At 46.0% G+C, this 122,965-nt stretch overlaps 2 protein-coding genes across 2 annotated transcripts; both read right to left on the reverse strand.

Moving 5' to 3' along the window:
- Window positions 1–13,359: 13,359 nt before the first annotated feature.
- On the reverse strand, window positions 13,360–110,334 carry CAPN5 (calpain 5). The gene is given in 13 exon segments (XM_040426431.1): window positions 13,360–15,619; window positions 17,064–17,200; window positions 18,793–18,914; window positions 22,503–22,699; window positions 33,380–33,511; window positions 34,571–34,766; window positions 34,880–34,957; window positions 35,574–35,767; window positions 37,755–37,947; window positions 38,183–38,391; window positions 62,083–62,214; window positions 85,087–85,266; window positions 110,236–110,334. Coding segments are annotated over 12 exon segments (1,938 nt in total). The 5' UTR covers window positions 85,252–85,266; window positions 110,236–110,334; the 3' UTR covers window positions 13,360–15,436.
- Window positions 56,458–57,592, reverse strand: LOC120996498 (olfactory marker protein). Its single transcript, XM_040426430.1, has one exon. The coding sequence runs from the start codon at window positions 57,205–57,207 to the stop codon at window positions 56,731–56,733; it is 477 nt and encodes a 158-aa protein (XP_040282364.1). The 5' UTR covers window positions 57,208–57,592; the 3' UTR covers window positions 56,458–56,730.
- Window positions 110,335–122,965: the final 12,631 nt, after the last annotated feature.

Consider the following 122,965-nt stretch of genomic DNA (forward strand, 5'->3'; position numbering starts at 1 on the left):
GTCTGATCTTGCGGTCATACTCCCTAATTTGTTGCTAACCTAAGAAATGCACATCAGTAAGGAGGGAGCATGACTGCAGGATCATGACACATACCGCATGAGTCAGCACAGGAGCTGTGCACACAAACTATAGAGATTTTTTAATTACGATTAATTACAACGTTTTTGCTTCAGTTATATTTATTTTCTAATCTAAGTCATGTGGTGCCATCTGGTGGTTGAAAACCGAAATGCAATGTTTAATTTTAAATATATGCTTAACATAAAATGAGCGGAGCACAGTAGAGCCATGAATATGAGGACTGTGCGGCTTCTTCTAGGCATTATATGGCCTATTATCCTGAGCACTGTATGGCAGAATTTTTATTATTTATGCTTTTCCACGCCCCCTCCTTTTAATGACGGGGATGTGACAAGTGTGATCTAGTGACATCCATGCACTATAGTGCGGTACAGACAGAGGGCACACTCTGCTCCTGCAGTCATATTACTCCATCCAAGGCCCCTTAGGGTACATGCACACGTTCAGGATTCATGTGCGGAGCATCCGCACTGAAATCCGCAGGCAAATCTGTGCGGTCAATCCGCATCAATTGGTGCGGATTTGCGTGCGGATTTTACTAAGTGAATGAAGAAAATCCGGTCAAGAAAAATAAAATAAATTGACATGCTGCGGATTTCAAAATCCGCGCGGAAAAAATCTGCATCGTGTGCGCTGAGAATTTCAAATTCTCATAGAATAAAATGTACATGACCTACAGTGCGGATTTTCCGCACGCAAATCCGCGTGGAAAATCCGCACGCAATCCTGATCGTGTGCATTTAGCCTCAATGAATCCTTCATGTTCCCAGGAGCTGAATCTTCACCCCACATGGACAGATCGCCGCCCCGAGCACAGATGACGGGTGTCGACAAACTGACCCTCACAAGGTAATAAATGAGTAATGTACACATGAAGTCAAGATAAAAATAGCTAAAGAAATTCAAAATTAGCAGGACCCAGATTATCAGATGTTCCAGATTACTGGATGGTCAGAGAAGGTCCTTGTACTCGTTTTTCAGGAGATTTGTGACTGGTTTTCTCTTTGATTCCAGATTAGGGATTAGGATAAGCGCCGGACTATCAGATTTGTACTGCATCCTTGGGCTCATGCACACGATCGTGTCCATTCTGTTTTTTTTGCAGACCGTATGCGGAACCATTCACTTCAATGAATCCGTGTGCATTCCGTTTCCGTATGTCCGTATTTCCATTCCGCAAAATAATGGAACCTGTCCTATTATTGTCCGCATTACGGACAAAGATAGTACAGTTCTATAAAGGGCCAGCTGTTCCGTTCCGCAAAATATGGAATGCACACGGATGTCATCTGTAATTTTTGCAGATCCTTTTCTGCGGACCGCAAAATACATACGGTCGTGTGCATGAGCCCTTACAGATAATTTTAAAACACAGCTTCTTTATTCCAAAACGCTGCCACCACTGTCCACAGGTAGTGTGTGGTTTTGCGGCTAGGCCCTATTCACTTCAATGGAGCTGGGCCGCAATACCGGACACAACCTATGGACAGGGTGTGGCGCTGTTTCTGGAAATGAGCAGCCATGATTCTCTAATCCTGGAAAACTGTGTTTTATTATCATATAGAATATTTTATATAGTTTTTGTCCCATAAAAAAATATTCTAGTTTTCAAACCAGCACCTGGATCTGAATACTTTTGTAATTGCATGTAATTAAAAATTTAGCATAGCCACTGAGATATTCAATAAAATGTATCTGTGTAGCGCCACCTGCTGTTTGTTTTTTTTCTTATTTCTTTCTCCTGCTCACTGAGATGGCTGCACATGCTCAGTTTCATCCTTTAACTGCCTCCTGAGCTGTGATAAGGAGAGAGCTGCGGCAGAATGGACACGCCCCCTGACATTGTTATGCATGCTTGCCAACTTCTTGATTGCAGTGCACTACCAAAAAATTTTCAGCAACTGCCCCAGCCCCTTACATGCCCCATCCCCTCTATGCATACTTGAGCACTGGGGCTCGAATTACACAGAATCTAGGCGCCACCTACAATTAAAGTGCATGGAGAGGGGGCTTCCTGGATAAAAAGCAGCCCTCCATGCCAAACGTGGATGATTTGCCAACTCTGCCAGGAGACCTGGAGGTCTCGTCCGTTTTCCGGTAAATTTGGCAGGTATGTTTTTATGCAAAGAAAAAATGTGGGGGATTGAGTCAGCACAACCTGTATGTAGGTGCAGATCACTATGGCGAAATACATATACAAACGGAAAATACAAATGTGATAGCACTCTGCATCCAGCATTCTGCCCTGCCTCCATGTTGGATGAGACATTGGTGTACATTTTGACCAAAGCGTAATAAGCCACTCACCACGTCAAGGTCGCCTCTATTGAGTGGTCCCTAACACTAGTTCCTACCTGTTTATGGGCCATGACAGCCACACAAAGTCCAGGGAATGCAGGTCAGCGTACACGCCAAACACACTCTGCTTTTAACCCCGTCCGGTGCCATTACAGCTTTCATCGGATCCAGGGATGCAAGTACCAACATGCACGCTGAGCCCACCATATACTTCTCCTGGAGCCAAATGGCTACTGGTAGGTTTCCTGCATTCCCTGGACTTTGTGTGGCTGTCATGGCCCATAAACAGGTAGGAACTAGTGTTAGGGACCACTCAATAGAGGCGACCTTGACGTGGTGAATGGCTTATTACGCTTTGGCATCCAGCATGGAGGCAGGGCAGAATGCTGGATGCAGAGTGCTATCACATTTGTATTTTCCGTTTGTATATGTATTTCGCCATAGTGATGTGCACCTACATACAGGTTGTGCTGACTCAATCCCCCACATTTTTTCTTTGTAGTATATATTGGAGGCGTGGCGATCTCCTTGGAGTCGTGGCAATCTCCTTGGAGTCATGCACACCTGACCAGTCAATCTGTCCTGGAGGCTGGTTTTAAAGTCAGTATAAAACTGAGTCTGCTTATATAGAACCTACCAGTAGCCATTTGGCTCCAGGAGAAGTATATAGTGGGCTCAGCGTGCATGTTGGTACTTGCATCCCTGGATCCGATGAAAGCTGTAATGGCACCGGACGGGGTTAAAAGCAGAGTGTGCTTGGTGTGCATGCTGACCTGCATTCCCTGGATTTTGTGTGGCTGTCATGGCCCATAAACAGGTAGGAACTAGTGTTAGGGACCACTCAATAGAGGCGACCTTGACGTGGTGAGTGGCTTATTACACTTTGGCCAAAATGTACACCAATGCCTCATCCAGCATGGAGGCAGGGCAGAATGCTGGATGCAGAGTGCTATCACATTTGTATTTTCCGTTTGTATATGGTTTTATGCAAGGCTCCACTTTACATACATGTAGTACAGATATAAGATCCATTAGTTACTATACCGCATATGTACAGCGCCTTGAAAATGCATTTATACCCCTAGAACTTTTCCACATTTTTTACGTTACACCCACAAACTTAAATGTAGTTTATTGGGATTTTATGTAATAGATCAACAGTATATGTGAAGTGAAAAGAAAATGATATATGGTTTTCAAAATTTTGAATAAATAAAAATCTGGAAAGTGCGGCGTGCACCTTGAAATAAAATCCAGTGTGACCAATTGACTTCAGAAGTCACATAATTAGTAAATAGAGTCCACCTGTGGGTAATGTGTTCTCAGTATAACTACAGCTGTTCTGTGAAGGCCTCAGAGGTTTGTGTTTGTTAGTGATCAAGCAATATCAAGAAAACCAAGGAACACACCAGACAGGTCAGGGATAAAGTTGTAATAAAGTATAAAGCAAGATTAGGTTATAAAAAAATATCCCAAGCTCAGAACATCTCACTGAGCACTGTTCAATCTATCATCCGGAAATGGAAGGAGTATGGCACAACTGCAAACATACCAAGACATGGCCGTCCACCTAACTGACGGCCCAGGCAAGTAGAGCACTAATTTGAGAAGCAGACAAGAAGCCCATGGTCACTCTGGAGGAGCTGCAGAGATCCACAGCTCAGGAGGGAAAATCTGTCCACAGGACAACTACACTGCTCAAAAAAATAAAGGGAACACTTAGGCCCCTTTCACACGAGCAAGTATTCCGCGCGGATGCGATGCGGGAGGTGAACGCATTGCACCCGCACTGAATACCGACCCATTCATTTCTATGGGGCTGTTCACATGAGCGGTGATTTTCACGCATCACTTGTGCGTTGCGTGAAAATCGCAGCATGCTCCTCTTTGTGCGTTTTTCACGCAACGCAGGCCCCATAGAAGTGAATGGGGTTGCGTGAAAATCGCAAGCATCCGCAAGCAAGTGCGGATGCGGTGCGATTTTCACGCACGGTTGCTAGGAGGGAAAATAATAGCATTCTGAATACAGAATGCATAGTAAAACAGCGCTGGAGGGGTTAAAAAAAATAAAAAAAATTTTAACTCACCTTAATCCACTTAATCGCGGAGCCCGGCATCTGCTTCTGTCTCCTTTGTTGAATAAGACCTGTGGTGAGCATTAAGTACAGTTACAGGACCTTTGATGACGTCACTCCGGTCATCACATGGTACGTCACATGATCTTTTACCATGGTGATGGATCATGTGATGACCGGAGTGACGTCATCAAAAGGTCCTGGAATGAATGCTAAGCACAGAAGGAGACAGAAGAGATGCCGGCAGTGCCAGCAAGTGGATTAACCCCTTAAGGACCGGGCTCATTTTCACCTTAAGGATCAGGCTCATTTTCACCTTAAGGACCAGGCCATTTTTTGCAAATCTGACCAGTGTCACTTTAAGTGCTCATAACTTTAAAACGCTTTGACTTACCCAGGCCGTTCTGAGATTGTTTTTTCGTCACATATTGTACTTCATGACACTGCTAAAATTGGGTCAAAAAAGTTAATTTTTTTGCATAAAAAAATACAATTTTTACCGTAAATTTTGAAAAATTAGCAAATTTCAAATTTTCAGTTTCTCTACCTCTGTAATACATAGTAATACCCCCAAAAATTGTGATGACTTTACATTCCCCATATGTCTACTTCATGCTTGAATTGTTTTGGGAATGATATTTTATTTTTTGGGGATGTTATAAGGCTTAGAAGTTTAGAAGCAAATCTTGAAATTTTTCAGAAATTTACAAAAACTCAATTTTTAGCGACCAGTTCAGGTCTGAAGTCACTTTGCGAGGCTTACATAATAGAAACCACCCAAAAATGACCCCATCTAAGAAACTACACCCCTCAAGGTATTCAAAACTGATTTTGCATACATTGTTAACCCTTTAGGTGTTGCACAAGAGTTATTGGCAAATGGGGAGGAAATTTGAGAATTTCATATTTTTGTCAAATTTTTCATTTTAACCCATTTTTTCCACTAACAAACCAAGGGTTAACAGCCAAACAAGACTGTATCTTTATTGCCCTGACTCTGCCGTTTACAGAAACACCCAATATGTGGCCGTAAACTACTGTACGGGCACACAGCGGGGCGTAGAGTGAAAGGTGCACCATATGGTTTTTGGAAGGCTGATTTTTATGGACTGGTTTTTTGACACCATGTCCCATTTGAAGCCCCCTGATGCACCCCAAGAGGAGAAACTCCCTAAAAGTGACCCCATCTAAGAAACTACACCCCTCAAGGTATTCAAAACTGATTTTACATACGTCGTTAACCCTTTAGGTGTTGCACAAGAGTTATTGGCAAATGGGGATGAAATTTGAGAATTTCATTTTTTTGCCTAATTTTCAATTTTAACCCATTTTTTCCACTAACAAAGCAAGGGTTAACAGCCAAACAAGATTGTATCTTTATTGCCCTGACTCTGCCGTTTACAGAAACACCCCATATGTGGCCGTAAACTACTGTACGGCCACACAGCGGGGCGTAGAGTGAAAGGTGCACCATATGGTTTTTGGAAGGCTGATTTTTATGGACTGGTTTTTTGACACCATGTCCCATTTGAAGCCCCCCTGATGCACCCCAAGAGGAGAAACTCCCTAAAAGTGACCCCATCTAAGAAACTACACCCCTCAAGGTATTCAAAACTGATTTTACATACGTCGTTAACCCTTTAGGTGTTGCACAAGAGTTATTGGCAAATGGGGATGAAATTTGAGAATTTCATTTTTTTGCCTAATTTTCAATTTTAACCCATTTTTTCCACTAACAAAGCAAGGGTTAACAGCCAAACAAGATTGTATCTTTATTGCCCTGACTCTGCCGTTTACAGAAACACCCCATATGTGGCCGTAAACTACTGTACGGGCACACAGTAGGGCGTAGAGTGAAAGGTGCGCGGTTTGGTTTTTGGAAGCCAGATTTTGCTGGACTGGTTTTTTGACACCATGTCCCATTTGAAGCCCCCCTGATGCACCCCTAGAGTAGAAACTCCATAAAAGTGACCCCATCTAAGAAACTACACCCCTCAAGCTATTCAAAACTGATTTTACAAACTTTGTTAACCCTTTAGGTGTTGCACAAGATTTAATGGAAAATAGAGACACAATTTCAAAATTTCACATTTTTGGCAGATTTTCCATTTTAATATTTTTTTTCCAGTTACAAAGCAAGGGTTAACAGCCAAACAAAACTCAATATTTATGGCCCTAATTCTGTAGTTTACAGAAACACCCCATATGTGGTCGTAAACCGCTGTACGGGCACACGGCAGGGCGCAGAAGGAAAGGAATTCCATACGGTTTTTGGAAGGCAGGTTTTGCTGGACTGTTTTTTTTGACACCATGTCCCATTTGAAGCCCCCCTGATGCACCCCTAGAGTAGAAACTCCAAAAAAGTGACCCCATTTTAGAAACTACGGGATAGGGTGGCAGTTTTGTTGGTACTAGTTTAGGGTACATATGATTTTTGGTTGCTCTATATTACACTTTTTGTGCAGCAAGGTAACAAGAAATAGCTTTTTTGGCACGTTTTTTTTTTTTGTTATTTACAACATTCATCTGACAGGTTAGATTATGTGGTATTTTTATAGAGCAGGTTGTCGCGGACGCGGCGATACCTAATATGTATACATTTTTTTTTATTTATGTAAGTTTTATACAATAACTTCATTTTTAAAACCAAAAAAATGTTTTAGTGTCTCCATATTCTAAGAGCCATAGTTTTTTCAGTTTTTGGGCGATTATCTTGAGTAGGGTCTCATTTTTTGCGGGATGAGATGACGGTTTGATTGGCACTATTTTGGGGTGCATATGATTTTTTGATCGCTTGCTATTACACTTTTTGTGACGTAAGATGGCAAAAAATGGCTTTTTTTACACTGTTTTTATTTTTATTTTTTTACGGTGGTCATCTGAGGGGTTAGGTCATGTGATATTTTTATAGAGCCGGTCGATACAGACGCGGCGATACCTAATATGTATACTTTTTTTTTATTTATGTAAGTTTTACAGAATGAGTTCATTTTTGAAAAAAAAAAAATCATGTTTTAGTGTCTCCATAGTCTAAGAGCCATAGTTTTTTCAGCTTTTGGGCGATTATCTTGAGTAGGGTCTCATTTTTTGCGGGATGAGATGACGGTTTGATTGGTACTATTTTGGCGTACATGCGACTTTTTTGATCACTTTTATTACTTTTTTTGGGAAGTAAGGTGGGCAAAATTTCAATTTTCTCATAGTTTTTATTTTTTTATTTTTATGGCGTTCACCGTGCGGGGAAAGTAACATGACCATTTTATAGATCAGGTCGTTACGGACGCGGCGATACCTAATATGTGTAGTTTATTTTATTTTTTTAATTTTTATTCAGTGATAAATGTTTTTTTTTTTATCTTAACTTTTTTCACTTTTTTTTTACATTTTTGTGACCCAGACCCACTTGGTTCTTGAAGATCCAGTGGGTCTGGTGTCTGTATAATACAGTACAGAACAATATATATTGTTCTGTACTGTATTTTACTTACACTGAACAGATCTGTGCTTTTAGCATAGATCTGTTCAGCACCATGGACAGCAGGACGCCTGAGCAGGCGTCCTGTTGCCATGGGAACCCTCCCCGTCTGCTCAGAACTTCGCAGACGGGGAAGGGTAAGCACGGGGCTGAGGGGGGCTCTCTCCCTCTCCATCGGGGGGCTGCAAAGCCACAGCAGCCCCCCGATGGAGAGGGAGGGAGCTCCCTGACCGATGACAGTTAACTTTTTCCATACAGCGGTCCGTACGGACCGCGGTATGGAAAGGGTTAAACGGCTGACATCTTCACAGATGTCAGCCGTTTATACCAGGGTGCCAGCAATGTGCTGGCACCCTGGTATACCCACTAGAAGCCAACGATCGTTCATGGGGAGGCGGGCGGGGGATCGCGATCCCGCCTGCCGCACCGCCCGCCTCCCGCAACGCCCCCACCGCCTGCGACACCCCTCCGGCATAAAATCGTGCAGGGGTGCAGGGGGGGGTGAAAAATAATGATTTTAGCCACTCTAAAGTTTCTGATCCCCGCGGTCAGGGACCGCGGCGATCAGAAACTGCAAAAAGCGCAGCAAACCGCAGGTCTGAATTGACCTGCGGTTTGCTGCGATCGCCGATACGGGGGGGGTCAAATGACCCCCCCCTGCATTGTTACGGGATGCCGGCTGAATGATTTCAGCCGAAATCCCGTTCCAATTAACCCCTGGGGCGCCGGAATACAGATTTTAAGTCAGGACGTACCGGTACGTCCTCGGTCCTTAAGGACTCGGGAAATAGGGCGTACCGGTACGTCCTAGGTCCTTAAGGACTCGGGAAATAGGGCGTACCGGTACGTCCTAGGTCCTTAAGGGGTTAAGGTGAGTTAATTTTTAACAAAAAATTTTTTAACCCCTCCAGTGCTAGTTTACTATGCATTCTGTATTCAGAATGCTATTATTTTCCCTTATAACCAAATAATTAAATCTACAGAACACCGATCCCAAGCCCGAACTTCTGTGAAGAAGTTCGGGTTTGGGTACCAAACACGCGCGATTTTTCTCCCGCGAGTGCAAAACGCATTACAATGTTTTGCACTCGTGCGGAAAAATCGCGGGTGTTCCCGCAACGCACCCGCACATTTTCCCGCAACGCCCGTGTGAAAGAGGCCTTAAACAACACAATGTAACTCCAAGTCAATCACACTTCTGTGAAATCAAACTGTTCACTTAGGAAGCAACACTGAGTGACAATCAATTTCACATGCTGTTGTGCAAATGGGATAGACAACAGATGGAAATTATAGGCAATTAGCAAGACACCCCCAATAAAGGAGTGGTTCGGCAGGTGGTGACCACAGACCACTTCTCAGTTCCTATGCTTCCTGGCTGATGTTTTGGTTACTTTTGAATGCTGGCGGTGCTTTCACTCTAGTGGTAGCATGAGACGGAGTCTACAACCCACACAAGTGGCTCAGGTAGTGCAGCTTATCCAGGATGGCACATCAATGCGAGCTGTGGCAAGAAGGTTTGCTGTGTCTGTCAGCGTAGTGTCCAGAGCATGGAGGCGCTACCAGGAGACAGGCCAGTACATCAGGAGACGTGGAGGCGGCCGTAGGAGGGCAACAACCCAGCAGCAGGACCGCTACCTCCGCCTTTGTGCAAGGAGGATCAGGAGGAGCACTGCCAGAGCCCTGCAAAATGACCTCCAGCAGGCCACAAATGTGCATGTGTCTGCTCAAACGGTCAGAAACAGACTCCATGAGGGTGATAAGAGGGCCCGACGTCCACAGGTGGGGGTTGTGCTTACAGCCAAACACCGTGCAGGACGTTTGGCATTTGCCAGAGAACACCAAGATTGGCAAATTCGCCACTGGCGCCCTGTGCTCTTCACAGATGAAAGCAGGTTCACACTGAGCACATGTGACAGAGTCTTGAGACGCCGTGGAGAACGTTCTGCTGCCTGCAACATCCTCCAGCATGACTGGTTTGGCATTGGGTCAGTAATGGTGTGGGGTGGCATTTCTTTGGAGGGCCGCACAGCCCTCCATGTGCTCGCCAGAGGTAGCCTGACTGCCATTAGGTACCGAGATGAGATCCTCAGACCCCTTGTGAGACCATATGCTGGTGCGGTTGGCCCTGGGTTCCTCCTAATGCAAGACAATGCTAGACCTCAAGTGGCTGGAGTGTGTCAGCAGTTCCTGCAAGACGAAGGCATTGATGCTATGGACTGGCCCGCCCGTTCCCCAGACCTGAATCCAATTGAGCACATCTGGGACATCATGTCTCGCTCTATCCACCAACGTCACGTTGCACCACAGACTGTCCAGGAGTTGGCAGATGCTTTAGTCCAGGTCTGGGAGGAGATCCCTCAGGAGACCGTCCGCCACCTCATCAGGAGCATGCACAGGCGTTGTAGGGAGGTCATACAGGCATGTGGAGGTCACACACACTACTGAGTCTCATTTTGACTTGTTTTAAGGACATTACATCAAAGTTGGATCAGCCTGTAGTGTGTTTTTCCACTTTAATTTTGAGTGTGACTCCAAATCCAGACCTCCATGTGTTCAAAAATTTGATTTCCATTTTTTTATTTTTGTGTGATTTTGTTGTCAGCACATCCAACTATGTAAAGAACAAAGTATTTCAGAAGAATATTTAATTAATTCAGATCTAGGATGTGTTATTTTTGTGTTCCCTTTATTTTTTTGAGCAGTGTTTTAGTCTTGTACTCCACAAATCTGGTCTTTATGGAAGAGTGGCAAGAAGAAAGACATTTTAGAAAGCAAGCCATAAGAGGTCCCGTTTGCCACAAGCCATGTAGGGAACACAGCAAACATCAGGAAGAAGGTGCTCTGGTCAGATGAGACCAAAGTTTAACTTTTTGGCCTAAATGCAAAACGTTATGTGTGGCGGAAAACTAGCACTGCACATCCCCCTGAACACACCATCCCCATTGTAACATCATGCTGCGGGGATGCTTTTCTTCAGCAGGGACAGGGAAGCTGATCAGATTGGAAGATGGATGGAGCTAAATACAGGGCAATCCTGGAGGAAAACCTGGTAGAGGCTGCAAAAGACTTGAGGCTGGGGCGGAGGTTCACCTTCCAGCAGGACAATGACCCTCAACATCCATTCAGAGCTACAATGGAATGGTTTAGATCAAAGCCTATTCATGTGTTAGACTGGCCCAGTCCCAGTCCAGACCTAAATCTGTGGCAAGACCAGAAAATTGATTTTCACAGACGCTCTCCATCCAAACTGACTGAGCGTGAGAAGAATGGCCTAAAATGTCCTCCTCTAGATGTGCAAAGCTGGTAGAGACCTACCCCAAAAGAAGTGTAGCTGTAATTACAGCGAAAGGAGGTCCTACAAATTATTGACTCAGGGGGGATGAATACAAATGCAAACCACACCTTCCAGATTCTTATTAAAAATTTTGAAAACCATGTATCATTTTCTTTCCACTTTACACATACTTGCTACTTTGTGTTCGTCTATCTATCATATAAAATCCCAATAAAGTACAGTCGTGGCCAAAAGTTTTGAGAATGACACAAATATTAGTTTTCACAAAGTTTTCCGCTAAACTGCTTTTAGATCTTTGCTTCAGTTGTTTCTGTGATGTAGTGAAATATAATTACACGCACTTCATACGTTTCAAAGGCTTTTATCGACAATTACATGACATTTATGCAAAGAGTCAGTATTTGCAGTGTTGGCCCTTCTTTTTCAGGACCTCTGCAATCCGACTGCGCATGCTCTCAATCAACTTCTGGGCCAATTCCTGACTGATAGCAACCCATTCTTTCATAATCACTTCTTGGAGTTTGTCAGAATTAGTGGGTTTTTGTTTGTCCACCCGCCTCTTGAGGATTGACCACAAGTTCTCAATGGGATTAAGATCTGGGGAGTTTCCAGGCCATGGACCCAAAATGTCAGCGTTTTGGTCCCCGAGCCACTTAGTTATCACTTTTGCCTTATGGCGCGGTGCTCCATCGTGCTGGAAAATGCATTGTTCTTCACCAAACGGTTGTTGGATTGTTGGAAGAAGTTGCTGTTGGAGGGTGTTTTGGTGCCATTCTTTATTCATGGCTGTGTTTTTGGGCAAAATTGTGAGTGAGCCCACTCCCTTGGATGAGAAGCCACCCCACACATGAATGGTCTCAGGATGCTTTACTGTTGGCATGACACAGGACTGATGGTAGCGCTCACCTTTTCTTCTCCGGACAAGCCTTTTTTCCAGATGCCCCAAACAATCGGAAAGAGGCTTCATCGGAGAATATGACTTTGCCCCAGTCCTCAGCAGTCCATTCACCATACTTTATGCAGAAGATCAATCTGTCCCTGATGTTTTTTTTGGAGAGAAGTGGCTTCTTTGCTGCCCTTCTTGACACCAGGCCATCTTCCAAAAGTCTTCGCCTCACTGTGCGTGCAGATGCGCTCACACCTGCCTGCTGCCATTCCTGAGGAAGCTCTGCGCGGGTGGCACTCCAATCCCGCAGCTGAATCCTCTTTAGGAGACGATCCTGGCGCTTTCTGGACTTTCTTGGACGCCCTGAAGCCTTCTTAACAAGAATTGAACCTCTTTCCTTGAAGTTCTTGATGATCCTATAAATTGTTGATTGAGGTGCAATCTTAGTAGCCACAATATCCTTGCCTGTGAAGCCATTTTTATGCAACGCAATGATGGCTGCACGCGTTTCTTTGCAGGTCACCATGGTTAACAATGGAAGAACAATGATTTCAAGCATCACCCTCCTTTTAACATGTCAAGTCTGCCATTTTAACCCAATCAGCCTGACATAATGATCTCCAGCCTTGTGCTCGCCAACATTCTCACCTGAGTTAACAAGACGATTACTGAAATGATCTCAGCAGGTCCTTTAATGACAGCAATGAAATGCAGTGGAAAGTTTTTTTTGGGATTAAGTTAATTTTCATGGCAAAGAAGGACTATGCAATTCATCTGATCACTCTTCATAACATTCTGGAGTATATGCAAATTGCTATTATAAAAACTTAAGCAGCAACTTTTCCAATTTCCAATATTTATGTAATTCTCTGAACTTTTGGCCACGACTGTACATTTAAGTTTGTGGGTGTAACGTGAAAAATGTGGAAAAGTTCAAGGGGTATGAATACTTTTTCAAGGCACTGTATATAATAAATCAGATTTTTTGAATTCGAGCAGCCATATTAATAGCAGAAAGTCTGGATATCAGTTTTCACCTTTAGGTTTTATTACTCAGGGCAGCATTGAACTTCCCCAGTGCTGTGAACGGCAAACTAGCGCTCCAAGAGGGGAGGAGGTGTCATTGCAGTACTGGTCAGATCTGCTCCACGTGGAATAGGATGGACTGCGGTTTTAGGACCCTGTTATGGAGGCCGCGCCCAGCTTTCCCAGACATGACAATCTCTTTTTAAGCATCGATACAAGGCGACTCGCTAAACGGTGGGAGAGACGTGTTTAATATAAAGATTTCCCATGTACACATTAGAAGGATTATAAAGTGCTGTAAACATACAAAAAACATAAAAAAATCCAACAGGAATAAAAAAAATAGAAAGTCATGGTAAATTGCTGAAGATATGCAAACCCTAAAATCACCAAAAAAAGAGATAAAAATGTGAAATGAATGCAAAGTGTAAATCACATCTCACAGATGATCAGAATCTTAAGACACGAGGTGACATTTCAGAAATCTCATCTGAATGAGAATCCATAGCTTTGCCCATAGCAACCACAGGTCAAATACAGTCCTGGTAACAGCGAAGATGACGACCAATCAGATTCCAGCGTGTAGGTACGCCTCTGATTTGTTGATATGGGTAACATAACGCTTATTTTTTTTTCGAGAGCCTAGGGAAGATTTATCAAAACTGGTGCAAAGCCAAACTGGCTTAGTTGCCCCTAGCAACCAATCAGATTCCACCTTGCATTTTTCAGGGGTCCTTTGGAAAATGAAAGCTGGAATCTAGTTCTACTTTACACCAGTTTTGATAAATCCCCCCCCTCCCCAACAAGATTTCAAAAATATTAACCAATAATTAAAAAACAGTAAACAAGAAAGTAATTTGACATGTAGGACACTGTGTACGGAATGACCCCACAGACGTGGCCTGTTATGGCTTCATTGTCCTCAAGAGGCACACGGAGTAAACCATTTACTGCCCAGTTGCCATGGAAACGCCTTTGCCGGTAACTGAGGCCTACACATACCAGACAGACCTGCCTCAGAGTAACAGAGGATATGTTGCCCATGGCAACCAATCAGAGCTCAGCTTTCATTTTTTACCTGATATACAAGCTGAGCTCTGGTTGGCTGAGAGCGGTAACATGGCTACCATTTGAACGCACGGTTGTCACCTCGGGCCAATGACAGCCAGATTCAGATGATTATTGACTTATACAAGGTCTGGTGTACGCGCGGAGACACGCGCCTCTCATATATACTGATAGGGGTTCATTATATAACGGACATTCACGGACGCTCCTCCCCCCACATTCCAGTCTGAAAAAAAAAAAAAGAAGAGACGCCTGGAAGGGATCGGCCATGTTTGAAGGGCGTTTCCGGATTCCAGCGGTCATAATCTTAATAAGCTCCCTCCTTTGTGAATTAATTCCTCGCCATTTTCAAGATCTCTGCTTGTAGTCAGTGAATAATAAATTATTTCTTAAAATAACCTGAATAGACCCAATACTTTGCACAGCTGAGGGTTTGTTACCATTGCATCCGGTTGAGACAATCCTCTGTGAGTTAAACGCATCAGCAGCACCAATCTCTCTCCTGATTTTTGTAACAATGTATCAGTACAGGTAAAAAAAAGAATACAGACTGGCAGAGGAATGTCTAGGCTGGGCCGCAACTGTAGCAAACCCTCAGCTGAGAGCTGCATTAGTTATGCACTAGTTTTCAGCCTCCGAATGTAGAAAAGAACATTCCTATTCACTGACAGCAATCAGAGATATTGAGAAAACTATACTTATGTGGAACCAGAAACCCCCCTTGCGGACACATGGCTGCAGCAAATGAATCGGAACTTCAGCTCTTTCCTATACTGGTATCTATAAGCCGGACGATCCTTTCCTTCAGTCACATGACCAGAGGAGGCCACACCCCCCGCGGGGCGTCTTTACGGAACCATGGCACATCTGTCCACCATTTTGGCTATATGAGAATATCAATGTCTATAAACAGCCTGGAAGGGCGCCGCTTATCATACTAGAATATATGTATATAAGGATGTATGAAACGTAGGACACAGTGAAATGACACTGGAATTCTATTCCTAATGCCGCCACTCCTGGACGGTCCCTGTCGTCATCTTATTTTTGGCTATAAAACTCACACTGTGTCACATGCTGCATGCAGCGCGCGGCACAATCTGCCACCGCGCTGGAATAGATGCGGATAGTATACGTCTTGTCTATGAAATACAGGCCACAATGGCTGGCGGGCCGTCGAGACGCCCGCCTGTTTGGTCGCTGTTCCGGTAGATATGGCGGTAGACCCTTAGATGCCGGTCAGGCTGTTGCTGGAGAACAGAACCAGCTGGAGGGAGCCGGACACCTGCGGGTTGCTCTTGTTCCCCTTGTCCTGGAGCGGCACGCTGTGCTGGGTCTGCTGATTGTTGGCTTCACCCGTCAGGACCACCTGACCCATGAATTCATCTTTAATCACATTGTGGTTCCAAACCTGAGAAAATTTAAAAAAAAAACACATTTTTAAAAAAAAAAAAATTCATGTTTTATACTCTTGTCACAGCCGAAGATTACAAATTTGTGCTGGTTTGCAGTTCGCTCTCAGGCTGAATGATTTTGCATCTGCTTGTTCAGTGTCTGTAGAGCATGGTCTGCACTGACTGGTTTGACCACTACATCCCCCACAATGCACCACTGCAAAATGGCCTAAAAAAAAAAACTCCACACCCCCCTAATGCAATACATCAGAATCCTCAGCTGTTAAGGAAGGGTCCCAATAATGTTTGATAAATTCTAGGGGGAATAATCAGTCAATTCCACATACTCTACAGCTTCTAGAACCGGGATCAGCAACCTCCGGTACTCCAGATGTTGGGAAACTACAACTCCCAGCATGGTCCATTTACTTCTATGGGAGTTCTGAGAACAGACAAGCAATTGAACATGCTGGGAGTCGTGGTCTCACCACAGGTGGAGTGCCGGAGGTTGCTGATCCCTGCTGTAGTAATTTTACAGTGTGTACACAACACTACTCACAATGCAGTGCAGCGGAGCATGGCACGTACAGACAGTGGGCGGCAGGGGTCTACAATCGGTGTCTATTGGAGTTCTCCAGGACCAGAATGGCTGCTCTCTTCCAAATACAGCACCACCCCAGTCCACAGGTTGTGTGTGGTATTACAGCTCAGCCCTGTTTACTTCAATGCAAGCTGCAATACCAGACGCAGCCTGTGAACAGGGGTGGTGCTATTTTTGGAATACAGCGGCCATGTTTTTCTAGTCCTGGAGAATCCCTTTTACCTCATACTCCTCCCTTTTGCTTTATACTGCAGCTCTGCTTGGCCGCTGTGTATAGCACCAGGTCAGTAGAAAGTCACTGCATAGAGAGTGACGGATCCCTGCTTGCTGTCAGTGAATGAGAACACTCTTGTTTCCATTCAGAGGCAGTAAACCTGTACATAGCTCGTCCTGCTCTCAGCTGAGAAGTGGATACAGTTGTATCCAATTCAGACAATGCTCTGTGAGATGAACGGACTCCAGACTGATACATTGTAGCAAACCAGCAGAGAGATTTGTGCAGCTGCCGATGTTTTGAGATCACACAGCATTTGATACAACTGTATCCACTTCTCAGTTGAGGGCAGGACTTGCTGTGTACTGGTTTACTGCCTCTGAATGAGTGTTTTTAATTCACTGACAGCAAGCAGAGATCTTGAAAACGGTGAGGATCTATAACATGAGGCCTATTAGAAAGCTGTAGAACTTTTCCTTAACGCAGAGACACTTACACAAATAATTGTCGACATGATGTAATCACACAATTCTAACACTAGGGGGCCCCTGTGCGCCATGTAACCATACATCTGCAACACGAAAATTCAAATGTGTCCACTTTGATGAAGAGAATAGAACCCGATTCTGCTCGTACTGACACGCACCTGGATGATGATTGGCTGGCCCGGCTTCTTTCGGTAGAACAAGCCCTTGACGTCGAATTGAGGGGTGAGCGTGTCATTTATCACCGGTGACTGGACTTTACTCCCTTCACAGGTAATGATGACATACGGGTCAGCGCCTGAGAAGAGACAAAAATCACATCTTATATGTCGTGAGGTGGTGAACGGAAACAGCAGCACAGAGTATTACAGGAGAGGAGTATGCTGGCCTCGTGGGGAGCCGTGACCGGTCCACTCGTGTGATAATAGTAAGGCAGGGAATCTACTGGACAAGCGGGAGTTCACAGACTCAAAGCTGAATGGTGGGAGAAGCAGGGCCCACAGCGGCACAGAGTATTTCAGGAGAGGTCATCTTGTGTGGAAAGGGGGGGGGGGGGGCAGTGACTCATCCACTTAAGTTTGTCAGTTAAAGGGGTATTCCAGTTGTAGGGATAACTATTAGATCTGTGCGGGTCATTCTGCTGGGATCCCCACTGATCACGAGAATGGGGGCTCTGTACCCCCTGAACGGAGCGGACGGTCGGGCACGCATGTGGACACTCCATTCATTTCTATTGGAATTCCGGACACGTCGGAGCGCTGTACTCAGCTATGTCCGGAATTCCCGTAGAAATGAATGTCGGCTCTGTTCATTTCAGGGGGGGCTGCAGAGGATACAGGGCCCCTGTTCTCGGTTAGGGTCCCAGCGGTAGGACCCCCACTGATTGAATAGTTACCCCCTATCATGTGGATATGGGATAACGTCTAACAACGGGAAAACCCCTTTAAGAAAGAACTGCTAGGAATTACAGCAGCACAGAGTATTTCAGAAGGCAGCTGAAGTGATAAGGTTAAGCGAGAACAGGAAAGCACAGAGTGTTTCAGGAGAGGTGAGAGCTCATCTTAGGAGACGTGATCCTTGTGTCAGTAAGAACTGCATGTCACAGAGACTAGTAGGAACTCCGGAGTTAGAGAGAGTGGAGGAAACAGCAGCACAGAGTATTTCAGGAGGCGGCTGAAGTGATGATGTTAGTGAGGTGAGTGTTGACCGAACGCTCTCTCTACTGATTCCCACATAGACATAAACGCTCAGCGCCTGTGCTGTAGATTACGCTGTAGGCAGTGCAGATGATTACTGCGCATGCGCCGATGACATCATTCTCCACTTGGGAAAAGGAGATGCTTGCCTTCGTTCAGTTGGAGGATGATGTCATCTGTGCGGCTGGGAATGCAGAGGCTGATATACTGCGCACGTGCGAAAAAACTTAATCTACAGCAAAGGCCCGACATTACATGCAGCTTGCCTGGCGCTGTCAATGAAGGGGAGTGGCAACAAGCGCTCTGGTGCTCCGAGGGGCTTGAGCCCATCCCCTGGTGCACTGAACACTTAATTTGCATATTAATAAAAGGAGAATTTAACCCGGGAATGATCTACATAAGTGAGGTATCGTTTTATCGTTCTTTAATTTACACGTCCTTTATTGTACAGTCCAAACAATAAAGTACATTTCTAGATTCCTACAACCCAGCATGCACTGGTGCCAGCATGTAGGTCGGCAGTGAGACACACGCCTGACCAATGCCCGCTATATACTGCAGGGCGGACGAAAGACCTCTGCACCATCAACAAATAGATTTAGTAAATTGTGGAGGGGAAGTAGTGATGGACGGCTTTACACACGTCTGCTGCCCCCCCCCCCCCCCTCACCCCAAATAATCCTGGACCAGTTACCTCCTTGAGAGTCCTGCTCCTTAAGTCCTGCAGCGCTGACCACATGTACCTGAGAGACCACCTGAGGAAACCCACACATCCCGGACCAGCAGGTCTTCCGAGGCTCATCCACAGTCAGCTCACTGTGCGAAGGAATAATTGTAAGGTTACTGTGTGTTCATGTACATAGGAGCAGTATTAAAGTAGTTATATTCTTGTACATAGGAGCAGTATTATAGTAGTTATATTCTTGTATATAGGAGCAGTATTATAGTAGTTATATTCTTATACATAGGAGGCAGTATTATAGTAGTTATATTCTTGTATATAGGAGCAGTATTATAGTAGTTATATTCTTGTACATAGGAGGCAGTATTATAGTAGTTATATTCTTGTATATAGGAGGCAGTATTATAGTAGTTATATTCCTGTACATAGGAGCAGTATTATAGTAGTTATATTCTTGTACATAGGAGGCAGTATTATAGTAGTTATATTCTTGTATATAGGAGCAGTATTATAGTAGTTATATTCTTATACATAGGAGCAGTATTATAGTAGTTATATTCTTGTACAAAGGAGCAGTATTATAGTAGTTATATTCTTGTACATAGGAGGCAGTATTATAGTAGTTATATTCTTGTACATAGGAGGCAGTATTATAGTAGTTATATACTTGTACATAGGAAACAATATTATAGTAGTTATATTCCTGTACATAGGAGCAGTATTATAGTAGTTATATTCTTGTACATAGGAGGCAGTATTATAGCAGTTATATTCTTGTACATAGGAGGCAGTATTATAGTAGTTATATTCTTGTACATAGGAGGCAGTATTATAGTAGTTATATTCTTGTACATAGGAGGCAGTATTATAGTAGTTATATTCTTGTACATAGGAGCAGTATTATAGTAGTTATATTCTTGTACATAGGAGCAGTATTATAGTAGTTATATTCTTGTACATAGGAGCAGTATTATAGTAGTTATATTCTTGTACATAGGAGCAGTATTATTGTAGTTATATTCTTGTACATAGGAGCAGTATTATAGTAGTTATAGTCTTGTACATAGGAGCAGTATTATAGTAGTTATATTCTTGTACATAGGAGCAGTATTATAGTAGTTATATTCTTGACATAGGAGCAGTATTATAGTAGTTATATTCTTGTACATAGGAGCAGTATTATAGTAGTTATAGTCTTGTACATAGGAGCAGTATTATAGTAGTTATATTCTTGTACATAGGAGCAGTATTATAGTAGTTATATTCTTGTACATAGGAGCAGTATTATAGTAGTTATATAATAGTACATAGGAGGCAGTATTATAGTAGTTATATTCTTGTACATAGGAGCAGTATTATAGTAGTTATATTCTTGTACATAGGAGCAGTATTATAGTAGTTATATTCTTGTACATAGGAGCAGTATTATAGTAGTTATATTCTTGTACATAGGAGCAGTACTATAGCAGTTATATTCTTGTACATAGCAGCAGTATTATAGTAGTTATATTCATAGCATTTATAAAAGCTTCTTATACTTTACAGGGTTAATTTCTGAAGACATTTTATATTTATTCATGAAGCTTTTACTTCCCGTTAGCCACACAATGCTCTCATGGTCTGCTCCCCCTATGTATCAGAACTGACCCTTTTCCTACAGAACCCATCACTGCAGTAACATCATCAGGGCCGGCACGATGGGGAGAACAATGCAACCTCTGATAACATGAATGATGGGGTCTGCATTGTGTCAGCAGGAACCGTGCACCAAACTGAAATGATGGCTCATTTTAAAGGGGAAAGAAAACAATGTATGTAATTAATTTGCCATTGTGCCTTCAGAAGATGGACTCATTATCTGCTCTCACTGTGGAGTGGGTGAAGAGTCCCAGCAAAAGGCCTTGATACGGGGGGGCGGCACAATGCTAACCAAATTTACTCTGTACTTTATAAATGAGCATATTAACTATCACACAATTCTGAATGCAACTTTGAATATGAATAGAGGTATAGCAAGGCCTTTGTTAAGTTACTTCAAGTGTACGTCTTTCCCTGAATGTCATTTCATTTTTTTAGTCTAAATTTGTCCAACATTTTGTGCCAATTAATTTCTAAGTATATCTTTATAATGGCTGCAGCTCTGTTTTTCAATACACAGCTTCAAATCCTCTGCATAGACATAGAACCCAGTATTAGAATTCTGGCTGCCAGCTGTCACCACTAGGGGGAGCTTATTGAATCATGTTTATACAATGAACTTACAGTAGGTAGTGGGCTCCCCCTAGTGGTGGCTTCAGGCAGACAGAATTTCAGGTGGTTTGGAGCTCTGTATCAGAAAAAAGGGACCAGAATGCTATATCATGCTTAATAAATAAGATTTTAAGGAATTATTTATTTCAGATTTTTTGACATTTTATTTAACCTGGTAAAAATAAATGATGAAATACGCAGCTGCAGTTGTGCTGCCATCTAGTGGTCTAACATTCCCTTACAAAAACAAATTATAGATAATTATATAGAAATTATATATTGGGTTGGGTGGTAATGTCAGAGGGAGGAGGCAGAATCACGTGAGAAGTGCTGGCAATGTCTCAGAGTAAGGTGGCAAGGTGGAAATGATGTCACAGAGTGAAACGGAGGAGTTACCAGGTAGCTGATGATGTCACAGAGTGAGCAGGACTACAGAAGGGCAAGGCAAGTGATGTCACAGAGAGAGAGGGTGGAGTTATCAGTTGGCTGGTGATGTCACAGAGTGAGAGCAGGACAACATAAGGGCAGGGCAAATCATCTCAGAGAGTGAGGGGGAGAAATGATGTCACAGAGTTAGGGGGAGAGGTTTTCTCGAGAGGGCTAGTGATGTCACAGAATAAGGGGGCGGCTATTTTTGGGCAGGGCAAGTGATGTCACTGAGTGAGAGAGGTTTTCCAGATAGTGCTGGTGATGTCACAGAGTGAGAGAGGTTTTCCAGATAGTGCTGGTGATGTCACAGAGTGAGAGGTTTTCCAGATAGTGCTGGTGATGTCACAGAGTGAGAGAGGTTTTCCAGATAGTGCTGGTGATGTCACAGAGTGAGAGAGGTTTTCCAGATAGGGCTGGTGATGTCACAGAGTGAGAGAGGTTTTCCAGATAGTGCTGGTGATGTCACAGAGTGAGAGAGGTTTTCCAGATAGTGCTAGTGATGTCACAGAGTGAGAGAGGTTTTCCAGATAGTGCTGGTGATGTCACAGAGTGAGAGAGGTTTTCCAGATAGTGCTGGTGATGTCACAGAGCGAGAGAGGTTTTCCAGATAGTGCTGGTGATGTCACAGTGTAACAGCGGGGCGGGCACATTTTTATGGTAATTACTGGATATGCAAAAGAGCACGGGTCTCTTACCTGGAAACTAGAAAGAAGTGGTGTTGTCAAAGGGAAGGGTGATCTGGACAAATCACAGTGAGGATGCAGGGTTTTATCTAGGAAAACTAGGAAATCCTGAGTCATCAAGGGATGGAGTTACAGGGCGGCAGGGTCATATGGGGAGGCCTGGATATGACAGAGTGAGGCGATAGGGCTATCTGAGGAGGACTGGTGATGTCATGGGAAGGGCGGAGTTATACAGGGAGAACTGGTAATGACTAGTAGGGCCATGATATCAGAACTGTGTGACCAAATCTTTGCTGAGCGATGGAGCAGAAGGGACTGTCACATGGACTGTCCTCGCATTGACCGTCATAAGGTACTTACCAGCAATTTGAAGGCACATCACTGAACACTCTGAGAAGGAAATCTCCGGTTAAACCAGATTCAAAGGTACTTGGAATGATGACATATCGGCCCTCCTTCAACGCCGTCTTGAGAAAAACGCTGCGAGAGTTGATGTAGATGGAGCTCGTCACTTTGGGCTGCAACGTGTGCATCCGATATTTGCGGTTCAGCTCCACCTGTGGCAAACACATGGAGGCAATTACCATAGAGCGAAATCACAGTACGATATTCCAGCGATACCAGATTTATCAGATTGATAGAAGAAACGAAACCTTTGGAAAAATGTAATTTCTTTGGCATCACTATATTTTGACCCCAGAACGTTTTATTGTATGTTTAGCTATGAGAGGGCTCAATTTTTGCTGGTTGATCTGTATTTTTCATTGATACCATTTTGGGGGTGTGAATGACTTTATGATTACTTTTATTTTTTTATTTTTTTTGGTAGGTGAAGCGAGAAAAAACTGTGAATCGGCTATTTTTCTTCCTCCCCATATGGGATGAGCACAATTATTTTTTTTAATAGTAATGAGCGTTTTGGGACGCGGCGGGTAAAAAGGGGGCCAATTAGAATTTATTTTAATTCTTTTTAAAACTTTAACTTTTATTTTCACTTTTTTAAGTCCTAATAAGAGCACTTAAAAAACATACAAAAAACATTAATAGATGATTATCCCATAGACTGCATTTATTTAAAGGGGCTTTCCTGAGACATTAAGGCCTCATGCACACGACAGTATTTTTTCACGGTCCGCAAATCGGGGTTCCGTTTTTTTCCGTGATTCGTGACCGTTTTTTCGTCGTGGGTCTTCCTTGATTTTTGGAGGATTCCACGGACATGAAAAAAACAGTCGTTTTGGTGTCCGCCTGGCCGTGCGGAGCCAAACGGATCCGTCTGAATTACATGCAAGGCAATGGGGACGGATCCGTTTGACGTTGACACAATATGGTGCAAATTTCAAAACGGATCCGTCCCCCATTGACTTTCAATGTAAAGTCAGGAGTTAATATACCATAGGATCTGGAGTTTTCTCCAATCCGATGGTATATTTTAACTTGAAGCGTCCCCATCACCATGGGAACGCCTCTATGTTAGAATATACCATCGGATTTGAGTTAGATTGTAAAACTCAGATCCGACAGTATATTCTAACACAGAGGCGTTCCCATGGTGATGGGACGCTTCAAGTTAGAATATACTGAGAACTGTGTACATGACTGCCCCCTGCTGCCTGGCAGCACCCGATCTCTTACAGGGGGCTGTGATCCGCACAATTAACCCCTCAGGTGCTGCACCTGAAGGGGTTAATTGTGCATATCATAGCCCCCTATAAGAGATCAGACCCCCTATAAGAGATCAGACCCCCCTCCCTCCCCAGTTTTAATTTCATTGGTGGCCAGTGCGGCCACGCCCCCCCTCTATTGTATTATTTTCATTGGTGGCACAGTGTGCGGCCCCCCCGCCCCTCCCCCTCTATTGTATTAATATCATTGGTGGCCAGTGTGCGGCCTCCCCTCTCCCCCACCCCCCCCTTCCCGATCATTGGTGGCAGCGGAGAGTTAGAAGCATCATACTTACCTGCGATGTCTGTGACCGGCCGGGAGCTCCTCCTACTGGTAAGTGACAGGTCTGTGCGGCGCATTGCTTAATGATCTGTCACTTACCAGTAGGAGGAGCTCCCGGCCGGTCACAGACAGCGCAGCAGGTAAGTATAATGCTTCTAACTCTCCGCTGCCACCAATGATGGGGGGGGGGAAGGGCGGGGGAGAGGGGAGGCCGCACACTGGCCACCAATGATATTAATACAATAGAGGGGGGGGGGGGGGGCGGCACACTGTGCCACCAATAAAAATAATACAATAGAGGGGGAGAGGCCGCACACTGTGCCACCAATGAAAATAATACAATAGAGGGGGGGCGGGGCCGCACTGGCCACCAATGAAATTAAAACTGGGGAGGGAGGGGGGTCTGCCCCCTGCTGCCTGGCAGCCCCTGATCTCTTATAGGGGGCTATGATATGCACAATTAACCCCTTCAGGTGCAGCACCTGAGGGGTTAATTGTGCGGATCACAGCCCCCTGTAAGAGATCGGGTGCTGCCAGGCAGCAGGGGGCAGTCATGTACACAGTTCTCAGTATATTCTAACTAGAAGCGTCCCCATCACTATGGGAACGCCTCTGTGTTAGAATATACTGTCGGATTTGAGTTTTCACGAAGTGAAAACTCAGCTCTGAAAAAGCTATTTTTTTGACGGACAGGAAACACGGATCACGGATGCAAAACGGTGCATTTTCCGATTTTTCCACGGACCCATTGAAAGTCAATGGGTCCGCAAAAAAAAAACGGAAAACGGCACAACAGCCACGGATGCACACAACGGTCGTGTGCATGAGGCCTAAAGCTGATGATCTGTCCTCTGGACCGGTCATCAGTATCTGATCGGTGGGGGTCCGACACCCAGGACCCCTGCCGATCAGCTGTTTGAGAAGGCAGCGGCACTCGCACTGCCACAGCCTTCTCACAGCTTTTCCTAGGCCACTGACGACACGTTCATCAGTGAATGGGGTTGAGCTGCGATACCAAGAACAGCCACTATACAATGTGTGGCGCTGTGCCCAGCGGCGCTCACAGGCAGTGTTCCTTTTAAGCTGCGCGGCTTCCATGAGGCCCCCGCTTAGAGCCTCTGCAGGCACACTCACCACCGCAGCTCTGGACTTCATGTATTGGTTTGTGCCTCTTCCGAATTCTAGGGAAGCACATCCGGACAATGCACCCAATTTTCACTGCGTGCATTGCCGTGGTGGGGGGCGCTAGAACTCGGAGAAGGTGCATGCCACAGTGCCCAGAAAGCGCTTAACGTCCTGACGTTATCCAGTGTCAGGATGTGCCTGTGCGCCGCCTCCTTCCTGATAATAATCCTGAGGATAGTTAAACAGTTAGAAAATCCTGGAAAAGCCTTTTAAGAATGCAGCCTATAGGAGATTCAATATATTCCTGCCACCTGCAGGCCTCCACAGGAATATACTTTTGGTAAACATCCAGCAGGCTTCAGGCTACCAACAGCAATGAACAGCTTCTCTGATCTCAGAGAACGGGGAAGCCGCTTGGGCCATAGGAGTGCAGCGCTCATGGGAAATGCCACTTCAGCTGCCACAGTCACAATCGGCCACGACACCTGAGAGGTTAAATCTTATATTACCCCCAGGTGTCTGCTGTTGAAAATAGCAGAAACCCGGCGCCTGCGGCACTTGCGAGCGGTTGCCATTTTTAACCACTTAAGGACCACAGGTTTATACCCCCCTAGTGACCAGGCCCTTTTTTACAAATCGGCACTCCACAACTTTAGCGGTTTATTGCTCGGTCATGCAACTTACCACCCAAATGAATTTTACCTCCTTTTCTTCTCACTAATAGAGCTTTCATTTGGTGGTATTTCATTGCTGCTGACATTTTACTTTTTTTTTGTTATTAATCGAAATTTAACCGATTTTTTTTGCAAAAAAATGACATTTTTTCACTTTCAGTTGTAACATTTTGCAAAAAAAAACGACATCCATATATAAATTTTTCTCTAAATTTAATTGTTCTACATGTCTTTGATATAAAAAAAATGTTTTGGGGTAAAAAAAAAAAAATGCTTTGGTAAAAGTTATAGCGTTTACAAACTAGGGTACAAAAATGTGAATTTCCTCCGCTTTTGAAGCATCTCTGACTTTCTGAGCACGCTGTCATGTTTCCTGACAATGTTCTACAATGGCCAGACAGTACAAACACCCCACAAATGACCCCCATTTCGGAAAGTAGACACCCTAAGGTATTCGCTGATGGGCATAGTGAGTTCATAGAACTTTTTTATTTTTTGTCACAAGTTAGCGGAAAATGATGATTTATTTTTTTTTTTTCTACAAAGTCTCATATACCACTAACTTGTGACAAAAAATAAAAACTTCCATGAACTCACTATGCCCATCACGAAATACCTTGGGGTGTCTTCTTTCCAAAATGGGGTCACTTGTGGGCTAGTTATACTGCCCTGGCATTTTAGAGGCCCAAATGCGTGCAAAGTAGTTTGAAATCAAAATGTGTAAAAAATGGCCGGTGAAATCCGAAAGGTGCTCTTTGGAATGTGGGTGTAACGGCTGTTTGTGAGCAACAATAGTAATACACAGTACAGAGCTACTGACTGGACCCAGAACTAGGGGAGGATAAAGGGTGACCCCTGTCCAACCCTCAACGCTCTCCCTATTCTGCTAAAGCACATGCCCGATCCCAATGGCGGAACGAGGCATGCGCCCACGTGCCTAAGACTAATGACCACTGTAACCCCTACAATAGTGGAAGGGGCACGGCCACCAGTGCCTACTCAGTATATGGAGGGAACCGTGGCCACCTCAGATCCAGTCAGAAATAAACAGGAACACAACAAATGTCTGCAGACTTAGCTGGAGGTGTTGCAGCCGCAGAGAAGACGGATCCAAGGACAGGCTGGCAATATCCGGAGAGCTAAGCTGCAGCAGAACACAGGTCCAGTGAACTGATAGCCACAAGTGAAGAAACTAAAGCAAGAGCTACAACTGAAGTGAGACCTATAATCCACATCCTATCATAGGAGGAGGGGTGATATAAAGAGAGGGAAATCAAACACATGAAGAACAGCTGTGGTAAAAGAAACCAAAAGTAAACAGAGTAGTGAGAACTCCTCCCAGCTCTAGTAGTGACATCATCACAGGGGTGGAGAAACAGAGCTGTGAGAACGTCCCAAAGCTCTGGTAGTGACAGTACCGACCCCCCCCTCTTACGGGTGGACTCCGGACACCCAGACCCACCTTCTCAGGATGAGCCCTATGAAATGCCCTGATGAGGCGAGTGGCCTTTAAATGTCCGACACCCGGAACCCACATCCTCTCCTCAGGACCATAACCCTTCCAATGAACGAGGTACTGAGAGAGAACCGCGGACAATGCGAGAGTCCACAATTCTGGAAACCTCAAACTCCAGATTGCCATCAACCAAAATCGGAGGAGGAGGCAAAGAGGAGGGTACCGTGGGCTGGACATAGGTTTTAAGAGAGATCTGTGAAATACATTATGTATCTTCCAAACCCGTGGAAGATCAAGACGGAAGGCAACAGGATTGAATGACTGACAAGATTTTATAAGGCCCAATAAACTTGGGACCCAATTTCCAGAGGAACCTTCAACTTATGTTTCTAGTAGACAACCACACCAGATCACCCACATTCAGGTCCGGACCAGGCACACGTCTCTTATCAGCCACACGCCTATACCTCTCACTCATCTTTTTAAGATTACTCTGAATCTTTTGCCAAATGGTAGACAAAGACGAGGAAAATCTCTCCTCCTCAGTAAACCAGAAAGAGCCCCTCCCGAGAATGTCCCAAACTGCGGATGGAACCCATATGCACCAAAGAAAGGTGACTTATCAGAAGATTCCTGACGACGGTTGTTCAGTAGCAAACTCAGCAAGAGGGAGAAATGAACACCAATCCTCCTGGTTCTCTGCCACAAACAGCGCAAATATGTCTCCAGATTCTGATTGAGGCGCTCAGTCTGACCATTCGACTGCGGATGAAAAGCAGAAGAGAAGGACAGCCGAACCCCCAGGCGAGAACAGAAAGCCTTCCAGAACCTGGACACAAACTGCGTGCCTCTATCGGAAACAATATCAGAGGGAATGCCGTGCAATTTAACAATATGGTCGACAAAAGCTTGCGCCAACGTTTAGCATTGGGTAAACCAGGGAAAGGTACGAAATGAGCCATCTTGCTAAAACGGTCCAACACCACCAGGATCACCGACTTCCCCGAGGAACGAGGAAGATCCTGATAAAGTCCATGGACAGGTGTGTCCAAGGACGGGAAGGAATGGGTAACGGGAGAAGGGAACCTGGAGGCCGTGAACGAGGGACCTTAGCGCGAGCGCAACGTCTCACAAGCAGCCACAAAACCCTCCACCGACTTACGAAGAGCCGGCCACCAAAATCTCCGAGCAAGATGAGATCCACCGTAGCTCTACTCCCGGGTGACCAGCAAGAACCGTATCATGATGCTCCTTAAAGAGTTTGTGACGTAGCTCAGGAGGCACGAACAACTTCCCAGAAGGACAACGGGCAGGTGTCTCAGTCTGGGCAGCCTGGACCTCGGCCTCCAAATCGGAATATAGAGCAGAAACAACTACTCCCCTCCGCCAAAATGGGACCCGGGTCCTCAAGTTTCCTCCTCCCGGAAAACAGTGAGAGAGAGCATCACCTTCACATTTTGATCCCAGTCGGAATGTAACAACAAAATTGAATCTGGAGAAGAACAGAGACCATCTGCCTGTCTCGGATTCATACGCCTGGCCGACTCCAAGTATGCCAGATCTTATGGTCGTAAAAACGGTGATAGGGTGCCTGGCCCCCTCCAACCAATGGCGCCATTCCTCGAAAGCCAACTTGATGGCCAACAACTCCCTATCTCCCACATCATAGTTTCTCTCTGCTGGGGAGAGTTTTTTAGAGAAAAAGGCACAGGGTCGCCACTTGGCAGGGGGAAGGGCCCTGGGACAAAACCGCACCCACACCCACCTCGGAAGCATCCACTCAACAATAAAAGGTAAGGAAACATCGGGATGCACCAAGACGGGAGCAGACGCAAAATTCTCTTTAATCTTAGAAAAGGCTGTAAGCGCCTCCTCCGACCAAGAGGAAAAATCCGCCCCCTTTTTGTCATGACAGTGAGGGGTTTGACAACAGAGGAATAATTCAAAATGAACTTTCTGTAATAGTTCCAAAACCCAGAAAGCACATCAATGCCTTCAGATCTCAGGAAGCTCCCACTCAAGTACAGCACGGACCTTCTCCGGATCCATGCGAAAACCAGAAGCAGAGAGAGAAAAACCCAGAAATTGAATCTCCGATACCATAAAAAGACATTTCTCCAGCTTGGCGTACAATTTATTTTCCCGCAGAATCTGCAGAACCTGAAAAAAGAAGATCCTGATGGGTCTTGAACATCAGGGGAAAAAAATCAAAATATCATCAAGATACACCAATACAAATTTCCTTCTTCCCATTAAAATGGTAGAAAATGACTATTAACAAAATGCTGAAAGACGGCCGGAGCATTCATCAGGCCGAAATGGCATAACGAGATTCTCGAAATGCCCGTCAGGGGTATTAAAGGCCGTTTTCCATTCATACCCCCTCTCTGACCCTGACCAGTTGTACGCGCCTCTCAAATCCAATTTGGAAAACAACCTTGGCCCCAACAATTTGATTGAAGAGGTCCGGGATCAAGGAAGGGGATAGGGATCGCGAATCGTGATACGTTCAGTTCCCTAAAATCTAGGCAAGGTCTCAGAGAGCCATCTTTCTTAAAACCCGCGGCCACAGGTGACTTTGAGGGACGAATATGCCCCTTTTTTTCGAGACTCTCGGAGATATAGGTTCACATTGCGATTCTTTCCGGTTGTGAGAGATTGTAGAGGCGAGCTTTTGGCAGCTTGGCGCCGGGAATGAGGTTAATGGGACAGTCAAACTCCCGGTGAGGAGGTAGCTCCTGAACACCGCTCTCGGAAAACACGTCCGAGAAATCAGAGAGAAATGATGGCACCGTTTTAGTAGACACCTCTGCAAAAGTCGCTGTGAGACAATTCTCTCTACAAAAATCACTCCACTCATTTATTTGCCTTCCTTGCCAATCAATAGTGGGGTTATGTCTAGTGAGCCAGGGTAACCCCAAAACTAGAGGAGACGGCAATCCGTTAAGGACAAAACAAGATATATCCTCCACATGAGTGTCACCTACAGCTAGCCGGATATTGTGAACAATGCCCTTCAGAGATCTCTGTGAGAGTGGAGCAGAGTCAATAGCAAAAACAGGTATATCTTTATCTAATGTGCAAACCTGAAAACCATGCATGGCTACAAATTGAGTGTCAATAAGATTGACGGCCGCTCCACTATCGACAAAAATCTCACAAGAAATGACTTTGCTCTCTAGCGCCACCCTGGCAGACAGGAGAAAACGGGAACTGCAGGTCAGAGGAAAAGCATCAAATCCTACATCAACTTTGCCCAAAGTAGCAGATGAAGCAGAACTTGATGATTCACCTTTTGAGATTTTTCTCTTATTATCGCTCTTAGTACGGTTCAAGAATCTCCTAGACGGACAAACAAAATGACCTATGCCCCCACAACAAAAACACACCATACTCTGAGGACTAAATCCTCCTCTATCAGGGGCAAGTCGACCCAGCTGCATGGGCTCCTCCTCAGAGGGGAGCGAGACAGGATGAGGCCCCTGCACACCGAATGAGTCCGCACCACTGCCCCTAGACTGACAATGGCTGGACAGAGAGGTCTCGTTTCTTTCTCTTAGACGCCTGTCAAGGCGTACCGCCAGTGACATGGCAGACTCTAAGGACGTTGGTCTCTCATGGAAAGCAAACGCATCTTTTAATCTCTCCGAGAGACCATGACAGAACTGACTCCGGAGTGCAGCATCATTCCAACCCGAATCAGCTGCCCATCTCCGAAATTCAGAACAATAAGCTCCGCAGACCGTTTGTTCTGGCATAAAACACGTAGTTAGATTCGGGGCCAGAGCAACATGATCCGGGGTCATCATAAATCTGCCCCAGGGCCACAAAAAATCCCTCCACGGATCGAAGGGAGGGATCCCCTGATGGCAGCGACAAAAGAGCCCAAGTCTGAGCATTACCCCTGAGCAGGGAAATGACAAATCCTCACCCTCGCTCTGGATTACCAGAAGAGTGAGGACACAAGCAAAAATGGAGTTTGCATGCTCTCTGAACCGAACAAAATTCTCACTGCCCCGGAGAACGTCTCCGGAAGTGAACCTTTGGCTCGCAACAGACTCCATGATCCGGAGCAGGGCCCAATGCATGAAGCTGAGTCATAGATGACGGAGATCCGCTACTTCCAAAGAAAGACCCTGCATTGCGGTCAAACAGGGTCAGAAAGCGGATCCATGTCAAAAAAGCACGGTTTTGGTGGATTATAATGTCACGGCTGTTTGTGAGCAAACAATAGTAATACACAGTACAGAGCTACTGACTGGACCCAGAACTAGGGAGGATAAAGGGTGACCCCTGTCCAACCCTCAACGCTCTCCTATTCTCGCTAAAAGCACATGCCGCCCGGATCCCAATGGCGGAACGAGGCATGCCCACGTGCCTAAGACTAATGACCCACTGTAACCCCTACAATTAGTGGAAGGGGCACAGGGGGTGGAGAAACAAGCTGTGAGAACGTCCCAAAGCTCTGGTAGTGACAGTGGGCCCGTTTGCCCACCTAGGCTGCAAAAAAGTGTCACAATGTGGTATTGCCGTAATCAGGAGAAGTTGGGCAATGTTTTTTTGGGGTGTCATTTTACATATACCCATGCTGGGTGAGAGAAATATCTTGGCAAAAGACAACTTTTCCCATTTTTTTTATTCAAAGTTGGCATTTGACCAAGATATTTATCTCACCCAGCATGGGTATATGTAAATGACACCCCAAAACACATTGCCCAACTTCTCCTGAGTACGGCAATTACCACATGTGTGACACTTTTTTGCAGCCTAGAGTGGGCAAAGGGGCCCACATTCCAAAGAGCACCTTTCGGATTTCACCGGCCATTTTTACACATTTTGATTTCAAAGCTACTTATCAAACATTAGGGCCCCTAGAATGCCAGGCAGTATAACTACCCCACAAGTGACCCCATTTTGGGGTATTTATACTGCCCTGTCTACTTTCCGAAATGGGGTCACATGTGGGTATCTTATACTGCCCAGGCATTTTAGGGGCCCCAAAGCGTGAGAAGAAGTCTGGTATATAAATGTCTAAAAAATTTTACGCATTTGGATTCCGTGAGGGGGTATGGTGAGTTCATGTGAGATTTTATTTTTTGACACAAGTTAGCGGAAAGGGAGACTTTGTGAGAAAAAAATAAAAAATAAATTTCCGCTACTTGGCAAAAAGAATGTCTAAATGGAGCCTTACAATATCAATGACAGGGGGGGTGATCAATGACAGGGGGGTGATCAGGGAGTCTATATGGGGTGATCACCCCCCTGTCATTGATCACCCCCCTATAAGGCTCCATTCAGACGTCCGTATGTTTTTTACGGATCCACGGATAGATGGATCGGATCCGCAAAACACATACGGACATCTGAATGGAGCCTTACAGGGGGGTGATCAATGACAGGGGGGTGATCAATGACAGGGGGGGGGATCAATGACAGGGGGGGGTGATCAGGGAGTCTATATGGGGTGATCACCCCCCTGTCATTGATCACCCCCTGTAAGTGCTCCATTCAGACGTCCGTATGTTTTTTTACGGATCCACGGATCGGATCCGCCAAAACACATACGGACATCTGAAATGGAGCCTTACAGGGGGGGTGATCAATGACAGGGGGGTGATCAATGACAGGGGGTGATCAGGGAGTCTATATGGGGTGATCACCCCCCCTGTCATTGATCACCCCCCTGTAAGGCTCCATTCAGACGTCCGTATGATTTTTACGGATCCACGGATCGGATCCGCAAAACACATACGGACATCTGAATGGAGCCTTACAAGAGGGTGATCAATGACAGGGGGGTGATCAGGGAATCTATATGGGGTGATCACCCCCCTGTCATTGATCACCCCCCTGTAAGGCTCCATTCAGAACGTCCGCTCACGCGAGATGACGCCAATCGGCGTTAGTGTAGCCTGGGAGCGCCGTTAGCAATGGCGCCTTCGGCGTTAGCCGTAGCGGGAAGTGGTTAAATACGGCAGAGGTCCAAAAAGGGTTAAAACATGCCAAGCGTCCAATATCCCATGATTATTATTAACCCTGTCTCACCGCGTGACTTCGAATCCTATGGCCAGATTCTCCGCTTTGCCCTCCTTCTGGTGTCCCGTTTGGTTTTTTTGCTGAAGGCAAATGAGAATCTCATCTTCTGGTTTCTTCACATCAAACACAAACTGGAGAAGGAGAGAATACAGAGATCAGGCACAGAATCACAAACCGCCACTGCCAACCCTTCGTAGAACTACATGTATCAGCAGCCCAGGGAGGAAATGGATTTGCAGTTACAATATAACTGATGCTGCAGCATTTTATAGAATAATACTGGAATTGTGTTTGAATTCCCCTCCACTTAAATATTTGCTTGCTGTAACAAAATGGAAACAAATTGAACAGGTGCAGGGCTCGTTCTCAGGACCAAAACAGTTATTCATCTAATTGAGGTAAAACACTTCTCTGCCGCACTCAAAATTATGCAGGCTTCAGAGGCAAAGATTCCCAGAATTCAGGAGCTTATTCAGTATCTCCACAGCCTGATTTGTTTAATTGTATTCTGGGAAATGTCGTAATAAAGGATAAGTAATGTAATGTATGTACACAGGGACTTCACCAGCAGAATAGTGAGTGCAGCTCTGGAGTATAATACAGGATGTAACTCAGGATCAGTACAGGATAAGTAATGTAATGTATGTGCACAGTGACTGCACCAGCAGAATAGTGAGTGCAGCTCTGGAGTATAATACAGGATGTAACTCAGGATCAGTACAGGATAAGTAATGTAATGTATGTGCACAGTGACTGCACCAGCAGAATAGTGAGTGCAGCTCTGGGGTATAATACAGGATGTAACTCAGGATCAGTACAGGATAAGTAATGTAATGTAATGTATGTACACAGTGACTGCACCAGCAGAATAGTGAGTGCAGCTCTGGAGTATAATACAGGATGTAACTCAGGATCAGTACAGGATAAGTAATGTATGTACACAATGACTGCACCAGCAGAATAGGGAGTGCAGCTCTGGAGTATAATACAGGATGTAACTCAGGATCAGTACAGGATAAGTAATGTAATGTATGTACACAGTGACTGCAACAGCAGAATAGTGAGTACAGCTCTGGAGTATAATACAGGATGTAACTCAGGATCAGTACAGGATATGTAATGTGATGTATGTACACAGCGACTACACGGCAGAATACCGAGTACAGCTCTGGAGTGACTGCTGATCTCACCTGTGGGTTTTGGAGATAGGTGGTCTTGTTATTAAGGCAGCCACCTGACCGATTCTGAAATGGATCATCATGCTTTATCCAAGCCCCCCGCAATACCACCTCTTCCCACGTCTTGTGAATGCTCAAATGGGAGGTGTTTATAAGTCGGCACATAATGATGTCTGTGAAATACTTGCAAAAATCTTCAAAAGTCATCCTAGAACAGAGTAAACGTGATGGTTGGTAAACTTGGCAGCACTGAATAAACCCCCCAAAGATCTATCAAGCTCCATGAGGATATCTTGATTGATGGCGCAGGAGAGGACTTACCAAAATTCTCCATCATCCTCCACCGTTACACCCAGCTTCTCTCTTTCACTTTTGCTTACTTTCTGCCATTCCTCAGAACTAAGGAAAATAGAAGAGAAGTATACTAGTAGTATAGGAGAACATAAGCCTTATACACATAAGGGTAGTCAACCTATATTCCCACACACCCTGTCCAGCTTACAAATGTTCACTGCTAAAAATGTGCATTCCTGGAAAAAGAGGTTTTGAAACATTGACTGGGGGAATTCTAAATACTTTCTAGTTTTGAAGCTTTAGGAATGGTTAATTTACAAAAGGGTCAAGTGAACACTACAGTTACCAGCCCTGTCCTCTACACAATGGACGGAGCTGTGTAGTTTCATCACAAACTTCTATCGGTGGAGCTACTGCAGAACAGCTGATCAACAGGGGTGCTCGGTGCCAAACCCTCGCCAATCACATACTGATATCCTATACCAGGCATGCTCAACCTGCCGCCCTCCAGCTGTTGTAAAACTACAACTCCCAGCTTTCCCAGAGGGAAGCAGGGCATGGTGGGAGTTGTAGTTTTACAACAGCTGGAGGGCCACAGGTTGAGCATCCCTGGCCTATACTATGGATAGGCCATGAATTGTAAAATTCCAGAAAACCTCTTTAAGGCTAAACCTTGTTTTTGTGGTTAATGCTAATACTATGCAACCATATACAAGATTACCTGTCACTCCAGGGTCCATTCCATTCTCGCTCTCCCCATGGATTGCGCATCCTGATCATATCTAGCTTTTCAGACTTAAAGAACGCAAGCAATCCGTGACCCAGTCGCACCTTGCGAACGTCTGTGACAGCATAAGCATGGCCCTTTACCAGACCGCAAGCCAACCGGGCTTCCATGTCAGAAGCTGATATTGCCTATGTAAGGAACTAATGGTTAATTTTGCAGCTGTGGATACAAATATACCGTATTTTTCGCTTTATAAGACGCACCTGATAAGACGCACCTAGGTCTTTTAGAAGGAAATGAAGAAAATAAAATATTTTGAACCAAATGGTGTGCTTTTGAACTAATGGGGGGGACGCGCGGGGGGGGGGGGGGGGGGGGGACTGTGGATGGCACACTGTTACGGGGGATCTGTGGAGGACACTTATAGGGGATCTGTGGATGACTCTGTTATGGGGGGATCTGACCCCATAACATTGGGCCCTAGTCATAGCAGCCATCACATATAAAGTGTATACAGCAGCCCCTAGCAGTGCTGCTTTGCTAAACTTGCAGTAATCATTTATCTGTAAGCAGTACTCGCCATGCACAGAGTGGGCAGGCTCACTAAGTCCCGCTCCAGCCACGCCCACTTTATTAATTAAGTGGGCGGGGCCGGAGCGTGACTGAGGCGCACAGCCATTTATGGTAACTTCTATAATACTGCTCCTATGTACAAGAATATAACTACTATAATACTGCTCCTATGTACAAGAATATAACTACTATAATACTGCCTCCTATGTACAAGAATATAACTACTATAATACTGCTCCTATGTACAAGAATATAACTACTATAATACTGCTCCTGTGTACAAGAATATAACTACTATAATACTGCCTCCTATGTACAAGAATATAACTACTATAATACTGCTCCTATGTACAAGAGTATAACTACTATAATACTGCTCCTATGTACAAGACTATAACTACTATAATACTGCTCCTATGTACAAGAATATAACTACTATAATACTGCTCCTATGTACAAGAATATAACTACTATAAGACTGCTCCTATGTACAAGAATATAACTACTATAATACTGTCTTCTATGTACAAGAATATAACTACTATAATACTGTCTTCTATGTACAAGAATATAACTACTATAATACTGCGTCCTATGTACAAGAATATAACTACTATAATACTGCTTCTATGTACAATTATATAACTACTATAATACTGCCTCCTATGTACAAGAATATAACTACTATAATACTGCCTCCTATGTACAAGAATATAACTACTATAATACTACCTCCTATGTACAAGACTATAACTACTATAATACTGCTCCTATGTACAAGAATATAACTACTATAATACTGCTCCTATTTACAAGAATATAACTACTATAATACTGCGTCCTATGTACAAGAATATAACTACTATAATACTGCTTCTATGTACAATTATATAACTACTATAATACTGTCTCCTATGTACAAGAATATAACTACTATAATACTGTCTCCTATGTACAAGAATATAACTACTATAATACTGTCTCCTATGTACAAGAATATAACTACTATAATACTGTCTCCTATGTACAAGAATATAACTACTATAATACTGCTCCTATGTACAAGAGTATAACTACTATAATACTACTCCTATGTACAAGAATATAACTACTATAATACTGCTCCTATGTACAAGAATATAACTACTATAATACCGCTCCTATGTACAAGAATATAACTACTATAATACTGCTCCCTATTTACAAGAATATAACTACTATAATACTACTCCTATGTACAAGAATATAACTACTATAATACTGCTCCTACGTAAAAGAATATAACGACTATAATACAATGTATAAGAATATAACTACTGTTGGGGCATGGTGGGAGCTGTAGTTGCAGTACTTTATTGTACAGCTATAGCGGTTGTATATTGGCAGCCACGTCTCCTGGTTACTGATGTACAGTAGTTACAGGTAATTTATAACGGTGTTTGCTTCAGTGTAAATGGATCTCTGTGTCGCATTTTTCAGCCCCTGATCTACCTGACACAGTTACAAATTACATTTCTATTCCTGAGCTGTAGAGATTCGGCTTTTCCCCATCTTCTGCTGTTCTGACATTTTGGGACATTGTTGCGGGAGTGAAGGACTCACCTTGATGGAGGAGCTAATCAGTCCTCCTCGGGTATGAACCTTCAGGACTCTCTCAAAAAGATCATTTCTTTTGTTGGCGTCATTGATGTAATCTTCTTCCGAGAGCTCGACGGGTTCTGATACCCCACCGGTAAAATCCACTAGGGCGTCGGCCGTGTTTCCCCCATCAAGGGCCTCATAGCATCCAATTAATCTATAAATAAGAAGGAATATTGCACTGTCTGGAAACCATCGGCAAGTTCTTGGATCTGGGACTTTAAGTTTAGTACTATGAGTCCATTATGGTGACCTTCTGTGAATCGAGGGGATGATCTAATTGTTCCAATATCCAGTTACCACCCCACTGTCCCCTTGCCCAAGACTGGTGATGTCACCAGTTCCTCTGAGGTTAGGACCCCGTAGTTCGGTTTAAGTAACATAGGACCTACTTGGCATAAGCTTTCTCCACGAGGGCACACCACAGCTCGTTGAGATCATTGGAGTGACAGTAGATCAGCTTGTTATCCTTGGTCGGCAAACGGTCATCGATCACCACGTCCATCCACTCACCAAAACGCCAGAAATGGAAATGAAAGATCCCGGCATAGTTCTCCGGCTTCTCTGCGCTCCATTCCTGCTCCTTCCAGTTGGGGATGACCTATAAAACGGAAAGCGTGAATGTAGAGTCCCTTTAAGTAATGCCAGAGGACAGACGTTTGAACATGAGGACCCTAAATGAAAGGGTCAGACGAGATGACTAGCCCTGTTAATCAATAAAGAGAGGGAGGGGCTTTCAGAGGAAGCAGGTATAGCAAAGCTACACCGAGTGTATCGGGCCCACCTTCAGTGCACTTAACTGCTGATTTGCAGGAGGATAGACGTTTGAACATGAGGACCCTAAATTAAAGGTCCACACAAGATGACTATGCAAGACCTGGTCCTGTCAATCAATAAAAAGAGGGAGGGGCTTGCAGAGGAAGCCGGTGGAGCAAGGTGCACCAAGTGCTTTGGGCACACCCTTGGTGCACTTCACTGCTGATCTGCATTTGGATTAAAAGTACTTTCCACCAAGGATCAATACTATTGTGCCTGGTCAGGAATAATAACGATCACAGATAAGGACTGTTCCACTGATCAGGAGTTTATGACAATTTCTGCTGAGATTACAAGAAAGGAGAGCGAGGAGGTAGCAGGGGGAGGATGACTGACATCTGCTTCCATCGTGTAGGAGCCAAGAAGAAAAAAAAACAAAGCAGTAAGCATCCTACCGCAAGGTGATATATGGCCGCTGGCCACAAACCAGATGTTTTATTTATTGCAGAGGTCGCTCAATTACCTGCTACATATAAACAAGACGGCATCTATTATTCTTATGTAATGGGGTGGAGGTGCCGGGGAAGCACTGACGGCAGCTTTTAAAAGTGCCACGATATAAGACACCACTGGCCAATGGTATGTGCCCCCAACTAATAAATAAGTGTGGTGTCATAAATGTTTGATTGGGACAGGTCTGACCTCTGGGAACCCCATCGATCTGCACAGTCAAGAAGCTCTACCTTCTTCCTCACAAGGGTTCGTCCGTAGGATCGGCTGTGCCCGAGACCACAACTCATCCGACTCCAACTGGTCAAACACTGATAGCCTGTTCTTAAGGAGACTGTTAAAGATGTGTGAATTTTATTGTATATTTTGTATCTCTAGGACTGTAATGAGTTAACTTTTTCTTCTCCAAGTGCCCACCCACCCCCCTCTTTGTTTTCTTAGTCTCTCAGCCACGCGTGGATATTAACCCCTGGGGGGTACATTGATTTGGAACACCAGAGTGTATCTTAAATGCCCTAATTTAGGGCGTCTTCATCAAATGGCACCCCAGATGGCACTCTGAGCGAAAGTAGCATCAAACAGCTGACAAGACGGGCCCCTGAACGGCAGAGGGGAGAGGATTGCAACCTCAAAGAAAGGTGAGAAAACTTTTTATCTCATCTGCCTTTCTGCTATTTACTTCGTCATGCTCAGATAGCTCAGTCTGCTGTGAGGTGGTACCGATGTAAGTATAGTAGTCGGCTGTAATGCTGAAAGCTTGGAGTTTATAGAACCAATAGTCTGAAATTATAGATCACTCTGGTGTGTATATGTTTTGTGTGTGTCTGTAATTTATGTGAGGAGTGAGTTGAGCACAGACGATAAAACCACAGACAAAGGGAGGGGACAGTAACCTCTTGGTTTGGAAGGGGGCGCTGTAGCGCCGAGGTGTGGGACAAAGTAAACTCCGGCTGACCTGGGAGGGAGACGCGTGGAGCCGTATGACCCTTAGATCCTTGAGATAAGGGAAGACTGCGGAGATATTCTCCACCTGACCTGACCTCAGGAAGACGCGTAGAGCCATATGACCCTTAGATCCTTGAGATAAGGGAAGACTGCGGAGATATTCTAGACTTGATCTGACCCCAGGAAGACGCGGCGGAGCCCGCCTGACCCCTGGAGCAGGGGAAGACGTGCGGGGAGTCCGAGCTGACTAGCCAGACGTGATAGTCAGATTTGAGCCAACCAAAGGGGAGGGTCAATCCTTTGTCTGCGGAGGAAAGGGTTAAAGGTGCTGATCACTCCTCTGATTTGTGTGTGTCAGTCTGAAATACTGTTGTTTTGAGATGGGTCAGTCCCACTCACATGAAGAAGGAAAATTTAAAGTTAAAATGTGACAAAGAATGTTAGAGAAAGTGTGGCCCCGGACAGCAGGTGGCCCGGCTGGCAACAGGGATGAACATCTGTAAGAAACTGTGAAGTTAGAGCTTACAGACTGTGGGCATCAGAACTCCTGTGATGTTGAAGGGGGGGTTCTAATGAGTGGGGAAAACAGAGCAGTGTCAGGATGATAATTGATGACACTAGCAAGAAAGAAAGTGCCCTAGTGTCTGCAATCAGAAAGGCGCTTGTGTTAAATGTTCAGAAATGAACTGGTTAAGTTTTGTTACCCTAATGATATGTGTGTGTTTAAATAGGGAAGATCCTAAAAGATGGTCAGTTAATGGAAGTGTTGTATCCGGTGTGAACTAGAGAGATTCACTTTCCCCTGCCTTCACACAGAAATATTCCTGAGATAAGAGGAGCGGGGAAAGGGGGGAGGGAATCATGCAGAGTAAGTGATGTTATATGTGTAATATTATTATAGAAGACAAAAAAAAAAAAATTGTTCAATAATTTTCTTTCTTCTTTCCCAAGCAGTGTACTGTGGGAATCCAGCTTTTAACAAAATGACTGTATGATTATAACATGTATATTGTCTTACAGCGACAGACCATCAGCAATTCTGGGTGTGGTTTGGCTATCTGTTTCCAGGAAAGCTGTGTTTGTCTGTGCTGCAAGTTTTGGGATGAAAACAGTGTGGCTGGGTTGGAAGACATAAATGATTCAGTGGAATGTGAATGGGTGTGGCTTTGAGTTGTAGTTGAGGCGAATATGTGTGAAGACTGATTATGAGCTGTTTGTAAAAATAAGTACATGAAAATATGAATGCGTATGGAGTACGGCATTTGTTTTTTTAACCACCTCCCGACCGCCTAACGCACGGATGCGTCCGGAAGGTGGTTGATTCATTCCTCCTGGACGCATCCGTGCGTGATCTCGCGAGACGCGAAATTTCCTGTGAACGCGCGCACACCGGCGCGCGCTCACAGGAACGGAAGGTAAGAGAGTGGATCTCCAGCCTGCCAGCGGCGATAGTTCGCTGGCAGGCTGGAGATGTGATTTTTTTAACCCCTAACAGGTATATTAGACGCTGTTTTGATAACAGCGTCTAATATACCTGCTACCTGGTCCTCTGGTGGTCCCCTTTGTTTGGATCGACCACCAGAGGACACAGGTAGCTCAGTAAAGTAGCACCAACCACCACTACACTACACTACACCCCCCCCGTCACTTATTAACCCCTTATTCACCCCTGATCACCCCAGATCACCCCATATAGACTCCCTGATCACCCCCTGTCATTGATCACCCCCCTGTCATTGATAACCCCCTGTAAGGCTCCATTCAGAGGTCCGTATGAATTTTACGGATCCACTGATAGATGGATCGGATCCGCAAAACACATACGGACGTCTGAATGGAGCCTTACAGGGGAGTGATCAATGACGGAGGTGATCACCCCATATAGACTCCCTGATCACCCCCCTGTCATTGATCACCCCCTGTCATTGATCACCCCCCTGTAAGGCTGCATTCAGACGTCCGTATGAATTTTACGGATCCACTGATAGATGGATCGGATCCGCAAAACACATACGGACGTCTGAATGGAGCCTTACAGAGGAGTGATCAATGATGGAGGTGATCACCCCATATAGACTCCCTGATCACCCCCCTGTCATTGATCACCCCCTGTCATTGATCACCCCCCTGTAAGGCTGCATTCAGACGTCCGTATGAATTTTACGGATCCACTGATAGATGGATCGGATCCGCAAAACAGATACGGACATCTGAATGGAGCCTTATAGGGTGGTGATCAATGACAGGGGGGTGATCACCCCATATAGACTCCCTGATCACCCCCCTGTCATTGATCACCCCCCTGTCAGGCTGCATTCAGATGTCCGTATGATTTTTACGGATCCACTGATACATGGATCGGATCCGCAAAACACATACGGACATCTGAATGGAGCCTTATAGGGGGGTGATCAATGACAGGAAGGTGATCACCCCATATAGACTCCCTGATCACCCCCCTGTCATTGATCACCCCCCTGTCATTGATCACCCCCCTGTCAGGCTGCATTCAGATGTCCGTATGATTTTTACGGATCCACTGATACATGGATCGGATCCGCAAAACACATACGGACATCTGAATGGAGCCTTATAGGGAGGTGATCAATGACAGGGGGGTGATCAATGACAAGGGGGTGATCACCCCATATAGACTCCCTGATCACCTCCCTGTCATTGATCACCCCCCTGTCATTGATCACCCCCCTGTAAGGCTCCATTCAGACATTTTTTTGGCCCAAGTTAGCGGAAATTATTATTTTTTTTCTTACAAAGTCTCATATTCCACTAACTTGTGTCAAAAAATAAAATCTCACATGAACTCACCATACCCCTCACGGAATCCAAATGCGTAAAATTTTTTAGACATTTATATTCCAGACTTCTTCTCACGCTTTAGGGCCCCTAGAATGCCAGGGCAGTATAAATACCCCACATGTGACCCCATTTCGGAAAGAAGACACCCCCAGGTATTCCGTGAGGGGCATATTGAGTCCATAAAAGATTGAAATTTTTGTCCCAAGTTAGCTGAAAGGGAGACTTTGTGAGAAAAAAAAATATATCAATATCCGCTAACTTGTGCCAAAAAATTTTTTTTTATATGAACTCGCCATGCCCCTCATTTAATACCTTGGGGTGTCTTCTTTCCAAAATGGGGTCACATGTGGGGTATTTATACTGCCCTGGCATTTTAGGGGCCCCAAAGCGTGAGAAGAAGTCTGTTATCCAAATGTCTAAAAATGCCCTCCTAAAAGGAATTTGGGCACCTTTGCGCATCTAGCCTGCAAAAAAGTGTCACACATCTGGTATCGCCGTACTCAGGAGAAGTTGGGGAATGTGTTTTGGGGTGTCATTTTACATATACCCATGCTGGGTGAGAGAAATATCTTGGTCAAATGCCAACTTTGTAAAAAAAAATGGGAAAAGTTGTCTTTTGCCAAGATATTTCTCTCACCCAGCATGGGTATATGTAAAATGACACCCCAAAACACATTCCCCAACTTCTCCTGAATACGGAGATACCACATATGTGACACTTTTTTGCAGCCTAGGTGGGCAAAGGGGCCCACATTCCAAAGAGCACCTTTAGGATTTCACAGGTCATTTACCTACTTACCACACATTAGGGCCCCTGGAAAATGCCAGGGCAGTATAACTACCCCACAAGTGACCCCATTTTGGAAAGTAGACACCCCAAGGTATTCAGTGAGGGGCATGGCGAGTTCCTAGAATTTTATATTTTTTGTCACAAGTTAGTGGAAAATGATGATTTTTTTAAAAAAAAAATTTCTTACAAAGTCTCATATTCCACTAACTTGTGACAAAAAATAAAAACTTCCATGAACTCATTATGCCCATCAGCGAATACCTTGGGGTGTCTTCTTTCCAAAATGGGGTCACTTGTGGGGTAGTTGTACTGCCCTGGCATTCTAGGGTCCAAATGTGTGGTAAGTAGTTTGAAATCAAATTCTGTAAAAAATGCCCTGTGAAATCCGAAAGGTGCTCTTTGGAATGTGGGCCCCTTTGCCCACCTAGGCTGCAAAAAAGTGTCACACATGTGGTATCTCCGTATTCAGGAGAAGTTGGAGAATGTGTTTTGGGGTGTCATTTTACATATACCCATGCTGGGTGAGAGAAATATTTTGGCAAAAGACAACTTTGTATAAAAAAATGGGAAAAGTTGTCTTTTGCCAAGATATTTCTCTCACCCAGCATGGGTATATGTAAAATGACACCCCAAAACACATTTCCCAACTTCTCCTGAGTACGGCGATACCAGATGTGTGACACTTTTTGCAGCCTAGGTGGGCAAAGGGGCCCACATTCCAAAGAGCACCTTTCGGATTTCACAGGGCATTTTTTACAGAATTTGATTTCAAACTCCTTACCACACATTTGGGCCCCTAGAATGCCAGGGCAGTATAACTACCCCACAAGTGACCCCATTTTGGAAAGAAGACACCCCAAGGTATTCGCTGATGGGCATAGTGAGTTCATGGAAGTTTTTATTTTTTGTCACAAGTTAGTGGAATATGAGACTTTGTAAGAAATGTATTTATTTTTTTTAAATCATCATTTTCCGCTAACTTGTGACAAAAAATAAAAAGTTCTATGAACTCACTATGCCCATCAGCGAATACCTTAGGGTTTCTACTTTCCGAAATGGGGTCATTTGTGGGGTGTTTGTACTGTCTGGGCATTGTAGAACCTCAGGAAACATGACAGGTGCTCAGAAAGTCAGAGCTGCTTCAAAAAGCGGAAATTCACATTTTTGTACCATAGTTTGTAAACGCTATAACTTTTACCCAAACCATTTTTTTTTTTACCCAAACATTTTTTTTTTTATCAAAGACATGTAGAACAATAAATTTAGAGCAAAATTTATATATGGATGTCGTTTTTTTTTGCAAAATTTTACAACTGAAAGTTAAAAATTTCATTTTTTTGCAAAAAAATCGTTAAATTTCGATTAATAACAAAAAAAGTAAAAATGTCAGCAGCAATGAAATACCACCAAATGAAAGCTCTATTAGTGAGAAGAAAAGGAGGTAAAATTCATTTGGGTGGTAAGTTGCATGACCGAGCAATAAACGGTGAAAGTAGTGTAGGTCAGAAGTGTAAAAAGTGGCCTGGTCTTTCAGGGTGTTTAAGCTATGGGGGCTGAGGTGGTTAAATAATATGCGCATTGAGGATTTTATTTTATTTTTCTTGGAAGTTTTTGGTTTTTATTGGTGCCAACAGCATTGATCAAGCTGTACATTTTTTTTTATTGAAGTCAATGAAAAGTTTCTTATGGGCCCTTTGTGTGTTTATGTCTGTATTGTCAGATCTGTTTGTTTCAATGTTTGAAGTTACGTGTTACATGTTAAGGCCTCATGCACACGACCGTATTTTTTTGCGGTCCGCAAAACGGGGTTCCGTTTTACCGTGATCCGTGACCGTTTTTTCGTCCGTGGGTCTTCCTTGTTTTTTGGAGGATCCACGGACATGAAAAAAAAAGTCGTTTTGGTGTCCGCCTGGCCGTGCGGAGCCAAACGGATCCGTCCTGAATTACAATGCAAGTCAATGGGGACGGATCCGTTTGACGTTGACACAATATGGTGCCATTTCAAACGGATCCGTCCCCATTGACTTTCAATGTAAAGTCTGGAGTCCCTTTTATACCATCAGATCGGAGTTTTCTCCAATCCGATGGTATATTTTAACTTGAAGCGTCCCCATCACCATGGGAACGCCTCTATGTTAGAATATACTGTCGGATATGAGTTAGATCGTGAAACCTCATTTCTGACAGTATATTCTAACACAGAGGCGTTCCCATGGTGATGGGGACGCTTCTAGTTAGAATATACTACAAACTGTGTACATGACTGCCCCCTGCTGCCTAGCAGCATCCGATCTCTTACAGGGGGCCTTGATCAGCACAATTAACCCCTCAGGTGCCGCACCTGAAGGGGTTAATTGTACTATCATATCCCCCTGTAAGAGATCAGGGCTGCCAGGCAGCAGGGGGCAGACCCTCCCCTCCCCCCCAGTTTGAATATCATTGGTGGCCAGTGCGGCCCCCCCCCCCCCTTCCTCCCTCTATTGTAATAATTCGTTGGTGGCACAGTGTGCCCCCCCTTCCTCCCTCTATTGTAATAATTCGTTGGTGGCACAGTGTGCCCCCCCCCCTCCTCCCTCTATTGTAATAATTCGTTGGTGGCACAGTGTGCCCCCCCCCTTCCTCCCTCTATTGTAATAATTCGTTGGTGGCACAGTGTGCGCCCCCCCCCCCTTCCTCCCTCTATTGTAATAAATCGTTGGTGGCACAGTGTGCGCCCCCCCCTTCCTCCCTCTATTGTAATAAATCGTTGGTGGCACAGTGTGCCCCCCCCTTCCTCCCTCTATTGTAATAATTCGTTGGTGGCACAGTGTGCGCGCCCCCCCCCCTTCCTCCCTCTATTGTAATAAATCGTTGGTGGCACAGTGTGCGCCCCCCATTGGCCCCCCTCCCTCTATAGCATTAACAACATTGGTGGCCAGTGTGCGGCCTCCCATCTCCCCCCCCCCCCCCCCCCTCATACTTACCTGGGAGCTGCGATGTTCGTGTCCGGGCGGGAGCTCCTCCTACTAGTAAGTGACAGTTCATTTAGCAATGCGCCGCACAGACCTGTCACTTACCAGTAGGTGGAGCTCCCGGCCGGACACGAACATCGCAGCAGCAGCCAGCAGCAGGTAAGTATGAATCTTCTACTATTGTACTATTGCTAAGTAACCATGGCAACCAGGACTGTAGTAGCGTCCCGGTTGCCATGGTTACCGATCGGAGCCCCAGCGATTAAACTGGGACTCCGATCGGAACTCCGCTGCCACCAATGATGGGGGGGGGGGGGGGGGGGGGGGGAGGCCGCACACTGGCCACCAATGTTGTTAATGCTATAGAGGGAGGGGGGGGCCGATGGGGGGCGCACACTGTGCCACCAACTAATTATTACAATAGAGGGAGGGAGGGGGGGGCGCACACTGTGCCACCAACGAATTATTACAATAGAGGGAGGGAGGGGGGGGCGCACACTGTGCCACCAACGAATTATTACAATAGAGGGAGGGGGGGGGGGGGCCGCACTGGCCACCAATGATATTCAAACTGGGGAGGGGGGGAGGGTCTGCCCCCTGCTGCCTGGCAGCCCTGGTCTCTTACAGGGGGCCGTGATCAGCACAATTAACCCCTTCAGGTGCCGCACCTGAAGGGGTTAATTGTGCTGATCACGGCCCCCCTGTAAGAGATCGGATGCTGCCAGGCAGCAGGGGGCAGTCTTGTACAGTTTGTAGTGTATTCTAACTAGAAGCGTCCCCATCACCATGGGAACGCTTCTGTGTTAGAATACACTGTCGGTTCTGAGTTTTCACGAAGTGAAAACTCAGCTTTGAAAAAGCTTTTATGCAGACGGATCTTCGGATCCGTCTGTATAAAAACTAACCTACGGCCACGGATCACGGACACGGATGCCAATCTTGTGTGCATCCGTGTTCTTTCACGGACCCATTGACTTGAATGGGTCCGTGAACCGTTGGCCGTGAAAAAAATAGGACAGGTCATATTTTTTTCACGGCCAGGAAACACGGCTCACGGATGCGGCTGCCAAACGGTGCATTTTCCGTTTTTTCCACGGACCCATTGAAAGTCAATGGGTCCGCGAAAAAAAACGGAAAACGGCACAACGGCCACGGATGCACACAACGGTCGTGTGCATGAGGCCTAAGTGTTGTGCTAAATATCAGAGCTCTGTTCTAATGGACAGCTGGCACATTACTGACGGTCAAAAGGAGGACCACAGCGTCCAACTGAAGGGGGTGGACTTAGATGACTCAGAGCGGAGGGAGGAGGATAGGGGTGGACGTTACAGACAACAACAGCCCTTGTGCCCATCCCCTAGTTATACGACACTCCCATGGAAGATGAGAAGTCCTGTTTTGTTTTTCCAGTCTATTAATTCCGCGATAGGAAAAGTTGGATACTTCTGTAAGCCAAAATGCAGAGTAACATCAAGCAGCATTGGGTGGTTCAGTGGTGCCAACCATAGGTAGTGTTCCTTTGGCATTGCTTCAGCCCTGATGTCAAACGCCTCATTGAAGTGAGGAAAAAGTAAGTCTGCCACCCTATGATGGGCCTGCAGAGTCTGTGGGACCCAGATCCCAGAAGAGAGAGTGTTGTACTGTGTGTGGTACTCCTCGTCCACACCACACGAGAGGATTGTATTCTATGTTGACCATGCCCGGATCCGTCCCCACAGACACCCATGTTTTTTTGTTATAAGGAGAACACAAAGACAGGGAGGGGGGGGGGGGGGGGGGGGGGGGAGTTAGATCAAGATTAGGAAACAGGAAATCCAGTATCGGCTCTACTTTTAAACATTTTTAGCAGATTCAGTCTGGCCCAATGATATCCCTTACTCTGGGTGATAAAGAAGTAGTCCCGTTTTTGATTGATACTGGAGCAGCCGAGACAGTTGTGCACAGCAAACATGGCCTCCCCTGATTTACTCCCCAAGGACACCAGTCTTTGGGTAGAAGAGGATGGGAAAGTAGTACGCTCCCTTTTCAACAGAAACCATCCACATTAGATTTGCCCCTAACCAAGATGTGCTTGCCCGTTTGCTGGTCAGTGGTAGCGCCCCTTGTTGCCTCCTAGGTGCAGATTTGCTTGCAAAAGTACATGCTGGTATCTCACATCAGGAGGACGGCACTGTGAAGCTTACAGGTGCCCTCAATGACCAGGAACTTTGTTTGTTGGCCATTAGTGATAAAATTCCCTGGTCCATGTTTGTATCAGTACTCCCAGAAGCTGAGAAAAGCAAAACCACTCATATTGGATGGTACATGACCTACATGCCATTAATGAAGCCACAGTTTCTAACACCCACATCGTGCCCAATACACACACCTTGTTGGCTCAGGTTCCCATTACCGCCACTCACTCCACTGTGATTGATTTGTCCTTTAGTCCCTACCGCCTCACAGATGAGGTGGTAGATGCTTTTTATGCCTAGAGCTGGCAATTTTGTGTTCCCCCACACTGGGCCTATCAGATTATTACATTTAGATTGTATTGTTACGAAGTGAGTGGCCATGACTCAGCTGTCCTCACCCAACTGCATGGCCAGCAATAATGCCCCGTAGCATATTATTCAGCCAGACTTGATCCCGTGGCCAGAGGTGCCCCTTTCTGCATCAGAGCTGTAGTAGTTGTACTAGCTATGCTTGATGAAAGCTCTGAGATAGCTCTGAACCACAAAGTGATGGCGATATTACATCTATCCTCATGAACGTACAATCCAAATGATTGTTTTGTTGCCCGTTATTTGAGAATGCAGTGTTCCATTTTGTTGCCTGACAATGTTGCTCTCCAAAGGTGTAATACTTTGGACCCAGCCACCCTGTTGCCTCTGGACCAAGGGGGGAGGGAAGAGTTAGGGCACCGCACTTTAAACTTTTCTTCCAGATTCAAAGGAAGAGGCTCCTGACTGTTTGCAGATGATGTCACAAGAGGTAGTGGGATTTGGTAAATCAGCCATTAGGTAATCTAGATCATGTGCTCTTTGTGGATGGATCGAGGTATGGCCAGGATGGCAGGTACTACACAGGTTGGGCAGTGGTGATTAAATGTGAACTACCACACATGTCTGCTCAAGAAGTGGAGCTAAAAGACTCTGAAGATGGCTTGCAGATATGCAGATGGAAAAAACAGCCAACATTTACACTGATTCCAGGTGTGCTTTTGGGATAGCCCACGACTATGGGCCCATATGGAAAGCCAGAGACTCCTTGATCGCTTCAGGTAAACCCATCGGAAATGGGGAAGCAGTGAGGTCTCTGATGGAAGCCCTCTTGTCACTAACATGAGGGGTGATGATAGCAACGAAAGGCCACTGTAAACAGATGCAGAGGAGGCAAAGGGGAAAGCCACGGCAGATCAGGCGGCAAAAATGGCTGCCAAATTACCTAAGTAGACCCCTGTCTTAAGTGGCTACAGTTCAGGTCCCTGAAATAACTCCTCCTGTCTCCCGAAAGTTCTTAAGACCTTACAGAACCAGATGGGGAAGGAGGAAAGGGACTGGTGGATGGAAAAGGGGGGACGACAAATAAGAAGGGAAACTTTGCCTTCCCAGGTCCCTCTACTCCACGATGGCACAGGCAACCCATGGAGTGATGCACCAGACAAAACTGCTATGTGTGATTTAGTACGTAGCATATGGTGCGCCCCAGGGTTCAGCACTGTAACAGTCAGACATACTCAAGGATAAATGATTTGTGCCCAGAACAACGTGGGCAAGGTGGTTAAGGTACCCAAGAAACACGTCTTGCTTTTTGTATCTGTTTCAACGTTTGCAGACTACCTTCAACTACCCAAGGTGGGCATGTATGAGTATGTATTGATATGTGATGACTTGTTTTCAGGATGGCCAAAACCGTACCCAAGGAAGTAAAGAAGATTATGGCCAAAGTTGTGTGCAGGTATGGGGTACCTTAGATCATTGAAAGTGACACAGGTGTTCACTTCACAGGTGAAGTGATGCAGGAGATGATGAAGGTTTTGGGTGTAGGACAGGCCTTACATGTTTCGTACCATCCACAAAGCAGCAGTAGAGTAGGGAAAAGGAACTGAACGGGACACTAAGTTAAAGATTTAAAAAGCCCTAACAGAGTGCCTGCTGGTAGCCCTCTTTTAGTAAGGTACACGCCTAACCGTGAGACAGGCCTTTGTCCCTATAAGGTCCTTTTTAGGTCAGCCCCTAGGATAGGATTTTATTTCCCACAGCAGCTTCAGATGCAACATGGTTGTCTGGCAGATTATGTGATCAGTTTGTACAAGCATTTGACTAAAGTACATTTTCGAGTTTTTGCTTCACTTCCAGGTTTTGATAAAGTACCAGGAACCCACCCACTTGTGTCTGGAGATTGGGTGGTAGAAAGAGACACGTTAGGAAAGTCCTAAAACCCTGGTTTGATGGTCCATTCCGAGTGTTGTTGACCACAAGCACAGTGAAGCTCAAAGAAAAGCATAATTGGATTGATTTCAAGGAAGTGTTGAGACTGGTTTTCCCTTGTGTGACTGTTGATCATGACTCAAAAGAATATGGAAAATTGTATGAAAACATCGATCCAGAAAATCAGAAGCACTGATGACCTCCAGTCCCCCCATATAATGTCCACGCCAGTTAGGGAAAGATCATCTGACTTCCCCGTGCTCAAATCCAGTGTCACGGGAGGCTGTTCGCTAGGTATGGCTTGTCGTGGAAGCTGGTGAAGAGGAGGCGGAGCATTGGGACAGATGGTTAGGTTTAGGGAGAGAATGAAATTCAAGGGGGGACTGTTAAAGATGTGTGAATTTTATTCGATATTTTGTATCTCTAGGACTGTAATGAGTTAACTTTTTCTTCTCCAGGTGCCCACCCACCCCCCTCTTTGTTTCAAGACTGGAGAAGAGAGGGGGGGGGGCAAAGAGCTGTGCTGTGGGCAGCGTCTGATTTCTCATCCTTGTACAAGTGTCCCAACTAGGGAGGTATATAGAGTGCGAAGGAGTGCATAAGCCAATTATATGGCTCGATGATATGTATATATTATTTACTGCCTAAAGAGAAGCACCTCTTTGAAGTGTCACATATGAGGTATGCAGTATTATTGTTAGAATAGAAGCCATTACAAAATGGCGATGGTAACCAGATGTTTACATTAGTTCACATTCCAAAGTAGGGCCCAGTGCGCAAATGCCAGGGTGTTGTTATCTCCTCTCTCTTATCTCTTCTTCCTTTTTGACCAATGAAACAATGTTTAAGCCTCAGTGAGGACTGCCCTCTTTTGAAGATGTATATACGCTTACCCCATGTAATAAAAGTTAGAGATTGCATTGACCATCTATGTGTCAGCGTCTAGTCTCTCAGCCACGCGTGGATATTAACCCCTTGGGGGGGGGGGGGTACATTGATTTGGAACACCAGAGTGTATCTTAACTGCCCTAATTTAGGGCGTCTTCATCAAGACCAAGGTCACAGATCGGGACTACCATGTGTGTAGAAATCATCTGTCCTTGGTTTCAAAATGTACTAATTAGTTACACATGGCCTTCGGAAGACACATTAGACCAAGAACCTTGCTCCACAAATTGCATTGCTCAATGCCAAGAGTGAGCTAGAGTGGAGTAAAGCCATCACCACCGCTTTACCACTGAAGATGTAGAGAAATCTTAGTGTTCTTTTGGCTGTACTGTATAAGTATGTAAATATTTCGGGTTCACTTTAGAACTAGTGAAATAAAGCAGTAATCATGGGGACAATGATTTTTTTTTTTATTCTGGACATTCAACCAGTAGAAGGACGATATCTTCCTCCTACTAAATTTTCAACACCCTGCTCCAAAATACATTTTTTTTTTTTTTTTCCCATTTTCTTAAAAGTTTCCTCGGGGGTATGGAGTCCATGGGGTGGAGCTAGTAAACTTCTTCAACCCAGGACAATCAAAGTGCCGTTGATCAGCAGGTAATGTGAGGTCACGTGGCAGCTGTAGGTACATCTAATTTTTTAGGGCCATGGATGAAACAAATGTGGACTGACAAACCCCTGGGGGGGGGGGGGGGGGGGGGGGGGGGGGGGGGGGGGGGGGGGGGGCAAGTTTTCCTGAGATGAAGAGACTGGATACCTAAAAACGTACCACCTGCTCATATAATCCTGATGAGGCGACCCCTTTCACTCTTCGATGTGGCGATCAGATGATACATGATTGCCACAGGTCCAGCTCCTGACACCTCTGGTAAACAGCTGATTTTGCCAGAGGAAGTCCGATATTTCCATGTAGTATTGGCTGCATATTAAATACATGGAGACTTCTATCAGCCAGAGAGGAGGCCGCGCTTTATAGGGTTCTCCGATGAAAAATATTCTGGATCTGAATACTTTAGTAATTGCATGTAGCACAGCCACTGAGTTAGTCAATAAAATTCATCTGTAAAGCGACACCTGCTGTTTGTTCTTTTCCATTTTTCAATAACATTGCTGAGGTGGCCGCACATACTGCGTTCCATCCTTTTCCCTGAGCTGTGATAGGGATAGAACTGCAGCAGAATGGACACACACTGTTAGCTGTGATAGGGAGAAAGCTGCAGGAGAATGGACACACACCCTGAGCTGTGATAGGGAGAAAGCTGCAGGAGAATGGACACACACCCTGAGCTGTGATAGGGAGAGAGCTGCAGCAGAATGGGCACACACCCTGAGCTGTGATAGGGAGAAAGCTGCAGGAGAATGGACACACCCTGAGCTGTGATAGGGAGAGAGCTGGAGCAGAATGGACACACACCCTGAGCTGTAATAGGGAGAGAGAGCTGCAGCAGAATGGACACACACCCTGAGCTGTGATAGGAAGAGAGCTGCAGCAGAATGGGCACACACCCTGAGCTGTGATAGGGAGAGAGCTGGAGCAGAATGGGCACACACCCTGAGCTGTGATAGAGAGAAAGCTGGAGCAGAATGGACACACCCTGAGCTGTGATAGGGAGAAAGCTGCAGCAGAATGGGCACACACCCTGAGCTGTGATAGAGAGAAAGCTGGAGCAGAATGGACACACACCCTGAGCTGTGATAGGGAGAAAGCTGCAGCAGAATGGACACACACCCTGAGCTGTGATAGGGAGACAGCTGGAGCAGAATGGACACACACCCTGAGCTGTGATAGGGAGAGAGCTGCAGCAGAATGGACACACACCCTGAGCTGTGATAGGGAGAAAGCTGGAGCAGAATGGGCACACACCCTGAGCTGTGATAGGGAGAGAGCTGCAGCAGAATGGGCACACACCCTGAGCTGTGATAGGGAGAGAGCTGCAGCAGAATGGGCACACACCCTGAGCTGTGATAGGGAGAGAGCAGGAGCAGAATGGGCACACACTGTGAGCTGTGATAGGGAGAGAGCTGGAGCAGAATGGGCACACACCCTGAGCTGTGATAGGGAGAGAGCTGGAGCAGAATGGGCACACACCCTGAGCTGTGATAGGGAGAGAGCTGGAGCAGAATGGGCACACACCCTGAGCTGTGATAGGGAGAGAGCTGGAGCAGAATGGGCACACACCCTGAGCTGTGATAGGGAGAGAGCAGGAGCAGAATGGGCACACACTGTGAGCTGTGATAGGGAGAGAGCTGGAGCAGAATGGGCACACACCCTGAGCTGTGATAGGGAGAGAGCTGGAGCAGAATGGGCACACACCCTGAGCTGTGATAGGGAGAGAGCTGGAGCAGAATGGGCACACACTGTGAGCTGTGATAGGGAGAGAGCTGGAGCAGAATGGGCACACACCCTGAGCTGTGATAGGGAGAGAGCTTGTTGTGCTTTTTCATAAGTGTAAACAGTCATATCTACTTATTCTAATTATAATGGGTATTCATCGCCTTTAGGAGCAATGTTGATTTATATTCACTGTTTTGTATGAATTTTCATGTAGGCCGAAGTAAGTCCATGGGAAGATTACTGTGCCGTTCAAAAAGCTAGTGTTATAGTAACAATATATTATACATTTAGATAGTTTAAGGCAGTGACCTCCAACCTGTGGCTCTCTGGATGTTGCAAAACTACAAATTCCATCATGCCCTAATAGCCGCAAGCTGCTAGGGTGTGATGGGAGTTGCCGTATTGCCACAGGTAGGGGAACACTGCCTTTAGGTTTATGTAAGGTCCCAGTCACAGAAAATCAAGTAAAACAGACAAAATGAGGTAAAAAAAATTTAATCTTCATAAATGTATAAATAGTCTACACATAGACAATGAAGACTTGTGATGATCAGAATATGTAGCAATAGCATGCATGAAGATAAAACAGAAGCAAAAAAAAAAAAGGTTCCGGTAATTTAAAAAAATGTTTAAAAAAAATTCTAATCACATAAATCTGGAGCTTTGGAAGCAAATGCCTGAACACCTCTCACGTAATATGCGCAAGCAGACTGAAGACTGATCTATTGGAAAATTCTGCAGACGACTGAATCTTGGTGCCTGCGGCTTCCTGTAAACTTACATCCCGTTAACATAACACATTTGAATAAGAAAATTCTGACAATTTTTTGTGAAAAAAAGCTAACATGTATATATATCTATATATACATATTTCAAGTCGGTTTCCCTGAGTCCCTTCAGTATATATATACTCTTATTGCCCCCCAGTATATATAAAGCTCTTCTTAGTGTGCCCCAGTATATATACGGCCCCTCTTATTGCCCCCCAGTAGATATAAGGCTCTTCTTACTGTGCCCCAGTATATATACAGCCCCTCTTATTGCCCCCCAGTAGATATAAGGCTCTTCTTACTGTGCCCCAGTATATATACAGCCCCTCTTATTGCCCCCCCAGTAGATATAAGGCTCTTCTTACTGTGCCCCAGTATATATACAGCCCCTCTTATTGCCCCCCCAGTAGATATAAGGCTCTTCTTAGTGTGCCCCAGTACTTTTAGTGCCCCTCTTAGTGACGACAAAAAAACTAAAAAATTTCACACTGGATACTGCAGGACCTGCGCTCCAAGCGTGATCATGTGACATCATCACGTCAGGTCCTGATGCCTCCAGTGAGAAGCGAGGGTTTTTTATTTTAACCCCTAAAAGGCCCTTGTAGCTGTTTTCAATGTGGTCCGTCTGGACATAAAAACGGCCCAAAATAGGACGTGTTGTATTTTTTTGATCGCTGCTATAAAAATAAAAAAATGGCCATGTGAATAGCCCCATAGACTTTAACTGGTTTTGAAAACAGTCTTTCTGGTTGTGTGAATGAAGCCCTAGTCCTCCTAGAAATTTGTGGATTTGACAACTGCGTGTTACCATTTGGGGAGGTGGTCCCTACACTCCATCCAATCAGCACCAGACTCTTCACCGAGGGGAATGGTAACACACATTTTTCAATTTATTCATACATTTTTCAGGAGGTGTAACAGAGGAACGGCGCAAGATAGAGTTCTAAGAAAAGATGCTCCAGAATTGCTATTTCACGGGGCAAGTATTTACTAAAACACACGCCAGTGACAGTGAAAGGTCACAATCTATGGAAATGATGATATTGAAAGAAATTTAAAAAAAAATAAAAAATCGCAAACCTTGTGTTTTCATTTACACATTAAAATATTAATTTTGAGGGTATTTATACTTTTGCTTTCTTAAACAGAAAATGATTCCATTTTGCAAATAGTCTTGATTAAAAAACTCCAACCGTTTTATGTATACAGCCCCAATGCAGACCTATTTCCCCTGTGCGTGGTGTAGATCCGTCCATACTGCTGTCATGTGGCGCTCCCTTTAATCTGAGGGGTGCAAAAAGAGGGCTGCAGGATCAGACTACACACAGAGCTGCACAGGAGCTGAGTACCCAAAACAGCAGGGACTTTAAACTAGACTATCTGCAATGTTGCTTTGTTTTTTGATTAAAATGCATTGGGGGGCATGAAAATAAGGTTGCAAAAATATTCATACCCTTTAAAAATACAATGGACACAAAGAATTACAATAAAACCACTTTAAAAATAATTTTAACACAATACAAAAAATAACACCCCATAGATAAAAACACACATTCAAACTGTGCTAACTTTACGGATATGAACGTAGGTGGCTACACATACATTTTGCATATGGGGAAGAAGACCATTATTGCAGAAGAGACCAATGTTTTAGGGTTCCGAATGTGTCAATGTGAATAGCGCCTCCAAATTGGAGAACCTTCTCACGCTTTGAATGCAATCGAACAAGTGACATTCCCCGGTTCCACGCCATCTGCAAAAGTCAGGACAAAGTACATAACCTTCCGAATTTTGGCGAGCTCACACAACCTCTCCCCGAACTCTTGGACGTCTGCCTCGCTGCACTGAACCTCAACATCATCACTCTTTTTCCAGAAGATGGCTGAAGGATCCAGAAGCTGTCTGGTCATGAGGTTGGTGAGGTCTGGAGTCCAATGTTGGGACGTTCCGGTGATCATTACCTTCCCGGGCATCTTAAGGTGGACCTTCCACCACAAAAACTTCAACTTCTGTTTGGTGAAGTCCAGCCGGTAAATGTACTCGTTGGGTTTGAGTAACTTTTCGCCTTCTTGGGGCTTGGCGTTCTTCTGCTGGAGGCTTAGGACTCGTATACGCATGCAATTGGTGAGCTGGGCGTCCTCCTTGAAGGTGAGCTCGATTTCTGATGCCTCACTCGCCATGGTCTTCAGGTCTTCCAGGATATCAAACCTTTAGAGAGGTCTCGATGTCTCGGCAGACAACCTAAAACTGAGGTGGGAAACAGACGTTCCTCTTCTCTTAAGCTTCCTGTAGCTCATGAGTGCTAAGCAACCCGTTCATTGAGGCAACGTGTCCTTAGAGGATTCCCGAGAATGCTTTCTTGCCTAATTTGCAGCTTTCGCACCACGTAATAGCTTATGTAAATACATCTACGGGGAGCAGATTTACGTGGATGTTACCTTAGGAACGTGACGCTTTGAGAAAGGCAACAGTAATGACTCTGTAAATAGGATGCCTTTACTGTGCAACGGTCTTCTCCTTCAGAAGGAAACAGTGTCCATTGTCCTTGAGAAGAACCAAACCACCACCGACATCATCTCACCATAACTACCATCTAATAATCTAGACTCAGGATAAGGCCGAATGCACATGACCATGGAACACGAACATGAGCGGTTCGTGCCGCCGCTGCAGTACAGTAATACATTCGTATAGATCATACGAGTGTATTACTGTACTGCAGCGGCGTCACGAAGCGCACGGCGTCATAGCAACCAATGACGCCGTGCGCTCCTGCTCCGGCATACCACGGACCGCTCACGTCCATGTGCCACGGTCGTGTGCATTCGGCCTAACCTGAATAATTATTAAAAAGGCATCTGTCAGCAGTTTGGTACCTATGACACTGGATGACCTGTTGTATGTGCTCTTGGCAGCGGAAGGCATCTGTGTTGGTCCCATGTTCATATGTGTCCGCATTGCTGAGAAAAGTGATGTTTTATTATATGCAAATGAGCCTCTAGGAGCAATGGGGGCGTTACCATTACACCTAGAGGCTCTGCTCTCTCTGTAACTGTCGCACCCTGATTGGCAGGACCAGGTTTGATCATGTTTAGGGTCCATTCACACATCCGTAAGTGTTTTGCGGATGCGCAAATTGCGGATCCGCAAAACACGGAACCGGCAATGTGCGATCCGCACATCGACGACATTATAATAGAAAATGCCCTTTCTAGTCCGCAATTGCGGACAAGAATAGGACATGTTCTATTTTTTTGGGGAACGGAATTGCGGATCCGGAAAATACGGATCCCGGTTAATGGGGATGCGGATCCTGGAAATGCGGATGAGGATCCTGGAAATGTGGATCCGTTCCAGCCCCATTGAAAGTGAATGGGTCCGCACCCGTTCCGCAAATTGCGGAACATATGCGGACCCGAATTACGGATGTGTGAATGGACCCTTAGGCCTCTTTTTCCGTTTACGCTCCGTTTTTTTGCGTTTATACGGAACCATTCATTTCAATGGATCCGCAAAAAAAAAAAAAAAAAAACGCATTCCGTTTCCGTTCAAAGATAGAACATGTCCTACTATTGTCCGCATATTGGACAAGGATAGTATTGTTCTATCAGGGGCCAGCTGTTCCGTTCCGCAAAAAACGGAATGCACACGGACATCATCCGAATTTTTTGCGGACCGCAAAATACAAAAAAAAAGCCATACGGTTGTGTGCAAGAGGTCTTACACTGCCGGGCCCTGCCAAAGTGCAGAGAGCGTGGCAGTTGCAAAAAGAGGTGAGCCTCTAGGTGTAACGGCAACGCCCCCGTTGCTCCTAGAGGCTTATCTGCATGTATGAAAACTTCTACGGTGAACATTCTGGCCTCTTCCCGTGATGTAAAGACATGTGACATTTCTGCATCTCAGCCCCATTCAAGCAACTAAAAGTGAGCTGCAATACCAAGAACAGCCACTATACAAATTAAGGCACTGTGCTCTTCAAACAGGTGACGGGCAGGGGTATTGGCAGTCGGACCCCCATTGATATAGATGACCTACCCTAAGAATAGGTCATCAATATCTAAGTCCTGAAAACCTCCTACAACACCTATTTGAAGGTTTCCCAAACTCCAAGGCGCCCACCACTTTGGTGTACGGCAGCCATTTTTTCCTCTGCCGATCTATGTAACAACTAGATTTTTGTAATCACCGTAAAATCTGTTTCTCTTCCGTTCATTGGGGGACGCAGGCTTGACCATGGGTATAGCTGTTGCCGCTAGGAGGCGGACACTCCCTTCTCAGCTATACCCCTCCTGCAGGGACTAAGCTAAATCAGTTTAGTGCAAAACCAGTAGAAGAAGCCAGACATAGGAAAATAACATTATGTGCAAACCCAGAACCACTCAGGCCAGAAAAGGCCCATAAACAAGAGAATGGGTGGGAGCTGTGTCCCCCAATGAACAGAAGAGAAACAGATTTTACAATGAATACAAAAATCTAGTTCTCTCATCCGTATCATTGGGGGACACAGGCTTGACCATGGGACGTTATAGAGCAGTCCCCAAGGGTGGACCTAACAATCATCCCTCCCATCAATCAGAGAACCACTGTCTGAAGAACTCTACGCCCCAGAGAAGCGTCAGACGACGCAAAGGTGTGCACCCTATAAAACTTGGGGAAAGAATGCAAGGACGACCAGGTAGCCGCCTTGCACACCTGAAGGGTCGAAGCCCCGTAATGCACCGCCCAAGAGGCCCCCACTGCCTGAGCCGAATGAGCAGTCACCCGAAAGGGAGGGGCCCGGTTCTAAACGCGGTATGCTTCCACAATGACCAAACTAATCCATCGAGAAATGGATGACATCGACGCCGCCAGCCCTCATCTGAGCCCCTTTGGAACGCACCGCCAACCCTGCATACCCCCCCCCACCACCACTCCAGCAGGGCCGTCCTGGAGGGGCCCATCTTTCTAGGGACCCGGAACTTGGGGAGAGGAGAGAATTGGAAGGGGGAGTACCTTGGGGCCACCACTTTTTTTTTTTTATACTCACCTGTCCGGCGTCTTCTGCCCCTCTGGCTCCAGCCAGATCACCACCTTTGGTGTTCGGCCCCTTGGGGAGGGACGCTACACCGGAACAGAGGGGACTTGCGGTGGACGGCTGTGGTGATCCGAACGCTGGCGGCAAACAGAGGCGTTGCAGGAACCTCTGGTCCTCCTTTGCTTCTGGAGAGCGGGAAGGAGCAGGGGGCTTGGGGGACCCCCTGGTCTCCCGTCTCCTGGGTGGAATTGTAGGCAGTTTAAAGGACTGCCTGAAACCCCCACTAGAAAAAAGGAAAGAACAAAAAACAGCAGATCTGCAAGGAAGGAAGGTCTGCCTCCTACAGACACTAAGCTAAAACTGATTAGCTTAGTCCCTGCAGGAGGGGTATAGCTGAAGGGGAGGAGCTCACACCTTTATGCATAGTGTCCGCCTCCTAGCGGCAACAGCTATACCCATGGTCAAGCCTGTGTCCCCCAATGAGACGGATGAGAAACCGCTCTGCTCCACGATTGTGGAGTTCGCACATTTAGTTTATTTAAAAGGAAACAGAAGCTGCAGGTTTTCCATCCGGATCCGAGATGAAGCAGAAGTCGTAGAGTAAACAGTAAACAGCGGTCTCCGGGGGGCCCTGCAGAGCCTCTAGGGAACTGGGCAGGAAAACCAGTGTAATGAGCTCTCAGAAGACACCTGAGCCATATGTGGGGGCCCCAGGGACGAGAAGCTGAGGGGTATAAATAAATATATGATCCGGAAGAACTGAACCTCCTGTAACGATAGGATGAGCCGCAAGAGCAAAGCATCGAGAAGTAATCCTCATTTATCGCTCGTATACCGGCAGATGGATGTAGCAGAGCTGATTGTGATATTATACTTTTGATGGTGTTTTGAGAGATAGATATGAGATAGATATAGTGGCATACCTTCAATGCACGACTGCTACAGGGCCTGGGGGGGGAAGGGGGACCTGGCGCTGAACTCCTTATCCTCCTGACATGAAAAACAATGCAACCGCCACCAGGGGTGCAAATAGATTACAGCTTTCATACAGACAATAGTTACTGTACAAGTTCCTATGCAGTGAGCTCCCCCTAGTGGTGGCTGCAGGCAGCCAGGTTTATAATAAGTTAGTGGAGATTTATCAGTGTATTATTGCCAGTTGCACTTTGTGTTATGCACTGGGAGTGACTGACACGTATGTGCTGGGAAACTGGATGGGACAGGGAGGTCCATAATAGGTTTTGGAATGGGGACCTATGGATGGATGGATATATGATATATAGGAGATAGATAATGGATAAATAGATATATAGTGATATGTCAGCAGTTTAAACCCTCTCAGAGCAGTATATACAGTAGGTGAAAGGCACAGCAGGGCTACCACACCTAGTGTTATGGTCATGCAGGATGACCAACAAATGCAAGCTTTTCTCCTCCTGTTGCTGCGATGACAAGTGTCCAGGGGGCGTTCCCTTCATGTCCAGTGTCCAGGGGGCGTTCCCTTCATGTCCAGTGTCCAGGGGGCGTTCCCTTCATGTCCAGTGTCCAGGGGGCGTTCCCTTCATGTCCAGTGTCCAGGAGGGCGTTCCCTTCATGTCCAGTGTCCAGGGGGCATTCCCTTCATGTCCTCTCTGCACCGAATGTTCATCAGCCCCTCCCCTCTACTGTAAGTGAAAGCTCTGACATCCAATCAGGAGGCAGCTGGAGCCTCTAGCGGTCTCCTAGAGTCACTCATAGACAAGTCATAAATGTCTGTCTACATTTTACCTGCACTGATACATTGTAACAACTCTCAGGAGAGATTTGTGCTGCTGAGAGGATTATCTAGACTGGATGTGGGAACAAACTGTCTGAAGTTTTAGGCCCAAACAGATTTTCAGTCTCTGGAAGCAGATGCCCCAATTCACAAACAGCAAGCAGAGTTGATGAAACCAGTGAAAAAACGGAAACACACAGTCTAGGAAAAAAATCATCACTGTTCATTATACAATGATTAAGCTTCATTTGCAGTGCGCCCGTCTTTCCGTACAGCACCCCATACCTTTTGCCACAGGGACTCCCGAGAGGCGAGAGAGGAGCAGGCAGCCACGAACCAGCAGTTCCCCACCTGACCCTGGTGTAAGTCGTGGGCGCTGATGCCGTCCACAAAAAGATGAGGGTCGGAGCAGAACTCCTGCAAAGAGAGGAGAAAACGGAGAGTCATCACTGGGAGATTCCAAAAGACTCACAAGACACAGAGAGATCAAACCCCTTTGGTACTACACGGAGATTTGTATTACTGCATTCCTTGGCACAGCTGAAAGATCTGGGAGGGAATTTTAAGCAAAGGACCTGTCAAGCCAATGGTGGCGTGCATACATTATGTCAGATTTACTGCAATACTGCACTGATCGATAAGAGTCGGCACCAGGGTGGGCAACGCTCAGCAAAAGGGAGTGGGGACATCACGGCCCGACAGGATTACGACATAACTTACATTGGAACCGGTGTAAATTATATGAAAGCGAATCCAGCTCCAACCTGGAGAAGATTTTAGTTTCTAGGGCACAGACAAAACAGATGTGACACAGAGGCACTTACTAAAAGTGCCTGCGGAGTAAGACTGCCGGTGTTAAGTAAATGACCCTTCAGTGTGCACGTTACATTACTTATCCTGTACTTATCCTCAGTTACATCCTGTATTATACTCCAGAGCTGCACTCACTATTCTGCTGGGGGAGTCACTGTGTACATACATTACATTACTTATCCTGTACTGATCCTGAGTTACATCCTGTATTATACCCCAGAGCTGCACTCGCTATTCTGCTGGTGGAGTCACTGTGTACATACATTACATTACTTATCCTGTACTGATCCTGAGTTACATCCTGTATTATACTCCAGAGCTGCACTCACTATTCTGCTGGTGGAGTCACTGTGTACATACATTACATTACTTATCCTGTACTGATCCTGAGTTACATCCTGTATTATACTCCAGAGCTGCACTCACTATTCTGCTGGTGGAGTCACTGTGTACATACATTATTTATCCTGTACTGATCCTGAGTTACATTCTGTATTATACTCCAGAGCTGCACTCACTATTCTGCTGGTGCAGTCACTGTGTACATACATTACATTACTTATCCTGTACTGATCGTCAGTTACATCCTGTATTATACTCCAGAGCTGCACTCACTATTCTGCTGGTGCAGTCCCTGAGTACATACATTACATTACTTATCCTGTACTGATCCTGAGTTACATCCTGCATTATACTCCAGAGCTGCACTTACTATTCTGCTGGTGGAGTCACTGTGTACATACATTACTTATCCTGTACTGATCCTGAGTTACATCCTGTATTATACCTCAGAGCTGCACTCACTATTCTGCTGGTGCAGTCACTGTGTACATACATTACTTATCCTGTACTGATCCTGAGTTACATCCTGTATTATACTCCAGAGCTGCACTCACTATTCTGCTGGTGCAGTCACTGTGTACATACATTACATTACTTATCCTGTACTGATCCTGGGTTACATCCTGTATTATACTCCAGAGCTGTACTCGCTATTCTGCTGGTGCAGTCCCTGAGTACATACATTACATTACTTATTCTGTACTGATCCTGAGTTGCATCCTGTATTATACTCCAGAGCTGCACTCACTATTCTGCTGGTGCAGTCACTGTGTACATACATTACTTATCCTGCACTGATCCTGAGTTACATCCTGTATTATACTCCAGAGCTGCACTCACTATTCTGCTGGTGCAGTCACTGTGTACATACATTACATTACTTATCCTGTACTGATCCTGGGTTACATCCTGTATTATACTCCAGAGCTGTACTCGCTATTCTGCTGGTGCAGTCCCTGAGTACATACATTACATTACTTATTCTGTACTGATCCTGAGTTGCATCCTGTATTATACTCCAGAGCTGCACTCACTATTCTGCTGGTGCAGTCACTGTGTATATACATTACATTACTTATCCTGTACTGATCGTCAGTTACATCCTGTATTATACTCCAGAGCTGCACTCACTATTCTGCTGGTGCAGTCATTGTGTACATACATTACTTATCCTGTATGGATCCTGAGTTACATCCTGTATTATACTCCAGAGCTGAACTCACTATTCTGCTGGTTACTAGTGAAAAATAAAAAGCCGATTAAAACTGCAAAACTGTCTTTGGAATGTGAATTAACTGTAGACGGGGTAATAGAAAGTAGCACAAATGAAAATATTTAGTTATTTAAACACTAGATGGCGCTGCAGACTCCAGATATTTAGTACATCCCATGTGAACTGTATAAAGTTCTGCCTTGTGTTCTTCTTAGCAGTGTATTTCCTTTAAATCTTAAAGGGGTTGTCCCATGACCAACATTTAGCATAGCTACTGAGTTATTCAATAAAATCTATCTGTATAGCGCCACCTGCTGTTTGTTTTATTTCTTTTTCCGGCTCACTGAGATGGCCGCACATGCTCAGTTTAATCAATGACCTCCTGAGCTGTGATAGGGAGAGATCTACACAAGAAATAAAGACACTCCCCTTGAGCTGCAGCAGAAAGGACACCACCCTCTACGACAGACCTGGGCAAACTACGGCCCGCGGGCCGTATACGGCCCGGCGGACCTTTTAATCCGGCCCCCGGCATTTTTGTTGCCGCCGCCGCCGGCCCTGTAACAGCACGGAGTCACTGTCCGGAGTGAGGAGGGGGCGGGGCCCGCGGCCGCTCTGCGCTCCGCTCTGCTGCCTGGCCTGCCTGTCTCTTTAACAGAGCAGACCAGTGGCTGCTGGAGCGTGATGCAGCTGCCGCACAGGCAGAAAGAGGAAGGAGGCGGAGCCCCAGCCAGCAGCCAAAGCCAAGCAACTAACAGAACTTACAGGTATTTGGTGGGGGTGGGGGGGGCTCATATAGGACAGGGGGACAGTGTGTGCTTTCCTGCCTGCTACTACATCACCCCCCCCCCCCAGGGATTGTGGGGGTCATTAAGGGTTGGACTTGCTGCTGATGTTGAGTGTGCCAGTGTGTGTGTGTCCGTCCCTGTGTGTGTGTGTCTGTCCCTTTGTGTGTGTGTGTGTGTGTGTGTGTGTCCGTCCCTGTGTGTGTGTCTGTCCCTTTGTGTGTGTGTGTCTATCCCTGTGTGTGTGTGTTTGTCCCTTTGTGTGTGTGTGTGTGTGTCCATCCCTGTGTGTGTGTGTTTGTCCCTTTGTGTGTGTGTCCCCGTCCCTGTGTGTGTCCGTCCGTGTGTGTCTGTCCCTTTGTGTGTGTCCGTCCCTTTGTGTGTGTGTGAGTGTGTCTGTCCCTTTGTGTGTGTCCCCGTCCCTGTGTGTATGTCTCTCCCTGTGTGTATCACCTTGCCCACAGTGTTCCTATGTCTTGACGCAGCTGCTTCAGAACGTTCTGTGCGGGGAAGAAGATGGAAGAGGAGGCAGCGCCAGCATGGAGTCTGTGCGATAGACACAGGGAGGCACACTAAGGACGAAGGTAACACTTCCACATGATCTACACTAGTGTTATCTGTGGTTTTACATAGGACTGCAGGTAACACTACTACATTATTTAGCACTAGTGTTATCTGTGGTTTTACATAGGACTGCAGGTAACACTACCACAAGGTTAGCTCACACAGGGCGCCTGAACACCTAAGGCCGGCCCTGGCTGCGCACCCCAGCGCCAAGGGATGACGTCACTGATGTAATATGCCTCTTATATGTGGAGAGCGGTGATGTCACAGATGTAATATATTACTTATGTGTGGAGAGTGGTGATGTCACTGATGTAATATATCACTTATAAGTAATATATTACATCAGTGACATCACCACTCTCCACACATAAGTAATATATTACATCAGTGACATCACTGCTGTCCACATATACCGGTAAGTAATACATTACATCAGTGACATCACCGCTCATCACATATATGTGGAGAGCGGTGATGTCACTGATGTAATATATCGCCTATATGTGGACAGCGGTGATGTCACTGATGTAATATAACATTATATGTGGAGAGCGGTGATGTCACTGATGTAATATAACATTCTATGTGGAGAGTGTTCATGTCACTGATGCAATACAGCGCTCCAGATGGCGACCAAAATGGTCGCCAATGCGCCTTAAAATTTGCAGATGGCGACAAGACTTGTCATAGGCTACAGGCCTGAGGTCTATTTGGTAGTGAAATCCCAGCGCAGGCAGGCATGATGATGTCATCACGCCCGCCTGTGCCAGGACGCGGTGATTTTATGCAGTATTGAGTTTAGCCTTTTGGCCCGGCCCTCCAAAATATTTTCAGTTTCTCATGTGGCCCCATCGAAAAAATAATTGCCCACCCCTGCTCTACGAGATGCCAGCTTGATATAAATCTAGCAGAGCAATGAATGGGGAGATCTCCGGATCCATGGGAGGTACAGGGCTGGTTCTAGCTTTGTTAGAAGGAGATTGTCATGTGCTATATGATGTCTGATTCTCATTTTTTACATCAATCATGGGATAAACCCTTTAAGTGACAAAAATCCATTTTATGTCCTACGCATATTCACATGATAAACCAACTACTTTGATGCTCAAGCACTAACGCGTTAATCTGTCCAGCATAGAGACACAAATCATAACTGGTATACAAAAAAGATGTCGTAAGATCACTGCTTGCTGACGATTTCCATAGTTCAAGTCCTCAAGGACGGTGATACAGCTGAACGCTGCAGCGGGAGCGGCAGTATTTTGTGCTGCACTGTGGTATTTGGTTCCGCTTGGCGCGGTATCTTGTACTGCTCTATGGTACTGGTGGCCCCGCCTACTTCTGTTTTCCCTGAATACTTGCGTTGCTCCACCTTCTTTCAGTTTGGACCCGCCTACAACATGGAGCTACTTTAGGTTTTTTCTTCAGGACACTTTTAAGTTCCCAGTCGGCCCCTGCTGCCCCTCCCCCCCTGTACTAGAATGCTATACAGCAATACTCCAAGATCAGGTGTGTGTGCACTGCGCCTTTAATGCTGGGGGCGAAAAAACAAAACAAAAAAAACCCACAATGCACACACAAAGGAATAACACATAGTAATACATTTCAATTAGAAAAAATTTCAGAAGTCAACTTGGAGCCTCCATTTTATTGCCTTTGAAGAGTGCAGTATTATAGTAGTTATATTCTTGTACATAGGAGGCAGTATTATAGTAGTTATATTCTTGTACATAGGAGCAGTATTATAGTAGTTATATTCTTGTATATAGGAGCAGTATTATAGTAGTTATATTCTTGTACATAGGAGCAGTATTATAGTAGTTATATTCTTGTACATAGGAGCAGTATTATAGTAGTTATATTCTTGTACATAGGAGCAGTATTATAGTAGTTATATTCTTGTACATAGGAGCAGTATTATAGTAGTTATATTCTTGTACATAGGAGCAGTATTATAGCAGTTATATTCTTGTACATAGGAGCAGTATTATAGTAGTTATATTCTTGTACATAGGAGCAGTATTATAGTAGTTATATTCTTGTACATAGGAGCGGTATTATAGTAGTTATATTCTTAACCATATTTCTTTTTATTGAGGTAAGAAAACAAGGCCACATGCCCACATAGGACATCAGTATCATAACATTAAAAGTTACAGTAGTTATCCAGCATACAAGTCATATGTAGACAATACTAGCGATTATCATCATCATCATCACCATAAAACAAACATCGAAAGGAGGAGAAAAGGGGGAGGAGGGGGAGACAATGGGTTAGGTGGGGGAGGGGGCAGAGAAGTGAGGGGATCCTGCTCTATCATGTGAAATTCCTGTGTGATTTCCATGGGGACCATAGCTTTAGGAAACAATGGCGAGAGTTTGTTTCCCAATGCGCCAGTTCCTCAAAGCGGTAGACATGATCTACCTTGTCCGTCCACATCTCTAGATTTGGTGGGGAATCAGTTTTCCACAAAAGGGGAACCAGTAATCTCGCAGCTGTGATCAGCATTGTAGGGAGATTATTCTTAGCAGGGGTTATCGTGTTATTAGGGCACCACAGTAGGATAAGTTTGGCATCTAATAGGACTTTAGTTTTGCAGACGCTATTAATCATTGATTCTATCAATTTCCAAAACGGTTGAATCTTATGGCAGAACCACCAGATATGTGATAGTGAACCGGTTTCTATGCCACATCTCCAGCACACCTCAGGTACCTCAGGATTAAGTTTGTGCAAGAATTCAGGAGTTTTGTACCATCTACTTAGTAGCTTAAAAGAATTCTCCTGAATTCTTACACAGCGACTGAAGCCATGAGAGTGGGCTAAAACAAAGGCTCTCTCTGGTTCCGTCAGGATCATAGAAAGCTCTCGCTCCCATGAAGTCACATAACCGAGCTCTGGAGGTAAAGAGGAAAGCAATTCCTTATACATCTGGGATAATGGCCTAAGAGGAGGCCTAGGGGCCAAGACTTTCTTTTCAAGCCAGGAAGGGGAGCTATTACTAGCAAAGTTCACTACGCATAACTTAGTATCTCTCTTAAAGTCTGCTAAGTGGAAGAAAGGAGCTGACTTGATTTCGGGGCGATCCATTATTAAATCCCATTGCAAACTACCATCTGGGAGAAGGACATCCCGCAGGGACAAACCAGCGAGCCTTGACCAAATCCCGGAGGGGTTTGACACAGAAGGATGAATATAGCTCTGTAACAATTTAAGAGGCATACAGGGGTTAGGGAAGTTAAACTGCTGGGATTTGACCATTTTAGACCATTCTACTAGCATTCCTTTCCAAACCGGGGAAGAGGCGTAGTGATTGGCTGAAAAGGGCCTAACACCCCATAGAGTGAGCTGATCTTGGCTGGTGAGTAGTGCAGATTCGAGCCGTGAGCAAAGAGAGTTAGATTTGTGGGTCAGGGCAGATATACATCTACATAACTGAACAGCAGTGTAATATGACTTTACATCAGGCATCCCAAAGCCTCCAAACTTCTTATCTCTTGTAAGGACAGAGTAGGCAATGCGTGGAGACTTACCATTCCAGAGGAAGCGTGTGAACACTCGGCGGACTTCTGAGAAGTATGAGTTTGGCAGCCATATGGGAATGGCTTGCAGCAAATAAAGAAATTTGGGGAGAATGAAAGTTTTCAGATAGTTTTTCCTCCCTATCCACGAAACAAAAGGGAGTTTCAGATTCTGTAGGTGAGTGCGAACCTCTTGCAGGAGAGGAGCATAGTTAAGGGAGGCTAGGTCTTGAATATTGGCCGAAACCCGTGTTCCTAAAAATGTAATGTCTCTGGAGGCCCAGGTAAATGGGGTGGCTTGTTTTAGACTATTGACTACAGATTGGGGACATGAAATATTAAGTGCCATGGATTTCCCATAATTTATTTTAAAATTGGATACAAATCCAAAATCCTCAAAAGTATTCAACAACTTGGGCAAGGCCTCTGTAGGGTTGGAGGTCATGACTAAAAGGTCATCCGCGAATGCTGCAGTAACATGGGTTTGCGAGCCAATCTGAAGGCCTTTGATAGCTGGATCTGACCTAATTTTACACAAAAGGGTCTCCATGACCAGTACAAACAGTGCCGGGGAGAGGGGGCACCCTTGTCTTGTCCCGTTTGTGATGCGAAATGGTGGGGACAATGCTCCATTGACTTTGACCATGGCAGAGGGGGCCGAATAAAGGGTGTTAACAGCACTAATAAATTGGTCCGGGAGGCCAAACTTCGACAGGGTCCGCGACATAAAGAGCCAGCTGACCCTATCGAAGGCTTTTTCCGCATCCGTGCTCACCAGGACTAAAGGTTTAGAGGATCTCTTGGCCCGATTCACAAGATGTAGAAGTCGCACCGTATTCTCCGACCCCTGTCTGCCATGGACAAAACCTACTTGTTCCTCATGTACAATGTCAGGGAGGACCTCCTGAAGCCTGGTAGCCAGAATCTTCGCCCACCACTTCACATCATTATTGAGTAAAGATATTGGCCTATAGTTACTGCAGCATGTTGGGTCTTTGTTTTCCTTATGGAGGACAGTGATGTGCGCCAATAAGGAATGAGGAGCAAGAGACCCCCCTGTCAGGAGGTAGTTGCACAAGTTCCTGAAACGTGGGATTAACACATCCTGGAAGGATTTATAGTATGCAATGGAAAAGCCATCCGGTCCGGGGCTTTTGCCCGATGGGATAGACATAAGGACCTTGCGCACCTCCGAATCTGAAATAGGCTTAGTCAGGAGGGAAGTTTTTAATGGGGATACAGAGGGAAGATCTAGAGACTGCAAGAATTTATCAGTGGCCTCGGATAAATCTCCCGGTGTAGTCCCATTAGGGGGCGGCAAAATATATAAGGCCTCGTAGAAGGCACAAAATGCTTTAGCAACATCTGGGGTGGACTTATGTGTTTTGCCCTTGGAGTCCTTAATAGAGGAAACAAAGGAGTCAGAGAACTGCTTCTTGGCAATTGCCGACATCAGTCTGTTTCCTCTATCCCCATGTGCATAGGCCTTAAATCGGGAACGAAGTATCAACTTTGCTGAGGTGACATTCAATAGATTTTTTAGTTTTGTTCTGGCTTCAGTTAGTTCTGCTAGGATGCTTATAGCCCGAGATTCCTTATGGGAGGATTCTAAACGGGTTATGTTCGCCAATAAGGCGTCCAGGGCTAGTGTCCTTTGTTTTTTCAAAAAAGCTCCCAAAGCTATAAGCTCCCCCCTGAGGACCACCTTATGGGATTCCCATAATATAGAAGGAGAAGGAGGCGACTCTGGGGTATCATTAAGCGTGAAAAATTCAGATATTGAGGCCTTAATTTTGTCTGCATGTCTGGGGTCTAGAATCAGGGTATCATTGAGACGCCACAAGCGCTCCCTTCTCTGTGGTCCAAACAGGGAAAAATTAACAATGACAGGGGCATGGTCGGACAATGTTATATTACCTATCCGGGCTCCAGAGACATTACGCACGTGAGAACTGGACAGGAAAATGTAGTCCAATCTGTGGAAAGACAGTTTAGCATGTGAATAAAAAGTATAATCTCGGCCATTGGGGTTTAGGGCCCGCCAGACATCTAGTACTTTAAGTTTCCTCAGGGAGATTTTTAATCTTCTCAGGAGCCTGTAAGATACTGAGGGTCTGCCCGCCGAGGTGTCCACCGCTGGCTCCAGGGCAACATTGAAGTCGCCCCCCAAAACTAGTAAGCCCTCAGAGAAGGAGGACAACGCATTAAGGGTCTGAACGAGCCATGGCACTTGGCCTTTATTGGGAGCGTATAAGTTAGCAAAGGTCACTGGAGATTCGCCCAGTAAACCCTTTACAAAGATGTACCTGCCCTCAGGGTCCGCTGAGATAGCTGAGTGCTTAAAGGGGAGACATTTATGCACAGCTATACTAACCCCTCTACTGGTGGAATCATGAGTACTGTGAAACCACTGGACAAATTTCTTGGGGGGAAGTTTAGGAACTTTGCCTGTTCTAAAATGGGTCTCTTGCAAAAAGGCCACAGAGACCTTATCTTTCAGAAGGAGAGATAGAGTTTGAGACCTCTTACATGGCTCGTTCAGCCCGTGCGCGTTTAGTGAGGCGACTGTTATAGAAGACATTTCTGCATACATTCAGGTGAGTAAATGCATAATACATCCATGGAAGTATGGAAGAGCACACAGATGATATGAGCAGGAGGAGGGAAGGAAGGTAAGGGAAGTACAAAAGAACAAAAAGTGAGTAAGAGAACATTAAACATGTCAAGTTGACAAATGAGTGACTCAGACAAGATACCCGTCCGAGGAGGGTTAGGCACTCTACCTATCACCAGCCAAGACAGGATTGGACTGGCGAGGGGGCAAGTAAAGCACCTGTGGTCTGAACAAAGGAGACCAAAAACGAAAGATGTGTCCAGCATCTTAATCTATCCGGTCATCGCCCTGCAGTGAGGAACAGAATGCAATGTCCTAGAGGTAGCGTCCTGTAGCAGCCATGACACGGCACAAGGCCCTTTAAACATAACATTGAGCCCAGTAGGCCACAAAAATAAAACACTAAAAATGTAGAAAACATTGAAAATGTAGGAAGATCATGTCCGCCTTCAATAACCTATATAACACATAGGTGAGCATTAGTCATCTCCTATTCTGTGGAGGTAGAAATATCAGCAAGGTATGCTTACAAACACCTCTAATCAGGTGGGATCCCTTTCCATCCTGCTGCGTCCCGAACGGTCCGACTTGCCCGCAGATGCTGTTTGCCAAGCGTTGACACGAGGTGGTATGGGGAGGGCGCCATCTTGGTCAGCCGGTAACCATGAGGGGATTTCCATCGGAGGAACGTCCAGGGACCGCCAGACAGATTCCAGGTCTGCAGGTGAACGCACGGTCAGTAGCTTACCATTCCTGGAAATCGCCAACCCAAAGGGGTATAACCAGCGGAATGGGGTCGAGGTTTTTCTCAGGATATTCAGGAGAGGCCTGAGAAGGCGCCGCTTAGCCAGGGTGGATGGCGCGATGTCCTGGAACATCTGGATCGGGGTATTTTCGTATTCCAGTACCTCTAATTCTCTTTGGCTTTTGAGGATGGCTGCGGTATCAACGTAACTTAACAAGCCACAGATTACATCACGTGGCGGTTCTTGCGGTTTAGGCCTGGGGCGCAGCGCCCTGTGTATGCGCTCCACCACGATTCCCGCCACTCTGTCAGGGTCCAGCAGCTTAGAGAACAATTCACGTGCCACTGTCGGTAAGGCCTCCGCTGCAAACGACTCAGGTAGGCCGCGGATGCGGATATTGCGCCGGCGGCTACGGTTTTCTTGGTCTTCCAATTTTAGGAAGGCATCATTTAGCAAGGCCTTGTGAGACGCCAGCACCTCCGACGCTTTACTTTCATATGTCATGATGGCCTCCTGAGTGGCTTCTAACGCCACCACTCTCTGCCCCAGATGCTTCATGTCGTCCTTGATATCAGACAGGTCTTGTTTCAGGGGCGAGAGGGCAGATTCGAGGACTCGGCGCAGGGTTCGCTCTGAGAGAGGTGGGTCTCTGGGTCTCTTGTCCGAGACATCGGAGCCGCTGCCTGCGTCTGATAATTCCCCGGCGTCAGAGTCCTGTGCAGCAGACGTCGCCATATTGGGGCCTTTCTGCGCCGTGAACCTCGACGTTTTCCGGAGAAACTTCTCCATCTCTGGCTGTTTGGAGCGCAGTGGGGTAGACTCTGAGCTTCCTCTGTTCTTTTCTCTGCCAGGTTTCCCCATAATCAATCAAATTATAAGCTTTTATAGGGCAAATGAGCCGGAATGCTGGAGGAGCTCAAGCTCGTGCGGCCATTCAGCCTATAGTAGTTATATTCTTGTACATAGGAGCAGTATTATAGTAGTTATATTCTTGTATATAGGAGGCAGTATTATAGTAGTTATATTCTTGTACATAGGAGCAGTATTATAGGAGTTATATTCTTGTACATAGGAGCAGTATTATAGTAGTTATATTCTTGTACATAGGAGGCAGTATTATAGTAGTTATATTCTTGTACATAGGAGGCAGTATTATAGTAGTTATATTCTTGTACATAGGAGCAGTATTATAGTAGTTATATTCTTGTACATAGGAGGCAGTACTATAGTAGTTATATTCTTGTACATAAGAGCAGTATTATAGTAGTTATATTCTTGTACATAGGGGCAGTATTATAGTAGTTATATTCTTGTACATAGGAGCAGTATTATAGTAGTTATATTCTTGTACATAGGAGGCAGTACTATAGTAGTTATATTCTTGTACATAGGAGGTAGTATTATAGTAGTTATATTCTTGTACATAGGGGCAGTATTATAGTAGTTCTATTCTTGTACATAGGAGCAGTATTATAGTAGTTATATTCTTGTACATAGGAGCAGTATTATAGTAGTTATATTCTTGTACATAGGAAGCAGTAATATAGTAGTTATATTCTTGTACATAGGAGGCAGTATTATAGTAGTTATATTCTTGTACATAGGAGCAGTATTATAGTAATTATATTCTTGTACATACGAGCAGTATTATAGTAGCTATATTCTTGTACATAGGAGCAGTATTATAGTAGTTATATTCTTGTACATAGGAGCAGTATTATAGTAGTTATATTCTTGTACATAGGAGCAGTATTATAGTAGTTATATTCTTGTACATAGGAGCAGTATTATAGTAGTTATATTCTTGTACATAGGAGCAGTATTATAGTAGTTATATTCTTGTACATAGGAGCAGTATTATAGTAGTTATATTCTTGTACATAGGAGCAGTATTATAGTAGTTATATTCTTGTACATAAGAGCAGTATTATAGTAGTTATATTCCTGTACATAGGAGCAGCATTATAGTAGTCATATTCTTCTACATAGAGGCAGTATTATAGTAGTTATATAATAGTACATAGGAGCAGTATTATAGTAGTTATATTCTTGTACATAGGAGCAGTATTATAGTAGTTATATTCTTGTACATAGGAGCAGTATTATAGTAGTTATATTCTTGTACATAGGAGGCAGTATTATAGTAGTTATATTCTTGTACATAGGAGCAGTATTATAGTAGTTATATTCTTGTACATAGGAGCAGTATTATAGTAGTTATATTCCTGTACATAGGAGCAGCATTATAGTAGTCATATTCTTGTACATAGAGGCAGTATTATAGTAGTTATATAATAGTACATAGGAGCAGTATTATAGTAGTTATATTCTTGTACATAGGAGGCAGTATTATAGTAGTTATATAATAGTACATAGGAGCAGTATTATAGTAGTTATATTCTTGTACATAGGAGCAGTATTATAGTAGTTATATTCTTGTACATAGGAGCAGTATTATAGTAGTTATATTCTTGTACATAGGAGGCAGTATTATAGTAGTTATATTCTTGTACATAGGAGCAGTATTATAGTAGTTATATTCTTGTACATAGGAGGCAGTATTATAGTAGTTATATTCTTGTACATAGGAGCAGTATTATAGTAGTTATATTCTTGTACATAGGAGGCAGTATTATAGTAGTTATATTCTTGTACATAGGAGGCAGTATTATAGTAGTTATACTCTTATACATAGGAGCAGTATTATAGTAGTTATATTCTTGTACATAGGAGTAGTATTATAGTAGTCATATTCTTGTACATAGAAGCAGTATTATAGTAGTTATATTCTTGTACATAGGAGCAGTATTATAGTAGTTATATTCTTGTCCATAGGAGGCAGTATTATAGTAGTTATATTCTTGTACATAGGAGCAGTATTATAGTAGTTATATTCTTGTACATAGGAGGCAGTATTATAGTAGTTATAGTCTTGTACATAGGATGCAGTATTATAGTAGTTATATTCTTGTACATAGGAGGCAGTATTATAGTAGTTATATACTTGTACATAGGAGCAGTATTATAGCAGATATATTCTTGTACATAGGAGGCAGTATTATAGTAGTTATATTCTTGTACATAGGAGCAGTATTATAGTAGTTATATTCTTGTACATAGGAGGCAGTATTATAGTAGTTATATTCTTGTACATAGGAGCAGTATTATAGTAGTTATATTCTTGTACATAGGAGGCAGTATTATAGTAGTTATATTATTGTACATAGGAGCAGTATTATAGTAGTTATATTCTTGTACATAGGAGGCAGTATTATAGTAGTTATATACTTGTACATAGGAGCAGTATTATAGCAGATATATTCTTGTACATAGGAGGCAGTATTATAGTAGTTATATTCTTGTACATAGGAGCAGTATTATAGTAGTTATATTCTTGTACATAGGAGGCAGTATTATAGTAGTTATATTCTTGTACATAGGTGCAGTATTATAGTAGTTATATTCTTGTACATAGGAAGCATTATTATAGCGGTTATATTCTTGTACATAGGAGCAGTATTATAGTAGTTATATTCTTGTACATAGGAGCAGTAATATAGTAGTTATATTATTGTACACAGAGGCAGTATTATAGTAGCTATATTCTTGTAGATACGAGCAGTATGTATAGCCGATTTGTTCCTCAGGATGAGCTCAGTAGGTTAGCTCCTCTTCCCCTGTGGGGAGGGGGGCACCACGTATTATCTTTACAGTATGTGTATTCACCCATGGTGTATAGGCACAGAGCTGTGGCACTGCAGCCTCGAGAGTGTGTATGCTCTGAGAAGAGGAGGGGGCATGCCCCTGGCACTGGTGTTCTGAAGTTTGCATGTGGAGGGCAGTGGGGTTTGTGAGAGGCAGGAAGGCCTGTGCCCTGCTGTGGCTCTCCTGCCTTTCTTCAGCGCTGCTTCACTCTCATGTAACATGTCATAGGATCCACTGGTGTGGCCAAGGACAGGGTCGCAGTGCTAATGGGACCCTGCCTGTAGCTCCTATGGACCTACGTGCAGCTGTATGCCACCTAAAATCAGAGGGCTGTTGCAGCATACGGATTATGGTAGGGTCGCTGTCGCTTTTATGACTGACCTGTCAGACTTGTGATAAAGTACAGGGAAGATCCACTATACTGGACGATACTTTATCCCTTTGCTATAACTGCCTGCTGTTATTAAGACAAGTAACGGTTCCCCGCATACCCACCTCTTAGGCCCCGTTCACACCACCACTATTTATTTCTGTTATACTGCCCCATTAGATGAGCAGAACAATGAAAATAACGGAGGTTCTGGATCAGACGCATAACTGAGCTGAACAGACTCCATTTACTGCTATGGAGTCTATTCAGTTTCTGTTCAGGATCCTGTCTTTTTACCAGACAAAAAAGTCCTGCATGCAAGGTTTTTTTGTCCGGTATTTGACAGAATCTGCGACACAGCCTCCAACGCAGATGTGACCAAGCCCTTAACATTATGTAGGCCTACTATTAGTTATTTCTATTACTTCAATTTTCGTACTCCTCAAAAATGGTAAGATGAGTATTTTTACTCTTCCGGAAAAAAAATTGTGCGACCTCTGATAACCAGTATGAATCATAGTTAGAATTAATTATAATTGTTGGTTTATATGTTAGATGCATAATTTTGGTGACGCTCTGAAGCAATGAATATGGCTGCCACCCAGCTTTCTTGGGTTCACCGAGAAGGCCTATAATCAATATTTGACCTGTGAGGGTCGAAGCTGCAGGATCCCACATTTGATGAGTCCTCTGCCAGAATCATAATGAGGTAAACAATCATCAGATAGATTTGTGCAAAAATAATGACATCTAAATCCACCATTATTAATCTCTCCCCTACTTCCCCAGTAATCACAGCGGGGTTTCCTAAGTATTTACAGCAGCTCTTCCCCCCCAGTAATCACAGCGGGTTTTCCTCAGTATTTACAGCAGCTCTTCCCCCCCAGTAATCACAGCGGGTTTTCCTCAGTATTTACAGCAGCTCTTCCCCCCCAGTAATCACAGCGGGTTTTCCTCAGTATTTACAGCAGCTCTTCCCCCCCAGTAATCACAGCGGGTTTTCCTCAGTATTTACAGCAGCTCTTCCCCCCCAGTAATCCACTCCCTGCAGGCAGTCATAGCAGGACACCCCCCAGTAGTCAAAGCAAAACCCCGTTTTCACATTGTGCACATGTTCAAGCAGTCCACCCTCTGCTGCCATGAGGGCGCACATAAGACAGCTGGTTTGTGGCTGCTGCACGTCGCTATCTGCTACCAGGGATCAGTGCAGGAGGAGCCCTGGTGCCATCACACCCCAGACAGCGATCTGAACACATGACTGGGAAATGAGAGAAGGAAATGTTGATAACGTCTTTACCGTTAATTACCGTCTCTGATAATATCCTTGTATCATGGGTCTGCTCTGCCGATGAGCTCAAGTGTGAACGTGAGGACCCGCCACAGCCTGCGCATCCTCACTGCCCCCCATTCATCACAGCGGAGCACACAGAGCAGCGTGTAAACAGATCATGAATTGTACAGGAAAGCCCTGGGAAGAGAAGTATATGACACGTGACCGCGGCATGACACGGGCGTATGTCACTGCTCCTGCTATACGAGATGTAAACACGGCATAGAAGGGTTATGTAAGCGAGAGGCCAGACACAGGGCTGCGGCCTGGACGAGACTGGAAGAACTTGCAGGAAGCAGCATTCTTGCAGAATACCACAAGTTACCAGCGTGAAGTTCTCCACCTTTAGGAAATAATACACTTTCACAGGAATGAGAATGGTTTGTGGAGTCCAATATAGTCCAGCAGCACAGGAAATACAGTCCAAACAGCTCCACTAATGGTCACTAGGGGGCGTCGGTGCTGAAGATGCTCCTCAGGGTGTTGGCCTGAAATTCAGCTCCTCTAATGCAGGTCACTGCAAGCAATAGGTGTTTTTCCGCTGCCCTTTTAGAGTGCGGACCTCGGCATCAGCTCCCCACTAAGATATACCTTCAAGACTCCATCCGGGACCTCTTCAGAACCAGCTGGATACGTTCCGTGTTCTTGAGCAGGAAGCTGCTGGAGTCCTCGGTCTTGGCACAGCCTGTTGAGCAGCCGATGTGAGGGGAAGTGCACCAGTCTGACCAGTCCTCGACCGGGTCTGGGGGGGAGCAGGCGGATGCCCCCATGGAGCCAGGCAAAGTCCGTCTTGTACATGGCCTGTATCAGGTTGCGGCGAGTGCCACCCAGTTACTTCCGGTTGGGCTTGGCCAGTTCTTGGTTGGAGCACCTTGTGGCGGCTGCCCACCCAGGACTCCTCATACTGCGCAAAGTAAACGTTCTTGATCTTGAATAAGTCAAGGAAGCACCCCCTGGCCCATCCCATGAAGTTTGGCTGACCTTTCATGAACTAGAGGAAGCGGCTAGTCCCAAGTCACAAAATAGTGGTGCCACTTAGTTTAAAGGGAACTTGAAATAAAATGTCCTGCTTATTATCAAGAAGGGTGAGGAGGAGAGGAGGAGGGGGATGCTGGTGCAATTTCTGTGAATGCTGTGAGAGGGGAGGAGGAGGCGGTAAATATAAGATCGGTTCAATCACAGCATGTCTACAGCTACCTAAGGAGAATTCGAAATTTATTCTTGCGATGGGCACAATTTAACCCTCTCCTGGCAGGGATTATTGCTTCCGCGTAGTCTTTTATTAGCTTGCATTCGCAGACAGCTAAATGATTATTTCTTACACTGTAAATGGGACGAGTCGATCAGACGGCAGACTCCTCTATATGGAGCAATGTATACTATATATAGGCTGTAGCTCAATAGAAAAATACGGGTGTGTAGTCGTAGTGCATGTACTAGAGGGCGTGCTCCGAGCGCAGCCCTATGCGACTTACAGCGATATGTGCACTAAACGGCTAAGACACAAGATCATGGGTAAAAGGGCATTCTATAAAAAGGCTGAAGCTTATACGTCAATTCCTCTCCATTTCAAAAATCTCTGCTTGCTGTAAGTGAATACTTAAAGAGATTTTCCCATATGATATATATCCCGGGACCTCTATGCAATGGACAAATGGGGGTCCTCTGACCTGCATAGTGCAAGCTGAGGCAGCATCTCTGGGTCACCTCTCCATATGGCCGCCACCTGCTACCTTTACATGTGAAATGGGGTCAGAGGACCCCTCTTCCATTTTTATATTCAAGTCCCAGAGGTAGGGCGCTTTCCTATCAGACATTTAAGACATGTCCTCAAACTCGACAAGCTAAAAAGTATGGACTCCAGACCAATATATTTCACTTGCACTGATACATTGCAACACATTCTCAGAACAGGAGAGAGATTAGGGCTGCTTATATTGCTAGAACACCGAATATTGTGTAGATGGTCTAACTGTAGCAAACCCTCAGCTGTGAGCAGGACGACGGGTTTTCAGTCTCTGGATTTTAATAAGGATTTGATTTAAGGAATCCCTCCAATTTGACCCCTCTACAATGGTTATACTGGGATCTTACACAAGTGGCAGTCTCCTGCGGGACAGAAGGTGACCCCCATCCGCCCCGGGCGCTTGTATCCAGGGTATGGCACATGGATCACTCCTGCCTTGTAGATGGAGATATATCAAAATTAAGAATAAGGAATTGCTACCTAAGCAATTTCCTACTAAGATGATTATAATAGTTACATCTGAAGGTGACTGGTTATATTGGTTCTGTATCGCACCCACTACGGCACTGACTTGATGAGAGTCGTCAACTTTCCCAGCTTGGTCCCACTACAACAGAAGTGTTACTGGGTCGGGGCCAAGACTGGTTTTAATCCCTCCATTAGCGCTGCTGATGTGATAATGCTGATACATCCCAAAGGCTTTTTATGTTATTAGTGGGAAGTGTCTGCAGCGAATCTGATCTAACCCATAAGAACCAGCAGGAAGAATACTTGGGGGACGTCCCTGCATGTCACTCAGTATATCTTTTTTCTGATACAGAGACCTAAATCTCCAGCTTCCTTTCACACAGCCATAGGATAGCATGATACAATTCGGTCTGTCTGTGGCCACCACTAGAGGGAGCTCACTACATACAGATTATACAGCCACCACTAGGGGGAGATCACTACATACAGATTTATACAGCGACCACTAGAGGGAGCTCACTACATACAGATTATACAGCCACCACTAGAGGAAGCTCACTACATACAGATTATACAGCCACCACTAGAGGGAGCTTACTGCATACATATTATACAGCCACCACTAGAGGGAGATCACTACATACAGATTATACAGCCACCACTAGAGGGAGATCACTACATACAGATTATACAGCCACCACTAGAGGGAGATCACTACATACAGATTATACAGCCACCACTAGGGGGAGATCACTACATACAGATTATACAGCCACCACTACAGGGAGATCACTACATACAGATTATACAGCCACCACTAGAGGGAGATCACTACATACAGATTATACAGCCACCACTAGAGGGAGCTTACTGCATACAGATTATACAGCCACCACTAGAGGGAGATCACTACATACAGATTATACAGCCACCACTAGAGGGAGCTCACTACATCCAGATTTATACAGCCACCACTAGAGGGAGCTCACTACATACAGATTATACAGCCACCACTAGAGGGAGCTCACTACATACAGATTATACAGCCACCACTAGAGGGAGATCACTACATACAGATTATACAGCCACTACTAGAGGGAGATCACTACATACAGATTATACAGCCACCACTAGAGGGAGATCACTACATACAGATTATACAGCCACCACTAGAGGGAGATCACTACATACAGATTATACAGCCACCACTAGAGGGAGATCACTACATACATATTATACAGCCACCACTAGAGGGAGATCACTACATACAGATTATACAGCCACCACTAGAGGGAGCTTACTGCATACATATTATACAGCCACCACTAGAGGGAGATCACTACATACAGATTATACAGCCACCACTAGAGGGAGATCACTACATACAGATTATACAGCCACCACTAGAGGGAGATCACTACATACAGATTATACAGCCACCACTAGGGGGAGATCACTACATACAGATTATACAGCCACCACTAGAGGGAGATCACTACATACAGATTATACAGCCACCACTAGAGGGAGATCACTACATACAGATTATACAGCCACCACTAGAGGGAGATCACTACATACAGATTATACAGCCACCACTAGGGGGAGATCACTACATACAGATTATACAGCCACCACTACAGGAAGATAACTAAATACAGATTATACAGCCACCACTAAGGGGAGATCACTACATACAGATTATACAGCCACCACTAGGGGGAGATCACTACATACAGATTATACAGCCACCACTAGGGGGAGATCACTACATACAGATTATACAGCCACCACTAGAGGAAGCTCACTGTATATTGATTTATACAGTGATCACTAGGGGGAGATCACTACATACAGATTTATATAACCCCCACTAGGGGGAGGCCCCTGTATACAGTTTTATATAACCACCACTAGGGGGAAGCTCACTATATACAGATTTATACAGTTAACATCGATCTTCCGAGATCTACTTAAAGCGGTTGTTCCACCATAATGACCTATGCACAGCGGTCTGACGGACGGTGGTCCGACTGCTGGGACCGCCACAGATCAGAGAAATGGACAGGGCCACCAGTCTTCTGGTACATGAAGACCCCTCTGAATTTAGCTTACTCTCAGTACAGCTTCTGATGTGATGTGACATCCAGACGCAGCCCTGCTCAGCCGACCGACCGTCCACAGACTGCCAATGAGATCCAGGATGGACTGTGGCCCAGAAAACGTCTTCTTTGCAGACATTAAACAGGCGATGATACATGTTCCTGCTGCTCTTAAGTAAACGCATTAAAGAACGGCAGGTGTGCCAAAGTCCGCGGCTATGCTCCTCTCCGACTGCGGCATAATTCAGAAGTACATGTAGAGGTGCTATACGTGCGCAGGCAATAACAGCGGGATCACTGAGGTAGGTAGGAGGCACGACGTGTACTGTGCCAGGTCCAGAGATAATGGCGGAGATTCATCATCCATACCGATGACTCCACCAGCAGAATAGTGAGTGCACTGGGGGTCCCTGAGAGAGATGGGAAGATGTGGAGAATTGGTGAAGTGGGCATCTGGGGTCTGAGGGTCCCTGAGAGAGATGGGAAGATGTGGAGAATTGGTGAAGTGGGCATCTGGGGTCTGCCAGCCTATTTCGATTTCCCTGACTCTTCCCAGTAGTAGGATTAATGAGGAAGGTCTGGGGAAAGGTTAGGGAAATTCTGGGTGTTCGGGAACTATTGGACCTGTCTCCTGTTTGGAATAACCCTCATTTAATAGAATTGTCCAAACTGCAGGGATTTTCTGATTGGGAACGTAAAGAACTATGGAATTTAGGTCGACTATATTCACAAGGTATCCTAAAACAATTTGCACAACTTTGCACTGAATACGGCCCAGCGTCTACCCATTTCTATAAACACCTTCAGTTGAGGCACGCTATGAGTTCGCCCCCTACAGTTTGTATCACATCTCATGCTTAAAAAACGGATAGAACCAGGTCCTGTAAAAGGAGCTATTTCGGACACTTATAATACGTTGCTATATGAGCAGCTGAAAAAATATCCGCTCAAAGTTAAGTTGAAGTGGGAGAGGGATGCGGGCCCCGTCTCAGACAGCCAACGGGAAGAGGTCCTTGCACAGATTCCTACTCTAACCCCTAGCGAAGCGGCTAGACTGTCTCCACTCTATATGATACACAGGGTATATAGAAGTCCAATCTTCTTATGGAAGGTGGGATATAGATCTGACTCCGAGTTTGGTTGTTGGGATCTTTATGTTAAGGATCCTGTTTATTGACTATCCTGTTTTGTACAATGAGTATTTTTGCACTGTGTTGAACATAATATAAGACACAAGAATTTAGTAAAAGGATATTGTTTATTTTAACAAAATAATAAAAATGTATCCGATTTAAAAAAAGAATAGTGAGTGCAGCTCTGGAGTATAATACAGGATGTAACTCAGGATCAGTACAGGATAAGTAATGTAATGTATGTACACAGTGACTGCACCAGCAGAATAGTGAGTGCAGCTCTGGAGTATAATACAGGATGTAACTCAGGATCAGTACAGGATAAGTAATGTAATGTAATGTATGTACACAGTGACTGCACCAGCAGAATAGTGAGTGCAGCTCTGGAGTATAATACAGGATGTAACTCAGGATCAGTACAGGATAAGTAATGTATGTACACAGTGACTCCACCAGCAGAATAGTGAGTGCAGCTCTGGAGTATAATACAGGATGTAACTCAGGATCAGTACAGGATAAGTAATGTATGTACACAGTGACTGCACCAGCAGAATAGTGAGTGCAGCTCTGGAGTATAATACAGGATGTAACTCAGGATCAGTAAAGGATAAGTAATGTAATGTATGTACACAGTGACTTCACCAGCAGAATAGTGAGTGCAGCTCTGGAGTATAATACAGGATGTAACTCAGGATCAGTACAGGATAAGTAATGTAATGTATGTACACAGTGACTGCACCAGCAGAATAGTGAGCGCAGCTCTGGAGTATAATACAGGATGTAACGCAGGATCAGTACAGGATAAGTAATGTAATGTATGTACACAGTGACTGCACCAGCAGAATAGTGAGTGCAGCTCTGGAGTATAATACAGGATGTAACTCAGGATCAGTACAGGATAAGTAATGTAATGTATGTACACAGTGACTGCACCAGCAGAATAGTGAGTGCAGCTCTGCAGTATAATACAGGATGTAACTCAGGATCAGTACAGGATAAGTAATGTAATGTACACAGTGACTGTACCAGCAGAATAGTGAGTGCAGCTCTGGAGTATAATGCAGGATGTAACTCAGGATCAGTACAGGATAAGTAATGTAATGTATGTACACAGTGACTGCACCAGCAGAATAGTGAGTGCAGCTCTGGAGTATAATACAGGATGTAACTCAGGATCAGTACAGGATAAGTAATGTAATGTATGTACACAGTGACTCCACCAGCAGAATAGTGAGTGCAGCTCTGGAGTATAATACAGGATGTAACTCAGGATCAGTACAGGATAAGTAATGTATGTACACAGTGACTGCACCAGCAGAATAGTGAGTGCAGCTCTGGAGTATAATACAGGATGTAACTCAGGATCAGTACAGGATAAGTAATGTAATGTATGTACACAGTGACTGCACCAGCAGAATAGTGAGTGCAGCTCTGCAGTATAATACAGGATGTAATTTGATAAAGATAATGTCATGCAATTAAAAAGTGACTAAACTTTTTATGATGTAAAGAGACATTAAGGCTCCATTCACACCTCCGTGGTGTATTGCGGATCCGCAATACACCCGGCCGGCACCCCCATAGAACTGCCTATTCTCGTCCTCAATTGCGGACAAGAATAGGACATGTTCTATTTTTTTCTGGAGCTGCGGACCAGAAGATTGGGGGCGCGCTCCGGAAATGCTGTCCGCATCCATTCCTGCCCCATAGAGAATAAATGGGTCCGCACCTATTCCGCAATTTGCGGAACGGATGCGGACCCATTATTACGGACGTGTGAATGGAGCCTTAGTGGTGACCTCTCGGTCTGATTCGTTCTCCCGCTCACTTACTTTTGGCCTCTTCCATTCCACTCCTTGTACTCGCTGAGTCTGGTAGAACAGGGAATCGTTGTTGGCCGGGAATAGAGGGTCTTCAAAAAGTTCCTTCTTCCTCTGGCATTCTTTCTTCAGGGTGTAAAACTGCTGGTTCCCAAATTCCGTCACCGACGAAAACATTCTTCATAAAATCGCCTGATGGAACCACAAAATCACGTTGTAGTGTGAGACAAGTTTCTGAATTTATTTTTATGCTACTTTTATTTTGTGGGGCCAAAAAATACAACATCAAATTGGCCCCTGGAGTCTAAAGTCACAATCCATTCACTGACTTTAACAGAGGTCTTGAAAATAGTCAGGATCTGATAAATCTTACATAGGGCTGGAAAATCCCTTTACACTTTAACTGATGCAATTCATGTCAGATCAAAGAAAAATTAAAAGTTTGTGCGCCCTGCTCTACTCGAATCCAAAAGCACTGTCCAGCCCTGCAGTGGGTGGAGCACCAGTGGTACCAGTAAGGAGGCGACTTAAGTGCTGGTATTGGGAGGGTACTACTACAGGAATCAAATTACGGTAGTAACCGGATAGAGAGAAATTCCTTTAAAGGGCTTCTGTCACCCCCCTAAAGTCTTTTTTTTTGGGGGCTCCTTAAAATCCTTATGCTGCGATTTATCAATCTATAATGCTCTTACTCCTTTTCGTTTAGTAGTTTCTTAAAAAAACGGACTTTTATAATATGTAAATTACCTCTCTACCAGCAAGTAGGGCGGCTACTTGCTGGTAGCAGCCGCATCCTCCTTTCATAAAGACGCCCCCTCGGACTTTTATAATATCTACACCCGGCGCAGGCATACTGAGGAAGGAGCGGCCGAGCGAGCGTCCTCCTCTCAGTGCGCCGACTGAAGACCGGTACGGCGAAGGCGCGAGATTTAAAACGCAGACAGGGCCAGCCAGAGGACGAGCGCGTTCGCTGGCCCTGTCAATCAACATGAGGAGGGGGCGTCTTTATGAAAAGAGGATGCGGCTGCTACCAGCAAGTAACCGCCCTACTTGCTGGTAGAGAGGTAATTTACATATTATAAAAGTCCGTTTTTTGAAGAAACTACTGAACGAAAATGAGTAAGAGCATTATAGATTGATAAATCGCAGCATAAGGAATTTAAGGAGCCAAAAATAATAAATGACTTTAGGGGGGTGACAGAAGCCATTTAATCTGGCATCAGATAATCCAGAAAACGGAATAATTGGGGCATTGTTCTCCCTGTAACTTCCTGACCAGCACTACACGTATATTTTCTATTAAAGGGGATGGCGGATCTGTCCCTAAAAGCTAATGTGTACCCAGCTCTGAAAATGGAGGTTATGGGGTTCCATGTGACTGGCACTGTTATGGGCTCTGTGTGACTGGCACTGTTATGGGCACGTGTGACTGGCACTGTTATGGGCACTGTGTGGCTGGCACTGTTATGGGCACGTGTGACTGGCACTGTTATGGGCACGTGTGACTGGCACTGTTATGGGCACTGTGTGGCTGGCACTGTTATGGGCACGTGTGACTGGCACTGTTATGGGCACTGTGTGGCTGGCACTGTTATGGGGCACTGTGTGACTGGCACTGTTATGGGCACTGTGTGACTGGCACTGTTATCGGGTTCCGTGTGACTGGCACTGTTATGGGGCTCTGTGTGACTGGCACTGTTATGGGCACTGTGTGGCTGGCACTGTTATGGGCAGTGTGTGGCTGGCACTGTTATCGGGTTCCGTGTGACTGGCACTGTTATCGGGTTCCGTGTGACTGGCACTGTTATGGGGCACTGTGTGGCTGGCACTGTTATGGGGCACTGTGTGACTGGCACTGTTATGGGCACTGTGTGACTGGCACTGTTATGGGACCTGTGTGACTGGCACTGTTATGGGCTCTGTGTGACTGGCACTGTTATGGGACCTGTGTGACTGGCACTGTTATGGGACTCTGTGTGACTGGCACTGTTATGGGCACTGTGTGACTGGCACTGTTATCGGGTTCCGTGTGACTGGCACTGTTATGGGGCTCTGTGTGACTGGCACTGTTATGGGCACTGTGTGGCTGGCACTGTTATGGGCAGTGTGTGGCTGGCACTGTTATCGGGTTCCGTGTGACTGGCACTGTTATGGGGCACTGTGTGGCTGGCACTGTTATGGGCACTGTGTGACTGGCACTGTTATGGGCACTGTGTGACTGGCACTGTTATGGGGCCACTATTGGGCTGACAGTGTTATGTGGGGCAAAACACATTACACTCCCCCCAGACATTTATGACGTCTTCACCCCATATGGGGAGATCTGGCACAATCTAACAATGTGGCCCTTACGCCCGTTTCTGCACCCTGATCCATAGCCGTGGGGGTTCCCAGGAGCCTTACATCTGTCTGCACACGATCAGTAGGGCCATCGCGCTCATTCACACTCAGAACCGGTTTTTCGGGCGCACGGCATTGTGGGAAGTCGTACAGAGGAGTTTGTAATTAGCAGAGATTGTCCGGATGCCAGACGTGAAACTCCATGAAAGCTGTGAAACTGCGGGGGATGAGTCAGCGACTAATGTCAGGGGAGCAGCTAATGAAAGGCACTGCGTGTGCCAACTGCCAGTCATCTGGGTGCCCGCAGCGTAATTAGTACATGGCTCCCCCGAAATCCCACACCTCCTACCATAGGAAACAGTAAAACCATTACAGGTTCCTCTTACTGCCTGCAGCGCCAAGGAGGACGCCTCACAAACTACTCCAGGTGTTCGCGACAAGATTAAAGGGGGTGTTCTAGCATCATAAAACTGAAAGGGGGATCACCATGGGAAACCCCCCAACCTCATCCTGCCTGGTGGTCTGGACTACGGGATCACGGCCCGCTGGCTGAAAATCCAGAGGTGGGACTCATATCTACAAAACCTTCCTGGTGTGGGAGTACCCCTTTAATCACCGCATAATGAAAAAAAATCTGCTGCTTTTTCAAGATCTCTGCTTGCTGTCAGTGAAGGAGGCGACTTAAGTGCTGGTATTGGGAGGGTATTACTCTGGGGAATTAAACCATTCAGGAATCAAATTACAGTAGTAACTGGATAGAGACAAATTCCTTTAATCTGGCATCAGATAATCCAGAAAACGGAATAATTGGGGCATTGTTCTCCCTGTAACTTCCTGACCAGCACTACACGTATATTTTCTATTAAAGGGGATGGCGGATCTGTCCCTAAAAGCTAATGTGTACCCAGCTCTGATAATGGAGGTTATGGGGTTCCATGTGACTGGCACTGTTATGGGCTCTGTGTGACTGGCACTGTTATGGGACTCTGTGTGACTGGCACTGTTATGGGACTCTGTGTGACTGGCACTGTTATGGGACTCTGTGTGACTGGCACTGTTATGGGACTCTGTGTGACTGGCACTGTTATGGGACTCTGTGTGACTGGCACTGTTATGGGACTCTGTGTGACTGGCACTGTTATGGGACTCTGTGTGACTGGCACTGTTATGGGACTCTGTGTGACTGGCACTGTTATGGGACTCTGTGTGACTGGCACTGTTATGGGACTCTGTGTGACTGGCACTGTTATGGGACTCTGTGTGACTGGCACTGTTATGGGACTCTGTGTGACTGGCACTGTTATGGGACTCTGTGTGACTGGCACTGTTATGGGACTCTGTGTGACTGGCACTGTTATGGGACTCTGTGTGACTGGCACTGTTATGGGCACGTGTGGCTGGCACTGTTATGGGCACTGTGTGGCTGGCACTGTTATGGGCACTGTGTGGCTGGCACTGTTATGGGCACTGTGTGGCTGGCACTGTTATGGGCACTGTGTGACTGGCACTGTTATGGGACTCTGTGACTGGCACTGTTATGGGCACTGTGTGACTGGCACTGTTATGGGCAGTGTGTGGCTGGCACTGTTATGGGCAGTGTGTGACTGGCACTGTTATGGGCAGTGTGTGACTGGCACTGTTATGGGCAGTGTGTGGCTGGCACTGTTATGGGGCTCTGTGTGGCTGGCACTGTTATGGGCTCTGTGTGGCTGGCACTATTATGGGCACTGTGTGACTGGCACTGTTATGGGCAGTGTGTGGCTGGCACTGTTATGGGGCTCTGTGTGGCTGGCACTGTTATGGGGCACTGTGTGGCTGGCACTGTTATCGGGTTCCGTGTGACTGGCACTGTTATCGGGTTCCGTGTGACTGGCACTGTTATGGGGCTCTGTGTGGCTGGCACTGTTATGGGGACTGTGTGACTGGCATTGTTATGGGCACTGTGTGGCTGGCACTGTTATGGGGCACTGTGTGGCTGGCACTGTTATGGGGCACTGTGTGGCTGGCACTGTTATGGGGCACTGTGTGGCTGGCACTGTTATGGGGCACTGTGTGGCTGGCACTGTTATGGGCACTGTGTGACTGGCACTGTTATGGGGCACTGTGTGGCTGGCACTGTTATCGGGTTCCGTGTGACTGGCACTGTTATGGGGCTCTGTGTGGCTGGCACTGTTATGGGGACTGTGTGACTGGCACTGTTATGGGCACTGTGTGACTGGCACTGTTATGGGCACTGTGTGACTGGCACTGTTATGGGCACTGTGTGACTGGCACCGTTATGGGGCCACTATTGGGCTGACAGTGTTATGTGGGGCAAAACACATTACACTCCCCCCAGACATTTATGACGTCTTCACCCCATATGGGGAGATCTGGCACAATCTAACAATGTGGCCCTTACGCCCGTTTCTGCACCCTGATCCATAGCCGTGGGGGTTCCCAGGAGCCTTACATCTGTCTGCACACGATCAGTAGGGCCATCGCGCTCATTCACACTCAGAACCGGTTTTTCGGGCGCACGGCATTGTGGGAAGTCGTACAGAGGAGTTTGTAAACAGCAGAGATTGTCCGGATGCCAGACGTGAAACTCCATGAAAGCCGTGAAACTGCGGGGGATGAGTCAGCGACTAATGTCAGGGGAGCAGCTAATGAAAGGCACTGCGTGTGCCAACTGCCAGTCATCTGGGTGCCCGCAGCGTAATTAGTACATGGCTCCCCCGAAATCCCACACCTCCTACCATAGGAAACAGTAAAACCATTACAGGTTCCTCTTACTGCCTGCAGCGCCAAGGAGGACGCCTCACAAACTACTCCAGGTGTTCGCGACAAGATTAAAGGGGGTGTTCTAGCATCATAAAACTGAAAGGGGTATCACCATGGGAAACCCCCCAACCTCATCCTGCCTGGTGGTCTGGACTACGGGATCACGGCCCGCTGGCTGAAAATCCAGAGGTGGGACTCATATCTACAAAACCTTCCTGGTGTGGGAGTACCCCTTTAATCACCGCATAATGAAAAAAAATCTGCTGCTTTTTCAAGTTCTCTGCTTGCTGTCAGTGAACGGGTTCACATCCAAAGGCTAAAAAAAAACCTAATATTTCTCAAAGCTAAAGGCTTGTTACAATCGTATACGAATAACTAGCACGGATACATTGCATCGGCCTCAGGATGTACATAACGAATGCTGCCAGCAAGCAGAGATCTTGCAAATGGTGAATCACTGAATCACAAAGTCTACGAGAGAGTTGCAGAAGGTGTTGCAGACTGATGTTCTGCCCATCCACTATGCTTTACACTGCAGCTCTTCTCAATCAGGTTGGATGACAGGTTTAGACTCCCCACCCCGTTGGTGTAAAATATTGATGTCCACACAGATGTATCGATAAACCTAAATCCATGTTCACACAGATGCATCGCAGATCTGTCCAGAAACAGGCTCAGACCAGTGTAAAACAATAAAACAAGTCACACTCCTCTCACCGATCCTGCACTTCTTGTCCCTCCTGCACAGTTGGCTGCATAATTTGGGAGAATAAGCCCCGCCCCCTGGGCCCGCTCCTAAATGCAGAGGAAGCGAAATACAAACCACCCACTTTGGGGTAAATTTGCAGGAACCTCCCCCTCTTCCCTGGGGGTATTGGCCCACAGGATATAATTTTTCAGCCAATCATGGGCCACAGCTGTGTCCTGCCTCAGCCACCGATTGGCTGAGAGGTTATTTCCTGTGTGTCGAGAGGGATCGGGAAGTAAAGACCGGCGGGCACTGGGAAGCATAAGGAACGGGAGCAGTGGGGGATTGATGACTTTTGGTCGGGCAACCCCTTTAAGATGGAGACCCACTTGCCTGACCCGCCCCGCAGTCAGGCTGCTCCTACCAGTTCCTGGGGCCCCTACAAGGTGACGCCTTGTGAGGCGCTCCTCGTACTTGGCTGTCCTCATCCTGACCCCACACACATCACTAATATAATGTACACAGCCGAGGGCCATCCCTGCGCTCGCCCTCTGAACGTCCGCTCGCCCTGCGCCTTAAATGGATTACACAGCACAGAAGACATCCGATTATTTATGTCGGGGAGATAACGATGTCTCGTAAGAAAGAAAGCAGAGAATATACTCAGTGTACTCCAGAACTTTCTAATGCAGAACTATGCTGGCTGTCAGTGAATGGAAACACTGTGGCTAAAAACCTGTCCTGATAATGTGCAACTAAGGCCTCCTGCACGCGAACGCGTGCTTCCCGCTGCCGCATTGCAGACCGTTCTGTGTGCATCCGCATCACGGATGCGGACCCGTTCACTTCAATGGGTCCGCAAATGCAGAATGGTGCGGAACGGAACCCTACGGAGTGGTTCCGCGGGGTTTCGTCTCGTGCTTCCGTTCCGCAAAAAGATAGAACATGTCCGCGATCAGCTGCGGCTGCACCGCGGTCGGTCTTCGTGCATTTTGCGGGCCGCAGCACGTCCACGGGGCCGCACACACGTTCATGTGAAGGAGGCCTAAGGCTAGGTTCTGGCCTCGGTTTAATGGATATGCTGGGGCCTTTGATTTGCAGGAGGCCATAAATGAAAACAGCAAAAACCCGTGGCACAACCGGAGGGCCGCCATAAGTGGTTGTGGCCTGCTGCGCGCAATCGGCCGGTGCCTGGTCTTACCCTTAGGCCGGTTGACTGCGAGAAACACGATTTCCCGTCCTGAACTCTGCTCTTGTAACGGGATCTCATGGCATTCCCGCCAGACATCAGCTGTAGTGAACTGTACTGACATAACAATGCCATCAGTACAGTTCATGACAGTTGATGTTTGGCAGGGACACACTGCATCATAAATCATTACAATGCCGTGAGATCCCGTTACAAGCGCCGAGTTCAGGATGGGAAATCACTCTCCGACTTGGAGCGGGTTTCTCGCAGAGAACTCGTTCACTTAGGCCCTTAGGGTGTCATAGGCCGCGTACGGCCAAGCCACGCCCCCCACCCGCTGCAACCCATAATGAAACAAGTTTGATGCAAACCTATGCACCCACTGGTTGCTGCGGCCTGGCTGCACCCTTAAAGCCTCTTGTAAAAATGTGATGCTCACCCTGGTGCAGAGCTTGTTACGTGACTATGCTCTTCCGCTCTGCACCTATGCGAGCTGTCCACTATCAGGACAGGTGCGGTACACAGGGTGGATCTGCCCACTGACTGCCGCTAACTGCTGCGCTGTGCGTGCAACTGTGGTGCAACCCGGCAGTCAGTGGTAATCCACATGTGGATCTGGTGGCCGCTCTGCGTATGGGTGCAATGGCTGTAAAGCTGTACTGTACTGCAGTGACCACATGGCTTGTTTCTACAAACAGTTCTGATACACTGTAACGAGCCCTGCATCTGTGTAAAGCTAGGTGCAGGTAGGAGTCTTTGTTGCACAAAAGAACAGATCAACGCTGCAGTATTTTGTCCAGCAGAATGTCCATAGCGGTATATGACGCCATTGTGATCACACCTGGCCCTGTCAATCAAAGTGCAGAGATCGCAGCAGTTGCAGAGAGAGCAGAGCCTCTAGGTGTAATGGTAACGCCCCCGTTGCTCCTAGAGGCTCATTTGCATATGTTAAAACATCATTTTTCTCAGCAATGCGGACACATAGGAACATGGGAGCAACACAGATGTCTTCAGCTGCCAAGTGCACATGTAACAGGTCAGCCAGTGTCATAGGTACAAAACTGCTGACAGATGCACTTTAAGAGGCAATCCCCATCTAAACAGACGCAGTTTGTTGCGATTTTGCTGCAAAATAATGTGTTTTGACCGCACTGTGTGACTGTACTATAAGAGCAGTTCTACTGAGCAGTCACGTGCAGCCCGCAGGCGTCCCAACGAGGTGTTAACAATATAAGACCAGGCGGCCATTACCCTGATCCCAGCATTACCGCTGATATCCTGCTAATCCCCTGCCGAGGAGAGGAAGTCACATGACCTGAATACCTGGATATAAGTGACGGGAGGCGAGGTGTTTCACTCCTACCTGATAATCTGCAGCCATACAGGTGTGCGCCCCGTGCACTGGTCTCTATACTGGTAATCACCCAGCTTTCCCAGAAATACACTCATTGGCAAGAAAATCCAGCACCAAAATAGGGACACGGCCTCTAGCCTGGATACAAGATGAGATACGGCCTCTAGCCTGGATACAAGATGAGATACGGCCTCTGGCCTGGATACAAGATTAGATACGGCCTCTAGCCTGGATACAAGATGAGATACGGCCTCTAGCCTGGATACAAGATGAGATACAGCTTCTAGCCTGGATACAAGATGAGATACGGCCTCTAGCCTGGATACAACATTAGATACGGCCTCTAGCCTGGACACAAGATGAGATACAGCTTCTAGCCTGGATACGAGATGAGATACTGCCTCTAGCCTGGATACAAGATGAGATACAGCTTCTAGCCTGGATACAAGATGAGATACGGCCTCTAGCCTGGATACAAGATGAGATACGGCTTCTAGCCTGGATACAAGATGAGATACCGCCTCTAGCCTGGATACAAGATGAGATACGGCCTCTAGTCTGGATACAAGATGAGATACGGCCTCTAGTCTGGATAGAAGATGAGATATGGCCTCTAGCCTGGATACAGGGTGAGATACGACCTCTAGCCCAGATAGAAGATGAGATATGGCCTCTAGCCTGGATACAGGGTGAGATACGACCTCTAGCCCAGATACAAAATGAGATACGGCCTCTAGCCTGGATACAAGATGAGATACGGCCTCTAGCCTGGATACAAGATGAGATACGGCCTCTAGCCTGGATACAAGATGAGATACGGCCTTTAGCCTGGATACAATATGAGATACGGCCTCTAGCCTGGATACAATATGAGATACGGCCTCTAGCCTGGATACAATATGAGATACGGCCTCTAGCCTGGATACAAGATGAGATATGGCCTCTAGCCTAGATACAAAATGAGATAAAGCCTCTAGCCTGGATACAAGATGAGATACGGCCTCTAGCCTGGATACAAGATAAGATTCGGCCTCTAGCCTGGATACAATATGAGATACGGCCTCTAGCCTGGATACAAGATGAGATATGGCCTCTAGCCTGGATACAAGATGAGATACGGCCTCTAGCCTGGATACAAGATAAGATTCGGCCTCTAGCCTGGATACAAGATGAGATACGGCCTCTAGCCTGGATACAAGATGAGATACGGCCTCTAGCCTGCATATAAGATGAGATATGGCCTCTAGCCTGGATACAAGATGAGATACAGCCTCTAGCCTGGATACAAGATGAGATACAGCTTCTAGCCTGGATACGCATGGAGGCATACAGATTTCTGTTATCGTGCAGCACATTTACCCACAGATGTTACAGCTGGGCCTGTAGATCCTGCACACTGGTAGGTTGGTGAGGAACACATGTGGCGGTAGGATGTCCTGCACAAATCACTGTTAGTCCCCATTGTATCATTACTAGAGGTGATGGACTGTCATATGTGATGGCTCCGCAGATCATCACACCAGCAGTTGGGGCAGTGTGTCCTCCACAGCAAGACAGGATTGAAGCCCTCACCTCCTGTCACAGTTCGGAGCGGGAAGAAAAGTAAGAGCGCGTCTGATCTTCTAGATCTGCCCAAATCAACTGTAAAATGTATTACTGTGAAGTGGAGGTGTCTAGGAGTAACAGCTCAGCCACGAGCCACTGAGCAAGGCCACAGAGCACTAAAGCGCATGGTGTGTGTCACCCACTACAGATTCCACACTGCCCCTGGAGGAGACGTCCGCCCAAGAACTGAGCGTCAGGAGCTTCGTGAAATGGGTTTCCATCTTCGAGCTGTGTAAAGCACATCATCACTCAAGTCTAAGATCAACATGCTCAATGCCAAGAGGCATCTGGAGTGGTATAAAACATGTCATCACTGGACGAAACACGTTCTCTGGAGTGATGAATCACCTCTCACTTTCTGGTAGTCTGATGGGTATATCTAAGATTGGTGGTCCCCTGCCATTGAGCCTTTTGGCACTGAAGCCTTAATGTAGGATATATTTGGATGCGACGAGTAACACTTCAACAGGTTTCATCCTAAATTTAGCAGTAAACCCGCTGGGAAGACTCTTTCCCATACAAAGATGGATCCCAGGAGCCGAAGATGGATAATGACTTCTCTTATTAACTGCAGAAGGTGGAAAATTCTGTAAAGGCAAAGATGTTTGATCGGTTTCCTAGCAGAAGTTCCTCCAGAGACTCATCTCCAGCCAGAGACAGATGGACACATGGAATCTGCCTCGGCACAAATTACTGATTAAGAAAAGAATCGATTCCATGTTACTGTGGTGATCAGGAGTAATGACTACCTCTTTCCACTCCTAGGTCAGGAACATTCACCCTATTCAATATACTCCACCTTACACCAGAGCCAGCCTCCCAGCCTCCCATCCAATAACCAGTTTCACCCAACCAGTCTAACCCAGCCTTCAAACTATAACAGTTTCCCCTAACCTCAAAGACATTTCCAGATATCTCCAGCCTCCAACCCAGCACCTGTTTTCTCCAGCCTTCATTTCGGTACAAGTTATACCTAGCCTCCATCCCATAACCAGTTTCATCCAACCAGTCTAAACCAGCCTCCACCCCATAACCAGTTTAATCCAACCAGTCTAACCCATCCTCCATCTCATAACCAGCACTAGTTACCCTCAGCCTCCAACCTGGCACCAGTTTCCCCCAGCCCCAAAACTGAGACTTCGGCCTCAACCCATAATCAATCTCTCCCAACCCAAGCCTCCAACCCAGCACCAGTTTCCTCCAGCCTTCATTTCGGTACAAGTTATACCTAGCCTCCATCCCATAACCAGTTTCATCCAACCAGTCTAAACCAGCCTCCACCCCATAACCAGTTTAATCCAACCAGTCTAACCCATCCTCCATCTCATAACCAGCACTAGTTACCCTCAGCCTCCAACCTGGCACCAGTTTCCCCCAGCCCCAAAACTGAGACTTCGGCCTCAACCCATAATCAATCTCTCCTAACCCAAGCCTCCAACCCAGCACCAGTTTCCTCCAGCCTTCATTTCGGTACAAGTTATACCTAGCCTCCATCCCATAACCAGTTTCATCCAACCAGTCTAAACCAGCCTCCACCCCATAACCAGTTTAATCCAACCAGTCTAACCCATCCTCCATCTCATAACCAGCACTAGTTACCCTCAGCCTTCAACCTGGCACCAGTTTCCCCCAGCCCCAAACTGAGACTTCGGCCTCAACCCATAATCAATCTCTCCCAACCCAAGCCTCCAACCCAGCACCAGTTTCCTCCAGCCTTCAACCCACCATTAGTTACCCCTAGTCTCTAACCCAACTCAGCACTGGCTATCCCTATTCTCTAACCCAACCCACAGCCAGCCTCCTCTAGCCTCCATCTCACACAACACAAGTTCATAAAAAAGGCATATAGACACGGTGGAGGATTCACAGATGGACCATCGCCAACTGCTATGAGTGCCATGTAACACATCATTCCCCTGCAGAGGGTTTGTGCTCCAACTCAAAAGGGGATGATAGCATAATCAACCATATTAGTCATAGAATGGAAAGGTCAGAGGTATGCGGGCAGCACAGAGCGGTGCCCCCTATGGATGGTCACAAATAACTAACAGCCCTCAGTGTTCTGCATTCTTAGGAAACTGCCAAGCCTGTGCCGGCTCTCCGCCCTGGGGCTCAGTCTATGGAGATTACTTACCAGGATCTGTTACAGTAATATAGAAAGGCAGCATCCAAAATCTCATTGATAAAAGTAAAGTCATGGATTTTGGAGGTACAATCCAACACACAGCAGGTCTATGCAGCAAGAGCACAACAAGGGAGCGTCCTAGGGGCGCAGGTAAACAGCTGCCAGTAACGTTACAGACATGCAATCCTGCAGTTACTGGAGACGTCGTCCACTAACCCGATAGTCTGGCTCTCCCGCAATCTTGTTATGGGAAGTATGTTGCTTTGGGGCTTCTTACAATGAATGTCAAACAAGAAGCACAAGAAAGTGAGGAGTAAAGTCCATACAGACACACACGCTCAGCACGTTGGGTGCGGTTCATGGTGAGACTGACCATTAATTACTAACAGCCTATTCACACTGCACAGCAGAGAACTGGAGTAACGCAAGTAATAGACCAGGGGTGCACAACCTGCGGCCCCCCTGTCCTGTTGGGCAGAAACACAGCTGATCCTGCGATCTGCTGTGTTACTGCCCGGAGCGCCGCACAAGGGGATGGATCACAGGTTTTGCTCCTGCACTGTAGCAGGAGTGGAAAGGGTCCCCGGCTGTTAGTGAGAGCGGGGAAGGCGAGGAGAAGACAGAAGCGCTGTCTATGAGCGCTCTGCAGTGTGGACCTGCCATCGCTGGGTGTCTCAGGGGCAGAGGAGCGCAGAGTTGCAGGGTCAGTAGACCCTGATCAGCTCTGTCCTGGTACAAAGCCCCCCCACCCACACAGCATGCTGGTTTTCCTGTAAGTGGGGCTCCTTTGGATGCTCCAGTTACAGTGGAAATAGTACAAAAGAAAAAGCCGTTTATTGTCTCCCAAAGATCTTTCAGTGACTTCTTAGGGACAAATTATGCGATAAAGATATATATAAAAAAAAATAAGTAAAAAAATAATTTTAAAAAATTTGAAAACGAAATAAAAAAAATATAATAAAAGAGAAATAAAATAAGTGGCACAAAAGAATTGAAAATTAAAAAAAAATAAAAAATACAATAAAAGAGTGTTCGCTGTGGCAGAAATATATTTAACAAAATAAGTAAGGCTACTTTCACACTGGCGTTTTGAATTCCGTTTGTGATATCCGTTTCAGGGCTCTCACAAACAGTTCAAAACGGATCATTTCAGCCCCAATGCATTCTGAATGGATAAGGATCCTCTCAGAATGCATCAGTTTGGCTCTGTTCCGCCTCCATTCCGCTCTGGATACGGAAACCAAAACGCAGCTTGCAGCGTTTTGGTGGCCGCCTGGCGATGCGGAGCCAAACGGATCCGTCCTGACTTACAATGTAAGTCAATGGGGACAGAGCCGTTTTCACTGACACAATATGGTGCAATTGAAAATGGATCCTTCCCCCATTGACTTTCAATGTAAATCAGGACGGATCCTTTTTTTAAAAAAGAATAATGCAGACGGATCCGTTCTGAACGGATCCAAGCATTTGCATTATAGGTGCGGATCCGTCTGTGCAGATACCAGACGGATCCGCACCTAACGCAGGTGTGGAAGTAGCCTAATAAACCAATTGTAAAATAATAATACAATAAAATATTAATAAAACACAAATAAAAGTAAAAAATTAAAAGTGCAAAATCTTAAAAACTGACGGTGTCCCCCAAAGTCTTTTTATGACCTCTTGGGGGACATATTATGTAGCAGAAATATATTAAAAATAAAGTAAAAAAAATAAAATAAATGTATACATAAAAGAAAAAACACTCACACCAACCATAACCGTCACCATTACCGCCCTATTCACGTGAAAACTATACATATTATATAACAAAACGGCCTACACAAAATAGGGAACTAATTATAATAATTTATTTTGGTGTCAGTTTGCATTTTTAAAGAATAAGAAGCTATAGTTTGAAAAAAAATTAAATAAAATCTTTTTAAAAACGTTTTGAACAGTTTTCCCCAAATAAAAATTGTTGCAAAAATTATTTCAGTAGTCCAACAAATAGTAGATAATTACAACCGCTTGAACCGTCACGCGCGCTAAATCACAAAAAAGTGTCCTTTTCAGGCCTGGTCATTAAAGTGTTAATCAATAAGCGCCTTCTCCACTAGCAAGGTAAAGGGCTTACTGGTTACTGCAGGGCCCCTATAACTGGGGGGCAGGAGGCGGTAATAACTCCGTCCTCTGCAGTGAAGGAAAGCGCTGATTTATGAACAGGAGGCAGGATGGAAGGAAATGTCGCCACTTTTCTGGTAAAAATTTTTTAAAACAAGTTCCTGCAGCATGGCCTCTGAAACAGAAGATTCATACTTACCTGCTCCACTCCGCTCCTCTACTCTGCCCCCGCTGCCTCCATCTTCCGGTCCCCATGCTGTTTACACCTGGCAGTGCATGGCCAGGGTCGCTTGCACGGCTCCAGTCAATGACTGGCTTCAGCAGTGACACGCTGCTTGTGGCCACATCACCCCGTAAGCCAGTCATTGGCCGGAGTGGTGTATGACCATGTCCATGCACTGCCAGGTGTAAACAGCAGGGGCAGTGCGAAGGAGCCACTATCTGATAAACTTGAGATCCTCAAGGGCAAACTTGCTTGCCTGGCCCTCCCCCGAGGAGCTACTATGCCTGCAATACAAGTAGCTCCGCCCCTGCTTAGAAAGGCTTAAAAACTAGGGATGCTGGATGAAATTCATCTTTATGGTCACTACTCCAATGACTTTAAGAGAAGCTGTCAGCAGGCTCAACCAGGGTGGATTTGATTTAAATCACTAGTCAGTAAGGCTTGATTTAAATCATAGTTTTCTACATAAAGACTAATTCTTGCTGGTATAATTTATAATATGCAAGTAGATGAAGATTTTTAGAATAACAACTTTTCATATTAGTTTGATTAGGTCGATTCTGCATTCATCGATTTGTAGAAGTTAGGATTAAGGTCTTTTTCTCAACTCTGTTCATGTTATAACATTTTTGCTGTGAAGAAGAGGCCTGTGATCTCTGCTGAGTCAAATTCAGTTTTGAGAACTGCAAAAGTAAACCAAGCATCTGTGATAATATCTTGTAGGCAGAGAAACTGCCCAATAATCTTACAAAAACCTCTGGAAGAGCACGACATTGTGAATGGACAGAGGGGGAAACTAACTCTCCTTAGGGAGAGAGCACCTTAAAGAGGACCTTTCACCTGGAAAAACATTGTGAACTAAGTATGCTGACATATACAGCGGCGCCCGGGGATCTCACTGCACTTACTATTATCCCTGGGCGCCGCTCCGTTCTCCCGTTATGCCCTCCGGTATCTTCGCTCTGTAAGTTATAGTAGGCGGAGTCTTCCCTTGTCCTGTGGGCGTCTCCTTCTCCTAGGCTGCAGCGCTGGCCAATCGCAGTGCAGAGCTCACAGCCTGGGAGAAAAAAAACTCCCAGGCTGTGAGCTGTGCGCTTGCAATTGGCCAGCGCTGCAGCCTAGGAGAAGGAGACGCCCACAGGACAAGGGCAGACTCCGCCTACTAGAACTTACAGAGCAAAGGTACCGGAGCCTATAACGGGAGAACGGAGCGGCGCCCGGGGATAATAGTAAGTGCAGGGAGATCCCCGGGCGCCGCTCCACATGTCTGTATTATGGGGATCAGGATGCCCTTAAAGGGAACCTGTCACCAGGATTTTGTGCATAGAGCTGGGGACGTGGGCTGCTAGATGGCCGCTAGCACATCTGCAATACCCAGTCCCCATACGTTTTGATCCATATGCAAATGAACCTGATATGTGTCCTGTGTCCGGAGATGAGTCCAGCGGAAAGGAGCCCAGCACCGCCCCGCGTCCTCCGAATCTCCTCCTTGCTGGCTGACGTCACAGAGCTGGAGCGCCGAAATCTCGCTATGCGCGAGCTAGCGCATGCGTAGTTCGTTCCCTGTGCTGATGCCGGCACAGGGAATGAACATGATGCTGACACTGCGCATGCGCTAGCTCGCGCATCGCGAGATTTCGGCGCTCCAGCTCTGTGACGTCACAATAAAAGCACACAGAGCTATGAGGACTGGGTATTGCAGATGTGCTAGCGGTCATCTAGCAGCCCATGTCCCCAGCTCTATGCACAAAATCCTGGTGACAGGTTCCCTTTAAGGGCATCCTGATCCCCATAATACCGGAGAATGTCCCCCTAAGATAATTACAAGCAGGTTATGTCATGTGCAAACACAGCTCTGCTGAATCCTCCAAGGGACTGAAATGGCATTCTCTGCAGAAACCGTCCACATTAAACGCTTCCAGCCTGCGGTCACCCATCCAATCTCGAGCTGATCAATCCTGACCTCTCAGCAGCAGCTTTTTCCACTAATGTACTCTAAGTGAGCACATTAATTTACAGCTAAAACCTCCGGACACAAATCCCACAAATCTGAGAAAAACCTTATTAATGATGGATGGAGGGGACGAAAGGTGCAAAGGCGTCGGCAAAAACGGAACAAATCTATCACCCAGTGTTTGTACCGTATGATGTCTGCACAGTAAGAAGACTTCCTTCTACCAGTAGTCAGTGGTACAGTCCGGTCTCTACATTGTAGCGGCTCTACACCCCCTGTAGTCAGTGGTACAGTCCGGTCTCTACATTGTAGCGGCTCTACACCCCCTGTAGTCAGTGGTACAGTCCGGTCTCTACATTGTAGCAGCTCTACACCCCCTGTAGTCAGTGGTACAGTCCAATCTCTACATTGTAGCGGCTCTACACCCCCTGTAGTCAGTGGTACAGTCCGGTCTCTACATTGTAGTGGCTCTACACCCCATGCAGTCATGGAGATTGTGGTAGTCATCCTCACAAACACCGTATGGGAGTATGGCAGAATTCACTAAAGCTACATAAGGCACTGGAGGCAATAAACCTTCAGCCGTTATTGGTCTCGGGGGATCATCCAGCTTTGCCAGGAACGGATTTTAATGCAGAATTTGACAAAAAGCACAAAAGGAATTGTATTTGGAAGATGCCTGTCCCATTAGAGGTTCCATAGTCTTATGGTTTGTGCACATGATCCGTATACTTCCATATACACTTCAGAAGAGGAAGCTGTGTGGGATTTATGCCCCCCCCCCCCACAACGTCGTGACCATCATGAGACTCTTCCTGACAACCCGGGGTTACGTTGTCATAATACACAAAGCCCTGACCTACTCCATTCGTCAATATAAGGAAAGATTATGCAACTTTTCAATACACTACATGTTCCAGTTCCTTCCCATTTCCAAGATCTCTGCTTGCTGTCAGTAAATGGGAACATTCTTATTTATGCTTTGAGGCTAAATCCCCTCTTGGCCTAATACTTCGGAAAGAAGAGGGTTTGTTACATTGTATCCAGCCAAGACAATCCCCTGTGAGCGAAACAGCCTGAAGTCCGGACTGGTACATTTTATCTTCACCGTTACATTGTAACAAATTATCAAGATGAAAATGGTAATAGTAAGTGAATATTCTACAATTGCTGGAGTAAACTGACATATACAGTAGCTGAACCCCAGAGTGACGCATTTTACCTGCACCGACACATTGTAACAAACCATCACCATGCGTAGAACTGCTGGAGTGAATGGGCTTATGCAGTTAGGTAAGTTTTGCTTTGCCTATCTTTACCCATCCTTGTACTCCAATCACATCCAGAGCTGCAGTAAGAATGTCTAGTCGTCAGGTAGCAGGCCCTCACATTTCGCTGCTGCCTGTACAGAGCAGACTCCGCTGAGGTGCATTCTGGAAGATGTAGTGCTCATCCCCGACGCTGGGTAGGAAAATAAACTCCCACAATGCACCAGGACATCAAATTCCCGATGTGAGACAGATGAATTTTGAGTGCAGCTCTGGTGGTGTCTGGAGTATGAGACATGACAGAACAGGGTGGGATAAGTAAAGCAAAGTGTTTACCAAGGTTTCTCAGCTCGGCTATCGAACCCAACCGAGAACAGATGTCTTGGCCTGGAAATGACAGCGACTTTACACAGAGGGAGGAGCGTTACAATGTTCTCAGCCTAACAATGTGCAGATTAGCAACACAAAGCAGACGGGACTGTACACAGCACACACTGCAATCCCGGACGTCAATGTTTGCTCTGAGGGCCGGGCCCCTGCATCAATGAGGCCATAAATCCAGAACAATCATGGCAGCTTGTCCTGTAATACCGGGTGGGGGGTAAGAGGTTAAATAATGTACCCCTGCATGCTACCGTGCACGTATCCACCCTCAACGCAGAAAACGGCCAGTATACGGAACGCAAAATACGTCCTTAGAGCGGTGCAGGTTTTCAGCCTAAGGGCTCATACACACGACCGTTGTTGTTTTGCGGTCCGTTTTTCACGGATCCGTTGTTCCGTATCTGAGGTTTTTTTCCCCTCTGATTGAAGCCCTCTTCCGTTCCGTTATTCCACAAAACATATCCGTATGGTTTCCGTACGCGATACGTTTTTTGCGGATTGGAAACGGAAATAGTAACTTATAAAACACCAAACACATGAGCAATATGGCCTGGGCATAGCATTTCTACAGTATGGATCCGCAAAATACGGATGACCTACGGATGTGTTCCGTATTTTTTGCTGACCCATCGACTTGAATGGGGCCTCGGGCCGTGATTTTGTTGACAATAATAGGACATGCACTACTTTTTTGCGGAACCGAATCATGGAAACGGAATGCACACGGAGTACCTTCCGTTGTTTTTGCAGACCCATTGAAGTGAATGCATACGGTCCTCAAAAAAAAGAAAACGGAACGGAAGCGGAAAGAAAATACGTTCGTGTGCATGAGCCCGAAGGATGTAACCTACAATGTGCCAATTCACTGACAGCTAGCAGGAATCTTGAACATGTTGAGTACACAGGATACTTTAGAAGGTTGCAAGGTATTTGGTTACAATCCTGCTCTACTCCTAAGGGCACCTTCACATCTGCGCTGGAGGCTCCGTCCTAGTCTTTCGTTGCGGATTCCGCCAAAAAAGAGCGGACAAAAAAGTCCACCAAAAAAAGCAGTTGTCTGAACAGAAACCATATGCACTCCATTAGAGCCAAATGGTTCTGTTCGGCTCCGTTTTGTGCCGACTCTTCCGTTATTTTTGTGCTTCTGTTCCTCCGACAAGAGCGCTGATGTGAACGCGCCCTAACCTGACCATCGCCGCACGCAGGGACGTGTTCAAAAGTCACTGAATGGATCAATGGCCATTTAGGACACACCCTATGTGCTATCTAGCTGCTGCACATTGAGGGCGCTCCCCAAGGCCTCGTTCACATTTTTGTGTCCATCTGACGTCTGTCAAAAATACGTCCATGTTTCATGCATGAAAACGTCTGTTTGGTCCGTTTTTTTTTGCTCTCCTCTGGATAGGTAACCAGAATTTGATCGGTGGGGGTCCGACACCCGGGACACCCGCTGATCAGCACCGGCGGTCCCGCGAGCAGCACTACAACCTTCTCTCAGCTTTTCCTAGGCTATAGAGGCTCTAGAGTCCGGAATGGCAAATTTAAAGGGGAATTGGGTGAATCACTATGAAACTGGGAACGAGTCATTCAGAAGTCTGGGAAAGCTGAGTGACAACCTCTTTTCACCCAAGACCCAACACGAGGCTCAGCGCGGCCTCCATACTGACGTGTAGCCGTCACAGATGTGGCTGGAGATTATTACGAGGAAATCCCATGTAATCTAGAAGCCGCCGTGACGTAATAACCGCTGGCTTCAATAGATATTATAAGCGCCTCCCCGCCGCCACCACAGCCGCCAAGTGACAGACGCCTCCATTCGGAGGTCTGTGGTTGTTCATTTCCTTAAACTGACGGCCACTCATCTCAGTGAGACGAGGAGAGAACAAGACGGTGAAAAACAAAATACTGATCGTGCCTGCGTCGCCCCCCCTCCATTAGGCCTCACATAATAAGCTTCTGTATTACGGCTGCGCATTCTGCCCGGTTCTAGTGCCCTGAACGAACCGCTTCACAGATCCCTGTAGATTCAAAAATGTGAAAATTGCTTTTTAATATCTTACTCCCAGGCTGAGCTGTGACCATAAAAAGTTACAGGCCCAAAGCCTGAGGCTGCACTACTGAGTTTTATAAACTACGACGCAGATTTTCTATCGAAAACAACGGGAGTAGGCAACAAAATCCGTGTGAACATCGCCTTAGAGTCAAGTCATGAAGGTGATGCCACTTTCTAGACATATACCGTAAAAAGTATATACTATACACTGAATATTATAACGGGGGGGGTTTGTAATACAGGGCTGCCACGTCTGTCTGTATGCCTCAAATACAGTGATCATTACAGAGGCCCTAGGCATTCTGAGGGTTAATCCATGAAGTAAACGCCAGTGTCTATTCATGTACTGTAATAACTTAATAATATACAGTAAGCTCCAGATATTATAATCTAAGGACCCCAATACAAAGAGCTGACCCCCCCCCCCCCCCCCAGGTTAATCCACTACGTAAATACCCGGTGTAATAACTATATACTGAGAGGTAATGTCATGCACAGACCGGGTAGAGGGCTCGTGGCTCTGCAAGGGTTAATCACTTCATTTAGGCTACATTCACACGACCGTATGTGTTCTGCGGTCCGAAAAAAAACAAAAAAAACGGATGACGTCCATATGTTATCTGTTTTTTTTTTTTGGGGGGGATCCATTGTAATAATGACTATCCTTGTCCGCAAGAATAGGACATGCTCTATTTTTTTTGCGGGGCTACGGAACGGACATACAGATGAGGATAGCACACGTGTGCATTTTTGGCGGACCCGTTGAAATTAATGGGTCCGCATCCCATCCGCAAAAAAAACAAAAACGGAACGGACACGGAAATAAAATACGTTCGTGTGCACATGTCCTGTAATAACTATATAATAGACACCTGCAGGCTCTGTAATACAGGTGGGGTGCCCCCTCTCCGCATGGTGCCAAGGCTCATTACGGAGGGGGCATCCTGGACTACGAGCTCCATCCAGCCGACACCAACGTAGTGTAATAACTGTATAATAGACAGGGGGCTCCGGCGAGGATGGCGAAGGGAGGTCTCATACGAAGAACTTGCCCATCACCATAACTGGGACCAGTCATCTATAGAGTGAATACCAGTCTCCATGTCTGTAGTGTAATAGTGTAAGAAATACAGGTTTTGGAAATAATCTATGTATTATGTTTTATAGATTAGGAGGGATTTGTGTGAATCAGAGACGGGTAGGTGACTGTACGTGTGCGAATCAGAGACGGGTAGGTGACTGTACGAGTGTGAATCAGAGACGGGTAGGTGACTGTACGTGTGCGAATCAGAGACGGGTAGGTGACTGTACGTGTGTGTATCAGAGACGGGTAGGTGACTGTACGTGTGTATACCTCATTAGTATGTATCCAGCTCCTTTTGTCTTGCTCTGATTCTCACAGATAAAGGCCTTGGAGGATCCGGTATCTCTTACATAATCTGATTGGCAGAGAACAAAGGGCACCCAAAATGTGTCAATAATGGAGAAGCGTCATAAAATACTGAAATAACTGGTTGACCAAGATTCAGGTTCTGGGCAGGACCACGGACTCTCAGATAACCGATATGGGGCGTTGGCAAGGACGGGGGTTGAGAGCTTTCAAGGAATAAGGCTACTTTCACACTGGCGTTTTCACTGGATCCGTCATGGTTCAGCAAAAACGCTCCCGTTACTGATAATACAACCATCTGCATCCGTTATGAACGGATCCGGTTGTATTATCTTTAACAAGGCCAAGACGCATCCGTCATGAACTCCAGTGAAAGTCAATGGGGGACGGATCCGTTTTCTATTGTGTCAGAGAAAGCGGATCCGTCCCCATTGACTTGCATTGTGGGCCATGCCGGATCCGTCTTGCTCCGCATCCCAGGAAGGAAAGAAAACCGCAGCATGCTGTGGTTTTCTTTCCGGTATGAGAACGGAACGGAATGCATTTTGGAGCGCTCCGTTCTGTTCAGCTACGTTTTGTCCCCATTGACAATGAATGGGGACAAAACGGAAGCGTTTTTTTCCGGTATTGAGACCCTATGACGGATCTCAATACCGAAAAATAAAAACGCTAGTGTGAAAGTAGCCTAACAGATCAATGCTTTGGGGATATGGGGGAAGGCTGGGAGAAACTTGGAAGGGGACAGGAGGAAACTGGTGGAGAATGTGTGGTAAGTATGTACTGGAAGGTTTAATTGTCAGTTGTATAAGTTTTGTCATCTTGGATTGGTGAAGTAATTATAATTATGTGTGGATTAGGGCACTTTCACAGTTGCGTTATTCTTTTCCGGTGCTGAGTTCCATCCTTGGGGCTCAATACCGGAAAAGAACTGATCAGCCATATCCCCATGCATTCTGAATGGAGAGCACATGGAGTACTGTGTACAGTTCTGGGCTCCAGTGAACAAGGCAGACATAGCAGAGCTGGAGAGGGTCCAGAGGAGGGTAACTAAAGTAATAACTGGAATGGGGCAACTACAGTACCCTGAAAGATTATCAACATTAGGGTTATTCACTTTAGAACAAAGACGACTGAGGAGAGATCTAATTACTATGTATAAATATATCAGGGGTCAGTACAGAGATCACTCCCATCATCTACTTATCCCCAGGACTGTGACTGTGACGAGGGGACATCCTCTGCGTCTGGAGGAAAGAAGGTTTGTACACAAACATAGAAGAGGATTCTTTACGGTAAGAGCAGTGAGACTATGGAGGTCTCTGCCTGAGGAGGTGGTGATGGGGAGTACAATAAAGGAATTCAAGAGGGGCCTGGATGTATTTCTGGAGCGTAATAATATTACAGGCTATAGCTACTAGAGAGGGGTCGTTGATCCAGGGAGTTATTCTGATGCCTGATTGGAGTCGGGAAGGAATTTTTTATTCCCCTAAAGTGGGGAAAATTGGCTTCTACCTCACAGGGTTTTTTTTGCCTTCCTCTGGATCAACTTGCAGGATAACAGGCCGAACTGGATGGACAAATGTCTTTTTTCGGCCTTATGTACTATGTCACTATGATGCATCAGGATGTCTTCAGTTCAGTCCTGGTATTTGGATGGAGAAAATACCGCAGCACAGGGGTGGGCGATATGGCCTAAAATCTATATTGCGGTATAAATGTGCGATATATATCGCAATATATTCTATATTTCAGGGGGTTAAACTTTTATTTATTTTTTTAAACTTTTTATTTAATAACTATTTCCCCCCTTAGGGGCTAAAACCTGGGATCTTTTCATCCCTTGTCTATTCACCCTGATAGATCTCTATTAGGGTGACTAGGACCTCACACTCTCCCTGCTGCCCTGTGCATAGTGCACACAACAGCAGGGAGGTTACCATGGCAGCCAGGGCTTCAGTAGCGTCCTGGTAGCCGATCAGAGCCACGCGATTACACTGCTGGGCAAGGATCAGAAGCTGCCACCCTGGGGCCACTGCCACCAATGATTAAATCGTGTGGAGGGGGCGCAATTAATATAATACTTCGAAGAGGGGGAGTAGAAGGGAGGGGCTGTGGCCACTGCGCCACCAATGACTATAGTTAATAAGCCTGAATACAAACGTAGCCTGCATGTGCCGGCCATATCCCATACCAGGCCTCCATTACTGCGCGCCGTGATCCGCCACAATTAACCCCTCAGGGTTAATTGCGGCAGATCACGGCGCGCAGTAATAGAGGCCGAGTATGGGATATGGCCGGCATATGCAAGCTACGTTTGTATTCAGTCCCTCCCCTCCTCCTCCTCTCATTGGTGGCGGAGTGGCCACAGTCCCTCCCCTCCTCCTCTCTGTTCTCATTGGTGGCGGAGTGGCCACAGTCCCTCCCCTCCTCCTCCTAGTCTGTTCTCATTGGTGGCGGAGTGGCCACAATCCCTCCCCTCCTCCTCCTAGTCGGTTCTCATTGGTGGTCAGGGGCAGCCGCACACAGTGGGGAGGGAGGGACTCCCTCCTTCTCTATTGTGCCGGCTCAGGAGAACATGGCGAGTGCAGAGAGCGGCGCATGCCATGTTCTATTGCGATATATAAACGAAATCTCTATCGTGGGCCAGATTTATATTGTTTATATCGCCAATATCGCCAACCCCTACCGCAGCATGCTGCATTTTTCTCTCCGGCCAAAAATCCTGAACACTTGCCGAAATGCCGGATCCGGCATTAATTTTCCATTGAAATGTATTAGTGCCACATTGACAGATCCATTCTTCTGCTCCGCGCATGCGCAGACCTTTAAATCTGTGGGGGAAATAAAATGCTGGATCCGTTTTTCCGGGTGACACCGGAGAGACGGATCCACATCCGGATTGCCGGATCCGGAACTGCCTGACGGAATCTGTGAAAGTAACCTAAATATTTATTTCTTTTTGTTCCACTGTAACTCCATATATACTCGTCAATTATAATACTGTAATATCCGTTTTCCACACTGTACAATATATATATTTTTTTATACGTTCACTCTTGTGTCTCATTTATTGCATCCAACCTCGAATCAGACCCGGTCACAGGGTGTATTGTATATATTTATATATAATCATTTCTTACAGTACCAAGAAGTCATACTACAATACAGGCAGAGGTACAGTGATGATGTATGGCTCCTTGGCTCTATAAGGGTTAACCCATGAAATACCGGTCTTCATGTCTGTAGTGTAATAGCTGTATAATAGACACCGAGATCTGTCATATTATAATTAGAGGCAGAGGTGTGGGGGAGGGGCAGTAATAAAGAGTTGCCCCCTGCTTGACCCCACTACAGTCATGATGCGGGACTTCGTGGCTCTATAAGGGTTAACCAATGAAATGCCAGAACTGTAATAACTATATAATAGACTCTGACATGTGGATATTATAAGAAGGGGAAATATCACATAACTGCCCCCTGCCTGTGTGACCAGAGCCCAGGGATCATTCTGCAGGGCTGCTGGCTTTCTAAGGGTTAATCCATTCAGTGACTACCAATCTCCATGCCTGTAGTCTAAAATAACATTATAATAGACTGGACATTACAAGAGGGGGGGCGCCTGCACGACCGGGCTACAGCGACCATGGCTCTCAGAGGGTTAATGCAGGACAGTGTCCATGCCTGTGCTGTAATAAGTGTATAATACACAGCACGGTACTCACCTTTCCCCGGGGTGTGCGCGGTGCCCGGGTACCGTCTCTCAGGGAGATGCCAATCACAGCGGCTGCAGCAGCGCTCGAGACTAACTCTGCCAGTGGGCGGGGCCTCCTGTGCACATGGGAGGGGCGCGGGGCGGGGCCGCGCGGGGCGTCACGGGAAGTGTAGTGCATTGTCTGTGAGGCGCGGGCTCCGTGTCTGGGGGGGGGGCGATGGCTTCTCTGACAGGAAAATCTGCCGTTAATGAGTTATTTTCAACTCATATAATAAAAAATATATTAGTTTCACATAAATTCTAAAAGTCATTTAAATGTAATAAAAATAATTGCATATGTGGAAAAAAAAAATTCAAACAGTGCAACATAACACACCATAACGTTTTCCACAAGACCGCGTAAATTATTTTTAGACAATAAAGTTGGACTGGTTTGAATACACCACACAATTTTTACCCGGTGTCGGGGATGGCATGGAGACGTTACTGGGAGTAATTGGCTACCACAGCGGCCACGGGTGGGAAAATATTGCGTCGACAGTAAAGCCATTATTAAAAATATATAGAATTAAAACAAAGGGTCTATTCACATGGCGTATGTGGCGTACCTTCTGCGTATGAGCCGAGACATGCTCCCATGGCCTCAGGGGCGGACTGGGAACGTTAGTGGAAAAAATACTAAGAATAGCCCCATTTTGTAGTCGTGTCCAAATTGCTGATGGCCAACACCATATTATGGCACATTATACCACCCCAAAAGAGCCAAATACCACAGTCCATCTCAAAATACTGCCGCCAGCAGCACAAAATACATCCCCAAAACCTTCCACTGGCCGGCCACGAGGAGGGCCCAGGCGGCCCCCATGTGCATCGGCCCACCGGGAAATTTCCCTGTAGGGTCTATGAAAAATCCAAGCCTGCATGGCATCCACCAAAAGTGTCCATAGACCCCCTATGCGCCTGACGGATGACAAAATAGGGTCCTTTTGGTACTGACGCATGAGTGCCACGCCCAATTATACAGGACACACCCACAACCTTAGGCATCTGAATCACAGGTAGTGCATGGGGCCGTTTCACAACTCAAAGTGGATACACACCCCTGAGGATTCCCCCTAAGTAAAAATAGACCCCAGACCAGACCTCGCCCTAAATACAGACCTCACCCTAAATACAGACCCCATCATAAATACAGACACCAGACAAGATCCTGTCCTAAATACAGACCTCAACCTACAGACCCAAGACAAGACCTCATCCTAAACACACACCCCAAACCAGATCTCACCCTAATCAGAGACCGCAGACCAGACCCCTCCCCTGAATACAGACACGGACCAGACCCCGCCCTAAATACAGACCCCAGACCTAGCCCTAAATACTAAGACCAGACCCCGCCCTAAATACAGACCCCGGACAAGACCTCGCCCTAATTACAGACCTCAGACCCTGCCCTAAATACGGACCCCAAACCAGATCTCACCCTAATCAGACACCGCAGACCAGACCCCGCCCTAAATACAGACCCGGACCAGATCTCACCTAAATACAGACCCCAAACCAGATCTCACCCTAATAGAAACATAGAATGTGTCGGCAGAGAAGAACCATTTGGCCCATCTAGTCTGCCCAATATACTAAATACTATGGATAGCCCCTGGCCCTATCTTATATGAAGGATGGCCTTATGCCTATCCCATGCATGCTTAACCTCCTTCACTGTATTTGCAGCTACCACTTCTGCAGGAAGGCTATTCCATGCATCCACTACTCTCTCAGTAAAGTAATACTTCCTGATATTACTTGTAAACCTTTGCCCCTCTAATTTAAAACTCTGTCCTCTTGTAGCAGTTTTTCTTCTTTTAAATATTCTCTCCTCTTTTACCTTGTTGATTCCCTTTATGTATTTAGCAGTTTCTATGATATCCCCTCTGTCTCGTCTTTCTTCCAAGCTATACATGTTAAGGTCCTTTAATCTTTCCTGGTAAGTTTTATCCTGCAATCCATGTACCAGTTTAGTAGCTCTTCTCTGAACTCTCTCCAAAGTATCAGTATCCTTCTGGAGATATGGTCTCCAGTACTGAGCACAATACTCCAAATGAGGTCTCACTAGTGCTCTGTAGAGCGGCATGAGCGCCTCCCTCTGTCTACTGGTAATTCCTCTCCCTATACACCCCAGCATTCTGCTAGCATTTCTTGCTGCTCTGTGACATGGTCTGCCTACCTTTAAGTCTTCTGAAATAATGATCCCTAAATCCCTTTCCTCAGATACTGAGGTTAGGACTGTATCACTGATTGTATATTCTGCTCTTGGGTTTTTACGCCCCAGGTGCATTATCTTGCACTTATCAACATTAAATTTTAGTTGCTATATTTTTGACCATTCCTCTAGTTTTCCTAAGTCCTTTTCCATTTGGTGTATCCCTCCAGGAACATCAACCCTGTTACAAATCTTTGTGTCATCAGCAAAAAGACACACCTTACCATCGAGGCCTTCTGCAATTTCGCTGATAAAGATATTAAACAATACGGGTCCCAGAACAGATCCCTCAGGTACCCCACTGGTAACAAGACCTTGGTCTGAATATACTCCATTGACTACAACCCTCTGTTGCCTGTCCCTCAGCCACTGCCTAATCCATTCCACAATATGGGAGTCCAAGCCCAATGACTGCACTTTATTGATAAGCCTTCTATGTGGGACAGTATCAAAAGCCTTACTAAAGTCTAGATAAGCGATGTCTACTGCACCTCCTCCATCTATTATTTTAGTCACCCAATCGAAAAAATCAATAAGATTAGTTTGACATGATCTCCCTGAAGTAAACCCATGCTGTTTTTCATCTTTCAATCCATGGGATTTTAGATGGTCCACAATCCTCTCCTTAAGTATGGTTTCCATTAATTTCCCCACTATTGATGTCAGGCTTACTGGCCTATAGTTGCCCGATTCCTCCCTACTACCTTTCTTGTGAATGGGCACAACATTTGCTAATTTCCGATCTTCTGGGACGACTCCTGTTGCCAGCGATTGGTTAAATAAATCTGTTAATGGTTTTGCTAGTTCAACGCTGAGCTCTTTTAATAGCTTTGGGTGTATCCCATCAGGCCCCTGTGACTTATTTGTATTAATTTTAGACAGCTGACTTAGAACCTCTTCCTCTGTAAAGACACATGCATCAAAAGATTCATTAGTCTTCCTTCCTAACTGAGGTCCTTCTCCTTCATTTTCCTTTGTAAAAACTGAACAGAAGTATTCATTGAGGCAGTCAGCTAGTTCTTTATCTTCTTCTATATACCTTCCTTCTTTAGTTTTTAATTTGGTAATTCCTTGTTTTAGTTTCCTTTTTTCATTTATGTATCTGAAGAATGCCTTATCGCCTTTTTTCCCTGACTGAGCTAATTTCTCTTCTGCCTGTGCTTTATAAGCTCTTATAACTTGTTTGGCCTCTCTCTGCCTAATCTTATAAATTTGCCTATCATCCTCGTTTTTTTTTATTTTATAATTCCTAAATGCTATCTTTTTGTTTTTAATGATTTTGGCCACTTCTGCTGAGTACCACAGTGGTCTCTTCCTTTTTTTGCTTTTACTGACAAGCCTAATGCAATTTTCTGTTGCCTTCAATAGTGCCACTTTTAAGTAGTCCCATTTCTCCTGGACTCCAATGAAACTGTTCCAGTTTGATAGGGACTTGTATACCACTAATCTAATTTTAGAAAAGTCTGTTTTTCTAAAATCTAAAACTTTAGTTTTTGTGTGGTGTGACTCAGTCACTGTACTTATAGTAAACCACACTGACTGGTGATCACTAATCAGACACCGCAAACCAGACCCCTCCCCTGAATACAGACACGGACCAGATCTCACCTAAATACAGACCCCAGACCAGCCTCAGCCATTAAACTCGGGAGGGCGTGAACACTTTTGCAAGCCAATTTTTATTGCTTGAATGCATCTAAAATAAAAAAAATGAAGAAACGTTGCACACAGCCTTGATAGACAAAGGTTTGTCCGTAGTCTGTTACCATGAGACACATAGGTCTGCTCAGCTGCTGTATACACAAAATGGAGGGATAGCAGCCAGTCATGTCTGTAAGATATGGGAAAACCGAGCAGCATATCCATCCAGCTCCATGGTGCCCACTTTTTATTTTGCCCAAATGGGTCATATTTACATATCGGTGTAGGTTAGAGGGGTCCTTTACAGGATTCATTTGGTCTGTGTGTGCAATCTGGTCTGGACTCTGTATTCATTTAAGAGGTCTAGTCTGGGGTCAGTATTCATTTTTGGGGAGGGGGTCTAGGCTCTGTATTGATTTGGGGGGTCTGATATGGGCTCTTTATTCGTTAAGGAGGGTCTGATGTTCATTTAGGGGGCTCTTGGTTCTGTATTTATTTGGTCTGGGATCTGTATGATTTGGAGGAGGTTTGTATTTATTTTGCGGGGGTCTTGTCTGGGCTCTGCATTAGTTAAAGGGGTTCTGCACTTTGTTTTAACTGATGATCTATCCTCTGGACACCCGGGACCCCTGCCGATAAGCTGTTTGAGAAGGCAGCGGCGCTCCAGTAGCACCGCGGCCTTCTCACCGTTTACCGCCGGCCCACTGACGTCACGACTAGTATCAACTAGCCTGGGCGCGGCTAAGCTCTGTTCACTTGAATGGAGCTTAGCCGCGCCCAGACCAGTTGATACTAGTCATGACGTCAGTGGGCAGAAGCTGATGATCTATCCAGAGGATAGATCATCAGTTAAAACTAGGGATATCCCGATACCGATACCAGTATCAGGACCGATACCGGGCATTTGCACGAGTACATGTACTCGTGCAAATGTTCCCTATACCACTGCCGATACCTGTGCGCCGCTTCTATGTGTCTGTGTCCGTCCAGCTAACAGCTTCACAGGCAGCAGCAGGCAGTGTAATAGGAGCAGACAGTGGAAGCTAGCTCCGCCCCACCCCGCCCTCCAACCAATCAGAGACTCACAGCACAGGGAGCGTAGTGCAGAGACTCAGAGAATCGTCTGACAGTTTATTAGTTAAAAGAATCCAATGAGTCACAGACCGTGTCACCGAGTCCCTGCCAGGCCTCCTGCTCTGCGGCTCCCTGTAAGTCCGTCCGGGGGAAGGGGGGGGGGCATTATTAGTATAGCATGTAGTGGAGCTGTGTGTGTACAGGGTGCATGTATCAGAGCAGGAAGTCTGGCAGGGACTCGGTGACACAGTCTGTGACTCATTAGATTCTTTTAACTAATAAACTCTCAGAGTCCCTGCAATAACTATACATTGTAATTACATCAGTCTGCTCCACTGCATTCACTGCAGCAGAGCTGTGTTTGCCAGGAGCGAGTCCCTGGTGATAGTGTCTGTCTTCTATGGCCCTGGTCCTTCCCTTCCTGCCTGCAAGCTGCACATTGATCTCTAAAAGCAGGCATTAGGGCAAGAAGAAATATACATTACTGTATGATGGCCACAAGACTATTATACTGAGGAGGGGGGGCTTCAAAAATTGTTTTCCTGACTCCTTACAGTAGCGTCTCCTTGTGGCCGTCCCTTACAGTATAACGTCTCCTTGTGGCTGTCCCATACAGTATAATGTCTCCTTGTGGCTGCCCCCATACAGTATAACGTCTCCTTGTGGCCGTCCCATACAGTATAACGTCTCCTTGTGGCTGCCCCCATACAGTATAACGTCTCCTTGTGGCTGCCCCCATACAGTATAACGTCTCCTTGTGGCTTCCCCCATACAGTATAACGTCTCCTTGTGGCTGCCCCCATACAGTGTAACGTCTCCTTGTGGCTGCCCCCATACAGTATAACGTCTCCTTGTGGCCGTCCCATACAGTGTAACGTCTCCTTGTGGCTGCCCCCATACAGTATAACGTCTCCTTGTGGCCGTCCCATACAGTATAACGTCTCCTTGTGGCTTCCCCCATACAGTGTAACGTCTCCTTGTGGCCGTCCCATACAGTATAACGTCTCCTTGTGGCTGCCCCCATACAGTATAACGTCTCCTTGTGGCTGCCCCCATACAGTATAACGTCTCCTTGTGGCCGTCCCATACAGTATAACGTCTCCTTGTGGCTTCCCCCATACAGTGTAACGTCTCCTTGTGGCCGTCCCATACAGTATAACGTCTCCTTGTGGCTGCCCCCATACAGTATAACGTCTCCTTGTGGCTGCCCCCATACAGTATAACATCTCCTTGTGGCTGCCCCCCATACAGTATAACGTCTCCTTGTGGCCGCCCCCATACAGTATAATGTCTCCTTGTGGCCGCCCCCATACAGTATAACGTCTCCTTGTGGCCGCCCCCATACAGTGTAACGTCTCCTTGTGGCTGCCCCCCATACAGTATAACGTCTCCTTGTGGCTGCCCCCCATACAGTATAACGTCTCCTTGTGGCTGCCCCCATACAGTATAACGTCTCCTTGTGGCTGCCCCCATACAGTATAATGACTCCTTGTGGCTGCCCCCATACAGTATGATGACTCCTTGTGGCTGCCCGCATACAGTATAAGGTCTCCTTGTGGCTGCCCCCATACAGTATAAGGTCTCCTTGTGGCTGCCCCCATACAGTATAACGTCTCCTTGTGGCTGCCCCCATACAGTATAATGTCTCCTTGTGGCTGCCCCCATACAGTATAATGTCTCCTTGTGGCTGCCCCCATACAGTATAACGTCTCCTTGTGGCTGCCCCCATACAGTATAACGTCTCCTTGTGGCTGCCCCCATACAGTATAACGTCTCCTTGTGGCTGCCCCATACAGTATAACGTCTCCTTGTGGCTTCCCCCATACAGTGTAACGTCTCCTTGTGGCCCCCCATACAGTATAACGTCTCCTTGTGGCCGCCCCATACAGTGTAACGTCTCCTTGTGGCTGCCCCCATTCAGTGTAACGTCTCCTTGTGGCTGCCCCCCATACAGTGTAACGTCTCCTTGTGGCTGCCCCCATACAGTGTAACGTCTCCTTGTGGCTGCCCCATACAGTGTAACGTCTCCTTGTAGCTGCCCCCATACAGTATAACGTCTCCTTGTGGCCGTCCCATACAGTATAACGTCTCCTTGTGGCCGCCCCATACAGTATAACGTCTCCTTGTGGCCGCCCCATACAGTGTAACGTCTCCTTGTGGCTGCCCCCCATACAGTGTAACGTCTCCTTGTGGCTGCCCCCATACAGTGTAACGTCTCCTTGTGGCTGCCCCATACAGTATAACGTCTCCTTGTGGCTGCCCCCATACAGTATAACGTCTCCTTGTGGCCGTCCCATACAGTATAACGTCTCCTTGTGGCCGCCCCATACAGTATAACGTCTCCTTGTGGCCGCCCCATACAGTATAACGTCTCCTTGTGGCCGCCCCATACAGTATAACGTCTCCTTGTGGCCGCCCCATACAGTGTAACGTCTCCTTGTGGCTGCCCCCATACAGTATAACGTCTCCTTGTGGCCGCCCCATACAGTGTAACGTCTCCTTGTGGCTGCCCCCATACAGTATAACATCTCCTTGTGGCTGCCCCCATACAGTATAACATCTCCTTGTGGCCGCCCCATACAGTGTAACGTCTCCTTGTGGCTGCCCCCATACAGTATAACATCTCCTTGTGGCTGCCCCCATACAGTATAACATCTCCTTGTGGCCGCCCCCATACAGTATAACGTCTCCTTGTGGCCGCCCCATACAGTATAACGTCTCCTTGTGGCTGCCCCATACAGTATAACGTCTCCTTGTGGCTGCCCCCATACAGTGTAACGTCTCCTTGTGGCTGCCCCCATACAGTGTAACGTCTCCTTGTGGCTGCCCCCATACAGTGTAACGTCTCCTTGTGGCTGCCCCCATACAGTATAACGTCTCCTTGTGGCTGCCCCCATACAGTGTAACGTCTCCTTGTGGCTGCCCCCATACAGTATAACGTCTCCTTGTGGCTGCCCCCATACAGTGTAACGTCTCCTTGTGGCTGCCCCCATACAGTATAACGCCTCCTTGTGGCCGCCCCCATACAGTATAACGTCTCCTTGTGGCCGCCCCATACAGTATAACGTCTCCTTGTGGCTGCCCCCATACAGTATAACGTCTCCTTGTGGCTGCCCCCATACAGTATAACGTCTCCTTGTGGCTGCCCCATACAGTATAACGTCTCCTTGTGGCTGCCCCCATACAGTGTAACGTCTCCTTGTGGCTGCCCCCATACAGTGTAACGTCTCCTTGTGGCTGCCCCCATACAGTATAACGTCTCCTTGTGGCTGCCCCCATACAGTGTAACGTCTCCTTGTGGCTGCCCCCATACAGTATAACGTCTCCTTGTGGCTGCCCCCATACAGTGTAACGTCTCCTTGTGGCTGCCCCCATACAGTATAACGCCTCCTTGTGGCCGCCCCCATACAGTATAACGTCTCCTTGTGGCCGCCCCATACAGTATAACGTCTCCTTGTGGCTGCCCCCATACAGTATAACGTCTCCTTGTGGCTGCCCCCATACAGTATAACGTCTCCTTGTGGCTGCCCCATACAGTATAACGTCTCCTTGTGGCTGCCCCCCATACAGTGTAACGTCTCCTTGTGGCTGCCCCCATACAGTATAACATCTCCTTGTGGCTGCCCCCATACAGTATAACATCTCCTTGTGGCCGCCCCATACAGTGTAACGTCTCCTTGTGGCTGCCCCCATACAGTATAACATCTCCTTGTGGCTGCCCCCATACAGTATAACATCTCCTTGTGGCCGCCCCCATACAGTATAACGTCTCCTTGTGGCCGCCCCATACAGTATAACGTCTCCTTGTGGCTGCCCCCCATACAGTATAACGTCTCCTTGTGGCTGCCCCCATACAGTATAACGTCTCCTTGTGGCCGCCCCATACAGTGTAACGTCTCCTTGTGGCTGCCCCCATACAGTATAACATCTCCTTGTGGCTGCCCCCATACAGTATAACATCTCCTTGTGGCCGCCCCATACAGTGTAACGTCTCCTTGTGGCTGCCCCCATACAGTATAACATCTCCTTGTGGCTGCCCCCATACAGTATAACATCTCCTTGTGGCCGCCCCCATACAGTATAACGTCTCCTTGTGGCCGCCCCATACAGTATAACGTCTCCTTGTGGCTGCCCCCATACAGTATAACGTCTCCTTGTGGCTGCCCCCATACAGTATAACGTCTCCTTGTGGCTGCCCCATACAGTATAACGTCTCCTTGTGGCTGCCCCCATACAGTATAACGTCTCCTTGTGGCTGCCCCCATACAGTATAACGTCTCCTTGTGGCTGCCCCCATACAGTGTAACGTCTCCTTGTGGCTGCCCCCATACAGTATAACGTCTCCTTGTGGCTGCCCCCATACAGTGTAACGTCTCCTTGTGGCTGCCCCCATACAGTATAACGTCTCCTTGTGGCTGCCCCCATACAGTGTAACGTCTCCTTGTGGCTGCCCCCATACAGTATAACGCCTCCTTGTGGCCGCCCCCATACAGTATAACGTCTCCTTGTGGCCGCCCCATACAGTATAACGTCTCCTTGTGGCTGCCCCCATACAGTATAACGTCTCCTTGTGGCTGCCCCCATACAGTATAACGTCTCCTTGTGGCTGCCCCCATACAGTATAACGTCTCCTTGTGGCTGCCCCCATACAGTATAACGTCTCCTTGTGGCTGCCCCCATACAGTGTAACGTCTCCTTGTGGCTGCCCCCATACAGTATAACGTCTCCTTGTGGCTGCCCCCATACAGTGTAACGTCTCCTTGTGGCTGCCCCCATACAGTATAACGTCTCCTTGTGGCTGCCCCCATACAGTATAACGCCTCCTTGTGGCTGCCCCCATACAGTATAACGTCTCCTTGTGCGCCCCCCCATACAGTATAACGTCTCCTTGGAATGTTATAGTTCTGTTTTTGGGCCTTTTGGTTGGTCAGTGGTCAGAAAATACATGTGTGTGTATTTTATTGTTAAAATTAGTATCGGTAATTGGTATCGGTGAGTACTTAAATAAAAGTATCGGTACTCGTACTCAGTCTTAAAAAAATGGTATCGGGACATCCCTAGTTAAAACAAAGTGCAGAACCCCTTTAAGGAAGGTCTGATCTGGGATATGTATTCATTTAGGGAGGCTAGTCTGGGCTCAGTATTAATTGGGGGGGGGGGGGGGGGGGGGGGGTCTTGTTTAGGCTCTGCGTGTGTTATGGGGGGTCTGGTCAGGAACATGGTCTGTAGGGGGTCTGGTCTGGGGTCTGTATTTATTTTGGGGTTCAATGAAGGGGTTCAAACACAAGGCTTGAGATTCAAATCTCTTTGGATCGCATTCTATAGAAATACGCAAACAAATTTTGCACAGCGTGCCTTCCAGGCATCCCCTGATCTATGGGCTGTATTCACACCATGCGGCAGAAATATAAAATATGCTTTAGGGCATTTTCATAAATTTGGAGTAAATTGCCCCTAACACACCTCTGACTAAGTTCCAGTAGGTAATATGGCTCCTACAGGGTGGGCTCTAGACAGCTGCAAAAGTGTGCAAAACTGTATAAAATAAAAGTTTGTACATCTGTGTAGAAGAATCTGCTGTGAAGCAATAGTTGGCATCCATAACATATACCACATTGGAGCATTGCAGCGAGGAGCCAGCACCCGTGGTTGGTCAAGGGGATCCCAAGAACCTCCCCAAATTTACAGACAGAGCACTTCTCACAGGGGGCCGAGTCTTGTCACAGATTTTTATTTTTTTTATTACACCTGAAAAATGTATAAAAGACAAAAAGGAGATTTTCTACAATGTGATGCTGCCCTCTAGTGGTGATAACTGCTCCATACAACTGCATGATAGTTCCTGTAACCCTCAGTTCAGACCCGAGCGTTTTACAGCGCGTTCCTACGGGCTGTAAAACGCTCAACAAGGAGAAACCAATGCTTCCCTATGGGAATGGTTCTCACCTGGGCGTTTTACAGCGCGTACGATCGCGCTGTAAAACGCCCGACGCTCAAACAAGTACATAAGCCTTTTTTTGGGCGTTTGTCGCGCGTTCCCGTACATAGACTTTCGGGAACACGCAACAATGTGTGTTCACTTGTCTCTGTATGTGCGCTTGTAAACGCCCGTACAATCGCGCATACAGAGCGCTCCTTTCAGAACGCTCAGGTCTGAACCCAGCCTTTATCACAACTGTAAAAAAATAAAAAATAAAAACTACAAAAACAGGCAACATAAGAAACAATAGTCATATAAAGGTTAGGCACAAAATTTATTCAGAAAATAAGTTAGGCACTGTTTTTAAGCATACATGGCATATAATGTGCCCATAAAAAGTATTAGCGCCCCCAGGCTCCATTTTTTTTTTTATATAACCGGTTTCGTTTCATTCAGAAAACCACAGTGGATTTAAAGGAGTAACAGAAGAAATGATAAATTGGGGTTACTATAGGTCTGACAACTCTGGAGGAGTAGATTCTATGAGTTACATAGGGCCGACTGTGTGGCGTCCTGGTGGGTCAAAGACTACAGAAGCACATATATATATATATATATAAAAAATAAAAATAAAGTTGGCAACTGTTTAGTGAAAGAAATGTGAACTTAGAAAATCTAGACGAATTCTTTGGCCCAAAAACTTAAAAAAAAATCTAATTTTGCATAAAAAAAGTAAACCACCCACAATACAAAACACAGCAGAGGAAGGAGTCCAAAGATAGAGGTTAAGCTAATGAAGGAAATGACAGAGAACCTGCTGCAGCCTCCAAGAGAACTGCGTCACGGGGGGGCTGTAGCTTGTAAACTCACACGTGGTAGACTCGTGGCAGAAATATTTGTGACAATTTCATTCATCTGGATGGAGTCTATAGACAATATAACAGAGGAAATAAACAGATTTTCAGTTCTATTAGAGAAATCTGGGTGGAAAACCTGCTGCAGTCTGCAAGATCACTGCATCACTAGGGAGCTTTAGGGTGTAAATTCACAAGCAGGAAGATTTGTGGCATGTCACATTCACCCGGATAGAGTTTGCAGACAAAACGATAGATGGGCTAAACTGACTTTCAGTTCAATTATAAAAAAAACTGGATGGAAAACCTGCTGCAGTCTGCAAAAAAAAAAAAACCTGCACCAGCAGGGAGCTTTAAGGTAAATTCACATGTGGCGGATTTGTGGTAGACATTTTGGCGATTGGCTCATTCACCTGGAGCTTGCAAACAAAATAACAGAGGAGTTGAACTGATTTTCAGTTTTATTAGAGAAATCTGAGTGGAAAACCTGCTGCAGTCTGCAAGATCACTGCATCACTAAGGAGCTTTAAGGCCTCTTTCACACGGGCATTGGGGGAAAATGTGCGGGTGCGTTGCGGGAACACCCGCGATATTTCCGCGCGAGTGCAAAACATTGTAATGCGTTTTGCACTCGCGTGAGAAAAATCACGCATGTTTGGTACCCAAACCCGAACTTCTTCATAGAAGTTCGGGCTTGGGTTAGGTGTTGTGTAAATTTTATTATTTTCCCTTATAACATGGTTATAAGTGAAAATAATAGCATTCTGAATACAGAATGCTTAGTAGGTGATCAATTAAGGGTTAAAAAAAATAAAAAAAAATAAACTCACCTTCTCCTCTTGTTCGCATAGTTCCCGGTCTCTTCTTTACTTCTTTAATGATGACCTATGGGCTAAAGGACCTTTGGTGACATCAGATCACATGCTCCAATCACATGGTACATCACCGTGGTGATGGACCATGTGATCTGACGTCACCACAGGTCCTAGCC

The sequence above is a fragment of the Bufo bufo genome, chromosome 3 (assembly GCF_905171765.1).
Source record: "Bufo bufo chromosome 3, aBufBuf1.1, whole genome shotgun sequence".
NCBI classification, from domain to species: domain Eukaryota; kingdom Metazoa; phylum Chordata; class Amphibia; order Anura; family Bufonidae; genus Bufo; species Bufo bufo.

Coding starts and splice junctions, on each gene's coding strand:
- LOC120996498 (XM_040426430.1), bottom strand. CDS start 57,207: ATGGCGAGTGAGGCATCAGAAATCGAGCTCACCTTCAAGGAGGACGCC.